The sequence below is a fragment of the Neomonachus schauinslandi genome, chromosome 4 (genome assembly GCF_002201575.2).
Source record: "Neomonachus schauinslandi chromosome 4, ASM220157v2, whole genome shotgun sequence".
NCBI lineage: Eukaryota > Metazoa > Chordata > Mammalia > Carnivora > Phocidae > Neomonachus > Neomonachus schauinslandi.
In genome coordinates, this window is record NC_058406.1 from 134,719,006 (window position 1) to 134,863,184 (window position 144,179).

At 41.6% G+C, this 144,179-nt stretch overlaps 1 protein-coding gene and 1 pseudogene across 5 annotated transcripts; one reads left to right on the forward strand and one right to left on the reverse strand.

Moving 5' to 3' along the window:
• Nucleotides 1-2,604: 2,604 nt before the first annotated feature.
• TPD52 (tumor protein D52) lies at nt 2,605-110,038 on the reverse strand. 5 transcript variants are annotated; one of them, XM_044914645.1, is made up of 8 exons: nt 109,802-110,038; nt 27,636-27,751; nt 22,002-22,150; nt 20,361-20,462; nt 19,266-19,292; nt 11,222-11,263; nt 9,689-9,737; nt 2,605-5,360 (listed from the first exon to the last, which is right to left on the reverse strand). In XM_044914645.1, exons 1-8 carry the CDS (start codon nt 109,818-109,820, stop codon nt 5,247-5,249), a joined length of 618 nt encoding a protein of 205 aa, XP_044770580.1. In that variant the 5' UTR covers nt 109,821-110,038; the 3' UTR covers nt 2,605-5,246. The 5 variants fall into 5 exon arrangements, with proteins under 5 accessions (XP_044770580.1, XP_044770578.1, XP_021544333.1 ...); XM_044914643.1 differs by lacking the exon at nt 109,802-110,038 and adding an exon at nt 42,814-42,952; XM_021688658.2 differs by lacking the exons at nt 19,266-19,292; nt 109,802-110,038 and adding an exon at nt 42,814-42,952.
• A 6,654-nt stretch (nt 110,039-116,692) lies between these two features.
• Nucleotides 116,693-117,084, forward strand: LOC110579102 (annotated as a pseudogene).
• Nucleotides 117,085-144,179: the final 27,095 nt, after the last annotated feature.

Here is a 144,179-nt window from a genome sequence, read left to right on the forward strand (position 1 = left end):
GCTATATAGTTTACTTTTAATGTTGTTTGCGTCTGCTCTCCCGAATTTGTAAACTCCTTGCTGTTGGATGCCTGACACCGGACACACAGTGGAGTTCAATGAATGTGTGTGAAATCCTGGCTCCAAGTTTGTCTTTTTTCGCCTCTTCTGAGGTCGGTCCACTGATGTTCAAAAGTTAATCTTTCTGAGACGTTTTTGTCACATGTAGATAGCTACAATTCCTTCTAAGTAATTACATTTCGGAATGTGCCTAAAAAGACACCACCAGAGACCCCCACCCTCACTATTTTCTCCCTTTTCCTCATCAATATTAATTACGAGAATTTGCCTACCCTTTCAAAACCAAGCCTAACTTTAAAAATGTTCACAAACTAAGCTGTCCATCGATCTTCTATCAGTTTTATATTAATCCACAGCAAGCCCCTTTACAGTTGATTTGCAAGTACTTTGATGGAAGGAATTTTTATGTATGACCACAGCCCTTATTTTAATAGTATCTGACTACAGATTTTGTGTCTTTCTGATGTTCTCATCAATTGCATGGTTAGTACACAGAAAACTAGAAGTGCATTAACCTTGGAATGGTGCATAATTGTATGAATCACATACATTACTACTAGCCAACTGTAGGGTAATCGTTACAAATTCAGTAGGGGGCTTAAGATAGATTCTACTCCAGGGTGTTCTTTCTTGGCACCTAAGCTATTTCATTTGACCATTAATGAAGTCTTACCTGAGACATTTTTGCCTTGTTATCTGTGGCTATTGCTACTTATACTTCCCTTCAGGAAAAAGTGGTAAATTTGTAAAGAGCATTGGCCAGTGACTTCATGAACCCCTTAGTTTTAGTTGACTGTAATCCTAATCTCAGGCAAACCAATTTAATGTTGATTTGGCTTCCTCACTTGTAAAGCCAAGCCATTAGCCCCCCTGCTAAATTTTAAGTGCTTTGTAAATTTAACTAAATCAAAAGCTACAGAACAAATGGGATTACTAAAGTCCCAGCTCTAAAATTCAATAGATATATTCATGTCCTACCTTAGCCAAATGATAAATTCCTTGAGGATTATGACTGGACATTGTGAGACAAATCCTGAGGTTTTTAATGTATAAAAGTTTGTATCAACTGACTTCAAGTTATGCCTAGTTCTTTCCCTTGGGTAGAACATTAGAAGTATGAAATGAGAGGAACTGTAAAGGACTGGGCAAATCAACAAGGAGATATCTACACTTTGTCCTAGCCTATACGAACACCAACTGTAACCATCAGTTCTTGATGGCACCTTAGGGATTCTGATCCTGCTCTACTCCTTGCACTACACCTTCCTTCTTGTTTTATTAAAAATACAATCCTTTTTTTTCCCCTGTAGCTTGCAAATTGTTAGTACACTCTGTAAAAATATTAGTAATGGTGGATAGCAAGGAAAGTGAACAGAATATAGTTCAAGTCCTGGCTCCACCTGTGATGGTTGTTAATCTCATTTATAAAATGGTTACACTGCCACAACCTTGAGCAACGACTTAAGAGAAATGAGTCAAAATGCCCAACACTTACTGAAAGCTTAATAAATAGTGGCTATTAATGTCTGTGTGGAGGTGACCAGGAAGTGATTAGAAATTCCTATCTTAAAGCTTACATAAAAACCTAGAAAAAAGGATAGGACTAGTGATACACTGGGGATATAATAGTATTACTCTAAAGATATTCATCTCTATGGCTGAAATGACTAAGATCATTAAGGAGATCATGTACGCAAGATCAATAGGGACAGGCAGTAACATTTAAGGAGTTGGAAGAAGAGAGTATCAGAAAATAGTCCAAGTGGAAAAGAAGAATAGAGAATTGATCCTAGAAACCAGGAAGACCAAAGCATGTTGACATGGAGAATGTTAAAGCAAAAGATCATACCCACTTATAAATATTCCCACAACAAAATTGTGTTAGGTTTTTACTGTATGCTAGGAAGACCACCAAATTAAAAGAATCACACTACCAACCAACCTTACTCCGTAATCAAAATTGTATATGAGAGTTGGCAAGAAATTTAGTCACCAAGTAGCATTTATATAAGTATGAAATCCTGGCTGGTGATAGGTACATGCAGGCCCTGCCCTCTGAAGGCTTATAAACTAAGAGTTCTTTCCACTCATTCTGATTTTGGTTCATTTTGATTTCAGAGTCTGAATAATATGGAAATTATCTGTATAAGGTATGCAGGTTTACTTAAAAGTGATACTGTTTTATATTAACTCTAACCCAACAGAGTCTCTATAATTAATCCAATTACAATGGGACAGTCCCAAATTAATCGTCAAATGTTTCTTCGCTATGGGCAAAAAAATCTGATTTTTCATCGGAGTCTTAAGAGCTATAAAGAAACACATGTGATGTTGACAGGACCTTATGTAGCATCTCCTTTATATACATCAAGCAAACAGTCACTTATAGTCAACATTTAACTTTTTCAGTTTTGATACACTAATTCCATATTGCTACTTAATGGGGGTTTTTCCATATCTAGGATATGAAGTGTCTGGAGAGAAGTTGTAATAATGGACTCACCTCTTTCCTTGACACATAATACATACAAAAGAACCCATACCCAAATTACAGAATTTTTATTGTTTTCAATACTATACAAAAAAAAAAAAAAAATACAGTGTGCATTTAATGATAAACAGATCCAGAAACCGTGATTCCAAATTAAAGGTGTTTTTTTTTTCTTCTCTATTTCAGTAGTTTGAATTACTAAAAGAATAATCCAGTGAATTCTCTCTTCCAATGATTACTTTGGCCTCATAAGCATGAGAATTCTTGCTTTATTTTCCACAAACTCCATAAATTGAAGACAATCCTTTGTATAAAGGGATTAATTTTAGGGATTATTTCCTTCTGTCACACTTCTTGTTCACTTAAACATCTGAGATTTCACTCTCAAGTTACTGTTTTCTTACAGTGTCAAACACAAAATTCAATAGAGTGACCAGGAACTCTCTGGTATTTTTAATAATTACTATGTTCCAAATTTCTTAAATATCTGTGAATTCATATTGAATCTTCCACAAAGACTATTTTGAATATTTCTAAGTCCATATGTTTGTTTGTCTAAATTCAATCTCTCACTACTTTTTACTACTACTTTTAAGATGCAGAGTACTTTGCAAAAGATTAAATCATTTAAAATTAAGTATAGGTAGATATCTGGAAAAGCAATTCTCCCAATTTCTTTCATGACCATCACCAATACTCACATACTCCCATCCCATTTTCCACTCCTTATTCTATCATTTCTCATTATAAAGTAGAGATCTGAATATATTTCACTCAGCTAAAGTTGAAAGATAGTAACAGGGCAGGACACCCAAGAAACAATGTGATGAAAAGATGATTAAAAAAAAAAATGAAAGACTAGTTGGAAAAAAATAATTTAACAGTTATGATGAGTAACCACAGTATTTCTATAAAAAGACAAATTTTTACAGATCCAGTCCTCCAGGACAGTGCTTCAACAACTGGGGCAATTGCCTTAAAGCCTCTTCAAGGAAATAATTTATATGTTAGTCTGACACCATTAAGTAGTGATTTAAAGCAGATAGTAAAAAAAAAAAAAAAGTTTTTTTTGCATAGACACCAGTTGATTATTTAATACAAGCTGTTTCCAGACCATTGGTCTCACAATAAATATTGAGACCTATACTACTGATAGACAGAATTTATTAGGCTTTTCACATTTAATAGAGCATATTTTCAGTTGCATCTAAAGTGCTATAACAAAAGCTCTAGCAATCAAGAATGGCAGCATGTTACTCATAACAATCAACACTTGTGGCTTTTCAAATTTGGTTTTCATAAGATAATTTATCCTGAAGTTAAATCTAGTCATGCTTTAAAAAAAAAAATGCCTCAGGTCACTCCAAGCTTGGCAATTAACATTTGGCATAAACAATACTAAAACAATCACAACTTGATAAATAACAAATACAACATTATAGGCCATAACCATACACAGAATAATGAAAAGGTAATAGTGATGAATAAGTAGCTATTAGAAGAGAGTACCTTGGCCTCCATGCAGATACTTCTAGAGGCTTTGGTTCATTCAGCCCTGCCATTTTTTCAAAGTAGGGGGGCAACGTCTACATCATTTTATAATTTCTAACACAATGAAAACAAATAAGTAGAAAACAATGAGTTGATTTTCATTAATGCATTAAATCCTCAGGAGTTACCTACCACCAACCCCTTAGTATAAAATCTTTTCAAGTTAAATTAGTCATACAATTTCGTGTGCTTATTTTTAAATGGTGCTAAATGAATTAAACGAAGACAGCAATGTCTCCCCTAATGTGATTGATCTTAGCATTTTTACAGCTACTGAGATCTAAAAAACGTTCAGGCTTTTGAATGGAACAGGTGATGAGAGTGTTCATATTTCAACCTGCTGGTAATTACAATATGCCTGATTCAAAATGTTATTTTGCAACTTACTCTGAAACTAGAAATTCAGTCTCATGAAAAGTAAGTTGAGAGAAGTAGCATAATAACAAATATACTGAAATGGTTACTGTCACAAATGGTGACGAGGATGTGAGGGTTCCACTCTCAAGTTACCTAGGACTCTGAACTACCTCACACGTTGTCACTTACCAAACTAACAAATTGGATGTAGAGCTGATTTATTTAGTCTGCTGTCTTCAGACACAAAAGATATACCTTCTATCAGAACAATGCTTATTCAAAAATATTTTTTGTAGCTGGTCGTTCTTCCCTTGGAGGTAAAGAAAATTATGCCAAAACTTTTAATAACCAGGATTCAGGAAATTTTAAAGAAAATTTTAGTTAGCAATCAAATACACAGAGGTTCAAGAAGGAAACAAGAAAATCATATTGAAGACAAAGATCAAAGTGGCATCCCAGATCCAGAGCAATTTTGTAAAGTAGGAAAGCAATTATGATAACCTGAAGCTTCGGAGATCATTCTAATGAGGATCCCCAGGGATTACCTGTGTTTTTATAATGGTGTTTCCTAAATCAGGGCCCTTAAATGCACATTAAAGGGTGTTTCCCAGGAACACAAGTGAAGATACTTTTATTTTGTTCAACCCACAAACTATTTGGTCAAATGAATATGTAAAGCTAATTAAAAGCACATCTGGTGGAAATTCACGGCAACGAATGTTGACAAGATGTGCTTGGATCTTGCTTGCAGCATCTGGCAGTGGGTAGCAGAACAAAGGTAAGGACCTCATGGGCTCGCCTGCGTCTGTTCTGGAAGAGGCTCCGGGGCACTGGCATTTGCAGTTGAATTCAAGACTTCTCCAAAATCCCCGCCAGCCGGCTTGGTTCCCCCTACTTTAGACTTTAAAAAAAGTTCAAAAAGGACAAGACATCATGAAACATAAACTCAGCTGACTCTGCAAAAAAGTAACTCCAATTTTACTTTGAAGAACAAATCGATCCGGGACCTAATAGCCCAGTGACGATCATATATGTACAGAATTCAGTACTGTTGCAGTGTTTTTGGTGCAGTTTAATAAAGAAAACCGTGCGGGCTCCTCTGCGGAAATATTCAGATTGGTAGATTCTACCCCTCCTCTTTTTTCCCATCTGCTCATAGTTCTTCCCAGAAAAATCTGTCCAAAAAACTTTCTAAGACCTATTATTCTAAAATATCTATTCGAAGTCTCTTTATATTTGGATAACACTTTGTATTCCATCAGATTGTTCACTCAGCTACACTCATTCAAGAAATATTGAATACGACAAAGAAAAGAATTATATCTATTTTTCCCAGTTACAGTGTAAATTTCTTAACCCGTTGCTACTTAAAGTGTGGTGCAAGGACCCCCAGACAGACTCAGCGTCACCTGGGAGTTTGTTAGACATGTAGGATCAGACCAACTTCCCCACGCCCATCTACAGAGGTCTCCAGGGGCTTCCTAGACAAGTTATAGTTTGTGAAGCACTACTCCAAATCTGGCCTGAAATTTTGTCAATAAACATCTGTCTGCATGAATAGGTCTGCCTTATATTTGTATCATACTTTATGCTTTTCAAAACCCTTATTATTTCACTTCATCCTTAATAACACTGACATATCTATGCTCTATTACCTCTCCTTACTGACCAACAGGAGAGCTAACATTAGGAAACCAGTCAGTAACCCACAATGCAACTCACAGTAGGTTTAACTTAATGCTCGTAGTTCAATCTTAACTGACTAGCCACAGACACATTATCAGTTGGAATTTAGTTGAAATTTTTTCTCACTCGCTTTGGTTTCCCATCCGAATCTTTGAATTGTTTGGGAAATCTGCATGACTTGTGTCTACTGTATATTTATTAAATTTATTAAAACACGTCTTAATTAGAGGAAAATATTAAGACCCTTGCAATTCAACATGTCTAACGTTGAACTCCTCCCACAACTGGTCTCTTCTCTATTCTTAAGACTTTATTTTTTTTTTAAGATTTTATTTATTTATTTGACAGAGAAAGAGATAGCGAGAGCATTAACACAAGCAGGGGGAGTGGGAGAGGGAGAAGCAGGCCTTCTTTAAGACTTTAAATGGCTGTAGCACCTACCTAGTTGGCCCAGTCAGATACCTGGGAGTCATCCTTGATCCTTCCCCATCTTGTGCCACATCCAATCAATCACTGACTTTTGGGCTGTCGTTTCTAAATTCTAAATCTCTCTCAACCCATCACATCAGCACTACCTTAATTCACTCCACCACCATCTTTGGCCTGGATTACAACTCCTTCCTCCTAACTAGTCTTCCTGACTCCAATCTTCCTCCCCTCAGATCTGCAGGGCACCAGTGATCTTTCTAAAATGCACAGGATAAACCACCCACATTGTCTAAAATCTTTTAAAGGCTTCCCATTGCCCTAAGTCCAAATTCTTTAGTGTGGCCTACCCATCGCCCTAGCTTCATCTCCTGCTCACTACCCTATAGCACAGCGAAGTGCCTGGTATTCCTCAAAAGGGCTCCAAAGCTCCAAACATTCCCCTCAACCTAAAAACCTCCATTTATATTATTGTGTCTTATGAGAAGCCCTCTCCTACCTTCCCTCCTAGGCTAGGTCAGACATTCCTGGTACTGGTCCCCACTGCATCCCAGAGTTTCCCAGTCATGGCACCTTACCTCACTTTATTTTCATTGGCCATTAAACTGTCTACACATCTTGCAGAAAGGGTCTCTGTCTCTTGATTACTGTGGTATCTCCAGGGCCTACCCCTGGCACATGGCAAATGCTCAATAATCAGATCAATGAATCAATCCAAAATCCAAACCTAAAAGTACACGTAGACCTGATGTTTAATTGAATATAAATGTAATTTAGCAAAATTATATCCCAAGTGTACAACTATATTTTACAATCCTTTGGGAGGATATCTGTTTCATAAACTTTACTTTTTTTTTTTTTTCCATAAACTTTACTTTTAAAAATTGTAAGTTTGGGGGCACCTGGGTGGCTCAGTCATTAAGCGTCTGCCTTCGGCTCAGGTCAGGATCCCAGCGTCCTGGGATCAAGCCCCACATCGGGGTCCCTGCTTGGTGGGCCTCCTTCTCCCTTTCCCCCTGCTTATATTCCCTCTCTCACTGTCTCTCTCTCTGTCAAGTAAATAAATAAAATCTTTAAAAAAAAAAAATTACAACTTTTTATCTGAATGGTACCTAGTCATGTTTCAAAAGCCAAGTTTCACCACAATTTATAGAATCAATACTCAGAGGGAGAATATATAGTAAATGACCAGGACGTTTCTCATCTTCAGTGTCAAAAGAATACAGTTGTCTGGTTTTCCAACCAATCATTTCAAAAACTAATGCTTAACGCAGATTTCAAGGAGAGCCTTACGACAGACCTCAAATAGTGAGAACCGAATTACAGTAAGCCTTGACTTCTACAATGTACAGTTTGTTTTCAAATACATGACTAGGCATTAAAAAGAATAAAGCAGGTCTCATACAGACCTAGAAGAACGACTAGGATATATTTTTTGCTCATCAAATATGTATTAAGTAGCTTCAATGTGCCAAGGACTATTCTAGGCCCTTGAGAAGCATCAGTGAGTAAAAAGAACAGGTCCCCATGTCTGTAGGATCATAGAGCACGTATGCTAGTGGGTCTGAATGAACAAGTTATAGGACTGTGTGTGCAGTGTGATTCCTTTCTGAAAAAATGTTTATACATTTATGTATTAAGACAAAAGGTGTGGGGTGCCTGGGTGGCTCAGTTGGTTAAGCGACTAGCTTCGGCTCAGGTCATGATCCTGGAGTCCCGGGATCGAGTCCCGCATCGGGCTCTCTGCTTGGCAGGGAGTCTGCTTCTCCCTCTGACCCTCCTCCCTCTCATGCTCTCTGTCTCTCATTCTCTCTCTCAAATAAATAAATAAAATCTTTAAAAAAAAAAAAAAAGACAAAAGGTGTGTATTCATGTTTGTGCAAGAAAAAAGCTCCAGGTCATGGGACAGTGTTTGGTTTTCTTTCTTTCTTTCCATAAGCATCCCCTGCTTCTGCAATTTAAGAAAGATGCATTTAGAAATAAGTGACTCAGTTACAGTTCTGAAAGACTAAATCTGAGTATTTGTTTTTAAGCAGATTTATATAAAGCTTTTAAGATAATGCTTTTAGGGCGCCTGGGTGGCTCAGTTGGTTAAGCAACTGCCTTCGGCTCAGGTCATGATCCCAGAGTCCTGGGATCGAGTCCCACATCGGGCTCCCGGCTCAGTGGGGAGCCTGCTTCTCCCTCTGACCCTATCCCCTCTCATGCTGTTTCTCTCTCTCAAATAAATAAATAAAATATTAAAAAAAAAAAAAGATAATGCTTTTAATCCTTAAAAACATCTATAGTACTTATCAGATTTAGTTTAAGAAGAAAGGAAATACTGGCTTTGCACAGACTCTGTAGAGAAGGCTGGGCAGTGGATGGGAACTAGACAACCTTTCTGGTCACTTGTGATCCTAAGAGTTGATGATTTTATAATTTTGAGTATAATCTTGAAAAAAATACAATTTACAAATTAATAAAGCTAGTCGTGGAAAAATGCCCACCTTCGCTGAAATCAAAGCCATCAAAAAATAAAACCATAAATCATCAATAATGATCACCATGGCATCATCATCATCTTAAATGTTTGAACAAACATCTTAAAGGACTGAACAAACAATACCTGTCATAGGGTACATGCAAGCAACCATTAAATATAATTTTGAGGAAGAATATTTAATGGCATAGGAAAATGTATATGTTGTATTTGGTTAATTCTTTCTTAAAGCACAAAGGTGTAGTCCTACTACATACATATCACTGACTCTAGGTGGTATGACCAATGTTTCTGTGTGTTATTTTTTGTGCTTTTATAATGTTCTTGTTAATGTTCTACAATAAAATTTATATTAAATTTTATCTGGTTATAAAAGTATTTGAGTCGCACACAGTTCTCAAGTACTATACTGCTTTTGAAATTATACATTTCCTTTCAGCATTTAGCATCTGCCATGCTACAACATACACTCAAAAAACTGATTAAAAGAGAATATATCACCCATAATAATGTAGAGAATAAAGTTATTAAAGCTCTTTAAATACTTTTAGAAAGAAAGAGTAATGAGAATAATTTACCCACAGCAAAAAAAATTTAAGGTACCAAGTAAGACATCACTATTCATCTCTACTTGCCTTTAAGTTTTCAACCTTTTCTTCAAATGATTTGAAAGTTGGGGAGTTTCTATGGAGAGAATGAAAAAGAGTTATGTTACAAACACTTAACAAAAACTCACCAGTTTTGCAAACATCATTAGTTGACTGTATTCCTTTTCGCCATTATTCTCAATCAACAAAAAGACAAGACATATTTAACTGTACATATGTGTGCAGGCGTACACACAAATCTGCATTATTAGGTAAGATGATCAATTTCTGGTCTAAGATTTCTACAACAATGCTTTCAGTTCCACAAACAGCCTGTCTCAGACATATGGGATAACAGAGTCAAGCGCATGTGTGAGGAGAGAAAACAAAGGCAGGTAAAACATCAGTTCTGTCACTTCAACCATCTAGTCGTGCCACTTTAATTTTGGTGAAGGTACTAGACTCTAAAGGTCAAGTTTAAATTCCCATGTTGCCCTGCAAGAGTCCTACACGAACCCACATCCCCAAACAGGACAAGCAGACCACGTAACGTTCCAAAACAGGGACCCTGGTTCCCAGGGAGCAGCATTAGAGCCGAGGAAAGAGACCAAAAGGAAGGGAGACGCGAAGAAAGGTGGTTTTGTCTGCATCACAAAGCTGCCCCAGCTGACAGAGCACTCTGAGCCCAGGCGAAGCCTCTCCCACGCCTTCACATTCATCCATATTAAGGAAGATCATAGCACCTATGTTGTTCACATCTGGGTTTCCAAAACTTCTAGACTATCCACCGGACCTCGAACATCCTTCCTATTACCTAGATGAAAACGGTGAAGAAGGGAACAAGGGGTCTCCTCCCTCCCACAGTGGTGATGGGCAGCCAGTCGCAAGGGGTGGGGCCCCAGATGCATCAGTAGCTCCTGGGAAGCTGTCGGCAATGCAAGTTCTCAGGTCCCACCTCAGGCCTACAGAAATCAGAAACCAGAGGTGGGGCCCAGCAAGCAGGGGGTTTAACAAGCTCTCCAGATAGTTCTGATGAATACTGAAGGTTAAGCCAAGCATATATTGTTAAAAATTCTCTGCCTCTCTAGAGAGGTTAAATGCGGTAATAACATACACCACTTGCACGTGTTTCCTGATGAAAGCGGACTGTGGAATTAAATCGCAGTTGGCTCCAAATGTCACAACGGGATGAGGGAAGCAGAAATGGAAGAAAAGTGCAGCAACTAAAGCTAATGCAGACAGGTGTGGTGGGACACCTTTTACACAAGCTGAGTGAAAGCAGCTTTATTAGATGAGTCGTGTTCACTTTTCCAATGAAGCAGATTAAAGATATGAAACAATTTTATGGGTTTACAAAATGCAATAGAGATAATTCTTTTTTTTTTAATCACAAATCTTTAATGGATCTCTTGCACCCATCTTAACATCATAGGAAGAGCGGCTGAATACTGACACAGTGTGGATGCGCAGCTTACTTAGAGCAGAACCCCAGGTCCCTACCTCAGAACAGTTCAAGTTAAACATCTAAATAAAGAATAAGAAAGCATAAGAGCAACTACATTTTGTAAAAATATACTTTACCTCATAGCAGGCATGCTAATTGAATGTTGAATGGAGCGGATACTAAGAGGCAGCATTAAAAAGAGATAGACATGAAGTTAGTACAGTGATTAGACGTTATAAAACCTTGCTTTCTAGGAGCTTATTCTTTGGGCACCATGAAGACTTAATCTACTTTTTGAGGTGGAGGGGATCAAAGTTATTCCAACATAATTTATTTTTATTCATGAGCCAATTTTAAAATTTTTTTAATTTTTTTTTTTAGTTTATTTATATAATCTCTACACCCAACGTGGGCTTGAACTCATGACCCCAAGATCAAGAGTCACATGCTCCACTGACTGAGCCAGCCAGGCATCCCCTTCATGAGCCAATTTAACCCACGTAGTTAATAGAACTAATAATTCACCCTTGCATTTTATAGCACTTTGAACACTCTACAGTGCTTTCCTCTGTGTCTGTAGGGCTTCTAGCACCAAGGCTCAGAAGTTAAATGATTCACCCAAGGTCACAGCAGAATCCAGAATGGAACCTGGGTCTTCGGGACTCCTAATTCAATGTTCACCGCCTCCCCTCAAAAAACAAAACAGACACACAGGCACACACACGCACAAGTGAGGCCAGTGAAGGGCTCCAGCAGCTGCCTTTCTCCCACAGATTTGTGATCAGACCAAAATAAATCACCTATTTGACGACTTCAAGTGAGATTCATAGATCACACCTTAGGAGTAGTATCAGTTTTCTAATAAGAGACACTTGTACTTCATCCCAATTAACTAAATGTTCTTAATGCTCATTCAAATAACATTTGGCCCTTTGTTTTACTAGGACCAACTTCTTTCTCTAGGGCAATGCAGTTCACCCACCATTCAGGTTCAAGGCTATCTACTCTCAGCCATCTCCCATACAGACCACCTCACAAGATGAAAGCACTTTAATTTGGGGGCTCACAAAGTCACTGTAAATTGATGATAATGGTTGCTGTCCTTGAAATATTCTGATGACTGACAGAGCGTTTTTGGTAGAAAATCTTTCCTTCGGTTAGGCTGGACAGTCCAAGGTATTCTCAATTATATTTGAGTATTGTGTGTGTGATTTAGTCTTCTCAAAAAAATCTGTTGTTACAAATGACAGTATGTTTCAAGAGAAGCTCCCCCAATCTAGTTTTGCACTAATATGTAATGACATGGGAGTATGATCTTGATATAAATCAAAATATGCTGGCAGTTCACATAGTCAAGATAATTGGTAAAATATTTGGATATCTTCATACTTAATGTCGTGCATGACACATGCAAAGATCCATATTGCTCACCATTCTCTCTATACTATAAGAGTGGTAGATACCTTGGGTATAAGACTATTCTAGGAGGAATTTGCTAATTCTTTTCCTGCTTGATCTATTGCAGTGGGCCGGATCCATATTTGAAGGATAGAGATGAATAAAAATCATCCTTCTTAGTTTACAATTCTAATTGTATTAATTACAGTAGTTTACAAGAGTTTAGACCCTTCCAAAGAGTCTGTCTGCATAATCACATTTCCACAGCCACTTTCATCATCATCAGTGATAATAACTGGATCAGTAGAGCTCCAACCACCACAACTAACCTCCTGCTCATCTATAAATTGTTTGGACTGAATGAAAAGAAAAAGAAAAAAAAAAGAGGACAATTAAGGTTCTTATCCTGGGATTTTGTAATTAGGACACTAAGCCACTGGTCAGTTCGTGGCTAAGTACAAGAGCTTAAAAAGTTATGTAGGCTTAAATGTTGAGGAAGACCTTTTTTGGGACCAGGAAGGGCAAAGCTGCAAGGAAGCAGAGGAAGCCAGGTCCCAAGGAAAGGACTGAATAGAAGTACAGAGAGAGGTAGAGGAAAGTTAGGAGAGACGACCACATGGGGGGTGGGGGGGCAGGGTCGGGGAGGAACAGTGGTTTTCTTGGTTTCTGGAAGCGACCTTGATTTCTACCAGCTTTCCAATCAGCAGGGCGAGTGTGGGTGGATCCAGGGTTTGCTTCCTTTCCTTCCTTGGATTCCAGAAGAACTCTCTTTCTGTGCACCACATTCCCCTTCTTAGGTCAGCTAATTTACACAGTATTTTGTTCCTCATAACCAAGACTCTTCACAAGAACATTCATTTTGGTAGAAATTACCAAATTCTGGCAAAAGAAGGAGAGTTATGGCTGAATGTGTGATAAACTGCTTGTTCATGGGACTCACAGACTGAATTCAACAGTATCAACAAAATGAAGAAAAAGGTAGAGAAAGGGCAAATTTCAGAAATCCATAGTTAATTTCTAGCCACTGTCCCTAAGCACCCATGTAAAAGCTCATTCCTTCCAATGGCCATTTGGGGAGCTCTGTGCCCCCTGAACCAGCATACAAGCTAGTTAAGAGGGAACGGGGTCAAAGGCAAAGTGGAAGAAATCATAAAATGCATTCTAAATGCATCAAGTTGACCATAGTAAATTCAACATCTGGGACACAAGTAACTTCAGGATTATCCTATAGAAGAAATCAGCCCTGGGGTTACAAAGGTTGAAAAACGGAATTGTAAACGTCATCTGGAATTATCAGGGGATGGAGAATGTAAACAAGAAGGCAGTGGAGAGCTATGCATGAGTTTAATCAAGGGGTCTCCGCTGATTCGGTAAGAGATAGATGGTAGTGGAACATCAATGCAAGGAGACATCAAGAAGAAAGGGGAAACCAACAAATAAGGTAAATAGGAGAAAACAGTAATATTGGAAATACAGATAATATTTTAGATGTTTGATTTTACAGAAAACCAAGTCAGAAGTTGATAATTTGGGGCACTTAAGTCATAAGCATCTCACAGGCCCCAATGATTCCTGCAATGTGACTTAAAGAAGAATGTTAAAAATGATCACTCTGAGAAGTCTAAGAAACAATGTAGCATCTCTTGTAAAGGACTTTAGGGTCCTACTTGCTAGTGCTGAACTTCAATTAGCAGCAAAGACAAAGTGAAGAATACACACACTTAATGTTTACGTGGGAATATATAAGGAAAAGCAAGGAAGTGATAACGATAAGCTATTTATTTTGGGATAAATCACTGAGTTGAATTTGGTTGTGAGCACTTTTCTATGTGTTTTATATTTCACAGTAAGATTCAAAATACACTCACTGAACAGAGAACAAAATCAAATTAATACAGATGCATACAAAGTGTGGGTCTCCCTGCATTTGAGGTAACCATTTTAGTAGGGAGAACAAGGAGTTCCTAGCAATGTCAAGTCCATTCAGTTATTCGAACTTCTCTATAATCCATATTTAGATGAAATTCCATTTTGTTGGTGACCAGTTTGTAATTCAACTATAGGGCGGCTGTTCTTGCACTTCTAGCTTCCCTATGGGAAGTTACACAAAGCTTCAACTTGCCTCAATTTACCTAACTTCTCCAATTTCACTGAAGTTTAAATATAATACAGAAAACTTCAGAAGCAAAAAGCCATGTTGCTGTTGGACCAGAACCGTCTCTAATAGATATATTATGAGAATTAGTTAAAACTATACAGCAAATTTTGTTAAAATTTTTCCAGCTTGGTTGGTAACCCTTAAATATAGTATCAAAAGTAGGAATGTAAATCTGGGTTCCTCAAAACACTGACCAAAAAAGAAACCACTCACTAAATGCTTCTCTACCTTATATTTCCTCTTACTTTAGAAAAGTTATTCTTTTTAAACGCTGAATTGATTTTTTTATATTTTCCTTGTTTCTTACACAGTCACCCCTAATCACTATAAAGAAGGAGGCATAAAAGGAGGAAGGAGGAGGAGGGAAGGAATAGGTAGGACACAGAGAAAGGAGGGGAAGGGTGAACGGTAAGCATGCTTACTATGTGCCAGGTGCTCTGTGTATTATTATTCCGTTTTGCCCTCACAGTAATTTCTTGACTGAAAGTAATAAACCAAAGTAACTGCCGGGCAGTGCCTAGAGAAGCATATTCTTCAACTACCATTGCTTTGGGGAGGCAAAACAATGCAGAGAAGAAGAATGCAGGCTCCAGAACTAGGGTGTTGCCTGGGTTCAAATCTCAGCCTTCAGCCACTCAGCTGTGTGACCCTGGGGACATCACTTAATCTCTCTGTGGCTCAGTTTCTTCATCTGCACAATAAAAAAAACTAACAGCACCTACTTCAGAGGGACTATACAGAGCCTTGCCTGGAACATAATTTTTCACCATTATTAGTACTACTACGGATGACTTCAATGGAAACACATACTAACATTTATTTCACATTAGATTATATTCTTTAAAGCTTTCACATTGCACCCAGTTGTTATTTCACTGGCAACTCGAACCACACAGTCCAGACCAGAGGCTGGCACATGGTTAGCATTCAAACAAATACTTCTGAATGAAAGAATGAATGAATGAACAACTGTGGTAACTAAAAGTAGGAAATATGGGCATGAGAGGTAGAAAAGTTCAATAAAGCTTCCCAAATTCTGATCAAGAGGTACTCTCTGAAAGAGAAGACATCATTTCTTTTCCCATTAAGTGGTGGAAATTTTCAGCAAAAGAGAATTGTCTGGAGTAACTTTAATGAGCCCAAAACAAACAAAAAAATATGTAGAGGTTTATATGAAGAAATAAACACATGAAAAGGAGAAACTTCCTTTGGAAATAAAAGCAAAGTTAATAAGCACTTCCTCCTAAATATGTCAAAGGTACTTGACGAACGAGGCTGCTGAATGATTACACTAAAACTGAGGTTTAACACTGGCACCAAGGAAAATGAAAAGGCTCTTTCTCTTTCAAAGTTTCTCTCAAAAAATTAAAGGCATGAGTCAATGCTCAGCATGTATGTGTAGAAAATAAGCAAACAGGAGAGGGGTGGATATGAACAGACTACCTGGTGGGGCGGGGGGGGGGGGAAGCTGGCTGTCCCCAAAGGGCCTCCCAGGATATTCTCATTACGCTGACCCATGTCTGGCCCCCAGACACCTAACTCTCAGGGCATTCAAAACAGATCTGTCTGTCTCTCTTGTTTCCTCTGCTTCCTCCTCTTCACACACCCACTTGAGGTGTTAGACAAATATCTAAATCCCAAGTGCCAATTTATTAATTGACAATGTGGCATAAAAACTGTTGCCGAGTCTAATAATTCACGTCAGCAAATCATCCACAGTCCTGTCAGAGAGTGAAATCATTGCCTCAAGCCTGCTGGGTAAGCATGGACTCAAAACAAAGGATAGTTGACAGGATTAACCAACTATTTCAAGCACTTGGCAAAAGCCTCTCGCATCCATCTCCATGGGAGCAAAGGCCTTGCTGCGACTGAAACCCTCAAAATCTACTGTCCAAGCTCCCTCTCCTTGGACAGTTTCTGGGGCCAGTATTTGCTCCCTTGACTCAGTGATCTAAAAGATGTGGTCTTTCTTTATATAGGTTTTCTATTATGTATGTTTTTATGTATTTCTATTATCTATGTTTTCATATATTTGTATGATATATGAATACATTAAATCAAATTACGATCGGGGCTTCTTGGCCTAGAAATGATTTAAGTGTCTTTAGCCAACTTTTAATCTGTGAGAATTATAAAATTTAGCTTTCAGAAGATAATCTCATGTCTCTGATTTCCAAGTTTTAATCAAAAGCCTTACTTTAACCTCCATGTATCAATACATAATATATTATTAATGGAGAATAGTCAGAAGAAAGGCAGGCAGGGGCAAGGGGCCCCGTCCTAAGAGAATTATTCTACACAACCCTGGAAGGAGCCCTACACCCTTTCCCACATGAACAACTCCCTGGTAGGTAGATGAGCACATGGACAAAAACCTGATTGGGTGACAGATGCAGGGAGGGTTAATGAGATTAAAACAGCCCGCCAACAATCTCATAAAAACCCCTAAACTTAGAAACGCCAACAGCAACCCTCTCAGGTGCCCTCCCTCTTCTTCGGGAGCTTTGTACTATCCCTCAATAAACTTAACTATCACTCAATAAACTTTGCTTTGGTGCCCACCACTCTTCATCTGGTCTACCTCTTCATTCTTCAAAGCAGCGTGACCAAGAACCATGGGCACTGAAGGAAAAGAAATCCTGAAACATTATTAGAAACAGGACTACCGGGACACCTGGGTGGCTCAGTCGGTTAAGGACCTGCCTTCGGCTCAGGTCATGATCCCAGGGTCCTGGGAGCAAGGAGCCTGCCGCTCCCCCTGCTTATGCTCTCTCTCTCTCTCTCTCTCTGTCAAATAAATAAATAATAAAAATCTTTAAAAAAAATAAGAGAGAAAGAAACAGGACTAAAAATGGCAGAGTATAATCTCAGTTATATATATATATATATTTTTTTTTTTTTTTAAAGATTTATTTCTTTATTTTGGGCGGGGAGGGCAGAGAGAGAGAATCCTCTAGCAGACTCCCCACTGAGCATGGAGCCAACTTCGGGCTCAATCCCAGGATCCATGACCTGAGCCAAAACCAAGAGTCTGATGCTTAACCAACTGACCCGCCCAGGTGCCCCTCATTATATTTTTTAAATGAAATGAAAAAGTGACTGCCTAAAGGAGCTAGAAAAGATTGGTAATACTCAATCTGTTCTGGTCAATTAATAAGACAGCACATATTGAGCCATCTTATGTACCTTTGCTTAATCTTCTTAAAGATATACAGCAAGAACAGGGACACGTACTGATGAATCATTCCTCAAGAGCACTTACATAAATATTCTTATATTTTTGTTTCTATCACATCCAACATTGTTTTACATAATCCAGTGTTAAGAGGGCTCTTCCAACTTCACCCACTCCAGGTCCCCACTTCCTTCCCCCACTCCATCCGCTCAAAGATTTTAAGGTCTTTCCATACAAGAACCATATCTGATTTATGGTTATATTCTTTGGACCTGTCCACAAAATGCAGTCTGACGTGAGCAGGATGGACTATGTGACTGAATATCTATTCACTCAACTCAAACAACCTTAGATAACATGGTCTTAACAGCTGCCTAGAGCACATGGGACATTTTTAATTGAATACCAAAGATACAGAATCCCCTCCTATTGCTGATTTTTTTTTTTTTTAAAGCACAGTTTTAACTTTAAATAATTCAGCATTTAGAGTTCATTTCCTCTGACTTCCAGGGCCAAGTGTCACTAGGAAAGAAAAACCTCGTTCTAAGTACATGTTTCCTTAATTAAGAAGACAGACTATAGCTAGTGACTGCTTGAGAAGACAGTTCGCGTTTGCGGGAACAGAGATGGAGACTACCATGTTGCCTTTCCTGCTTACACCTAATCCTTCCTCCAACTTTGTTTTCTCTATTAATTGGATAAAACAGTCTGTATGGGAGACAGAGAAGAGGTCTGTTTAACATCACAAAGATTCCTTCTATAATTATAGCATGGTTTGGGCTGACATCTTTTTAATGTGCTTTTTTTCAGCCTAGATTATTTTTCCTTTTGCAACCGTGAAATTTCCTTACATGTATAAAGAATATAACTAGTGTAAAGAAATTAAAAAATAGTAAAAACTATAAGCTAGTGAAACAAGTATGGAAAGGTTGTATATTTTATCTTATGTATATTTTACCACAATAAAACTAATATTCAGAGTAACCTGATTAAGTCGGGAGACTAACATCATGAGACAGTACATATGCAATCTATTACAGATACTTAATGGGCCCCACGTGAAGGAGAATTCCAACATCCTTACAAAAGCACCAAAGAAATTAAAGCATCAAAAACAAACAAAGTCAGACATTAAAAGGGAGGAATTCTGTATGCCATGGTTAAGCCGCTTCTTTTTACCAAAAAAAAAAAAAAAAAGTAAGAAATGTCAAAATCATTTCCATATCCCTGAACCACAGTGTCAAATTATTCTTTTAATTTTATCCGTTACCCATGGGATACAAGAAACCCTCCCTTAAAAATAGGTATGCACTAGAGAAAAAGATATTCCAAATGCAATAAGTATGTAGTAGACAAACACAACCATTGAACGTGGCATAATAATCTAATTAAGCACACTTGTTGTCTTAGACACCGGCTAAGCTGCAGGGATGGTTCAAGCTCTCCTTACCTAAAGGAATGTGAAAAGGCTTGCAATCTGCAAGAAGCCACAGTAAGCATTAAAAAAGAAAGGAAGTTCTGGTAAATCTAAAACAGTGAAATAACCTACTTTTTTAAAAGTTGTGTAAGTTTTTAACTGGACTCTAAAGTGCTACACAATCAAGCTGGCATAAAAAGAAATGAGAGCACCAACAAGATGTATATAAATTGTCAAAAGAATCCCAGGGAGCTGTGTTTATTACACAATGCTTAAAATGATGCTAGTCCAGATATAATAAGCAAGCCATTTGGTTTTTTGGTACAGAGTAAATAATACATTGATTGCCAAACTTATTCAACCAATCATTCCCCACAAACGAAAACACAAAGTCATGCAATCTGAGGGTTTTGTTGATAAAACAAAAAAACTTTCATGCCAACAGAAGCACAGCAAATTTAAACCATGTCTGTCACTTTCAGAGCTATTCTAATCAACATGGGGGGTGCCGCAGGAGGGGGGGACACACAAAAACACTGTGGTTTTATCGAAACTGCCACAAAAATTCTGCAGACTCATCTACAATATAAATGCAAAATGAAAAGCAAAGCTCAATAACAAGATCTGGGCCTAAGCATGGATGTAGAGAGAGCTTACAAATTAGTACACGTCAGTACACAGATAAGCATGTCATAATCACACCACGGTGTAACAATGTCCCACAGAACTGAAGGCAGGTCTCAGTCCAAGCGTGCAGTCAGTGCTCCTGGACGTGTCCCCAGCAGGACAACAGGCTCGGCCCACAACCACAAACTTGCAACTACGAGAGACATACTTACCCTGCATGATCAGGAAGGACTGAAAGGACAGAAGTACACAACCAGAATTTTCCAACAACCTTAAATGTACTCGTAAGATGATTATTTTGAATGCTATGCCTAAAAGTTGGAAGGCTACACCTAAAACAATTTAGGCAATACTTCAGGTCTGGTTTGAAGGAGTGGGCTCCCTCATCAGAAAAGAGGAGAATCCAGCATTATCCACAGCCCAAGTCGGGAAATAAATGCAACCACAACATACTTTAATTTGCCTCAGCTACTTAATAAGCAAGAAGAAATGAGGACATACTTTACATCTTCCAGCTTTTTGGTGATGACTGATCCAACAGATGAGAAGGCAGCTGACGCCTTCTGTCCAGCCTGAGATAAGGTTTCAGATGTCTTTTTGTATCTACATTGAATTATAAAAGAACAAAGAAAAGTTAAGCTAACCTTTTCTAACAGCAGTTATTTAAAGCACAATCACCAGCTCTTGGAAAGCGCTCAAAAATTAAACAAATTTTTTTTTACAACATCCAAACTCCTTCACAATCACCAGGTGGGCATCATCAACTCGCCTGCTCCTTACCCCTCATTCGGGTGCTGTCTTCAGCAGTGCCCTAGGATGGCCACATAGACAGATGCCTATAAAGGCAGGGCCAAGGAAATCAGGGTACAGGGCAAAAACAGTCACGGAGAAAAGATGAAAATGAGCCAGAGCCTGAAAGAAATTATACCTCTTACTCTTTTCCACTGAAGCCAAACAAAACAAAAATGAAATCAAATTCCTCACATGCCTTTTATAACTGTATCTCCTAAAAAGGGACCAGAAGCAAGGTAAGGCTCATGTGTACCTTATTATTCAAATAAATTATATGGACTATAAAGAATGTTTTTTTTTTTTTGCATGTCTGCAGAGCTACCAAATAAGGACTTGTAGACTCTTGGCAGAGTACGTATAAGCTGCGACACTCAAAATGACCTGAGTGTGACATTTGCTAGGACATAAAGCTAGCATTTCCCACCTCCCTCTCCCCATCTACCCAGGGATTAGTGAAGGGAAAATAAAAACAAACGAATATGGTAGCCACAAAGAGGTTAAGATCCTCACGTTATAGAAAGGAATGCTCAGGCATTTTTACTTATCCCATCAAGATGAAACACTAAAACAAAAAGTTTATGGTGATACACAAAGAATCGTTTCCTGGACTTCTGCGGGTAGAAAGTGGCTCAAAGGGAATGGACACCCTAGTGCTGTCCTGTCAGGATGCCGTCAGCCTCACTGCTGCTGGTCACCAGCTCAGCACCGGGGACTCAAGATACAAATGATAAAGAACACACTTCAGAATCTGTTCCTAGAAGCTTGCTCCTCCTGGTGCTGGGAAACAAAACTGCATCGTGATAATGCCATATCAAAATCTGTGTAATCAAAAAGACAGGAAGATTAAGGGGCTTCTGCCACCAGCACCTATGAGAGGCGATGAGCCAAGAGTCTTATGCTACGTATAGAGCAGATGAAGGAAGACTTGGCTCTGTACTTGGTCAACCCGGAGTTCGAATCCTGCCCCCCACATTTTTGAGTTTTGTGACCTCAAACCTTACCTGATCCTGTTTCCTTATCTCAGGCTACCTCACCTCCCACCCTATTCGGTCATTTTGAGGACTACGTGACACATTTTTGGCAAGTCAATATACAACACTGTTGGAACTTATTTGTTATTACTTCAACTCACAGATGAGATTGGGTTTTCTTTCTATCCCCTAGAATAGTGTGGAAGACCAGAGTTAGAGAAGAGTCAGGTACACTTGAGGACTAGGCGGGGAGAGCCCTGTGTAGTACAAAGAAAAGTTGCAGGAGCATCCTCATCCCCTTTCAATTCTCCCGCCCAGACAAAAGGAGCAGAAGTGTCCTTTACATTCTCTAGAAAAAGGTATGATCAAGGGAACGTACGCAGATGTTGCTGTCACATCCTGCCAGCCTTTGGCAATGTTCTGTTTTAGTTCCTGTAGTGAATTGATCCCAAGTTTCCGTTTGATCTCTGCTAGATGCTTCTCTTTTGCTGCTAACACTTGAGACAGAGTCTGGATTTCTTCTTCTACCTATGAGGAAGGGGGTGGGGTAAAAATACAGCAAGAGTCATTCAATAAGTGAAGATTATTAATGCCAAACTGTGCTCAAAATTCTAGAGTCGTTTAAAACCATTTTTTGATTCATTTATCTGTCTCTTTAAAAACAACATATAGGGGCGCCTGGGTGGCTCAGTTGGTTGGGCGACTGCCTTCGGCTCAGGTCATGATCCTGGAGTCCCTGGATCGAGTCCCGCATCGGGCTTCCTGCTCGGCGGGGAGTCTGCTTCTCCCTTTGACCCTCCACTCTCTCATGTGCTCTCTCTCTCATTCTCTCTCTCTCAAATAAATAAAATATTTAAAAACAACAACAACAACAACAACATATAGCGGGGCACCTGGGTGGCTCAGAGGGTTAAGCGTCTGCTTTCAGCTCAGGTCATGATATCCAGGTCCTGGGATCGAACCCCATGTCAGGCTCCCAGCTCAGTAGGGGGTCTGCTTCTCCCTCTCCCTCTGCCTCTCCCCCTGCTTGTGCTTTTTCTCTCTCAAATGAATAAATAAAATCTTTAAAAAACAAAAACAAAAAACCAACATATAGCATGTTGTTAAGTAAACTGGTTACATGCCGATCTCTCCTATAGAGCTTCTCTTTTCTCTTCTTCTGTTTTGTTTTTTTTTTTTTTTTGGAGAGAGAGAGCATGCAAGTGGGGGGAGAGGGGCGGAGGGAGAGAGAGAATCTCAAGCAGGCTCCATTCCCAGTGCAGAGCCTGACATGGGGCTCCATCTCACGACCCTGAGATCATTACCTGAGCTGAAATCAAGAGTCTTTTCTCTTCTTTTTATTTCTATCTTGATTTGTCCTCAGTCTTCTCCTCTCTCTCTATACTTCCTTACTCTGCTATCTCATGGAAGCTTAGGGCTCAAACCTCCACACAGATAATATTCAAATTATTCTAACATCCACTCTTCTGACCCCTGGTCTGCATTTCCAGATGGACACTTCCACTTGAATGCCCACAGAACTCATATTTGTGTACCAAATCAAACCACTCTCCCCTAAAACATGCACAGCCAAGCCAAATCGAAATCCAACCTTCCTGTACATTTCATATGAGTTTATACTGGAAATGTCTGTCCCAGGGCCTGCCAAAGCCACAGCCATAAATAAATCAAACTGTCTCCCCCAGAGAGCCCCACAGAAGTCCCGCATGGACCCCTTGATGCTGACCGACCAGCCTTAGCTGGACGGTTAGAGAGGTAAGCCCCTGACCCAAGGACAGCCAACCAATCGAGTGGCTACCACCCAGTGATGTGCCTGCTGTAAAAAGATGCTCCACTAATCATGGTCTCTCTCATTCAGGAATCCAGTTTGAGAAAATGAGATAACACTGGGAGTAGAAGCTAGAAAGACTTGGATAAAGAAGCCCTAAAGTACAGGTAGGGCACAGTGAGATGAGGAGATATGGAAGCTTAAAAATATTTGAGGAGGCCAAAACTCTAAGCAGAAGCTAGGGAGAACAGAAAATGACTTAGAGAGCAGAAGAAAAGCCTGAGTCAGAAAAACAGAGGGCAAGAGGCAGACCCACCAGGAGAAAGAGAGCTCACTGGGAAGAGACCTTCTGTCCCAGGAAGTTGAAAAAGTGGGACGGTCATTAATATTCAAGACCCTTAAGAAAGATGGCTTCTCTTGGCTTGTTGCAAAGCCATATTCTCAGCCTCGATCTCACACTTCTATGATTCCAAAGACAGCATGGCCTTTGAAAACAATATATAGTGGGGGCACCTGGTTGGCTCAGTCGGTTAAGTGTCCAAAACTCTTGGTTTCGGCTTAGGTCATGCATGATCTCAGGGTCCTGATATCGAGCCCCAACGTTGACAAGAGTTTGCTTGTCCCTCTCTCTCTGCTCCTTCCCTCCCCGAATAAATAATTAAAAAATAAATAAATAAATAAAAACAACATATAGCGTTGTTAAATAAACTGTCTTCACTGCTGATTAAATCTTTACAGAACACAAAATGAAAAAACAGTACTCAACAAAAGGAGAGAAGAATAAATCAAATGTGAAGTGGCTAGCAAAACAAACATAGCTGTTTTTTTTAAGATTTTATTTTTATTTATCTGAGAGCACGAGAGAGACAGAGAGCGGGAAAGGGAGAGAGAGAGAGAGCGTGCACAAGCAGACGGGAGGGGCAGAGGGAGAGGGAGAAGCAGGCTCCCAGCTGAGCAGGGAACTGGATGATGCAGGGCCTGATGCAGGGCCTGATGTGGGGCCCGATTCCAGGACCCTGGGATCATGACCTGAGCCAAAGGCAGATGCTTAACCAACTGAGCCACCCAGGCGCCCCAACAAACAGTTCTTAAGAGGGCATTAATTAGAAGGTAGGTCCAGTACAAAAATAATCCTCTGTGCTTGTCAGACAGGACCTCTCATTCTGTACCAGTTTTGGAAGTCACATTTAAGTGGAATATGAAAAGAAAAAGGCAACAATGAATGAATGAGGTTCAAAATCAAGTAAATTAAATGATTTGCCCTAAGTCATCAAACTAATAATGTAGGAACCAGAATTTCAAGCCCAGGTCTTCAGGCTCCACTTCTCAGTTTACTGGCTAATTCTCTTTGCACACTATTAGCTTTCCATTATCTCCTTCTCTATCCCAACTCCAACTTTTCATATACTCCAAAGAACAGACTTAAAAGATAAATACCCCTTGACACTTCCCTGAAGTTTCCTTTCCCTAATGACAGTTGAAGAGAAAGACCACTATAAATCTTACTGAACAATACATGACCCAGTGCATTCCCCACCTTTGTTGGTTAGATTGTGCTGCCAACATACCTAGCTCAACACATCATAGCTATCATTCTTTAATTCAACATATACATTACATATTATATATATAAAATACACATATTTTAAAAATAGGAGAAATATATATATAAAAGAATGACCTTTAAAGCACAAAGAATATATCTGATAAATATCTAGTATCCATAACATATGGATAAAATACTTAGGAATAAATGTAAGGAAATATAAGACTTGTACACTGAAAACTACAAAACACAGCTAAAAGCAAAATTAAAGACATCTTAAATAAACGGAAAGATATTCCATGTTCAATGATTGGAAGACTTCATATTGCTAAGATGCCAATACTCCCCTACATCAAACTAGAGATTCAATAAAAGCCTTATCAAACTCCCAAGGGCACATTTCGTGGGTAAAAAAGTAGATTCCAAAATTCATAAGAAATTGCAAAGGACCCTAAATAACAATTTTGAAAAAGAATAAATTTCAAAATTACTACAAAGCCATAGTAATCAAAATGGTGTGGTACTCTCAGAAGGATAAACACAGAGATGAATGTAATAGAACTGTAGGTCCAGAAGTAAACCTTTACATCAATGGCAATTGATTTTTCACAAGGATGCCAAGAGCATTCATTGAAGGTAGTATCTTCAACAAAGGGCACTGGGAAAACTAAATATTTACATGCAAAAGAAAAAAGTTGGACCTCTACCACAAACCATAAATAAAAATTAACTTGAAACAGATCAAAGGCTTAAATTTAAGAGCTAAAAATCTTAGAAGAAAACATAGGGGTAAATCTGCATGCTCTGAGCTTTGGAAATGGGATTCTTGGATATTACACCAAGAGCACCAGCAACTAAAGAAAAACTAGATTTCATCAAAACTTAAAACTTACATGCATTAAGACACTATGAAGAAAGTGAAAAAACAACATACAGAATAGAATATTTGCTAATCATGTATCTGATAAGGGTCTAATATCCAGAATATGTAAAGAGCTCTTATATCTCAACAAGAACAACAACAACAGAAAACAAACGAAAACAATTAAAAGAAGGGGCGCCTGGGTGGCTCAGTCGTTAAGCGTCTGCCTCCGGCTCACATCATGATCCCAGGGTCCTGGAATTGAGCCCATGTCGGGCTCTCTGCTCAGGGGGAAGCCTGCTTCTCCCTCTCCCACTCCCCCTGCTTCTGTTCCCTCTCTCACTGTCTCTCTCTCTCTGTCAAAATAAATAAATAAAATCTTTAAAAAAAAATAAAACAATTAAAAGAAAAACTGGGCAAAGGATTTGAATAGACATTTCTCCAAAGAAGACAGACAAATGGCTAATAAGCACGTGAAGGCTCAATATCACTAGTCACTAGGGAAATACAAATCAAAACTATAATGACATACCACTTAACAGTCACTAGGATGGTCATAATCAGAAAGACAGAAAATAACAAATGTTGGCAAATATGTAGAGAAATTGCTGCCTGGGATGAAAAATGGTGTCCTTGCTCTGGGAAATAGTTTGGTGGTTCCCCAAAAAAGTTAAACATGGAATTACCATTTGATGCAGCAATTCCAGTTCTAGGTATATACCCAAAGGAACTAAAAATAGGTATTCAAACAAATACTTTTTTTATACAAATGTTCCTAGCTCAGTATCTACAACAGTAAAAATGTAGAAACCACCCAAACATCCATCAACACACAAACAGATAAAATATGGTAGATACATATAATGGACTATCATTCAACCATAAGAAATAATAAAATACCAGGGGCTCCTGGGTTGCTCAGTTGGTTGAGCATCCAACCAGCTTTTGATTTCGGCTCAGGTCATGATCTCAGGGTCGTGGGATCAAGCCCTGCGTAGGGCTCTGGGTGCAGCACAGAGTCTGCTTGTCCCTCTCCCTCCCCTTCTGCCCCTCCCCCTAGATCATGTTTGCACATGTGCTCTCTCTCAAATAAATAAATAAATAAAATCTTTAAAAAACATAGTAAAGTACCAATACACAATACATGCTATAAGAATGAACCTCAAAAACACTACACCAAGTGAAAGAGGCCACATACAAAAAGTAGCATATACGATTCCTTTTAAATAAAATATCCAGAGTAAGTAAAGCCATAGAGACAAGGCATAAAGCAGGTTATTGCTGCCAGGGGATGAGGGAAGGGCGAATGAGGATGCCAGTTTAATGAGTGTGGGTCTCCCTTGGGTGTGATGGAAACGACACAGAGGTGACAGCAGCAGAAGACTGAAAGTGCCCACTGCCATGGAGTTGTGCACTTTTAAATGGTTAATTTCAAGAAAAAGAGAGAAAGGAAGGGAGGGAAAGAAGGTTCCAAGTGCCCACCTATATCCACAACACAGCAAAGGGGAGAGAACAAAGCCACTGATGCAGCTGAAAAGCCAAGTGCATTAGACCTAGTGCAGCCCCTCAGGTGATATTCACTAGGGCTCCTCTCGTTTCCTCCTTCACATCCTACTTCTCAGACCCACTTCACCCCTTAGATACCTTTTTTCATATAAAAAGAAACTGATTATCACGCTCTTCTATTTCTTCTCCCCCACTCCAGACCTCTAGGACAAGTAAATATATGTTGCTTTCTCTCCCCTGGAACAGAGGATGAGATGTTACCATGTGCTTTAGAAACACAAATGGCATTGTACGTGCAAAGCATGAAGTTCCAAAAGGAATGCTTCTTTACCTTTGCAAGTTCTCTTCTTAGCTCTTCTTGCTCCTCCTCTGACAGGGTCTCTGTGGCACTGATCGTAGCAGCAACATCTTCTCCTTCCTCAGGTACTGGGTCTGTTCTCAGCAGACCTTGTTGGGGATTAAAAAAAAAAAAAAAAAAGTCTGTAAGGTATGAGAGCTAAGTAAAATTCTCCTTTAGGCTCCTCCATCACCCCAGCGAGAATAAAAACCAATTAGACTGGACCCACACATCAACCTTCTGTACCTTCAAATGACCTGGCTCTTCCTGCAAAGGACAAAAGAAAAGTCTCAGCTACCACTAAAAACCACCCAATTATACTCTGCCAAAATATGAATTTAGAAAAGAGAGCATTCACATAGCTTGTTCTTTTGCTCAGTCACAATATAGTTACTGCAAAGTAGAAGAGTTAAGAGGCCAAGAGTGGGATCTCGCCAAGGCTTTAAATGCTACACCCTAGTAAATCAGCATGACTAATAATTCACACTAACAAGGGGTTTGTAACTGTCTCTAGCTTCCTCTGCTAATCAAATCCAGCATTTAATCTCAGTCAAGAGCTGAACAAACTCAATACCTACAGAAATTTTATTAAAAAAAAAAAAAAAGAAATTGTATTACATTTCTTTCCATTGTTAGTGGAGGTAGGAAACTCCCGTAGCTTAAAAAAAAACAAAAACAAAACAAAACAAAAAACTATATATCTCATCCAGATAACCCTGAAAAGTTGTAATGTATACAGAAATGACCAACAGCGGGGCGCCTGGGTGGCTCAGTCATTAATCGGCTGCCTTCGGCTCAGGTCATGATCCCAGGGTCCTAGGATCGAGCCCCGCATCGGGCTCCCGGCTCGGTGGGAAGCCTGCTTCTCCCTCTCCCACTCCCACTGCTTGTGTTCCCTCTCTCGTGTCTCTCTCTGTCAAATAAATAAAAAAATCTTTAAAAAAAAAAGAAATGACCAACAGCAACACAGAAGTTTTCCACATTATTTAAGATCAACTAGGCACAGCCACTCCCCTGGAATAAAACCAACCACTATGAGTCCTTCACCCTGAAGAACCTGGTACTTCTTGAGTGGCCAAGGAGGCATTTGGCCCTCAACGACTCTCTTCTCTGCTGCCTAACCACCCATGCACAAGGCTAGGGTGAAGTCAACAAGCACCCCCCAAAACCTTGGGTGCAAAATTTAAGATGGCACCAAAAACTCGATATAAATAATTTTAATACTTCAATGCAATATTTTTTTTAAAAATCAAAGTTAATTCAAAGAATCTATAATGAACAAAATATCAAAATTTTAAATAGGCTCAGTATCAATGACTTTTCCTTCTGCCTCAGGCTCCAAAACGGCTTTGCACAGTACCATTCACGATCTTGTCTCTGTTTAAAAGTTTAGTATTTTGTTTATCATGCTTTCATTTTGATTTTTCTGAAAATTGCATTAACATACTATTGGTCTTGACTGCAGAGCATCTGGGTGCCCCCTTAAATTTTACAAACTCAGGCAGGTGGCTGCTGGCCTCACTTGCCTTATCCTAGTCATAGTCCTGCCCATGCATCCCCCTGTCACAGAGGTCTGTGTTTTCACAGTCTCCTCTGGCAACAGATTTTTGGCGTAGGGAACCAGAGAAAGGTCTCTCCTTTTCCTGCTCTTCACCTCTTTCTGCCAGTGGGCGTTACAGCAATCACAGACCCCCACCACCCCCACGTCCATTTCTGAGAAGCGCTAGTTGAGCCATAGCAGGGACATGGCATCCTGCCCAGATCAAAATGCCAGGCAGCGGAAGACAGACTTCACAGGCAGGTGGAAAGGCAGGAGGGAGAATAACCACGCTGTTCAACAAGCAGCCAGCGCCACGGCAAACCTAAAGGAAGTATATGACTCAATGATACAACCTGTATGCCCACTGTGTAAAAGGTACGAAGCCACCTGTTACAGGGTCTATCGCATATTAACCGCTAATGGCACCTAATAATTATAACAGCATGAGCGTAACAGTACCAAAACAGTGTCTACCTGAAAGGTGTTTACGGAACTGTTAAAGGAATAAAAGTAGTACAAATAAGACAATTCAAAAACAAACCGGAGTGGGAAACAGAATATGATTAAGCCTTCTAATGCACAGACAGTATGTGACAGGTACAATCGGTAGATGGAAAAGCTCAATGAGTAATTGCTTCTGTAGGCCCCCTCTAAAATATCTTCAGACTGCCCAAGTAAGACTTCTGTCTTAGAGACAGACAAGAAATCTGATTATGTCACTCTCCAGCTTACAATCCTTTAGTGGTGGGTTCCCTGTTGTTTTCCAGACAAAATTCAACCCCGTCGTTTAGCACACAGGCCTTACTGGGCCCTGGTATCTGCCACTGGAACCCTCATACTCCAACCCCAGCCAAATCGAACTGTGGATAAGGTATGTACTGTCAGAAATCACTGAGAAGGGCCCGTGTATACTTGCAAATGCATCCCCTATGCCAGATCATGTGACGAGAGAGTATGAGACTGAGGATGGGAGAGGAGTATATGGAGCAATCATATAAGACAATATAGGAAGAACCACAACAGAGTTGATTATAAATATTCTTTGTTTTATTTTTAAGGTTTTGTTCAGACTTCTCAAGTCTCCCAACCAGAACAGGGCTCAAAAAAAAAAAAGAAAAAAAAAATCCAACAAAACTCTGGTGCTAAACCATGCCTTAAAATACAAAGGCTCTTTCATGCTTTTTAATAAATACTAGTTTGCGAATCTGCTTAAGGGGAAAAATGTAATATCTAATTACTAATAGCACTTTATTGCACAGCTGCCCAATTCCAGAAAGAATCTAGGGGGATTCTGATACTATTCAAGTATTTAGTTAGGCTACCAGGGAACATAAATTTCTCAGAAAAGGAGATCATGTAGTTGTCCACAGTTGGCTTCAGGACTTCCAAGATGACCTTGAGATTTTATATTCAGAATCATTAGTAACTTAGTAATTACAGGTTTTGTTTTTCCCATATTAGCCTGTAGGTGGCAGCAAATTATCAACATTCAAATTTTAAGGTGTTGTTTAAGGGTAATCAAATGGAGGGTTGGGGGATGTAAAATGAAGAACACAAAGGAAGAACAGAAAGGCAGATACCAAAATCACTGGCAAAACATGACAGTCACGACTTAGGAAAATTATTAATAACCACAGCCACCACCACAGAGTGCATTCTATGTATATTCAAATCAGAACTAAGTGGTCCAAATACATGGTATCATTTACGCCCACCACTTCTGTGATGCGGAGATCTACCAGTTCCGGGAGGAAACAAAGCTTACTGAGGTTAAGCAACTTGCCCATGGTAACACACCTGAATGTATAGTGGGGTTACAATTTTGAACCTAGACAGCTCGATCTGAAAGTATAGGCTTAAAATCATTATCTCCAAAGGACAAATGAAGACAAGAGTAGGGGGCTGAAGCTCAGACTTGTAAGAGATCTAGAAGCAATAGTAATTAAGACTCTGTACAAAGGAAAAGAACCTGGCAGAGTAGGTCAAAAGCAATCTCTTCACTTCCAAATGTATAGTTTCTCCAAACTTGGAGCCCTAGAAGTTTTTCTAGATATTATCCAATTTCCCCCTATGTTCAGGAAGAATGTAATATTTATTGTAGAGGCAGAGTGTGGCTTTGGGGAGAAAAAAAATATTAACTTCTCATTCACAAGTTGGGAAGCAGGAGCATTTTAACATATAATTACTTAAACCATAAGTACGCCAAAAAAATTCTTATTCGATCATTAATTTTAATAGTTCTCCTCAGAATCTGATAGAAAACTGTTTTTAAAAGATGGCAAAGAGGAACAACATATGATTAATATTTATTGAGGTCTAATCCACCAACCAGGGAGATTCACATTATCTCATTCTGAAAAAAAACATCTTAGAACCAACACCTGATGAAAGGAGTACAATTTATCTCCACTAGGAAAGAGAGACCCTCTGAGGTTAGTAATATGCCCAGAATCACAGGTGAGATTAAAATGCAGGTTTTTCGGACTCCAAACTCTTGCTCCGTCACAAATACTTTTTCTTAGAGAAATTCCAGAGAGCAGGGAGGACGAAGGGCAAGCTGGAAGCAGAGGGCTGGGGAGGGACTTCCAACGTCCCCCAAGGGTGTAAGAACCCATGTGGATTCCTGGCTGAAACTCACGGATGCGCCTGGGTGGCTCAGTCGTTAAGCGTCTGCGTTCCGCTCAGGTCATGATCCCAGGGTCCTGGGATCAAGCCCCACATTGGGCTCCCTGCTCCGTAGGAAGCCTGCTTCTCCCTCTACCAGTCCCCCTGTTTGTGTTCCCTCTCTTGCTATGTCTCTCTCTGTCAAATAAATAAAATCTTAAAAAAAAAAAAAAGTCACGGATACAACTGCAGAGCCCTAGTGACAGAAAACTGGGGATAATTTGTTCCTTCTGGTTGTTCCTATTTTAGCCACCTCCATAATTCCTGTAGTTGTGCAAAGAGTTTGCCTGTCTCCCCTCTCAAGAGTTACGTAGCAGAGAGAGCCTGGAGCCCACTGACCAACAGGCAAATGGCTAGGTGCCCAGGTGAGAGTCCCACTGCCAGGGGAGTGACAGGGAAGATGAACAGAGACCAGGGGATCACGCCCCATCAATCCTAAGACACAATTTTTTCCTTTATATTTACAACTTTGAACTCGAGATGCACTGAACAGGCAATCGGTTAAGCAGTCCTTGTGGCATAGTTGTTTGTCACCTGTAAACATGCTCCAAAATTTGCAAAATGGGTGTCAGGGACTGAGAACATCACAGACCTCTCTTTCAAGAAAGTCTGCATCACAACATTCTGTGGGAGGAAAATAAAGCAAGACATGGATTATTCCCAGGTGAAAAGCAATTCCAGTAAGTTAGGAAATGCACGGGAAGGTGTTTCAGGAAAACTCTAAGTTGGTTTACTCTAAAAAATATGCACAGGAGTGCTATGGTCAACATATACGTCTGAATAAACCGAAAAGAATGTTAATAAGCTTAAAAAATTTTAAGTAAAATTAAAGCAATGTCTCTTAATCTTTCAACTTGCAGCAATTTCTCCCCTTAATGAACAAATACTATAATGGTACATCCTAAAATCCATAGTGTCTTGGAAGAGATGAAATAGAATACTCCACACTTCTGAGAACTTATAGTAATGTGAGGAAAACGAAGTGCTTGAGTCTTTGGCTGCAGTGGAAATGTGTGTGATGAGCAAGCATGGTGGGAAAGAACAAGGAAGAATGGAAAAAGATTTCAGTCTTGAATATGTCCCTAAGTCCAGACTATAAAGTCCTGAAGTCAACATCCTTGTCTTTTCATCTCGGTACTCATGGTGCCAAGAACAGAGTAAATGTTAATGCTTTATTTGAACTGATTTACTGGTTAAAGATTCATTCAAATGAAGTTCCTCTTTACTTTCCCATGCATACCCCCCCTATTCGACATATACTCCCAAAAATTTTAACCAGAAAAAGAAGCAAAAAAGTTTTTTTTTTTTTTTTAAAAGATTTAATTTATTTGAAGAGAGAGACACAGTGAGAGAGGGAACACAAGCAGGGGGAGTGGCAGAGGGAGAAGCAGGCTCCCCGCCAAGCAGGGAGCCCGACGCGGGGCTCGATCCCAGGACGCTGGGATCATGACCTGAGCCGAAGGCAGACGCTTAACGACTGAGCCACCCAGGCGCCCCCAAAAAAGCCTTTTTTAAATACAAATTTTGAACCTACAATTAAAATTAAGGCATGATTTTGAGTTTGGTGAGTACCTTTCTGCTCAGGTGCTATGGATGCAGCCCAGGCCACCGGCACCCTGGAGCAGGCACCCAAACATTTCCCTTCGGTTCACCTTTGACCTTGTACCCAATTTAAGACCAACTGCTTCTCCTCAAGACTTTCTACAATTATCATTTAAAAACTTTTTAGCCATTTTCATATAATGATCTGAAAAAATTTTGCATCATGTTATTTAAACACTTTATTCAATAAGATGAGGACATTGGGGTCGGGGATTTTTTTAAAGAGTAGATAAAGCATGAACTTTGAAATTAGATGGCTCTGTAGGTTGACTTGTGTCCCCCCAAAAGATACATTTCATTTCCTAACCCCCAGGACCTGCAAATGTGTTTTCACTTGGAAACAGGTTTTTGCAAATATAGCCAAGATGAAATCACAGTAATTTAAGGTGGGTCCTAATCCAATGTGTCCTTTTAAGAAGAAGGAAATTTAGACACAGAAACCCAGAGAGAACAACACGGAAACATACAGGCACACAGAGGCCCAGGGACCACTCCCCGTGATAACGGAGGCAGACGGGAGGGACACAGCTGCAAGGCACAGAACGCCAGGATTGCCAGCAACCACCACGAGCTAGGATGAGCCAAGGAAGGATTTCCCTACAGAAGGAGCACCGCTGACACCTTCATTTTGGACTTCCAGCCTCCAGAACAGAGATAGAACACATATCTGTTGTTTTAAGTCACTCAATTTGGAGCACTTTGTCATGGCAGCCCTAGGAAACCAGCCCCCCCCCCAAAAAAAACCCATTACATATTTAAAAAACAACACGCATGCAATACCACCTGGCTCTCCAGGTTTTTGTAAGAACAGTGTAAAGGATTATGAACAGGGAGAGTGGGCAGACAGTAGATGTTCAGTAAGGATGCGCTATTGCCCCACTTTTCCATGTGCTACAAGTCGGCCCAGTTACTTCCTGTCTCCTCTTCCATGAAGCATGGCTCACAGGTCCCCTCATTTCCCATCTCTCTCTCTTTTTTTTTTTTATTAAAGATTTTTATTTATTTATTCATGAGAGACAGAGAGAGAGAGAGGCAGAGGGAGAAGCAGGCTCCCAAGGAGCAGGGAGCCCGATGCAGGACTCGATCCCAGGACGCTGGGACCATGACCTGAGCCGAAGGCAGACGCTCAACCATCTGAGCCACCCAGACGCCCTTCCCGTCTCTCTTTAACCCCGGTCACCTGGCATCCGCCTCTCCTCTGCATCTTCAACATGACAGCTGTCAATCATGACGTCATTTGACGTCTCCAAGGCATCAGCACTGAACCCCGGTCGGAAATCTCCTCTCCTGTGATACCTCCCCAGATTTTTCTTACCCCTGAGATATGGCTTCATCTCACTCTCCCAGGCATCTACTTCATGCCTCCCCTCCAAACTCACCACTCCTGCCTTGATTCGGGCTCTTGCAATTTCTTGCTCAGATTCTTGCCCCTAAAGCTCTCTAATGGTGTCTGTCCCTCCAATCCATTCACTACCCTGCCACCAGAGTGAACTTCTAAGGTATGACTCTGACCACGGCACTCCCTTGCCTTAAATCCTTCTAGGGCTTCCCACTTCCCAGTAAAGCTCTTGCTCTTGACAATCTGGAGCCCACCTACTCCATCTCCCGCTACTACCCTTACCACCCAACACAACTCACTACATCTTCCAACCTGCAGTTCCTACGAAGACATACTTTTTTTTAAAGTAAGGTATTAATTCAAAAAGGAAAATAAAGTGCCTCCCATACATTTTTTGCCCATTTTATTTTTTGTGTAGTTAAATACACAACATAAAAGTTGCCATCCTGACATTGGGGAGGGTATGTGCTATGGTGAGCGCTGTGAATTGTGTAAGACTGTTGAATCACAGACCTGTACCTCTGAAACAAATAATAACATTATATGTTAAAAAAAAAGAAGAAGAAGAAGAAGAAGATATTAGGAAGGGAAAAATGAAGGGGGGGAAATTGGAGGGGGAGACGAACCATAAGAGACTATGGACTCTGAGAAAAAAACTGAGGGTTCTAGAAGGGATGGGGGGTGGGTGAGGGGATGGGTTAGCCTGGTGATGGGTATTAAAGAGGGCACGTACTGAATGGAGCACTGGGTGTTATACGCAAACAATGAATCATGGAACACTACATCAAAAACTAATGATGTAATGTATGGTGATTAACATATTAAAATAAAATTTAAAAAATAAAAGTTGCCATCCTAACCCATTTTTAAGCATACAATTCAGTGGTATGAATGACATTCACAATGTTGTACAACAACCTCCATCATCTCTTTCCAAATCATGCTCTTTTTTTCTTTTTTAAGTGTCTTTGCACATGTTATTTTCTCTTCTGGAAACCCCCTGCTTATTTCCAAATCCCATTCATTTCAATAAATCAGTTTTAAGTGTCTCCTGCTCTTGGAGGCTTTCCCTGGACCCCAGGCCCTGCTCTGGGTATAACACTCTGTAATGTCTACTGTACTTAGTACACAGCCTGCGGGCTCCTGGGTGGCTCAGTCGTTAAGCATCTGCCTTCGGCTCAGGTCGTGATCCCAGGATCCTGGGATTGAGCCCCGCATCGGGCTCCCTGCTCTGCAGAAAGCCTGCTTCTCTCTCTCCCACTCCCCCTGCTTGTGTTCCCTCTCGCTGTGTCTCTCTCTGTCAAATAAATAAATAAAATCTTTAAAAAAAAAAAAAAGAACACAGCCTGCTGGGCTGGGCGACATCTGACCTTAGCACTGTGTTCCAATCCCGCAACTTCAGCCCAGCGAGGTATCTGGTACACAGATGCTCATTAGCACTCTCTGAATAAATCAATTACAGGAAGGTACACAGCTGAGTTAGAGAGATAAGAACTCGGTCTCCCTTCACTGTCTACCTTGTATCTCGAGCTTTTTATATCTCACTCTCACTTCACTGCTTTCACCTACACAGGTTTTTCTATTTAAAACAGACATAAAACTTAAAAAAATTTTTTTAATAAAATAAAAAAATAAAACACATGAAATGACATTTTTCTAAAGAAATGCAACTTCTGTCTCATACATAATCTACACAAAGATTGTTACATTTGGAGGTCATATACCTTCACGTTACAAAGTGTGTTCACAGCCGAAAGCACCATGCTTTTATGGGGGGGGGGTTATGGGGGGGCACTAGTGATATTACAGAGGGAAGAATATGATGTCAGCTGCTCCCAAGATATGCAGTTAGGAGGGAAGAAGTTGCAGAGGAGGAGTCTAAGATACCTGCTATTTAGTTAACATTGGGCTTAAATAGCAGAGAATTTGGTAGAGTATAATTGAGCCCTAGAAGCTTCTCTAGGAAATAAAACTGTATACACGTCTCTCACAGAATCTTTAAAGAGGCAACAATGGCTTCAGGACCAGGGTAGGAATAAGAAACTTCAGTCTCTAAGGACTGTTTTACTTAAGCACAAGCAAGAGGAAACGTGTGCCTTTTTAAACCTAGAGACACAAAAAGAGATACAACATATAGTTCGAAATGTCTTTAGTGGTACTGAACAAAAAGGTCAGAAGACAAAGATATTTTTCCTAGTGTAAGTCTGTGGTTGGGGCTCCTACTCTCTGGATCTTCTCCGTTTCTGAATGTAATAAAATCCCAGCAGAGTTACGGAAATATTTGGAGGTCCCCACAACAAAGTAAGATCCTAAACAAGCGAGACCCTTCTCTCTTTTAAGACATTCTAGGGGCGCCTGGGTGGCTCAGTCGTTAAGCGTCTGCCTTCGGCTCAGGTCATGGTCCCAGGGTCCTGGGATCGAGCCCCGCATCGGGCTCCCTGCTCAGCGGGAAGCCTGCTTCTCCCTCTCCCACTCCCCCTGCTTGTGTTCCCTCTCTCGCTGTCTCTCTCTCTGTCAAATAAATAAAATCTTTAAAAAAAAAAAAAAAAGACATTCTAAAAACGGGCGCCTGGGTGGCTCAGTTTGTTAAGCAACTGCCTTCGGCTCAGGTCATGATCCTGGAGTCCCGGGATCGAGTCCCGCATCGGGCTCCCTGCTCGGCAGGGAGTCTGCTTCTCCCTCTGACCCTCCCCCCTCTCATGTACTCGCTCTCTCTCATTCTCTCTCAAATAAATAAATAAAATCTTTAAAAAAAAAAAAAAAAAGAAATTCTAAAAACAAAGGATCTACTTAACACAGGGCTTCTCAACCACAGCATGAGGGGCATTTTGAGCAGGTTAATTCTTTGTGGTGGGGGCTGTCCTGTGCATCATCCCACGTGGCACGGGGGCATGCCCCCCTTCCTCCCCAAAGCCAACTGCAATTGTGACAACCAGAATCATCTCCGAATCAGCTTGGCTCTAGCTGCAGCCAGAATGCCTGCAGGGGGCAAAACTGCCCTAGGTTGGAAACCACTGACTTAAGGCAAGGGAGTATCTGACACCTGCTATTTGACACAGATTATCTTCAGAAGAAAGAGATGCAGTAGCACAGGCCATGAAAACTTTATATTTCTTTTTTTTTTTTTTTTAAGATTTATTTATTTGAGAGAGCGAGAATGAGAGAGAGCACATGAGAGGGGGGAGGGTCAGAGGGAGAAGCAGACTCCCTGCCAAGCAGGGAGCCCGATGTGGGACTCGATGCGGGACTCGATGCGGGACTTGATCCAGGGATTCCAGGATCATGACCTGAGCCGAAGGCAGTCGCTTAACCAACTGAGCCACCCAGGCGCCCGAAAACTTTATATTTCTTAAGGATATAATTTTCCCATATTCACCCGCAGTGGTAACAATACAACAGTAGGAGAGAAAAAAGGAGTCAAGTAATTGTCATCCCTCAAGGCGGCAAGGAGCAAAAAGCTGAGGAAACTCGACCCACTCCATCTGGGGCAAGAACCAGAACCCAGGAGATTATCTGGGCAGCATCAGGGCCACTGAAGAGGAATGGAAGTAGGCTGAGGGGGGTAGGTGGGCAGCACTAGGGCCAAAAGGGAAAGAAAACTGGGACCCAGATGGGCCTAGAGCGCTCTGGAGGCTCACCTCTGAAAGCAGGGCCCTGAACAGAGGTCAACCTCCTACCCAAAAAGGTCACCCTCTCAAAACTTCATCAAAAAGAATGGAGGAGGAAGGAAAGATAACAAAGGCAGAACACATCAGTATTTTCAAATGCTTTACTCACCTCCTCCAGAAATTCCTAAACTGACCCTTAAATCTCTTCCCATCTTAAAAAAAAAAAGGGGGGGAGGACCTTCAGCTGATAACTTCAGAACCATCTGTCCTCCCAACCCCAATCAAGTGTAAAATGAGAAACTACGGCACTCCACAAAAGAGAGATCAAAGGTCAGCCATGGAGAAATTTGGGGATCCCCAGGGAGGAAGTCACTTCCATTCTTAAATTTCCTCTGCAGGAATAAGGAAGTTCCTCGTAACTTAGATTCTGCTCTGATTTTTATTTTATAAACCATACATTTGCTATTTAAGACCTTCACAATTATGCATAACTTTCAAGAAGTAATAATGACTTCCCTAAAAAGAAATCAGAATGACAACAGAGTAGAAACCAAAAAGGGTAATAAAACAGAATGAAAAGCAGGACTCTGAGCTAAGAGAACTCCAGTTTGATTTTTTTCAGTGTTTTTAGAGTTTCAAATATGACAGCATAAAACTAAAATGTCAGATTTTTAAATGGCTCCTGTTCCTATTTCCTGAAGTCACCAGAAATAACCAAAGGTGTTTTATACAACAGGGCTGCATCTTTCCGTACATTAAAAAAAATGTCAAGAGGAAGGGTGGTTCTACATAAAGAGGGCTTGGGAAATTATCTTTGTAGGTGCTCACGAAGGGAAGAGAAAGCGCGACAAAGGACACTAGCTGAGAGACCTGTGCTGTGCTGACTGGCAAGGGCAAAGACGGAATGGACGTACACGCCAAGAATCCACACACATACACTACCCCCCCCCCCCGGTAAAGCCCATGACGGAGGAAAGATTACACCTGGAATGATGAACCTGTTCTGTAATACCCGTCACCAAAGAGGCCAAGAGAGTGTGATCAAAAAAACAGAAAAACGCTGGCTTGAGGACCGACGGATGGAGTGTGAGACCCAGTGAGGGCTAACTGAGCTTTGTGATGTGGGGGCTTCACCACACCTCTCTCGGCCTCGATGTTCACACCTGGAAAACGAACTAGAGTGTGAACTAGTCCTCGTCAGTTTCATTTCATTCACTCACTCACTCACTCCTTCATTCATCAAGTATTTGTTGAGCCACAGATGTCAAGCACTATTTCAGGTGGTAGGGAAGAACCGTGATCAAAAAAGACTAACATCCCTAAGGGAACTTACATCCCAGATTCTGAAAATTATAAGTCAGTTTTTCAAACCATGGGCTGTGAAACCCATTTAGCGGTACCAAATGAGCATTTTAAAAAGAACAAATGGAACAGTGTAAGATATCAGAGTACATCACGAAGAGGCAAGATAAATTCTGTTTTCACAGCATTCTGCTTCGGTTATTGATATTTGTATTGATGAGGGTTTTGGGTGGGTCAAGACGTATAAGGTGCTCTGAATGTGGGTTGGTTGTATCAAAGAGTTTAAAAATCCCTAATAAAAGACCTCTCTTTGTTCCAGCCACTGGCCCTCATTCTCTCCTTCACTCAGACTGCTTCGTAGGAACATTCTGCCCACAGATTAAATCTCATTACTTTCTCATTTGCCCCATGATGGCCTGGATAAATATCAAAGAATATGTTTTTCAGATCAGTGTTCCCAACCCTTCTGAGTAGGATTCCTTTTAACATCAGTCCCTTTTGTGCAATACTTGTCAGCTGATTAAGAAAATGAACAGTGGGGTGGCTGGATAGCTCAGTCCGTTAGCAGTCAACTCTTGATTTCAGCTCAGATCGTGATCTCAGGGTTGTGAGATTGAGCCCTGCAAAGAGTTCTGCGCTTAGTGCAGAGTCTGCATGGAATTCTCCCTCCCTCTCCCTCTGCTCCCCCAACCCCAGCCCGCTAGCTCTCTCTAAAATAAATCTTTTTTTTAAAAAAAGAGGAAAAAAGAAAATGCATAGTGACCAAAAGCCACATGAACTTTTAAATGTATTTATAATGTATCTGTCCTAAGAGCTCCTATTTAGAAATACAAAGAGTACAAACGTACCCAAGACATAGTATTCCCTCCATCTACACCTCATGCTTGATGTTCAAACAGACTGGCAGGTTTCTTGTGCCCTGAGGGGTCCAGGACACAGAGCCTGCTGATTACTGTTCTAGATCCTCTTTTATTTGGTTATTTTAGAATCACCATGTTCTTACTAAATGACTGCTTTGAGTGGTTTCTGTTTAATGCTCCCTCCCCCTCCTTTTTTCCAATTAAAGCAAACTGCTAAACTTGAGCACTAGTGGGTACATGAGTTTGTTTTTAGTATTTGTTGTTCACTTGCCTTTTTTTTTTTTAAATAATTTTGTTTTTAATATCATGAGCCCAGACTCCTACAGATTGCTACTAGGAATTGGAAAGACAATTGTTTGAAATTTGCCTGGAGACATCTTCAACTTTCCCAACTGTTTTATTTTTAACAGAAAACATCCAAAGGCAGCAATTGCTGCAGCTGGGAAAAGTGAAAGGAGGTGAAAAGAGATACAAGGAGAACAGAAGAGAACTAGAACAAGCTAGGTAAATCCTTCCACGAATCTCAAACCCTCACACACTGATCACCAAGATCCACCTGAAGTGACAGAACTGTGGCCTCTGCTTCCACGGTCCCTTGTCACCTGGGCTTTACTCTGTCATCCAGCTCCAATTCCCTACTGTGTGTTGTTTTTTTTTTTTTTTAAAGATTGATTTCAGAGAGAGAGAGAAAGAGCGCGAGCACACACAAGCAGGGGGAGCGGCAGGCAGAGGGAGAAGCAGGCTCCCCCCTGAGCAAGGAGCCCGATGCCGGGCTCAATCCCAGGACCCTGGGATCCTGACCTGAGCAGAAGGCAGCCCCTTAACCGACTGAGCCAGCCAGGCGCACCCCACCCACCCCGCCCCGTGTGTTGCTCTTGAGGCATTTTCTGTATGTAGGATTTAGAAGTTAGAATGGATGATGTCATCCTTTTAGGGGCCAGGGATAGGGGAGATCCCCTATATTACAGAGGTCCAAGGTGGGACCCGGGGACAGGGGAAGGGCAGCAGGGGACAGGCCTTCCCGGCAGACCTCTAACGGCTGCCTCCCAGTCCCCACTTCTAGAAACCAGCTCTAACCTGGTATCTTCAACATTTTTCCCTGCCAGGAAATCCAAACTATACCCCAAAGGTAGCCACGGCTGCAACCAAAGGTTAGAGGAACGTAGCTTCAGCACACTCTCTACTGTCAGCAAGTAAGTATACAACCGAAAATACACGCAGGTTTCCTGCTGTATCCTTTACCGATTCCTTCTCAATTACCCACCTTGTAAACTTAAAAAGAGCACACTGTAACCTATTCTTCATTAATAAGGAAAAAATTAACTTCTAGGAAAATCTGCTTACTCCTGACAAGTTACAGAGCAGGTCATCTAGGGGTCTCCAGGCTTTCGCCGTAGAATGAGAGAACGGGCCTGGACGATGTGCTCAGGCTGCTTCCAGCCTCCTACTGCCTTGTGCAGAGAAACTAAGACGCTCCCTGCCGGTACCCCGGCTTCAGAAGGAGGTCATACTGGCCCCTGTGAAGGAATGACTGCTTCCCAAGGTACAGCAACACTGAGCTTTTTTTTTTTTAAAGATTCTATTTATTTATTTGAGAGAGAGTAAGAGAGAGAGCACGAGAAGGGGGAGGGTCAGAGGGAGAAGCAGACTCCCCACTGAGCAGGGAGCCGGATGCGGGACTCCATCCTGAGACTCCAGGATCATGACATGAGCTGAAGGTAGTTGCTCAACCGACTGAGCCACCTAGGCGCCGAGTTCTTCTATTTAAAAACAAAATCTCTTGCTTAAGTATTTCTGTCTGTCTGCTATGCTCAGGATTCCAGAACAAAATCCAGGACGTCCACTAGTAGGGCCTTAAATGTCGTCAGGGCTTTAGATGCCTAAGCCTCATTTTAACAAAGACAAAATTGGGGCGGGGGGGGGCTTAATAAATTACACATAGAAGGCAACAAGCAAAGACCTTCAGATTCTCCCTTTTTTGTGATTTATCAGCTCAATGAACTCAAAGTGATCAGAAGAACTCTAGTGTTCATATCAAGAGTACCACCTTTAAAATCAAAGTTCCTGTTTTATGTATAAATAAACATATTCTAAATATTGAACGAGCCATCTCTCTCTGCTTCGATTCTGCCAACAGCTTTGTTTCACTAGTTTCAACACAGAAACACCGTGACACTAATAATTTTAAAGCCAAGCAAACCCCGGTTGTGTCCAAGTTTTGTTACAGCAAATTTAACCTTAGAAAATTTATAGTTACCACATTTCTGAAGAGTAGGTGATCCGGATGGAGACGAATTTCCACTAGGAGACAAGTAAAGATAGTTTTTGTTCACTCCTGTGTCAAAATCAAACGGGGACTGGTAATCTTCATAAAAATCCATCTCTCTACAATCCATTCCAGACAAATGGAAGACGCATCGTTTTATAACCGTCTGGTATCCTTCAGTTGAGTGCCACTCTGGTCATAGTCCCATGCAACCCCAGGGCTTGAAGATCCTGGCTTCCTGGCCCAGGAGTGATATTTCTTTCTCAGAGCCTTCACACCCTTAGGACAAGCAAGCCTGTTTAATAAATGACTTATCTGGAGCAACCTTAGGGCTCTATTCACCACCTGCTGTCAATCTCGGTCAACAGTGGAGCGACCGGCGCAGGGGAGCGGAGCCTTCTTTGGTAAACAAAGGAGGGCCAGGTTCTGCAGTATCTCCCAGATGTACAAACAGTTCAAGCAAATGTCAGGCTTTCGCCGTAGAATTTTCTTCTTAAACCAGTCAGCTGACCACAACTACACCAGGGCGGACTTAATCTTCTAGGACAAGGAAGGATTACCAGTCAGTAATCTCCTACAAAAGCCATCTGGGTGATACTTTTTTCCACCCCGGATTACAACAGAGCCCTAAAAGCCAAGCTTCCTGCTTTAACGATCAGCTTTGTAAGTACAACTTCCTATAGAAATAAAGCTGTATTTCCGTTATTACTTTATCTAAAGTAATGTCTGGCTTAGTGTAACAAAAATTTCAGTCTGTCCTCCCACCCTCCCTCCTCTTCTCTTTCTTTCCTTTTCCTTTCCTGGAAAGATGGTGTTTTAGTGACATATGCTGCCAAGAGAAGAGTCAACTACGAAGGGAAAGCTCCCAGGGATTCTGGCCCTTCCTGGTTTAAGGCCACGCCCCTGCAGGTCTGCAAGGAACCTGTGTGCAAACACGCAGGAGCAACATACTGCCCTTCACAGAGCACGCCCTGCTGAGCGCCTGGGTCTCAGGGATCTTGGAAGCAAAATTTCTAAGTCACCAAATTTGCCTTCTTTGACACAAGTCTATTAGCAGATCCTTTCTATGTTAACCATGGCCTTTGCTCAAGGGATAGCACTGGAAGGTTCTGCTGCTGTTGAATGAATGGCTCATTTATTAAAGAGGTAAAAATAAAGGAAACCCCCTCTCCTAGGTGGGCAATGGTCTATCACCGCATAACAAAAAAAGGTGGTATTCTACCTTTGCAAATTGACCTGATAAAAATATACTCTCCCTGGGACGCCTGGGTGGCTCAGCCAGTTAAGTATCCGACTTCTGCTCAGGTCAGGATCCCAGGATCCTGGGATTAAGTCCCACATCAGGCTCCTTGCTCAGAAGGGATCTGCTTCTCCCTCTGCCTGACGCTCCCCCTGCTCACACATATGCTCTCTCTCCCCAATAAATAAATAAAATCTCTCAAAAAATATGTATATAATCCCCCTGGATTGGAAGCAAATATAAAGCCTAAAATATTTTAGGCATTAAAAAAACAATTGTGTCTAGTGTATACATATTTGCACCAGGATAGTCTATATTCATCTCAACTTATGATTCATTTTCTATTTTTTTCTCATGTTGTACTCTATTTTTGGCAAGCCTTTATCTTATTTAAGTTTTTAAAAGTTTATTTTCAACAAAAATCTGCCTTTTTCTTCTAAAATTTACCAAAATTTGAACAACTATAAATGCTGTTAAGTTAGAAATAGAATATAATGTCTTCTTTACTATTATTTTAAAAAAATGAATTGTCTGGCTTCTTGAAATCCAAGGTATTTCTTATCTCAATGGGATGGGCATCACGTCTCTGGCTTAAAGTGTGGGTGATGGGGCCTCTGGCCCTCTCAATACTCTCTGCATTTGGTCACTAAGTAACTGGTAGAAAAAACAGTTCTCCCTCTCAATGCTTATTCTTTCTCCTGGAGCCACAAGTATTAGAAAGCGTTAAGGACTGAATGTTTGCATCTCCTCAAAATTCATGGGCTGAATCCCTCACCTCAAGTGATGGTAGGTAGTAGGAGGTGGGACCTTTGGGCGGTGATTAGCTTCAGATGAGGCCAGGAGGAGGATGGCCCCAGGAGGCGATTAGCATCCTTGTAAGAAGAGAGCTAGCTCTAGCTCTCTCTCAACCACCACGTGAGGACACAAGATGACAGCACGTGCCAACCAGGAAAAGGGCTCTCACCAGAAATCTAATCAACTGGCACCTTGATCTTGAACTTCCCAGTCTCCAGAACTGTGAGAAATAAACGTCTGCTGGTATAATCCACCAGTCCACAGGAATTTATTATAGCAGCCCAAACTAAGACAGAAATTTAATACAGACACACATACAATGCAAGCCAAGCCACCTCCACACTTCTCACTATCCCTCCAAGATCACACGTCCTTGACCTTCAGTGATCACATTCATGTTATGCCCTCTGTCTGAGATGCTGCCTTTTTTCTGCCTGCTAACATCATTCTTCCTTCAAGACTCAGGCAGAAATGCCACCTTTTCTCAGAAGCCCTCCCAGTTTCTGTCCCTGCTCCCCAGCACTCGTTCCAGCAGCAGCACAAAGACGGTGACATGTCCCTTTGACAGTCCCCCTTGTGCCTCCTCATCCTCCCCTTCAGGGCAGGCACTGCATTTTCTATTGTGATGCCTACCCTGAAGTTTGGGCTCTCATCAATGTGGAATGAAGAAAGCCAATAATGGCTCATGCGGACTCTGCATACTGTATTTATAAATATGAGGATTTAGAGTTTATGTGAATTTACCCTACCTGCTTAGGTACAATCTTGGTACATCCTTTTCTCTGAGCCAGCTGGAGTTCTCCAGTCAGATCCCAGTCACGGCATTCTAGCATGTAAGAAAAGTGGGAACGGAAGACAAGAGGTGGGAAAAGCACAGGATATGTGAACGGTATGGCAAAAATTCAGTTGACTCAAGATTCATGTACCAAGTAGAAAGAAGTTGTAAGACATAAAAGATGGAAAGGCAGCTTGAGGACAAACCATTAAAGACCCTGAGTGACAACTTTTATACTTCATAGAACATGCCAAAAAAAAACGCTGAGGGTCACTGTGAGCAAGGTAGAGACAGGATAAAAAGTTTTACAAAGATGACTCTGGAAATGGTGAACAGGGTGCACTGCAGGGAGAGGCTGAAAGGGAGAGGACTCAGAAAGCATCTACCAGCACAGCCCAAACAAGGAGGAGGGAAGCCTTCGTATCGGTGACTACTCTTCATTTCCTGCTGGGGCTATTGGCCCAAGGAAGGAAAAGCCAGGTGAGATTTGGTTCTGTCCTGCTGGACATTTCCACCGGGTATTCAAGAAGAACTTCAAAATCAACAAGCCTAAGACTGAATTCACCAGTTTTCCTTACCATATTCCCACCCCTAAATGCGCCATCCCGAGTCCCTCGGCCTGACCTCACAGCATCACTGCCAAGTATTCCTGCTCTATAAGGAAGCACCACCAGGAGCTGTTCATCCAACTCGCACTGTCTGCCTTCTTCCTGCTTTCCCTCCTTCCTTCTCTCACCGACCACACCCTACTGCAGACCTACCTGGGGTGTTCTGGTAGAGACCAGCCACCATTGTGGGGAAGACAGGTCTGCAGCACTTTCTCTTGAGGAATTTCATGTCTCCTGCTCCATAGTTCCCACCTACTCCCTGGTTTAAGCTTGGGCTTGGGCTTCAGATCTGGCCCAGGCAGATACCCAGGCCCCTTGTTTACAGGGACTGGCCTGAGGGTAGATATCTGACCCAAACAGTGCCAACAACAGGTCTTCCCTGAGGTTGACTGGATTAGTAATGGACAAAAGTGACAATTCCTGCAACCTGAGCTATCGGATGCCTGTTGGGAGGGGCCAAGGGTCTCCTCTCCTCATGCCTACAGGGGAGAGAAACACTGCCGAGTCTGGGAAGAGAGGAAAGGAGAAACGAAACAAGGGATGGAGAAGCAGCATCTGAGCCCCCTGACCCAGTTACCTTGGGCTTCCCACGAAACCAACACATTTCTATTCTGCTTCACTTACGGTTGGATTTGGAAAGAGTCCCACAATACCTACTTTCCAACCATTTCCCACTATGGCCCCACCATGTTTCAGCTGAACTTGGTTTTCCTGTTTCTGGAAAACATCCCAAGCTTGGTTTAGGCAATTTTCTCAAACTAGAACGTCTTTTCTCTGTATTTTTATACCTGTCAAATTCCTACCCACTAATCAAGCTCAACTTGTAAGTCACGTGTGAGTGGTATATGTATGAGGAATGTTCATTTTAGTGCTATCTAAAATGGGAAAAAAAATAAATACAAATGCCTACTAACACTGAATTATTTTAATGCTAAATTTAATTCATACAATAGGAACTTATCCAAACAACATGAGGATGTAGAAATGTATAAATTTTATAAGAAAAGATATATTTGGTACATTCAGTAAATAAATCAGGTTCCAAAACTGTTTGTACTGTGTGGGTTATAACTGTGTAATAATCGGAGAGACAAAAAAAACCAAAAGAAAATGAGCAGAAGAAACCTATCCAATGACCCCAGAAAAGTGTTTATGTACTGTAGTACCAGCAGAGGGAGCCCATGGGCGGCTCAGAAGTTAACTTAGTGCAGCCAGTAAAATGCATACTACAGAACAATAACCCATTAGATGACTCATGTTATTGCAAACAGAAATGGAGTAAGTAAAAATGACTATAAAGAATATTAAATTTCTACCTGCCTATTAACACTTCACTCAAATATGTCTGGGTAGGTTCTCCCTAATTTTAAGAGATAGTTAAGAGAGAGCCTGATGTAAAAACTGCACGACACATACAACAATTCACTTGGAGGGGCCTTGAAGGGCACACAGACAGATGATGTCATTACCGGTAAGAGAGGCAGGCCACTGATACCGGGCACTGTGGACATGTCACAGTGACACAGCAGACGGCTGGAAGGAGCTCCAGCTGGCCAAATAAACAACAATTTCATCCAGGAGTCCATATGTTATGCTTAACTTTGTGTGTCATTCAGACTAGGCCACAAAATGCCCAGAGATTTGGTTAAACATTGTTGTAGGTGTATCTGCAAGGGTGTTTGTGGATGGTAGAAACTGAGTAAAGGAGACTGCCCTCCCCAATATGGATGTGCCTCATCCAGTCTGTTGAAGGCCTGCCCCAAAAGGAAAAAAGAAATTCTATGAAGGGCATTACTGGGTCAGTTAGAAAAACTGGAATACAAAGGCAGGTTAGATCAAAGCATTATATCAATATCAAATTTACTGAAGTTGAAACTGTCCTGGGGTTATGTAAGAGAGTATCTCTATTCTTAGGAAATACAAACCAAAAAGACTTAGGAGTAAGGGGCCATGATGTATGCAACTTCCTCTCAAATGATTTAGAAACTATTATGTGTGTGTACACATACATACGCAAACACACCACAAAGAATGATAAAGCAGATGGGGTAAAATGTTAGCAGTGAAGGAATAATACCATTCTTATTCTTGCAACCTTTCTGCAGCTTTGAAAACAAAATTTTTTTTAATGACTGAGAAGAACTCTGCATAGGATTAAACAGCCTTGAGGGGGCTGGAGCAGAAAGGAGCAGGACCCTTCTCACGACCATGTAAGGGCAAGGTGGCATAACGGGACTTGCTTATGGTCACAGATTAGATATCCAGGCCCATCCTGGTTTCTGGCCACTTCGGAGAACTGGAAGGACACTCTCCCATGCAAAACGAAATACAAAGTCTCACCGCTGCATCCTCTGTAGGTCACATCTTTCCTGAGGAAGGCCAGGAGGACCTTGCTCCACAGTCAGCATTGAGAGGAGGGAGATCACAGGGAGGGGAAGGAGTGTCAGTGAACAACACCACCTTCATTCCCCCCCAGCGCCACCGAAGCAAACCTGGACCCCAAAACACTCACAAAGAGTACCATGAACCAAGAACAAAAAAAGTCCTCAGTTTTGTATGTAAAACTCCATCTAAAATCACAAGGGTAGATGTTCTGTTATTTACATACTTTCTGAAGTAAGCCTCAAAACCTCTGTGAGGTGGGTGTTATGGACTGTGCCCATTTTTCTGATGGGAAACAAACCAAAGAGAGTTTTGTAAACATCCATACCCACATAAAACTACCTGATGAAGTCGCTGGAACTCAGAAACAAGTGATGTGCCTCCAAAGACTGTGTCCTTTCTGTAGCAGGAGAAAGCTGGTTAAGAACCAGATGATGAGCCAGGACATCGCATTCAAATGACCTGAGGATCTAATTACCAGGCAGAAGTCTGTGTCACTAACAAGCTCCAGGTGATGGAGGCTGCTAGCACGTGCGATATGAGAAATATGTATTTGGTTGCTCACATGACCAGGTAGGTGTATCTGGTCTTCAGCCACAGTTCCTGAAAATGCTTCAGACAGAGCCATAAAGGTGAAATGGATATCTCTCGTTATTAAGGAAGGTGACTGAGGACCCCACCCAAGGGGAGCTGGCTAGTTGCCAAAAGGACCAACCATGGGATTAGAGGGTTGGAACTTTCAGTCCCGCCTGCACCCCACACACGCCCACTGGGGAGTGCGGAGGAGCTGGAGGTTGAATCGGATAGGGCAGCCTTACTCAATCTTGATTATGCAAAGCAGCCTCCATAAAAACCCAGAAAGCTTCCAGGCTGGTGAACACATGGATTTGAGGACAGTGCCACATTCTGAGAGAGCGTGGAAGCTCCACGCCCTTCTCACATACCTCACCCTATTTATCTCATCATCTAGCTGGTGATTCATACCCTTTATTGTATCCTTTAATATTGTATCCTTTAATAAACTAGTAAGTGTGTTTCCCTATGTTTTGTAAGCTGCTCTAGCATGATACTCAAACCTAAGGAGAAGGCAAACAGAACCTCCAATGTGTAGCCAGGTCAGAAGCACAGGAAACAGCCTGGGGCTTGCAACTGGCATCTAAAGTGACGGGGGGGGGGGCGTTACTGGAGTGACAGTATCTCTGGGTAGACAGCATCAGAACTGACTTGAACTCTTGGATACCCTGCTGGTGTGTTTGAGAACTGCTTGGTGCTGTGTGTGGGGAACCTAACCCACACACTGGAATAGGGTCTGAGAACCCAAAAGGAGCACAGGACCACACCTGGAGTAACAGTGATGGAGGACCTTAAACGGCAGGCTGAGGAATGTGAACATGATTTTTTATAACAATAAAACTATCGATTTGCATTTATTTCATCCTTATAGCAACATGGAGTAGGTGATCTCCCATTTCCACATGAGCGAATGTAAGGAACTGAGAAACGAAAGACAGTGCCCAAAAGTCTCCTAGCAGTAATGCTCCTCATATTGCATCAAAGCAATGGGGAACCATCTCAAGTTATTAGCAATGGGAGGGAGAGGGTCAGAGCTGTACTTTAGAAGATCATTCCCGCCTCCGTATGAAGATGGATTACAGAGGGGAGAAGGGAAATCAGTGAGACCATCAGCAGCACCAAGGGTGTTAGGAACTGAAGTGTGTGCCACACAAATTTCATCATGTTCAAGCCCTAATCTCCAATGTGACTGTATCTTGGATATAGAGCCTTTAAGGAACTAATTAAGGTTAAATGAAGTCATAGGGCCCTAATCCAATAGGAAGAGTATCCTTATAAGAGGCCAGACACCAGGAAAGCTCATATGCACAGAGGAAAGGCCATATAAGGCCACAGCAAGAAGACAGCCATCTGTGAGCCCCAGAGAGAGACCTCACCAGAAATCAACTTTGCTGGCACCTTCATCTTGGACTTCCAGTCTCTAGTGAGAAAATAAATTTCTGTTGTTTAAGCCACCCAGTCGGAGGTAATCTGCTATGGCAGCCTGAACAAATACAAAGAGTATGTTCCAGGGAACAACAGTGGGAACAGAAAAGGAAAGACATATTGCAAGACACCACAGAGGGATCATAAACAGATGCTGCAATCCAACTGGATGACTGGGGTGCAAGGGAAAAGATCAAACTCTGTGACCCCCCAGCAGGAGTTGTGGAAGTTGGGGGCTACATTAAGAGGATGACAAAAGAGGAGCCATGGAAGGAGGGTGGGGAGGCTCTAGTTGACCAGAGAATGAGTTCCATTTTGGCAGCTTTGGTTTATAATGCTCAGGAGATTTCTGAGGGTAAACCGTTAGACTCGGGGGCTCAGAAAAAGGTTAGGGCTAAAGAGATCCATGAGGGAATCCCCAAGACTGTCAACGAAAAGCCCAAAGAGAAGAGCAGTCCTATGAAAGAAAGAAAAAAGGCTGGAACACCTGCAAGTAGAAATCAGGTCAAAGAGGCTGCAAAGGGCAAGAAATGCCCTTTGATGATGGTGATGGTGATGGTGATGATGATGATGGTCATGATGATGATGATGGTGATGATGATGGTGATGGTGATGGTGGTGATGATGATGATGATAATGATGGCAGAAACGACAGTTATGACTCATCCCTAGAAAACTTTTACTATGTGCCAGACATTCTTCTTTGCCCTTCATACCAACCCTATGATGCAGGGGTTTTTTCTTGACTCCTATTTTACAGATGAGAAAACTAAGGCACACGGAAGTTAATTAACTCCCCCAGGCACATAGCGAGTCAATGGAGAAGGGTGGTTTTGAACTTGGGTAGTCTGGCTCAAATGCTCTGTAGAAGCAAAAAATATGGGGGCGCCTGGGTGGCTCAGTTGGTTAAGCGACTGCCTTCAGCTCAGGTCATGATCCCACAGTCCTGGGATCGAGTCCCACATCGGGCTCCCTGCTCTGCGGGGAGCCTGCTTCTCCCTCTCCCACTCCCCCTGCTTGTGTTCCCTCTCTCGCTGTGTCTCTCTCTGTCAAATAAATAAATAAAATCTTTAAAAAAAAAAAAAAAAAGGCAAAAAACATGGAAGAAAAACCCAAGCGACCAATATCACAGAGACAACAGGAGGAAAGAAAGTGGACAAGACCAAATGCTAGAGACTTACAAAGAAGCCACTGGACCTGGTGTCCTGGAGATTTTTCAAGGAAATTTTAGCCAGAGTGATGGTGCCAGACAGATAAGGGAAGTAGAGGCCAGAGGAGGGAAAAGAAGGGTAGAACTCCGCGAAGACAAGGGAGGGCCTGTGTGTTTGCAGCGTTTGTGATGGAGAGACACAGAAGGCAGCTCAGGGACCCATCCCCAGAGAAGGAGGGGCCTTCAATTCTAAACAGAATCATTCTGGCTTTCTTTTACAAATGCTAGTCCTGGGGGGGGGGGGGTCAGCCCTCAGATTAGAAACCACAAGAGAATTTTAGGAAATAACTCCGCTATGGAAATGCCATTACTCTCCCCCTACTTTACTTTTTTACCCCAGGAGGAGAAAAGTCTGTTGTAGCATAGTACAAGAAAACACTATCCTCCATGGCACCCCATCTCCAGAGTAAAAAGGCATAAATCAGCAAACATATCCAAATTACTGAGACCTAAATGCAAATACTCTGATAAACGAATTCCGATAAAGTACAAATCCATGTACTTGACCCACTGACTTGCAAAGAAATTATCATGTGGCAGGAGCTAATATTCTAGGTGAACATTTTTCTGCTCTCTCAAAATAACTGAAATTGAAGTTCATGTCCAACAGACAAGCCAGGGACCTTTTTTTCTTCCTAAGAAATGTTTTTTGACATATTAAAAGAGCAAGAGTTACACTTATAATGACAGTGAGACTTCATTTCCTCTCTCAACCTATTTCCACACATATGTTTTGGGTGAGCCCCTCACTGAGAACACTACAACCTGTTGAGAAATCTCAAGAAAACGCCTGCATTTTCTATCACCAAGGAGTCAGAAATTGGACTCCTAAATGTACAAAAAGGTCTCAACTCTTTCAAGGAGGTCATCTCTCATCCACTCAGGATGTCTTGCTGCCACTACTGTTCTCAGACTGAAGAGGTTTCATGAGTAGCACACCAGAAAACAATACAAAATAGTTCAACATGCTTCACGTACCCAGATAATTCATTTCTAACTGCAGACTTCTCACTTTATAAATAGTTTGAGTTAAAGTTTGATGGCCCCTCACAATGATGAGTGGTGTCTAGGATTATGGGCTCAGGTAAAAGGTCTCCATCCAGTGCCTCTCAAACTTTAATATGTTCACAAACTACCTGGGGAGTATGTTAAACTACAGATTCTGACTTAGGAGGTCCGGGTGGGGCCTGAGACTATGCCCTATGGACAACCTCAGGTGTTTACTGAAACTTGCTTTAAACAGCAGCTGCCAAGTTGGCCTTAGAATAAAAGATTGGACAAATTCTAAATATTTGTCACTCTACATGGCCCTAGCACCTTCCAAATACACATTTTGGAAATATAAGAGACTTTGTCACCAAAGGGGTTTTGCTTTTTGGTGTTGATTTCTGTTTTCCTGCTCTTCTACCAGTGCACAAAGCAAGCAGGTTCAGACAGAAGACAGAATTGGCTATGTCACCGACAGGGTGTACACCTGCCAGGCCTTTTCAAGAGGATAATTACTTCTTGAGTCTGGAATTACGATAGTATAACCAGCCTAGAAAAATGGCTCCGTAATAAGGGAAGGAAAGGCCATTCCATCTACGAGTAAGTACTAAGGATGTATTTAAGAGCACAGTGGTCTCCATAGTCAGAGTACTGGAAGATAAAGAGGTTTTGCACCCAAGCTAAATGTTTCCAATTTGCTGAGAGAGTTTAAAGAGAGCTCTGTTGGGGTCTATAAACACAACCGACGGTCAGAACCCTAAAAGAAATAAATGAACTGATGGATCAAATTTTAATTTGGAAAAACTTCCACAGTGCTTACACGGCTATTTTCAGCAACTGGAGGCTCAAATGAAACAGTTCTCCTTAAGGGAATGAGAGTTGCTTCAGAACAGCACACACTTACTGAAAATTAATATCTGAGTATGAACTTCAATCATCCACAAGCTGAGGCATACCAAACATGCTCAAAATATCCTATCGCCAAGCCAGACATTTAGGCAGCCGAGCTTGCTTCTAACTATAATAGGTTAATTAGGTATATCTGATGGATCAATCATTATAAAAGCACCCAGGGGGAAAAAAAAGCACACAGCATAAATATTGCCCATTTTTTCCTAAATTTTACTAAGAAATAGTCTTATGCTAAAATGCATAGCATTTCTTTTTTTTTTTTTTTTAAGATTTTATTTATTTATTTGACAGAGAGAGAGAGATAGCGAGAGCAGGAACACAAGCAGGGGGAGTGGGAGAGGGAGAAGCAGGCCTCCCGCTGAGCAGGGAGCCCATGCGGGCTCGATCCCAGGACCCTGGGATCATGGCCTGAGCCGAAGGCAGATGCTTAACAACTGAGCCACGCAGGTGCCCCAGTGTATAGCATTTCTATCTGACCTTGCTACTCTGGTTAAGAAAAGCCATCTCGGGCGCCTGGGTGGCTCAGTTGGTTAAGCGACTGCCTTCGGCTCAGGTCATGATCCTGGAGTCCCAGGATCGAGTCCCGCATCGGGCTCCCTGCTCAGCGGGGAGTCTGCTTCTCCCTCTGACCCTCCCCCCTCTCATGTGCTCTCTCTCATTCTCTCTCTCTCAAATAAATAAATAAAATCTTTAAAAGAAAAAAAAAAAGAAAAGCCATCTCTATTTACAAATTTCACGTATTTTCCTTTTTTAAAGACAATAGTAGAATACCAATGCTACAAGTAAATTCAAGGAGAGCCCATTATCTTAAAACCAAATCAGTAGCTGGAAGGCTTCTAAAGCAAGCCGGTCTTCTGATACAAGACTGGGGGCCAACCAGGGATTTTTTTAAAAGTATCTCACTTTATAACAACTTTACTTACTGTTGTTAAGGCTTCTTACTGACTTTTCTCAGTTTTAGAAAAAGTCATTACCAAACAGGTATTTATCAAAACAGCACACAGTTTTATTTATTCCAATAAGCTGTCTCAGTGGTAAAAGGATAGGGTAACTCAAGGTGCAATGGGAAAGGAGCAGAGTAGAAAAATGCTTTCCTGAGAAGTATCCAGAACTATGAAATCATGCAATTTCTGTTCTATTGTCTCTGAAAGATCCAAAATAAAGAGCTATGTGTCTGATTCAGTAATTGTACTTAATACGGGTAAGACCGCTGACTAATCACTGAACAAATTTCCTTATTCCTGCACACATAGATAGACTACATTTCCCAACTTCCCCTACCATTAGATGTGGCCGTGTGACTCAGCTCCAGCCAAACGAAAATGATATTTATCTAATATGAGGGAGATATAAAATTGTTGATAGCTACCAAGATCTGGAGGTCCTTACTGCAGCAAAATTTAGAGGAAGCTGACTGATAGAAATACTTTGCCAAACAGAGCTTCAGATGGATTTTTGAAATTCCTCTTTTAAAATGACTGTATCGGGCGCCTGGGTGGCTCAGTTGGTTAAGCGACTGCCTTAGGCTCAGGTCATGATCCTGGAGTCCCGGGATCGAGTCCCGCATCGGGCTCCCTGCTCGGCAGGGAGTCTGCTTCTCCCTCTGACCCTCCTCCCTCCCATGCTGTCTCTCATTCTCTCTCTCTCAAAAAAAAAAAAAAAATCTTAAAAAAAAAAAAAAAAAAAAGACTGTATCCCTGGATGAAAAAGTTTTGGAAAACAGTGTGATGGTTGCACAGCAATATGAATGTAATTAGTGCTGTAGAACTGTACACTTAAAAATGGTTAGGGGCACCTGGGTGGCTCAGTCGTTAAATGTCTGCCTTCGGCTCAGGTCATGATTCCAGGGTCCTGGGATCGAGCCCCGCATCAGGCTCCCTGCTCGGCGGGAAGCCTGCTTCTCCCTCTCTCGCTCCCCCTGCTTGTGTTCCCTCCCTCACTGTGTCTCTCTCTGTCAAATAAATAAATAAAATCTTTAAAAAAAAAAAATGGTTAATAGAGGGCGCCTGGGTAGCTCGGTTGGTTAAGCGTCTGCCTTCAGCTCAGGTCATGATCCCAGGGTCCTGGGATCGAGTCCCGAGTCGGGCTCCCTCTCAGCGGGAGGCTGCTTCTCTCTCTGCCCCTCCCCCCCTTATTCTCTCTCTCTCTCTCTCTCTCTCTCATGCAAAAATAAATAAAAATACTTTTTAAAAAATGGTTAACAGAAATCACAAATTTTGTGTTAGATATAGATTTTACCACAATAAAAAAAAAGATCATATAATTTTAAGGGTTGAGACAGTCATTCACACTTCAAATTACTACCAGAAAGACTAAAATAAGAAGTCTGAATTGGAGCAACTGGGGGAGATAGCACAGCAACCACAAGTGAGGAGTATTTGCTCTTAAACATTTTAAATATTCTTTCCTGAGAACACAGTCAAGACCTCTGTGTCCACACTTGTTCAGAAAATGTTTCCAGTGAAAAATAAGAAGTCCCTGGCAGAGGTGGACTGGTTAGGCTGGCACAGCAGGGAGGCCATGGTCAGTGAGAGAACAGTCCCCAGGGAACAAGAGTGCACCATTGCCAGGCCAATAACCTATTTCAGACCCTGCAATCATGTTCCCTGGTATTTACCTGGATGAGTTGAAACCTTAGGTCCACACAAAAACCTGCACACAGATGTTTATAGAAGCTTTATTCATAATCGCCCAAAACCGTAAGCAGTCAAGATGTCCATCAGTAGGTGAGTGGATAAACTGTGGTACATCTAGACACTGGAATATTACGCAGCACTAAAAAGAAATGAGGGGCGCCTGGGTGGCTTAGTCGGTTAAGTGTCTGCCTTCAGCCCAGGTCATGATCCCAGGGTCCTGGGATCGAGCCCCACGTCCAGCTCCCTGCTCGGCAGAGAGCCTGCTTCTCCCTCTCCCTCTGCCTACTTGTGCTATCTCTCTGTCAAATAAATAAATAAAATCTTAAAAATAAAAAATAAAAAATAAAAAAATAAATAAATGAGCTGTTAAGCCATGAGAAGACATGGAAGAACCTTCAAGGCATATTGCTCAGTGAAAAGATCCAGTCTGAAGAAGATTGCATACTGTATGGTTCCAACTGTATCACATTCTGGAAAAGCCAGAACGAGGGACACACTAAAAAGATCAGTGGCTGCCAGGGGTTCCGAAGGAGGCGGGCATAAACAGGCAGAGCACAGAGGATTTGCAGGGCACTGAAACTGCTCTGTACAATACTGTAACGGTGGATACATGACTTTAGGCATTTGTCCAAACTCGCTGAACTGTACCACACAAAGAGTGAGCCCTAATGTAAACTAGGGACTTTAGTTCATTATAATGTACCAATATTGGTTAATCAATTAGAACATGCACCACACAAATGCAAGATGTTAATAATAAGGGAAACGGGAAGGGAAGGTGGATATGGGAACTCTCTGTACTATGTGCTCAATTTCTGTAAACCTACTACTGCACTAAAAAATCATCTATTAACTTAAATTAAAAAAAAACATGTTTCACCTACTCTGTTATTCTGCCCAGGGGAAAAGACCCAGGGCACTGAAACTCACCTGCTTGGACTGTTATCAAGGCTTCATAAGTCTCTGAAGGACCACCACACAAAGCACACTTATATATAGTTTCCAGGACAGGGCTGCGCTCATGATAAAAGAAATGACTTAAAAGCTCCATTATTAATGCAAAGTAAACAACTAAACAAGCAGTCTAGTTAAATTTCTCTCATGTATTTAAAAAACAAAAACATAGTGATTTGAGTATCGGCTTCTTAGCCAAAGCTGCTACAAATTTATGGAGTACTTTCACCATCAAAGAATCCCCCACCACAGGTGAAGGTGGCTCGCAAACTGGCTATTGGTCTAACATCTTTCTAAAAATAAACAGAGGGGTGCCTGGGTGGCTCAGTCGTTAAGCGTCTGCCTTCGGCTCAGGTCATGATCCCAGGGTCCTGGGATCGAGCCCTGCATCGGGCTCCCTGCTCCGCGGGAAGCCTGCTTCTCCCTCTCCCACTCCCCCTGCTTATGTTCCCTCTCTCGCTGTGTCTCTCTCTGTCAAATAAATAAAATATTTTTAAAAATAAATAAAAATAAACAGAAACTAACAATCTATTCAATACAGAAGTAGGGCACCAAGTTTGAGGCCTATACCTGCTCCTCAGAGTCTTTTTTTCTTGGCAAAATTCAGTGAAAACAGCCTAGCAAGATGGCAGACCCATCACAGCCCAATGATACAATTAACACTGGCAGCCCTTGTTGCTTTCTGTGGGTTTCTAAGGAGGCAAGCGAGGCCCCAATATCTCCATTAAGTAGGGTTCTAAACATTTAACCAGCATGTTGATCAAAACAGAGAGCAATTCAAATTTAGATTCTCCTCCATAAGAGGATTTGATTCAGATAGAGAATCCTCGGGAGAAAGCTGGCCTCCGAATTTTGAGAAGTAGGAATCAAAGGCAGTCACTGTACAGGGCACGATGACACACAGACACGAGCTCAGAAAGACCAGACACCATGGTAACACTTGTCTTAACAGGCAGATGACTGCTTTAAATAAGCTGATCCGAGCCCTAACGATTTTTCTCTGCCACATTCTCTTACTTTTCTTTTCTTTCTTTTTTTTTTTTTTAAAGATTTTATTTATTCATGAGAGATAGAGAGAGAGAGAGGCAGAGGCAGAGGCAGAGGGAGAAGCAGGCTCCCCGCGGAGCAGGGAGCCCGATGCGGGACTCGATCCCAGGACCCTGGGATCATGACCTGAGCTGAAGGCAGACGCTTAACCAACTGAGCCACCCAGGCGTCCCGCATTCTCTTACTTTTCAACAAAAACAGAAACACTCTTCCAACTGACTTCTCTTTAGATTTACTCTGCTGCTTAAGAACTAGCAGAGGGAGAAAAGCAAGAAGACAATGTGATGCCTTCAACACTCTCAGCTAAAAACCAATGGAGTTTTTACAACAGAAACCAGAAGCCACTTTATGGAGAAACTACCTGCATCAGGGCTCCTTCTGGCCGCTGGGTAAAGGACGGTTCACCATGCAGCACCTTGGAAATGGGTAAGAGTCACTTCGTTCCAGCCGGCTAGCCAGCGGTCTACTGAGTGCTGTGCTGAGTACCACAGTGATATACTTTCTATTCTATATATCTTAGCACCAGAAAGCCAGTCAACAACATACTTAGTGGGGAGAAAGGGAGAAAGCAGAGATGATCTAGATAACAAAGCAACACAAAACAGAAGTAAATTAGGCAACCACGTGAAATATGTGTGTGTGAATGTATGTATGACAGCTGAGGGGCTCCAGGATGTTGGGAATAAAGGCGCAAAACTCACAACTTCAGACTACAAATTATGAGGCTTTTTAAACAAATTATTCCAAAATTCAGGAGCTTAAAACATCAACCATTCATTATGTCACATGTCACAGTTTGGGAAGGCTGGGTATCAGGGAGCAGCTTCGCTGGGTGCTTCTAACTCAGGGTGTCTCATGACATCGCGGGCAAGGCATCGGCCAGGCTGCAACCTCCGAGGTCCTTACTGAGAGGTAAGCTTCCAAGTTCTCTCCCGTAGCTGCTGGGGGTCCCACATGGACCCCTCCACAGAGCCACTCACAACATGGCAGCTAGCTGCCCCTAGAGCAAGAGATGGAGAAAGACAGAGAGAGAGAAAGAAAAAGAAGCCAGTCTTTTACAACCGAATCTTAGAAGGACATCACATATCATCATTTCTGCCATATGCTAAACCTGGTACCATCTGGGAGATGACTCTATGAACACTGAATACCAGGCTCACCGGAAACCATCACGGAGGCTGGCTACCACACAGGGCATGCTAGTTTTACCACCTCAGTCATGAGCTGTGAGGTGCGAAACTTGCAAACAGAAAAGCTTCTAGCGCATCTTGTAAAGACAAAATTTTCTTCAATTCTCAATCATGCAGAATGATGCAACTCACCTACCACAAATACAGCATGCCCAATGAGGTTTATCTCCAGTACGGCAGCGGGGAGGTATGCGCACAAATGCATCGGAGTGTAAAGTATACGTTTGCAAAGAAAAAGGCTGAGTAACTAGAACATGATGTTATGGAAGGTGCAAGTGTTCTGAAATCAGGCAGAGTGGGGTCATCAATGACAATTCCACGGCTCACTGGCTGTCTCACCTTTGGCAAGTTTCTTCACCAGCATAAGCCTCAGTTTTTCTCGCCTGTAAAAGTGGGCTAATTAATATCTACCTCTCTCCACAGGGATGTTGCAAATAGCCTAGAACATGCTTAGCATAGGCACCCCGTAAATAATAGCATTTGTTGCTAATAAACCACTCTATCTAGAAAATTAAACCATTAACTGACTCATATTCTAACAAAAATCACCACACATTATTACTATAGCTTTGGAAGTATTAACATTATATCCTGTAGAACATGGGCAAATGAGCCACACAAGGTGACTACTGAAAATGAAGATTAAGGGCCTCACCTTCAGAGATTACAGTTCGGTAAAAACAAAAACAACTGCATCTAAAACTAAATGCTTACAATGTGACAAACAGTGTTCTAAACGCTTCACATAAATTAATGTATTTGATCCTCACAGCACTATGAAATAGATACTATCATTACCATGATCATTATTCCCATTTTACAGATGAGGAAACTGAGGCACAGAAAGGTTATATATCTTGCCCAAGAACACTCGCCAAGTAAGAAACAGATTTAAGATTTGAAGCCAAACAGACTGTCTCAAGCTTGTGTCTTAACCATTATCCCGTTCTACCTCCAAGATCAGTCTAGGGCAGGGCCCGGCCACCTACATTTTTAACTTGTATCCCAAGTGATTCTGATATAGTTAGTTCATGAATACACTTAAAGAAACACTGGGCTACTGGTAATAAAGAGTAACAGTTTAGAAACTGTATCTCTCCTAAACCTAAAAAAAACGAAGTAGAGCTTATCAGGCTAGTTAACTACTGGACTTCTTTGCTAACCAAGGGGAAAAGAAATTCCACTTCCAACTGAAGCATCGAATCAGTTCATACAGGTGGTCTTCCTGCCTCCAGACTCTCCACCCCCTCTCTCCATTCAGTGCCAAAGAACCTGGCTTCCTAGACTGTTCTCGTTAATGTAGTACCAGATTCTATCATGTGCCACCTTCTCACTGAAGCCTACCTTGACTACCCATTTAAAATCACAACTATGCTCTTTCCCACCCCTCCACACACACACGTAACAACTCTCCTTGATTCTGCTCTATTTGATGCTTCAATAGCAAACATTAACTAACACACTATAAAAATACATACTATGCAGGGGCGCCTAGGTGGCTCAGTCGTTAAGCGTCTGCCTTCGGCTCAGGTCATGATCCTAGGGTCCTGGGATCGAGCCCCGCATTGGGCTCCCTGCTCAGTGGGAAGCCTGCTTCTCCCTCTCCCACTCCCCCTGCTTGTGTTCCCTCTCTCACTGTGTCTCTCTCTGTCAAATAATAAAATCTTTAAAAAAAAAAAATACATACTATGCATAATGATTATTGATTCTCTTTCTCCACTAGAACGTAAGTTACACAGGAGGAATAATTTTTTTTTCCTTGTTTGGTTTATTTTGCAGAGTGATATATCCCTAAGTGCCTATAACAGTTCCTGACACAAATGAATTTTTATTAAATGAATGTCCGACTCTAAACCTTTCAGTAGCTCCCCACTGGTTATCAAACAAAGTCCAAGCATCCTCTCAAGAATTCTGGACACTAACTGACCTTTCCCCATCCTTAATCCTCTTCAATCAGACCCAGAAATCCAGGGAATCAGCATTTGTCTTTGTTCTTTTGTTGTCTTTGTTCAAATACCCCTCCCTCCAGGAATGCCTAGCCCTATCCTATAACACCTTCAATCCATCAACATCACACGTATTTCAGCCATTCTCCAAGGCTTCTGAAGTGGTGTCTTTTTCAAATATTTCCCTGAGTTCATGGTATAACAAGGTCCACTCCAAGGAGACAATTTCTGGATATTCTATTAATCTACCTGCAGAGAAGAGACCTATGGACTAATTCCCAGACTCTCTATGTCCCAACACCACAACCTGATTATCTGGCTGATCCTATTTTTCCTATTCTCTATGAATTTTTACAATAAAAGCCATCAACTGAGGTAAACCAAGCATGTATGTTTCTTTAAGCCTAACAGAGCCTAATAACACAGGAGGCAGCAATGGACAGTAGTAAGGAACATGAACTCGATACAAGCCACAGCCAGAAAGGAAAAGGTAGGTAAATCTAACCACATAAAAATATAAAAATTCTACAAAACAAAAATATCCAACGAGGTTAAAAGAAACCATAAACAGGGAAAACATATTTAGAAGACATATGACAAAAGTCTAATTTCCTTAATATAACAAAACATTTGTTAAGATCAATAACCCAATAAAAAAGAGTAATGGATATAAAAATTAGTTCTAGATAAATATAAATAGCCAATATATGAAAAAATCTTTAATCTCACTGAGTGTAAATCAAAGTAAGACAAAAATGTTCACAAATCACAGGGGCAAATATAAAAGAGTTACATTATTCTCAGTGCTGGCAAGATTCAAAACAACTCTCATACACACTGGTGTAAACTCAGGGAGATTTGTTAATAACTACTAATATTGATCATAACAAACACGACATCCTTTTTACCTAGCAAATCAACTACTAAAAATTTCCCCTCAGACACACAGTATCACCAAAAATACACCAAAATATATTAAAAAATACTACCTGATGCATTATTTATAAATGTTATTGGTCATAAATAGTTTAATTATGGAATACTATGTGGTTGTTAAAAAATTAGCTCAATCATTTCAAATTTCTAAAACATAAAGCTTTAAAAAGCTTGCTTAAAAATCAAGGCAGAACTAAAATGAGGAATGAAAGAAGGCCATTATTACCAACAATAAAAATAAAAAGGATTATAAAGGATACTATGTACAATTATATACTAACAAATTAGAGAACTTAGTTGAAATGAACAAATACCTGGAAAGACTCCAAATCCTCAAACTGATTTAAGAATAAATAGAAAATGTGAAAAAGAACTCTAACAAGTAAAGAGATTAAATTAGTAAACAAAATACTACCCCCAAGGAAAACTCCAGGCCCAGATGGCTTCGCCGGTGAACTGTACCAAATATTTAAAGAACTCATACCAATTCTTTATAAACTTTTCTTAAAAAAAAAAAAAACCTGAAGAAGAAGACACACTATCTAATTCATTCTATGTGGCCAGTATTACTCCAATACCAAAATCAGACAAGATATCACCAAAATATTATAGATTAATATCTCTAGAATAAATATGACACAAAAATCCTCAATAAAATACTAGTAAACCATACCTAACAATATACAAAAGGAATTATTTAACATTAACAAGTGGGGTTTATTCCAGGAATGCAAGGTTGGCTGAACATCCAAAAATCAATATATTATTATTATGCCAACAGTAAAAAGCCTAAAAAACATATATTCATCACAACAGACACAAGAAATACAGAAAATGCATTTGATAAGATTCATCACCCTTTTATAGAAAAAAAAACACTAGGAATATAAGAGAACGTCAACCTGATAAAGAGTACCTATGAAAAAAACACAGCTCTCTCTCCCACTCCCCCTGCTTGTGTTCCCTCTCTTGCTATATCTCTCTGTCGAATAAATAAATAAAATCTTAAAAAAATAAATAAAAAATAAAAACCACAGCTAACATCTTACTTATTGGTGAAAGACTGAATGGTTTCCCCCTAAGATCAGGAAACAGGACGTCCACTCTCACTACTTCTATTCAAAATTCTACTGGAAGTTCTGGCCAGGACACTTAAGCAAGAAAATGAAATAAAGGTCATCCATCTTGAAAATGAAGTAAAACTATCTATATTCACAGATGACATGATCTCGACTAAGCAACTGCCTATAAAACTATTAAAACGCTTAAGTGAGTTCAGGGGTGCCTGGGTGGCTCAGTCATTAAGCGTCTGCCTTCAGCTCAGGTCATGGTCCCAGGGTCCTGGGACTGAGCCCCACATTGGGCTCCCTGCTCGGCTAGAAGCCTGCTTCTCCCTCTCCCACTCCCCCTGCTTGTGCTCTCTCTCTCGCTGTGTCTCTCTCTGTCAAATAAATAAAATATTTAACAACAACAACAAAAAATGCTTGAGTTCAGTAACTTTGCAGGATACAAGATCAATATACAAAAATTATCACATTTATATAATTATAGTAAATAACCTGAAAATGAAATTAAGAAAAAAAAAGTTGCATTTAATTATAGCAGCAGAGGGCACCTGGCTGGCTCAGTCAGAAGAGCATGCAACTCTTTATCTCGGGCTTGTGAGTTTGAGTCCCATGTTGGGTGTAGAGATCACTAAAAAAAATAAAACTATTTTTTAAAGATTTTATTTATTTGAGAGAGAGAGAGAAAGAGCAGGGCAAGGGGCAGAGGGAGAGGGAGAAGCAGACTCCCCGCTGAGCAGAGAGTCTGACACGGGGCTTGATCCTGGGACTCCGGGATCATGACTTGATCCAAAGGCAGACGTTTAACCAATTGAGCCACCCAGGTACCCCCCAAAAATAAATAAACTTAAAAAAAAAAAAAGAATGCCACTCAAAAAAAATATCAGCAGAAATAATAAATTTAACAAATGAAGTATAGAACTTACACTCTAAGAACAAAAATTTATTGAAAGAAATTAAAGCCAGTCTAAATAAATGGGAAGATAGCCCATACTCATGGGTCAAAAGATTTAATATTGTTAAGGGAGTGATATTCCCCCCAAATCAATCTACGGATTCCATACAATCCTATCAAAATCACAGGGAAATGCAAGGCACCTATAATGGCCAGAACAATCTTGAAAAAGAAGAGTAAGTTGGAAAACTCACACTTTCCAATTTCAAAACTTACTACAAACATAAGGACAGTGTATTAGCCTGCTAAGGCTGTGTGACATACTAAAAAATATATATTTGGTCTCTACCCTCGGTTCTTGCCACAGAGCTCCTAAAACCCTTGTAATTTCCTGAGTGATGGGGAGTGACAGGAGCATCTTACAGTCTTTTCATCAAATGGTACTGGGACTACTAGATAGCCACATATAGAGGAATGAAGATGGACTTTACCTCAAACTACATACTTAGAATAAAAGACTTAAATATAAGAGCTTAAACTATAAAACTCTCAAGAAACATAGACATAAATCTACAGGGCCTTGGATTAGGCAATGGTTTCTTAGATACGACACAGAAGTGCAAGTAAAAAAAGATAAACCCAAATAAAAAATAAAAACTTTTATGCTTCAAGAACACTATTATGTAAGTGAAAATCCAACCCGCAGAATGGGAAGAAATATTTGAAAATCATGTATCTGATAAAGGATTTGTACCTAGAATACATAAAAATCTCTCGCAACTCAATGAGAAGACAACCCAATTTAAAAAACGGACAATGGAGCTGAATAAACATTTTTCCAAAGAAGATATACAAATAGCCAGTAAGTCCAGAAAAAGGCAGTCAACACCATTAGCCATCAGTGAAATGAAAATTAAAACCACAGTGAGATACCACTTCAAACCTACTAGAATGACTATAATCAAAAAGACAATACGAAGTAGTGTTGGTGAGGATATGGAGAACCAGATTCTTCATACATTGCTGGTAGGAATGTAAAATAGTGCAGTCACTTAAGAAGACAGTCTAGCAGTTTCTCAAATGTTAAACAGTGAGTTACCAGATGACTCAGCAATTGCACTCCTAGGTATATCCCCAAAAGAAATGAAAACATACATTCACATAAATATACAGGAGTACTCAAAATAGCCGAAAGTGGAACTAGCCCAAATGCTTATTAACTGATGAAAGGATAAATAAAATGCGGTATATCCCTACAATGGAATATTATTTGACAATAAAGAAATTCAGTACTGATACATGCTATACCATGGATGCATCTTGAAAACAGGCTAAGAGAAAGAGACCAGTGGCAAAAGACCACATGTGTATAAATTTATTTTTATGAAATGTCCAGAACAGGCAAATCTGGAGGAAGTAAGTTACTGTCTGCCTATGGCTGGGGCAGGAGGGGTGGAGAGTGACTACTGGGTAGGAGGTCTATTGTAGGTTGATGTTCCAAAACTGATTGTGTTAGAGACTGCACAAGTATATACTAAAAAACACTGAACTGTATACTAAATGAGTGAGTTGTATAAGAATTTTATCCCAATAACGCGGTTATATTTTTTAAAAAGCAAGGTAAAGAATAATATATAGTACATATAGTATGACCCCATTTGTACACATTTTTACCCACGGATAAGTGTGTGTGCTGGAACAGGGATAGAAGTTTTCTGGAGAAAAAAAGTCAAGAAATATAACAATAATTAACAATGGGAAGGGAGACTATGATGAATGAACTAAAGAAAGAAGAATTTCAATTTTCATTTTATCCCTTGCTGTTCATTTAAAATTTGCTTTACACCATATAGAAGAAAATGTAAACTTTTTAAAATTAAAAGAGTATGAGTTTTGTATTGTACTTAAAACCACACAGTATGGGCATAAGAATCAACAGATCAATGAAACAAACTGAAGTCCAGAAATATATCTCTGCACACAAAGGAATTTAACATAGGACAAGAGTATAGCAGAGAAAAGATAAACTGTTCCTTAACTCACGCCAGAAATTCCAGATGAAATATGCCCAATAAAAATGTTAGAAAAACTGTAGGGGGTAGCACTCTACCCTGTAACTATAGACTACTTTACTTAGTAGTAAGTGATGGCTTCTCTAAGATACAAAATCCAAGAGTTACTAATAGACTGCAAATTTGGTTACATACAAATTTAAACTCTGTTATGAGAAAAGATAATATTAGCTAAAAGACAAGTCATAGCCTGCAAGAAAATATTTACAATAGATGGAAGTTTACATACTTTGCACATACATATAGTAAGAATTCAGTTGATGGTACCTTAACATAATAAAATTAAAATTAATTAAAAATTTTAACAAAATGGATGGGTTGAACTACAGGTTCATTGTTAAAGTTATTGATGGGACTTAAATACAATATATGTATACAAGTTAAGTGCAGCTGTAATCTTAAAAATGGTTTGTATTTTTACCAACACTGTCATCTGACCCTCTTCAGTGAGCAATATAAAACAATGTTTATTACAATCATTTCAGCTAAACAAAATCTAAGAGAAATATTTTTCAGTAAGCAGGTTTTCTTCAATTATCATATGCCTCACAATAGAAAGATATACTCATGTGGTGTTAAAAACAAAAAAATCTGCACTAAAATAAACATTCAAATTTATATTGGTTTTCTCCTCCACTATCCACACAAATTTATGAATATATCCAGCTAAGTACAAGATCATTACCAAGATGACTAAGATCAACATTCTTCTATTTCCCACTAAAAACAAATAATCAATTTAAAACAAGTGCTATTTGGAGCGCCTTAGCGGTTCAGTCGGTTAAGCATCCGACTCTTGGTTTCAGCTCAGGTCATGATTTCAAGGTCGTGAGATCGAGCCCCAAGTCTGGCTCCACACTGGGCATGGAGCCTGCTTGAGATTCCCGCTCTCCCTCTCCCTCTGCCCCTCTCCTGCACTCACTCTCTTTCTCTCTCTCATAAATGAATGAATGAATGAATGAATGAATGAATGAATGAATGAATACTAAGTGTTATTTAAAGTGAACAGAGAAAAACTACCACCCTTCACAGCCCCAGAAAAGGCAAGACATGACAGGAGTCCCGAGAGAGGGCTTCTCCTCTTACTCAATTCAATTCAAAGATTACAGTCACAAAGAGTGGAGGTTTTGACTGAATGTTTTTATAATGAGCTCTCAGAAAGTCTTAGGTTTACTCTTATTTAATGCAGTCATTAATCGTCATAAACACCTTACTGCAAAAACTAACAAAAACACTGTATAAGTAGCCAACTCCAAACAGACCAGCCAAATCAATCCCCTGAAACTTCAGGAACCACAGGGAAAAATGTAATTGTAATAATCTCCCCCTCCCCCAACTCTGTATGTTTGTTGCAAGGAATTCCTATGGGGATTACATCTGCAGTATAAATCCCTGATTTTAATTTCAAAGCACACCAAGCCCAGACCAAATCACGCTGCCTTAAAGACACTAAGGGTGCACTGGCTGATCACTTCTTGTCTCCTTGCAGACAGGCAGCCTGGTTTGCAGACAAGGCTCCAGTCTGACTTTATCCTTTTTTTTTTTTATTCATTCGGAAGATTTTCATTGGTTTCCAGCTGAGTTCATAGAGCTATGGGTAATAAAACACAGTAGAAGGTTTTCTTTTCAATTATTAATAATTATATAATTAATAATAAAGGAATTAGGTTTATCATTGTTGTTATTTTCTACTTTACATATTCCCCTTGTGCTTTCAATACACTATCCCATGTAAGGCTTCAAAAAAAAAAAAAAAAAACCCTAGCCAATGATGTTTTATCATCATTACCATCTTATAGATGGGAAAACTGAAAATCAAATAAATTACTTCGCTGAAATCTCATGAGAGTTCTCTCATCCGACTAGGAATCAGGTCTGGCACCATGACTAGGGCTTTCTCTAACTGCAACTCAATGCATCTCAAAATGAAACAGAAAACAAGATTAAACCAAGCTAGAGCACACAGGGGAATAAGCACTGAATCAGAAGCAGGGTCGGGGCTGAATGAACGGCAATAAACAAGGACATGACAGCTCTAAGAACAGTAAGTGAATTTGCTAGATCAGAAAGTAAGGTTTAGGGAACCTGTGGACTTTTGCCGAAGGCCAGTGAAGAGCAGGAACAGAGGACAGGATTAAAAGGAAAGCAAGCACATCGGGTGGTCAGGAACACCAATAAGGTCTTCTGGGCAGGAGGGCACCAGCTGAGACTCCAGACAAATAGATGGGGAAATGCGGAGAAAGGAGAGAAAGGAGATGAGGGGAAAGGAAATAAGGGGAAAGGAGAGAAATGCTGGTAATGTCCAGGTAGAGAGGTGACAATTCAGATCTGCATCTTAGATGAGTCCCTCTGGTGACTACGGAGGAGAAGTTTGAGAGGGACAAGCGGAGAGACAGGGAGACCAGTCAGGAGACCCTGCAGCATCCACATGAGGATGAGGTCCTGAGCTAGGGAGTACTCCGGTGGTCTGTGAGAGAGAAAAAGATATATGTTGAGAAATATTAAGACATAAAATTTGCAGCCCTTATTAGATGACTGCATGAAGTGGGGGAAAAAGGAAAAAAGATGACTCTCTGATTTCTAACACAGAAAATTGGGTGGGGCGCCTGGGTGGCTCAGTTGGTTAAGCGACTGCCTTCGGCTCAGGTCATGATCCTGGAGTCCCGGGATCGAGTCCCGCATCGGGCTCCCTGCTCGGCGGGGAGTCTGCTTCTCCTTCTGACCCTCCCCCCTCTCATGTGCTCTCTCTCTCCTTCTCATTCTCTCTCTCAAATAAATAAAATCTTAAAAAAAAAAAAAAAAAACAAAGAAAATTGGGTGGATGGTGGCGCCAAGAGAACACAGGAGGTTAAACAGCTCTGAAGAAAAATAAATTCCATTTTGGTCAAGTTCATGGGTTATCCAAGTAGATATGCTGCTTGGGAAGGCGGAAACAAGATTCTGATACTGATGGGAATAACCAAGAAATCATTAGCACATTAAGCTGAACACTTAAGACACGTAAGTTCTCTGAGGAAGAATATGCGAAGTGGCAGGGAAACAGTTACCTTTTTTTTTAAGTTATTTAAATTCCAGTTAGTTAACGTACAGTGTAATATTAGTTCAGGTGTACAATATGGTGATTCAACGCTTCCACACATCACCCAGTGCTCAATCACCACAAGTGCTCTCCTTAGTCCCCATCATCTGTTTAACCCATTCCCCCACCCACCACCTCTCCAGTAACCATCAGTTTGTTCTCCATAGCTGAGTCTGTTTCTTGATTTGCCTCTCCCTCCCTCCTTCACAACAAGGAATGAGTTTCACAACAAGGAATGGGCAACAGCACCCAAAATGCAACAGAAATACCCGGTAAAATAAGGAAGGAGAAATCAGTGGCAGGCAGGTGGTGACTGGTGACATTAGCAACAGCACTTCAGTGAAGGGGTGAAAGGAGGAAGCCTCATTACATGGGCTGAACATGACCAAAAGGTGAGGGAGTGAAGACTACAAGACATGCCCACTCTGGACAATCATGCAGGAGATGGGGAAGCATCTAGACAATCCTCGAGAGGAACCTATGAGCAAAGAAGGGGTATAGGCATGTTTCACAGGCTAAGGCAAAGGTTCTCAATGTCAGTCATTTGTAAAAGCTCCCCTGGTGATCCTAAGGTGCAACTGTGTTAAGAACCCTGGACTCACGGAGTACCTGGGGGGCTCATTCAGTTGAGTGTCCAACTCTTGGTTTCAGCTCAGGTCATGCTGTCGGGGTTGTGAGATCAAGACCCACGTAGGGTTCCACATTTGTGCAGAGTCTGCATGAGATTCTCTCTCTCCCTCTGCCCCTCCCCCCACTCGCACTCAATCTCTCTCGGATAAATAAAATCTTAAAAAAAAAAAAGAACTACTGGACTCAGAGGTAACAGTTTATGAAGAACGGAAGAACAAAGACTGAAGAAAGAGGCTGAAGTGGAAAAAGAATCTGAAAGAGTACCGAGTCCCAGGTAGAGACGAAGATGCAAATCTAGTAGAATTGGAAGGGAGACATAGTATCAGTGTTTCTTTTTCCAAGTGTTTCTTTTTTTTTAAAGATTTTATTTATTTATTTGACAGAGAGAGACCCAGCGAGAGAGGGAACACAAGCAGGGGGAGTGGGAGAGGGAGAAGCAGGCTTCCCGCAGAGCAGGGAGCCTGATGCGGGGCTCGATCCCAGGACCCTGGGACCATGACCTGAGCCAAAGGCAGATGCTTAACGACTGAGCCACTCAGTTGCCCCATCCAAGGGGTTATTAATAAGTAGGCCAAAAGTTCTATGAAATTTTGGTTTAAAAAAAAAATTACTGCATTTCATCTAATCTCAGATACTATGGTACCTATTCCAATTTTAGATTCAATAAAATACAGTATTTTTGTAAGTGTTCATTTCTTTTTAAAGATTTTATTTATTTATTTGACAGAGAGAGAGAGAGAAAGATCAGGAGCAGGGGGAGCGGCCGGCAGAAGGAGAAGCAGACTCCCTGCTGAGCAGGGAGCCCAACGCAGGGATCAATCCCAGGATGCTGGGATCAAGACCTGAGCCAAAGGCAGACGCTTAACCAACTGAGCCACCAAAGTGCTCCGTAAATTTTCATTTCCCTTACCTCATCCCAACAGCATCAACACCACATCCTATTTGAGTTTCAGGTCCTCAAGACTGCTTAATGATTGAAATTTAAATATGAAATATGACAATCAGCAACCGAAGTATAAAATTTTTAAAGATAAACTGTTAAACATCACCAATCTCTAAGGTGATCCAGCAAAGTTCTACATAAAACCACTGCTGGCCCTAGGCTCTATCAGTTGAGTTAACAAATCCTTTCTCAGAACCACCACCCCCAGTCCCATGAGTATGTAAGAAGGAAAAGAGCACTCTAAAATGCCAAATTTATTATTATTTCAGGTTTTATTCTTCTCTTCCAAAGGGAAAGTTTTTTTTTCTTTGTTTTTGTTTTTATCTTTAAAAAAAGGCGGGGAGGGGGGACCTGGGTGGCTCAGTCGGTTAAGCGGCTGCCTTCAGCTCAGGTCATGATCCCAGGGTTCTGGGATCTTGTGATCTCTGATGTGCTTTCATATCCCCACCAGTGCAAGTAAAGATACCAGAGGAAAGGAGCCTGGCTTCCCAAGTTTCCAACTTAATACAAAGCTGCCAAGGAGTACCACCCCACCAAAGACACCACACATTGAACCATTCTGTGAGTGAGAATTAAAATTTTATTTTGTGAAACCACTAAAATTTTGAGCTTGTTACAGGAGTTAGCTTGTAAACTGTAACCTGACAAATAGAGGTCACACCAATACATCGTATAAAAATATAAAGATAAATATTAAACCTTTTTCTCTCTCAGAAGTGGGACTAAAGATCAGGGAAGTAGGTAAGGGTGCTTTTGCTTTTCCCTTTATATTTCTCTGTGCTGTTTGACTTTTGTTATTGTTTTACACTGATTAAAAAAGAGTTCATGAAACCAGATAGCTGCTGAAATGTCAAAGGTTATCTTAAACAGACTGCCACCTGTCCACAGTATTACAGACTGCCTGATATCCCTGTAGCAACAGAAGAGGGGTGCCGGGACTCTTGATTTCAGCCCAGGTCATGATCTCAGCATCATGAAACTGAGCCCCACATCAGGCTCTGCACACGTTGTGGAGTCAGCTTGAGATTCTCTCTCTCTCTCTGCCCCTCCCCCGCTTGTGCACACGAGCTCACATGCTCTCAAATAAGTAAATAAAATTTAAAAAAACAAACAGAAGAAACAGTTATCTCATTTATAACGCCCTACATTTCAGCCTTTATTTCCCTTGAAATTTCTTCATTTTGTACATATTCGCTTAAGCTAATCTTTTATGAATTTTAAGATTCATAAAACGAAATTTTTTACATTTAGCTTTCTTTATTTTTACCTTTAATATTCTAATACTTATCTTTATGCAAAGAAGGAAAAGACATATCATGACTTAAAATGATAAATTCCGTTTTCAATAAAATATTTGTGAACTAGGAGGACATTCTGATTCTTCTATTTTACATGAATAGATAATTAACTTATTGAATGTTTTACTTTTTCTCTCAAAACTTGCAGTAATTTTTAAAACATTCACCTTTTCATCTTTCATGTTTTCTAAATTTCTCCAGATCATTTTTCCATCTGGATTTTTTGGGAAGGAGAGAGGACAGAGTACTACCAGAATGACTTCATCCTTTGTAGTGTTATGTTCCAACTATAAAAAATATAAATTATAGGACCTTTATAAAACTTTACTTTTTTTAAAGATTTTATTTATTTGTCAGAGAGAACACAAAAGCAGAGGGGAGGGGCAGAGGGAGAGGGAGAAGCACTCCCCACTCAGCAAGGAGCCCAATGCGGGACTCCATCCCAGGACCCTGGGATCATGACCTGAGCCTAAGGCAGACGCTTAACCAACTTAACCACCCAGGTGTCCACTTTATAAAACTTTAAACCTTTGAGGCTTCCATTAATGTCCTCTAACTAGCAAGTAAATTTTGGTTGACATGTTCCTTCATTTATATTTTGTAATTAAAATGTATAAATAAGATCCCTGCTTGACACTTCCTCATTCTCATCTCCTTATTTATCTTAAATATACATGAGTTTATTACTAGTGAAAAGTTCTTGATTGCTCCTACTACTCTTATCTGCTTGCCTCAGAACATGAACCTTAAAAAAAAAAAACAATTTTTAAATAATTGCTATTATTTTAAAAATCAAACCACACACAAAATATTACATAAATTTTTCATCGGAGTATGTAATTTGTATTTAAAAAATTTAAGTTATATTAAATATTATTTTAAAAGTTATATATCCACTAAATTTACATGAAATTCACATATAAGCATTACAAAATCTGTTGAGGCACCAATATGAACAAATTACTGTGCACTACAAACAGAATGCCAGACAGAAATGTCAACATTGGAATTTGTTGGGTGAGATATACCTAAGTGCTCATAGGTTTTCTTTGCTCTTGTACTCTATCTTTATGTTTTTGATGTTATTGTTTTATTTTTCCCTAAGGAACCACAATTTATGTTCCCTGGTTTGTCCAGCTGATTTTAGCTAGGGTTGGAAGTGGCAGAAATTCCCCTATATCTCTCGAATCCCAATTCTCTTGCTATATTTCTAAATGTTTACCCCGGATGAGAATGGCCGGCTCATACATGCTCTGAAGAGGGAAACAGATTCAGCTTTAAAGGCAAAAAGCTGAGGAGCTCACACCTGATTGGCTCAAATTTGGGTGAAAGGAGGTAAGAGCATCTGTTGAAAGGAAGAGGGAAAGACTAAATATGGGGCTTGAAAAAGTTATATAAGTTTGGCATAGACACTATGAGAAGGAAGGATAAGGGCAAGAACTGACACAAAGTAAAGCACAGAAGGTCTGCATTACAGGCTCATGAAACCACTTTTAAAAAACTTCTAACTCATTCTGCAATGCTGAGTGGCAAACAAAAGCCAAATCATGTCACTGCACAGCTTAAAACTCTATAAGGGCTCCCCACCACTCTTAGGAACAAGGTTACTCCTTTAATGTGGTACATAAGACCCTTAGCCCATTATATTCCTCTGGCTTCTGCATATCAATCCCAGCACTTTCTACATGCTAACCATCCTGGTTGGTGAGCAGTTTTCCAAAGAGCTACTAACCTTCAGGACTTTACACATGCTGTTCCTTCCAGAGCACTCTTCTTGCCTATAGCAGGGATTTTTAGTTACTCCCTTAGGTTGAGATGGATGATATGAAGGCTAGAAATCACAAGAAGATACTAGAAAAAAAACTGCAAGTTTATAGCTTGAAGTAACATTCTATGGTATGAGTCAACATTAAAATGTAGAGTGACCAGATGGACCGTTCAGAGATGTCTAACTGAGGCTAGTTGAACCTTGCCTGCCCTCAAGATAGTTCGACCTTGGGGCACCTGAGTGGCTCAGTCGTTAAGCGTCTGCCTTCAGCTCAGGTCGTGATCCTGGGGTCCTGGGATGGAGCCCTGCATGGGGCTCCCTGCTCAGCGGGAGGCCTGCTTCTCTCTCTCCCACTCCCCCTGCTTGTGTTCCTGCTCTCGCTATCTCTCTCTGTGTCACATAAATAAATAAAATCTTAAAAAAAAAAAAAAAAAAAAAGATAGTTCGACCTTAATCCAATCCACTGGAAATATTTTCTTCCCAACAACAGTCTTCAATTCACTACAGTTTCAACTAAAGGATAGGAAATAAATATCTGATCCCATGATTCTGTTAACCAAAAAAAGAACCATTCTATCATGTTTAAACTATGTTCACCATCAAAATAAATGAGTATTCAATCTAAGTACTAAAAAAAAAAAAAAAATTTTTTTTAAAGAGATTGGGGGTGCCTGGCTGGCTCAGTTGGTAGAGCATGCAACTCTTGATCTCAGGGTCATGAGTTCAAGCCCCACAATGGGCCCAGAACCTACTTAAAAATAAACAAATAAAAGGTTGTTTTTTTTTTTTAAGTCTAACTTTCAAAGAAAGAAAGAACGAACGGAGGAAAGGGAGAGAGGGGGAAGGAGGGAGGGAGGGATTGAGGAAAAAAGTATTTTCCCAAAACCTCTCCCAGAGTTTTCCCAAGTCCCTAGTGGGTTTTTTTTTTTTTCCTTTCCACTCACATACAGAGTAGTCTCTTCCGGAAACTGCTGAAGGTGGTGAGGGAAAAGGAGTGATACTTTTAGGAGTCAATGACTGAATGGCATTTAAATCCATTTAGGGAAGGATCACCTAAAGAAAAAGTATAAATAGAAAGGAGAGGAAGGCCAAGAAGAAAGCTTAGTGTTAAAATAATAAGGAAGACTCAGTGGACCCACTGAGATATCCAAAATGGCTTCCTACTAGAGGAGAAACAGGTGACTGACCAGCCCAATGATTCCATTCTGCCCAACTGTTATGTTTCCCTTGGTATTACTAAATTTTTATTCTGATAAATCTGTTTTGTTAATCCCAGCATATATTTTTCACAGCAAAATACCTAGCACAAATGCTAACTGGTACACTAAGGAAGACAGGCTCTTTTAAGTGCTAATCTGATATTAGCTAATATCCAGGTGAACCCTCTTTTGTCATCAAAAGATCAGGAGGTCTCCAAAATCCTCCATTCCTACTACTCCGGGGCCAGACTCTAGCTGAATTTTCCAGAGTTAATAGCTGGTACTATCAACAAATAGCTTTTGTAGCAAGACTCCTTGGACCACCGTTCTCTCTAAAATAAATGAATAAATCTTTTTTTTGAAAAAAAGGAAAAAGAAAAAAAGGTGGGGGTGAGGGCGCGCCTGGGTGGCTCAGTCGGTTAAGCCTCAGGCTCTTGATTTTTGCTCAGGTCATGATCTCACGGGTCGTGGGAATGAGCCCCAATCAGCGAGGAGTCTGCTTGAAGATTCTCTCCCTCTGTGCCCCCTCCCACTGATTCACACATGCTTTCCTCTCTAAAATAAATAAATCTTCAAAAACAAAACAAAACAAAGAGTCCTTGGACCACTGTTAAACTGTTCATTTTCTTCCAGCCCCACAAAACAGTGCTGACATTTGGCCACATCCAATTTTCCTTGGGACCAGGTACCCTTCAGTGCCGCCTATGAGAAGACTTAACCCAGAGCGACCAGGTCCTCCGTGGCCACTCACAGCCATACATCCCCTTCCAGCTACTCCATGGGGCATCCACCTATCCCAGATGGTGTAAGAGTAGAGACTGATGGGAAAAGCTTTTGTCTGGGGAGAGGCTTTGTGTAAACAGGCAATCCGGCATCCTAGTTAAGAACAGAGCTGTCAGGTCAGAAAAACCAGGAATGCTAACCTGGCTCTACCACTTACTAGATGTGTGAAATTCTACAACTTAAACACTCTGAACCTCAAGTTCCTCATGAATAAAATTGCACTAAGAATCTACCGCATATGGTTGTTGTGAGGATCAAATCTTTCCATGTTTGCAAGTCATTCCGTGCACGGTACGTTTTCCGTAATTGATCCTTGGAGCTATGATGGCTACTGTTGGGAGGATTCGGGTTCCTATGGGCAAACTGATCTGTAAACCAACCTCCACGCTGACACCACACAATGGCCAAGGGCCACAGACTAGTGCTTCTTGGGCGGACAAGACACCATGGTGAGGATGGGAGAGGTGCCAAGAGGGAAGGGGAGTTATGAAGCCTCAGAGTTTTTTTTTTTTTTTTAAGATTTTATTTATTTATTCATGACAGACAGAGAGAGAGAGAGAGAGGCAGAGGGAGAAGCAGGCTCCCAAGGAGCAGGGAGCCCGATGCGGGACTCGATCCCAGGACCCTGAGATCATGACCTGAGCTGTAGGCAGACGCTTAACCATCTGAGCCACCCAGGCGCCCAAGCCTCAGAGTTTTTAAGGACAGGATTTGAAAGGAGATATTCTTGTGCTGTTCTCTGCCACCCCCTACTGATCAGAGCAACAAGCACAAGCTTAAGGAGATACAGTGCCACTTGAGGAAGTCCTCTAGCAAGGGAACTTAACAACGGGCTGGAAGAAAAGAGGCGTGAAACATAACCTGGCAATTAGTTACCCTGAGTAACTAATTAGTTACCAGTGGCCACTTCTGAGTTACTTCATAGGTGTTCAGATTCTAGCAATTCAACCAGCCATACATATGCCCTTTGATGCTCACGGGAAAAGAAGATACATTCATTCATAAAGATAAATTCAGATCTTAGCTGCAGCACCTACTGGTAGCTATGTGACTTTGGACAGATCACCTGATGTCTCTGGTCCTTTTTTCCTGTATTTGTAAAACTGAGGTAAGCACATATACCTTGTATAGGGTACTACTAGGAATAAACCGGACATTTAAAAGCACCAGTCCCTGACACTCAATGTTTGTTTCCTTCACTTTCCTTCAGTAAACTATAGGTCCCTCTTCCTAAATCACTGCAGGTGTTATCTTAGGGTACAGCACACTCTGGCAAACAAAGACTTTACACCCTGTGTCTGACCCTGAGAGGTTCCAGGGATGGCTGCAAGGAGCACTGTGGCCAACCATGGGTAACCCATGTATAACTAACTCCCTGGTGGATACCAACCTCCCTCAAAGTCAAAATTGAAACCGAATTCTACTTCTTCCTTCCAAAACCATATATTCTTTCTTCTATTCATTTGTGTTCCCTCTGACTTTTTTTTTTTTTTAAAGATTTATTTATTTGGGAGAGAGAGCGGGGGGAGGAGCAGAGGCCTAGAATCCCAAGCAAACTCCCTGCTAAGCGCAGAGCCTGATGCGGGGCTAAATCTCACGCCCCCGAGATTATGACCTGACAGAAACCAAGAGTCGGATGCTCAACCAACTGAACCACCCAGGAGCCCCCTTCCTGACTTCTTATTAATCGTACCACCACTTTCTATAGTCACAGGCTTAAAATTAAAACTTCCATACTTTTTACTTCTTTCTTTCCATCTACCAATTCAGCCAGAATCCTTCAGGCTCCTTCGGGCCCATTTCTTCCTTCCATCCCTCCTACCACACCTTAGCCCTAGTCCTCTTCACCTCCTCAATTGTAAATGAATTATCTATAGAAACTGTCTCAATTTTCCAACCTGGAGCCCAGGAACTTGACAATACTACTGATGTTTATAAAAAGAAATGGACATTGGTACATTCGGAGGAACCTGGGCAATGAGGGGGAACAACAGCTAAAACACAGCAAAGAAGAACAACACGACCACTGTTATTTTTTTTAGGACTTAAGTTTCTGTTATCTTGTATCAGCACAAGAGGATGAATACACAGGGGTCTAGAAGTTATGGTTGGACTTGAGATCGGTGAAGTCATCCAAATATAAAAAATAACAAATGAAAACTGTTTCCCTATACATAGTATTCCATACAGTTGATGACACAGTAGACACATATGAACCCTAATCCATGGTCATAATTATTTCAAGAATAGTAACAGTAGCTGTTAACTGTGGATTTACTATGTGCCAGGCACTGTGCTCTGTGACAGACAGGTATTCTCTCCCTTGGTCCTTACCACAACCCATGAAAGACATTCTGGCTTCTGTCTTTCTGCTTCTCTTGATCCCACAGAGGGTTGTCCTGAAAACAAGCAGATGCACGCTGGCATTCAAACAGGCAGGAACTGAGGCCTCCAGCCAACAACTGTATGAGTGAGCCATCTTGAAAATGAACGCTTTGGTCCATTCAGCCTTCAAATGGCTACCCCAATCCTCAACTTCACCACATCTCATGAGAGCCCTGGGCCACACCACCCAGAGAAGCTGCTCCAAGATTCCCGACTTATTCTTCACATAATAAACGTTTGTTATTTTAAGCTGATAAGTTTTGAGGAAATGTGTCATACAAGAATAGAGAACAATACAACTGCCCAATCCAGAAACCACAGACACAGGAAGCCTGAAGGTCCTCCACATGAAGAAGCTGGAGAACAATGGGGATGCCTGGAGAGAGAATGAACTCCCCTTTAGCAGACGCAGACACGTGTAGGGAGAAGAAGCATCGGAGAGATTACAGCAGGGATGTATGTATGGTACCTTTAAGTAACTTCCAACCACCACATCCAACAAATGTAATTGTTCTAAAGTTCTCCTCAATCTAGATTAGATATATAGATATATATAGGTATATATATACTGGTCTCAAAAAAGCCGGAATGGAAGAGTTGATAAACTATAAACAGATAGTTGATAAACTGACTAAAATGTATCCAAAGCCTCCTCATTAGAACTTTGGAAATAATTCAGTATTTTGATAGAGAAAAGTGGTGACACAGGAAGCTTCCCTGAACATTTTCATTTCTACCTCCTACTCTCCCAGACCGCTTGGCTCACCTTCCCAGCTGATATCCAACAAATGTTTATCTCAGTGAACCACCCTCCCTCAGTCCTCTCATCCTACCTGCCCCTAAGAAGAGTTCTAGTACAGTTCAAATGAAGAGAAAGCTGTAGTATAATCTATCTGTTCCCCCGACTGAAATTGAGAAACGAACTCCTAGGGCACTGACTTTTCAACATTCCTAATGTTTACACCAGAAACACACACACACACAATTTACAATTAAAACTGAATTTTCAGCAAACAACGCTCACCATTATAGTGTGTGTGCATAGCATTTTGGTATTATTCTATCTCATTTTTTTTTAAATAACAGCTGGTTAGAATCCATGACTCAATATGGGTCCCAAAATATAGTTTGAAAATATATCCTAAGACATACTCCTGAAATCCTACTTAGAGACAAAATGAAAAAAAAAAAAAAAAAGACCAAAATAATAAATTCCCCTCAATCTTATGTAAATAAGATTTTCATTTCCCCACATGTATAAAATACGCATTAAGGCTCAGGTTTCAACCTAGTCCAGGATGGCCTCAGGCAGTTTCTATTCAAATACAGATAATTACCCAGGCCCTAAAATTCCTCCAGTCCTACAGCTAATGACTGGAAAATCCACAAACAACCCTCCCTAGAATCCCCTTCTCACTCTTAACCAAGTCTGCCTCAAAGGCAAATTTTCAATCTTGTCAAATTTTTTAAAAGGAAGTTAAGAAGGCCGCAAAATAAAACATCGGCAAAAATCTAGATTTGCCTGGACAGAGACCTTTAACACATTTTTTTGTACTTCCACAAAACGGACCACTGGTTGCAGTTAAAAAGAGTAAAATCAATCTGCGGAGACAGAAAGTAGATTAGCGGTGGCCTAAGGGTGGGAATGCAGAGTGACTGCAAACAGGCACAGGGCTAATGGAAAAGTTCCCAAACTGGATGGTGGTGGTAGTATCACAACTCTGTAAGTTTACTAAAAATTGAATTGTACACTTTAAATAACTGAATTGCAAGGTAATTTGTACGGCAATTATTTATTGCAAATTATATCTCAGTAAAGCTGTTTTTATTTTTATTTTTTTATTTTTTCAAGATTTTATTTATTTGCCGGGGGGCAGAAGCAGGGGGGAGAGGCAGAGGGAGAGGGAGAGGCAAACTCCCTGCTGAGCAGGGAGGCAGCCATGAGGCTGGATCCCAGAGTCCTAGGATTATGCATGACCTGAGCCGAAGGCAGAGGCTTAACCAACTGAGCCACCCAGGTGCCCCGGTTTTGTTTTGTTTTGTTTTAATTAATAAAGCTGTTTTTTTAAAAAAAGAAAGATCTGGGCGCCTGGGTGGCTCAAATGGTTAAGCGTCTGCCTTCAGCTCAGGTCATGATCTCAGGGTCCTGGGATCGAGTCCCGCATTGGGCTCCCTGCTCCTTGGGAGCCTGCTTCTCCCTCTGCCTCTCTCTCTCTCTCTCTGTCTGTCATGAATAAATAAATAAAATCTTTAAAAAAAAAAATTAAAAAATTAAAAAATAAAAGATTTATCCATCTGTGTTAGATGAGGAAAAACATCCAAGAAGAAGATACATGTTAGATAAAACAATCAAAGTGCAGAATAATGTGTATGACATGTTCCCACTTGCATTTTTAAATGGTTATACATTTACCATTACCTACACTTCTTAAAGGACACCCAAGGAGCTTGATCATAACAGGTGTCTCTGGGAAATGAGTCAAGGGGGAAGAAATTTGATTTTTTTTTTCTTTTCAAGAAATTTGATTTTAACCGCATTCCCTTTTGTATTGTTTGAATTCTTTTGCCTTGAGCATATGAAAATAAGTTGGTTAGGAGCCCTCAGAAGGAGGACCCTCACAGTAGTTAATTACGGTGCTAATTAACACTGTCTTTTGAGGAAGGGGCTAGCACTGTCCTTCAGAATTTAAATACTTCTCAGAAGACAATGTTAAAAAGGTGACGGTCTTGAACAATAAGATACCTAAAGTGACAGAAATCTACCCTGAAACCTCAGTGCACAAAACCCAACAGGAAGATAATTTGAACGACCTTTAAGGAGCAAAATGTGGTTGGTTTCTTAAGTTTCAGTAGTCAGCTTCTGCAGGTGCTGGAACAAAATGGAGTGGTTTCTGCTTCACAATTATACATCTGAAAGGTATTCAATACATTCTGAGCAAACACAAGACCACACGCATCTAGAAAATCGAAAATATACTCAACAAAATTTATTAAAAGTAAAAAGAATACACAAGTGAAAAAACTAGAAATGAACCCAAAGGGCCACTGAACACCATACTCCCAAAGTCTGTAACCAGATCTCTGGTAGCTGCCCAGATCCCAGCCTGGCTTCTGCCTTCTTGCCTCACCTCATCTCTTGGCTTTTGTTCATCTAAGTACCTGATCGAGCTCTTCACCTTGCTACTCAAGGACACAGACACTCCGAAAATTAAGAATCTGTGGCTCCCTGAATCCCCCTCTGCCCCACTTTCCCAAAATGCAGCCATCCTCTGGCCTTAAGCCCACTCCGTCATCACAGGGCTTCCTGATTCCTAAGGCCAAGGTCACCAGAATTTGGACCACAAAATACTAGCATTCCCAACTTCACACCCAAGACACATCTAACCTGCATCCAAGATTACTTGTGGCCCCTCCCACCCAGATCCTCACTTGCTTGTGGAGCATCTTCTTCTTCCTCCCTCCGAAGCCATGCCTGACAAACATCCACCAGCAGGGCCAATCTTGCCACAAGCCCCCCAACCACCCACCCAACCCCCCCCCCCCCCCCCCCTCCAGAGCTCACCCCCTGGAGTTTTACCCCCACCACTACAGCCCCTTTTTCTATCCTCATCTCATGGTGCTACTTGGATGATCTCAACTACACTATTCGACATTCAGTCACCTATATGTACACACCTGCTCTGTCCGGGACACTGGCAGGGAGGGAGGAAATGATGGAATTTTTGTAGACAACATTTAAGGACAGTGTTTTGTTTTTTAATAGCAGCTTCACTGACACAAACTTCGCATACAATAAAAACCACACTTTTTAACATTTTTCATATACTCACAGTTGTGAAACCATTACTACAATTTAATTTTAGAACTTTTCATTGCCCCAAAAGAAGTCTCATACCTATTAGCACCTAGAGTAGTGTTTTTGTGAAAAAAAAAAATTTTTTTTTTGAGTTTCAGACTTGCAAACTTTTAGAACATTTAAAGTGATAAGGCGCTCATGTTATCCAAACACTGTATAGTATGTGATCTAGATTAATATAGTTAATAATTACCCACTGTTGGGGCCATGCAGTTTAAAGGACAGAGGTAAAGTTTTCCCTTGGGGGAAAAATTCAGCACAACTATTAAAATAACAAGCAACAATAAAGAGCAGTTTATATCTGGAAAGCGCCTCATGGCTTTTAAATGCACTCAAATACAATGGCTTTTTTCTAAGCCTCTAGACAGGCATACAGAGCATTTACAAGAAGGAGCCTGAAGTTCAGGGACACGTGCCTGACCCACCCAGTCACCTAGGCGGGTCCCCCAGCCCAGCTCTTCTGACCCTCCGTCTTTTTCCTGGACCCACACTTTCTCACTATTCCGTCACGGGAGAAGTGCACAAGCAGCTCGATGAGAAGGCTGTGTGTTACCACTAAGCAATTCCAATTTCATATCTGAATGGAAAAAGAAAAGAGAAGAAGCCTATTTATGTTCTCCGCACAACAAAACATGCCTTTGTTTTACGCGAAGGCCCTGGAGATTTTGTCAGCACTGGTCCAGCTGTGACACACGGACACTGGTTCAAAGGCCTGTGTAAACGTTCTTTGTTTAGTGGAGAGAACGTGAGCCCTCTCTAAACCCAAATCCTAGGTTCCCCTGAGGTCACCCTCAGAGTTGGTAATGGAACCTGACTAACAAGAAGTACCTGTGCCTCGCTCAACGGTTGCAAAGACAGGTTAGAGTTAGAAAATTTTAATTAAAATGAGGTAAATTCTAATTACTTAACAGCTGTCTCCAGAATAACATCGTTTCTTATTCACCAAGCGCTTATTACAGCCTAAACCGTTGGGAACACCCGGCTCCACCTTGTTAACCAGAGAAAACAGCTCACCTTTTCCGGGAACATTAACTCTTTTTTTCAGACAATAAGGTAGTATTCAGTGGGTTTACTCATTAGTCACTAAGCCTTTAATGGCCTTGAAGGGATTAAGGAATTCTGAAAAGTAATCTATTGTGGGTAACAATGGTGAAGGTTCCCCTATGGTTACAGAAAACCACCGCAGTGCAGGACACAGAACATTGATGCTCAGTTAGATAACACACACACACACACACACACACACACACTTCCCCACAGGTACTCTATTTTTATATGCACTGGTTACATGTGGTAACAAATTTTATACGACATAAATAAAATGGTTAGTGCTCCATACTCAAAGAAATTAAACATTTCTGGGGCGCCTGGGTGGCTCAGTTGGTTAAGCGACTGCCTTCGGCTCAGGTCATGATCCTGGAGTCCCTGGATCGAGTCCCGCATCGGGCTCCCTGCTCGGCAGGGAGTCTGCTTCTCCCTCTGACCCTCCCCCCTCTCATGTGCTCTCTCTCTCATTCTCTCTGTCAAATAAAATAAATAAAATCTTAAAAAAAAAAGAAATTAAACATTTCTATCATCCGCCATTCTTCCTCAAAAATAGAAAAAAGTTGGAGGGTCAACACTATCAAACCAACTAGTGAAATTTCCTCAAATTTAACCTTAAAATCCAGTATTCATTACAGGTTCTCTCATCCTGGCAGGAAGAATAAACCAATAAAGAGATTAACAGCAGTCCACAGCATTGTAAGGCGCCGATGAACCACACCACCTCACCTCAATGTGAGCAACACCTGGACCATTTCCTTCAAACACAAACCCCCACCTCTCCAACAAATCTGACTCTGCTTCCCAGCTAGCAATAACCTCTGAACTCTCATATTTATAACTCATACCTCTGTACGCATTTTGCCTTCCACCTGGGATCATGCTTACGTACAAAATATAACTCCTACTAGACTAAGCTGTTTGAAGGTTAATTCCACATCACATTCAATCTCATGGAATTCACACCACATCAACATCAACTTCACCTCCCAGATATCACTCCTCACTGCCTAAGTTCCAGGCTCTGCACCTTTTCCACACACACATTACACACCAGGTCATCTCTATGGTGACCCACAAGATGGCCTCCAAGACGGCTTCACTGATTGCTGGAAGTCACACACCTGTACCCGGGACAATCTGCACGACCAATAAAATACAGCTCTTGGGTTCTCTCTCTGTAGGATCGATGAAAATTAGGTCATTGGCAGCCTTATGGAAAGGCCCATGGAGTAAGAAACTGATACCTCCTGCCAAAGACTACCCAAGTCAAGCTTTGAGATGACTAACGCTCCAGCCAACGGCTTTACTGCAAACCCATGAGACCCTGAGCCAGAACTATGTAGCTAGCCAGTCTCAGATTCCTGGCCTTCAGAAACTGTGTAAGGTAACAAATGTTTGTTTTTTTTTTTTTAAGCTGCTAAGTTTTAGGATAATATGTTAGGCAACAAAAAAATACATATGAATTTGTTACCATATGTAAGGCAATCTCCATATCACCTTTATCTAGAATATTCTTTCCTAAGCTGACCTATCAAAATTCTAAAGCTTGAGATCCAGTGGGGCTTTTCTTTTGTGAAAATGCTTTGGATTCTCCCTCACCAGAATTACTTACTCCTTTCCCTTAATTCAAATTGTGTGAGTCACTTTAACAATGAGGTCAGTCCGTCTTATGGTACAGTGAAGGCTCAGAGGCCTGCATCCCAGACAAGCCATTAGCTCCCCAAGGCACAGATTAGGTCTCCATCTTCTCATTAACACCAGTCTGGCCTAGTCAAATCAAGGATTTTCAGCCATCCCACATCTGTGTACAGAAAAAACTAGGGAGTGATATTACTGGCCATTAGTTAGGGTTGGGCTGATCCCCAGTAATAAAAACTTGCTTAACTGCGGAGAGGGCCTGCTGTACTCAGGGACCGCGTTTGGAAAATGGGGAGAGTCAGAGAAAGAGGAAAAAGGAAAAAAAAAAACAAAAAACAGACTGGTCCCGGGCAGAACTTTCCCTACCCCTACACTTTCTCTTATAACCCCACCAGAAGAGAATGGAGAAGGAGGAATAATTGACGGAACTGATGGAAACATGCGTTCACACATTCACAGAGGAAGTGAGATAAAGCAGGTGGTTCAGGAGTCAACAGAACACCACCCCCCAGGTCAGCTGCAATGACTCCCAGCAGCTGATGGCAGTGGTCACAGAGCACGAACTGATCTGGGTTGCATCTTGATTCCACATTTAGGAACCATAAGACCAAGGAAGGAAGCATCCACTTCTTGGGCCTTCACATTTCCCACCTGCAAATTACTGTAACTTACTAAAGGCAGCTTTTGAAAGGACTAAATGAGACAATGTACAAGTTCATGTGAAACATCTAGAAGGCTGCTTGTTATCTCATTCCCTTCTCTTCCCCTCACCGGAGCCAGCCTTCAGGAGCTGTGCCCCAAATAGGAGGGTCTAAACCCTAACACGAGGACCCAAAGTCAAGTCTTCTCTATTTGCCTTTGTTGCTATAATTCCCAAAAGAGGCTCTAGGTGGGGCACCTGGGTGGCTCAGTCAGTTAAGCAGCCAACTCTAGCTTTCAGCAGGTCATGATCTCGGGATCCTGGGATCCAGGCCCACATCAGGCTCCACACTCAAGAGGGGAATCTGCCTGAGGATTCTACCCATCCCCCCACCAGCTCCATCTGCCCCTTCCCCTGCTCACACACTCTCTCTAAAATAAATAAATCTTAAAAAAAAAAAAAAAGAGGCTCTAGGGTTGGAAAGACAACCTTCAAATTCACTTATATACCATATACAGCTCCAATTTAAGAGTCTGGTTACTTTGGGGACTCCTGGGTGGCTCAGTTGGTTAAGTGTCTGCCCTCAGCTCAGGTCATGATCTCAGGGTCCTAGGACTGAGCCCCACATCGGGCTCCCTGCTCAGCGGGGAGTCTGCTTCTCCCTCTGCCTCTTCCCCCTGGCTTGTTCTCTCAAATAAATGAATAAAGTCTTAAAAAAAAAAAAAAAAGGTTTGGTTATTTTTTGGAACACACATTTCCCCTTTGAACTCATTAAAACTTAGCAACAGGCCACCCATAAGCACAGTCCAGACTAATTCTTTTTTTTTTTTTTTTTTAAAGATTTTATTTATTTATTTGACAGAGAGAGACACAGCGAGAGAGGGAACACAAGCAGGGGGAGTGGGAGAGGGAGAAGCAGGCTTCCCGCCGAGCAGGGAGCCTGATGCGGGGCTTGATCCCAGGACCCTGGGATCATGACCTGAGCCGAAGGCAGGCGCTTAACGACTGAGCCACCCAGGCTAATTCTTTTTTTCAGCTTCATAGTTAGCAATGTCTGCCACATTAAAAACAACCAATTGATCAATCAACCAAAAATTATCATTTCTAGAATTTACAGGTATCACAAAAACCTACGCTAGGGACTAAGAGTATATAAAGATTAATAAACCTACTGAGGATTGGATAGTTCCACTTTCAACATGAAGTACACGTGTTAAATGTTTATTAAGATTCTAATACATTCCACCGTATTAAGCACCAGAGCAGACAAAAAAACAAAACACTTTTCAAAAAAATGTTATTTATGCTCTCATTCATGAAACATACATATTAAATTTTTAAACAATCATAAAAGTCACAGTTTATTTGCAGACTACTCTGTAAGGTGAATTCCATGGAAAAGACTCCAATATTTAAGTTATATAGAACAAATTCTGTAATTAGCTTTAAAGAAACAAGTTCAAGGAACGGTCAGAACCAACCAGGTCATTTATGCTTCTTCAAATGAAAATAATCCTTGTCAGGCAAACGTTTTGTGTAATATTTTGTCCTTTTCTCTATTATGAAGAATATCATGATAACAATACAAATAATTAGTAACTACATTACATCCTAATTTTACCAACATACAAGGCTAGGATTCTGCAACATGGAAGCCAAATTCCAAGTAAAATAAGGACTTTGAAAAATACTGAACAGTAAAAAACAGCAGACATTTTACAATATGGGAAACCATAAAGAAACTGATCAATACTCATCAGAACCAACAGGGCTCTTCAAGCTCACTGAGGTTCAATGACCCTCCACTCCTGCTCCCCTTCCTGAAAGGTCTGCAGTGTCCTTGTCACACAGCTGAGACCAGCACGAGCTTTTCCATAGCAACTGCAGCAAGCCCCTTAGCACTAGGAAAAGCCTCAGATGCCTCCCCTTATATTAAATATTTATTAGGTTTCAAGATAGTGGTCTTGGGGGGAAGTTTACGGGATGCACACATGGTTTAGAGCCTATTGCCCTTTCTTCAAAATACCTTTTCTATCAGGTTCACTGAAATAAACCCACAACTGGTTCCCTGAGGCTGTGGAACTGCCTTCCACATGGGTGTTCAGTGCCCGTTTCAATCAAACCGAAGGGTTTTCAATTTTTTTAGGTCATCTAAATCCCTTCAGCATCTCATCCAATAAGTCGTAACAGAAAAAAAAAATCTAATAAAGCACTATTATCTATTTAAAACCTAATAAGCCCCTTAGATCTTGGTTGTTTGGAAAGAATTAACACTGTAATGACTTACTCTGTGGATTACTTTTTAATTTGTTTCCACACATCACATGAGGTTCCAAAGGTAGAACTGTCTTAGGCTCTGCTGAAGTTCTCCTAGAGGAGGAGGACGAGGTTCACTCTATTCTGGGGGAGCCCTGCTGTTAAAATCAGCACAAATGTTGCCATCATTTATTGGGTATTTTCACATCCCAGAACAGAAAAGCACAAAAGTAAGTAATAGATACTCGGGTGTCCTCACAACAGAGTTTCTTGGCTTTAAAAGGAGATGCTCCCAAGAAGCTCGGAGATACAACAGCAACCTTGTTTAAGCACAGCTTGTAGCCAAAAGTGACCGATCTAAGTAGATCTGGACGGCAAGTGATCTCTGAGCACACATGGCAGTTGTCATCACACAAATCTGAACACATTTTCAATGCAAAGCAGTTTCACGGTATAGACGAAGCAGGACTCTCTGGGAGCTGCTGAAACACAAGAACTCCTTCCTCCGCTTCTTTTTATCTAGAACCTCGCTCAATGCCTGGCACCCAGCACGTGCTCAAAGACTGGGGACAAGGGACCAAGGATCCTAAGAATTTTTCTCCTTCAGGAGAGCTGCCCAGTAGAGGACCACCCCCACGTCCAGCAGTCACTTTGGGGAGCACCAGCAGCAGCATGGGAAACTAGGAAAACCTCACGCACGCATCACATTTTTTTACTCAAGAAATGGCAGGTCCCTCTCTCTCTCTCTCTCTCTCTCTATATACACTAGGATCACTCCAGACTAATCAATATTTCCAATTGCCAGAGACAAAGGAGAAAAAAAAAATTTTTTTGAAACTGAACTTAAAAGTAAATGTCCTTTACTCTCAGATTATGTCCTCCCTGATTTGAGAGGGGGTGTTAAAAATCGCATATTTATAAAAAAGATGGTGGGGCTTTATGTTGGTTGATTTTAATGATTTGGCAAAACAAGGAACTGACAACTCAGCGTGAGCTCCCCACCCCTAATTTTAATTTTACCCATCTATGAAATCAAACGTATTAGCAATGGTAGTGCTGAGATGTAACACCCACTTACCCTGCCACCACCTAACTATGACTGCAGCCCCACCTGACACCTGCCAGACTCACGCAACACATATCACTGCCCAGGGCAAAACAGGAAAAGAGGAATAACTGGTTTAGAAAGTGGAGGACGCAAGAAATGCTACATTTGGTTATCAATATGTAGAGTCTGACAGGAGGGAAGAACATCCAGAAAGGAGAAGTCTAACAACGACTTCACATAAAAAGACACCTTTGGACTTATATCCTCTAGAAACTTGACGTAAGTGAGCCATTGTTACTGAGGGCAATTCTCATCCATCGAGTGTACTGAGAGCGGAAAAAACAGTTGAGTATCAGTTTTAGGAAGTCTACAAAAACTGAAAAAAGACTGGCCAGCAGCCCAAAGCCCATTTCAGGCTGAATTTCCAAAGAACCCAATCAGCACATTTTTACAACTTTCCTAGCAACTCTGATTTAGGCCCAGCTTAGGAGGATAATAAAACAAATTACTCAGGGTTAGGTGTTAATGTGGTGAACATCATAAAGAGTCAGGGTGACATTATCAATCAGAACAAAACTAAAATAAAATATATACATGCTCAGCAATTTCACTTCTCCATATTACCCTAGGCCAACATGCTTGCCTAAAGGAGGAATAAACAAAGATATTCAGTGCAGCATTTATTTATAACAGTTTTTAAAAATACTGTAAAGAACCAAAATGCCCATTAACAGAATTTAAATTAAAGCATATTTATACTCTGAAACACTATGCAGCAGTTAAAAAGAATGAAATGATCATGGGGTGCCTGGGTGGCTCAGTCGGTTAAGCGTCCAACTCTTGATTTCAGCTCAGGTCATGATCCCAGAATCGTGAGACTGAGCCCCACATAGGGCTCTGCACTGAGCTGAGCATGGAACCTGCTTAAGATTCTCTCTCTCCCTCTCCCTCTGCCCCGTCCTCCTCCCCAACTCTCTCTTAAAAAACAAAACAAAACAAAACAAAATCACTATTTGAAAGCTCTCCATAAGACAGCCAGATGAAAAATATAGAAGTGCATATAGTATGAGAGTATTTGTCTTTTTGAAAGTGACACATAGGCAAAAATCAATTCTAGGAGTGCTCCCAATGTGTGGTCCCAGAACCAGAGCGTTGACATCACCTGGGAACTTGCTAAAAATGCAAATTCTCAGGCCCCACCCCAGCCCACTGAATCAGCAATCTGCATAAAGCAGTATGTTTGAACAAGCCCTTGGATGCAAGCAAAAGCTTGAGACCTGCTGGTCTACACAGACCTGTATTCAGGTCCCTAAAAAAAGGACAGGACTCTCACCAACTGAGGTCTCTGAGCAAATATCTTTATCTATATTCTCTCACTCTCCTCCCTGCCTTTTTTTGACAAGGAGAGTGTATTCATGCATCACTCTCATAAGTTAAAAGTAACTTTTTTTAGATACTACAGATACTAGGAGGGGACTTGAGGAATGGTTAGCCATGCAATTACGGTAGAGGAAAAGCTGATGGAATAGGAGAATGGAGGTTCCCTGTGAGCTACTGAAAGGTTGGAGGTCACAAAAATCATGAAAAACAAGCCAAGTAGGAATTTTACTTCAGAACTCTCACTAGTGTCTCAGTGAGTTCAGCTGATCTCAGAGTGTGCGCAACAGTCAACTCCTGTACACTGGACAGCCACCTACCAAAGAATAAAAAAAGAATAATGCAGACATTGTTTTGGAAAAGCGAAAGTGTCACAAAGTCTTTTGTTGTCCTGTTTTGTTGATTCCTTAGCCCTACACACTGCAGGGGCCAATGCTGCTCCCAGCCCACACGGTCATCTTGTATTTGCTGGGGCTGTTTGCCTGGACAGCAGGGAAAAGGAGACAGAAAAGAGGGCTTTAAAATCTAAGTAACAAATGTTAGAGACAAATGATAGTAGCCACTATCCCTCGAAGCCTTGACATCTCCTTTCCAGGTTGCGGGGCCTAGAAATGCATAAACACTCTCTCTCTCTCTCTCTCTCTCTCTCTGGCCTAGAAATGCATAAACTCTCTCTCTCTCTCTCTCTCTCTCTCACACACACACACCTGTATTTTATTTCTCATTAACTTCACAGAAGTAAAATCAACCATTACTGCCAATAATGTTTATGAACATAACACACAAAGGGAGTCTGGAATCCACTTTAAAATAAGGTAATGGAAACCTGTAATATAAAAATAGGATTAGCTATACTTAATTTTCAGCTGAGAGATGTCAGTAAGAGATAACCTTTTAATCTCCCTATTATTGCTACAAGTCATGTTCCAAACTAGGAATAAAAATATGTGGTATTTTATAAAGAATTATGAATTTTCCACTTCTAAATTTTTTAAGTGAGAATACAGCTGATCTGATGTCAAAAATGCAGGCCTCACCCTTGACACACATCCTAGAACAGCTTAAAAAGCCAACATCTAAAACAGCCTAGATATCCTTACCTTAACTTTGCGATAAGAGATCAAGTAGAAGTTTCACTCTCTATAGCAAGTACTCTTCAGTTTCACTGAAGAGAAAAAGCAAAATAAGAGTACATTCTCACTCCTGGGTTTTGGGAACATCAGCTTCTTCAGTTTCAAGCTTTATTCTCTTGGATATTGCGAGGTCATCACAACCCACTTGTTCTTTGACACAAGCAGAACCCCATGCTCAAAGTGACTGCAGGCCTACAAAGAAACAGCTGTGTGCCATTCAATTATCTGGGCCATGCTTCTCCATGGTACAGAGAAAAATCATCTCTTTTTAGCCTAAAAGCAAGCAGTTTTCCTTCTCATCTCCCACCATTCAGCCAATTTTTCTTCCTTTAACAAGACCAAATTTTTAGCTACATCCATTTAAGAAGCTTGTGTCCTTTACCTAGAGAAGATGAAACAAAAAGTTATAGCCTCATATAACAGAAATATCCAGTTTTTTAAAAAGAAAAGATTTAACACTACATCAAAAGTAATAAAGAAAAACATGATTTACCTCTAAAGAGAACAGATTTAAAACTTGAGAAAAAGACCACAGTGTAAGGTGTAAGTTATATGAAGAGATCATTTTGTAACATGCCCCCACTGTAACAGATCTATTCCTAAATGAGTTAGGAAGCCAGTTAAAAGCCAGACGGGGTAGAATGGCCTTCAAGGCCTGAGCACTGACCGATAAGCAGCCTGCAATATAAACAAGAGCCCTGCCACCTCTCTGTCACTTCGACAACAGAATGCTGCAACCCTGGGAGGCCTCTCCCTTCCTGGGGCACCTTCTAGAACAGACATTCCTGAATACTCAGGAACCTGCCTCTACCTCCCCCACGGCTGCACACCTCAGAAGCAGGTCAATCCTGAACATGTTTTTCCTTCCCCACTCCCTGCTCCAGCTCCATCCGGAGATGAGGGGCCAGCCTTGACCTTGGGGGGGGAGGAGGGCGGGAGGACCAGGCCAGCCTGCAACAGTGACTGACAGAATCACGCGGGCAGAAGCCAACCGCCCCTGGGCTGCCATGAAGCCACCGAAGGCAGCTGCAGCTCCCGGTCGAGGTCCGAAATGCTCCCTTCCTCAACACCCACACCCCCCCCAACACCAACTGCATTTAATATCCAAAACTGTGACTGGCAAATCCAGCTTTAAAGAAGATCTCTTCTGTGAAAGAAGTCAGGCACAAGCAGGTCTCGGGTTCCCTTTGAACAGAGGAAACTTGATAACCTGAAGGCCTGCCAAAGAAAGCAGCCTGTGTTTCGAGTCCATGCTTGTGATTAAGAACCTGAATAGTGACTGGACAGGGTGTGTGCAGGGGAGAGGGGGGAGGGCAAGCGGACAAATGTTAGTGAATACAGGAAATGAGGTCTGTACTTGGGTTTTTACTTTCATTAAAATGTGCTTATGTTTCCCGTAGTATTTGTGTCCCTTAATTAACAGGTATTTTCAAAGAAAGGATGATGCTGGGACACAGACAAATCAATGTGGGAGAAGGGCGCTGAAGATGACAGGGGTCTCTAGGCCTTTTTACTTAAAAGAAATGTTTTACTGCTTTGCTTTTACACATTTTCGCCCACTAAGATGATGTTTAATTTACGGGGGAAAAAATGGTGAAGAATTACTACAAAGCACAAGAAAAGACCAAACACACTAAGTACAGCTGCTTGAACCTCAAGATGCCAGGTCACAGAAGGAAGTGAATGACTGCCATAGCTGCTTCCCAATAAGCCCCAGGGGGCTGCCCACTGGCTTCTGCTGGTAGGGAAAAACTAATTCCTCAAAAGGTGTTCCAGCTTCCCCAGGCAGGCCAGACAGGGGTGAGGGGAGTGCTTCGTTTCCAACACTTCCACATCCCAGCGCGGCCTTCTCCCCAGAACAGCAATCGCAAGACTGTAAGTACAGACCCAAAGGCTCTGCTGGACTGGCATCCAAACATTTCACTCATCCGTGGTGAGCACAAAGATTCGCAGGCAAAATTCCATACGTTGGAATCCTGGTATTATTAAATAAATCTGCATTTTAGCAAAGGTATGTCTGTAACAAATCCATTTAAGATAAGGTCTCTCCGGGCACCTGGGTGGCTCAGTGGGTTAGGCGTCCGACTCTTGGTTTCGGCTCAGGTCATGGTCTCAGGGTCCTGGGATGGAGGCCTGGATCGGGCTCCCCACTCAGCGAGGAGTCTGCTTGAGATGCTCTCTCCCCTTCTCCCCTCCCGGGAGTGCACACACTCTCTCTCTAAGTAAATTAATTAAAGTAAAATAAAATAAGGTCTTTCTACATGATTGAGAGGTGGTGAAATACTGTAAACTATAGGATATTGGGTAGTTCTTTAAGCCCCCCACACTTCACACTCCCTCACTGGTTAAGATGGGAAAGGAAGAGTACATCTGAGCAGAGCTAAAGGGAGGCTCAAATAAGGCATTTGCTGCCCTGACTTGCTTGGCTGGGGCCAGGACCAGGGGTGCACTGAATAGATTGTGAGCATCACTGCCAAATAAAATTCCTCCTTCCCACTCGATACAGGTTGAAAAGAACTAAGAATTTCAAATTCTTCCAAAGCTAAAAGGCCCAAACCATCCCCATCTCACCTTCTGCATCCTTCCAATCACCTTTCCGACCTCTAAAGAAAAGGGCAGAACTACCACATTCTCTGTGGCGGGGCGCACCATGAAGAGCCCAGTAACATTTTTCTTTTGTTCAGCATAGAAAATACAGATGTGAGGTAGTGGTATTAATGGGAAAGTGAACACACATTAAAAACCCCCCAATGGGGCACCTGGGGGGCTTAGTCGGTTGAGTATCCCGGCTCCTGATCTCAGCTCAGGTCTTGATCTCAGGGTCATGAGTTCAAGTCCCACATTGGGCTCCACGCTGGGTATGGAGCCTACTTAAAAAATTCCCCCAAACTGCCTTTTATTGCCAAAAGCAAAAGGGTGACTGGGTGAACAGGACCCGGGGTCAAGAGAAGCAGGAGAGTTCTCAGAGTGCCTGGGGGCTCCTGTTACAGTGCCACGTGGGCAAATGTGGGTGAAAGCCCCCGGGAGCCCAGATGGGAGGGGCCACCCACCCCACAGCCTCTTCCTCAGCTCAGGGAGCTGGAGCACTTGCTGGTGGCCAACAGGTCTCATGTTTGGTGGCCAGTCCAAGGTGGAAGTGACAATGTGACAAATGTCCATACCCTGGAATGGCACAGTATTAGAACCGCAACTGAACAACCACTTCCTTCAATTCCTTTAATTGATAAAGAAAAATCAAAAGTTCCTCTTCATCTTCCAGTAAATCTTAAAAATTATGCAGCCTCTAAGTGTTTCTGCTTTGCCGAGCATCCATACAGAGACCCAAAGAGTTAAAAAGTGTGAGTTTTGAAAATTCCCAATTAATGATTTGAAATTTTTTCTAAGCTTTGAATCATTACACATGCCAAAAAGAGAGAAAGACCTATAAGTTAACGTCACAAAAGCAATGAAATTAATTAATAATAAATGAACAAACTAGAAAATCTGTTTCTCGGGGGTTTTTTATTTCCACAGGAAAAAAGCTAACACTAATAGGAAACATAAAATATCTTGAATAAATCCCTTAAGTAAAAGCAAAATAAAAAGAACAAGAACAAAAAAATTCTTGAGTTCCATTTTATGGCCCTAAATGGGGAAAGATAAAAAGAGAAGACGAAAATGGAAATTTGGTGGAGAAGAAAGACAGGAAAGGAGAGAAAAGCTAAAGGGCGGGGGAAGAGCAAAGCTGGATATGACAGACCCACAGAAAAATGCAGCATGCCGAGAGAAAACTGAGAGGAGCTGAAAGACAGATGTGTGATTTGAGGTTTACGCTTCACTTTGGATTTTAGGGAATTATCAAAGTTATCCAGTGCACTTGGAAAAGTTGGTTGTTTCAGCAGAGTTCACTGCTTTTCAAACTTAACAGCTACAGTTGCCATTATAAATAGAATAATCAGACTAGGAAAATGTCATCAGACCAACTGCAGTGACCACAGCCCCAGCCAGAGGCAAACCAGCAAAACAGCAAGACTCCCAGGGCTGGAGTCCCTTCTGGAGGTTAAAAAGAGGAAATTTGAGAATGGATTATAATTTTGGGAAAAATAAAAGCCCCTAAACCAAGAGACCTGTTATGTTATCTTTACTAGTAGTCCAAATTTTCATTTAATCCCTGAAGCAATGAGCAATCCATTTAAAAATCACCTGAAGAACCGATTGAAAGGTATGGTTTCCCTTCCAACAATGATCCGAGAGAAATAGCTGATGGACTCCAGTTTGGGACCTGCCACTCTGGACTGAAAATCGTTTCTTAAGAGAACCTGGGTGAGAATATTTGACAAATCCAGACATGCCGCACACATGAATCCCATAGCCGAGACACTCCATCATGACGAAAGTGAGCACTCACAACTTCAGGTTTGCCCTGAGAAATCACCAGTTTAAAAAAAATCATCATCATCATCATCATCATCATCACAGCTTCACTAGGATTTGGCTCAAATGTAACCTCTAGGCAAAATTGCTTCTCTGGCTCTCAAACCACCCAGAGAATGTGTAATACTACACTTTCATTTTGCAAATATTTAGTAAGTACTTCTTCTCTGCAAGGCTGTTACCATTAAAGTGAATTATTGCTCACAGACTTGAGCTCCTTGAAGGTCAAACTCTAGGATATGACTATTAAAATACACTTTGCATTAAAAGCATCTTAACTAAAACCAGTGATATACAGAGTAACAGCTAAGCCAGTTACTCTCCCCCGCCTCTGGTTTCTTCCCTCATTTTACAAATGCGCACAAAGGTCAAGCTACCACCCCCTCTGCGCTCAAAAACAAAAACCAACACTCAATACAGGCAAGCAAAGCCCACCCCACCCCAACCCACGGAGCCTGAATCTCTCAGCATTACCTACCATGTGTACTCAAGCACAGGCCAATATCTACTCTTTCCGCCCAGTCCCCTTGGCCTCTCCACAGACCTTGAAAGTTGAACTCCCTGTGGCTTAACTCACCTTCCTCTCCCGGCCCTGAAATGTTTAACATCCAAGTTCTGCTCTCCTTTTACTCCACATTTTTTTCCTGGGCCATCTCAGCAACTTAATAGCTTCCAATATCACATGTCTCCCAAACCTCGATATCCTGCCCCACTCCTTCTCTTAGAGATCCGTAGTTCACTCCCGAACCTACCCACATAAACGTCCCAGGAGAACTGGGTAGTGGTTTTAAAACACATACACACAGTCACAGACACTCTTCCCACCAAAAGCGGAGTCTCACCTCCCTCTCCTTGAATATGTGCTGGCCTTCGAGGCACATTTCTAACAGAATGAGGAGGAGGTGATGCCCGAGGCTAAGTCATAAAAAGCCACACAGCTTCTGCCTGCCTCTCTCTTAGGAGTCACACCTTGGGAGCCCTTAGGCAACACGTAAGAAGGCAGGGTCTACGGCACAGCCTCTGGCGAAAAGCAATACTCAACGTAGGCAAGCAAATAACGATCAAACAGGGTTGTTTTTTTTTCTGGAGACCATGCAGATAGAGACGGATGTCGAGAAGCCCCCACTGCTTGGGTCTTCCCAGTACAACTGCCCCTCACGGGAGTGAGTAAGCCTTCAGATGATCCCAGCCTCATACTTCAAGCCGCCCTGGCTGAGGCTGAGCAGAGACAAGCTGTCCCCACCAAGCCCTGCCCAAATGACAGATCTATGACCATAATAAAGGCTGTTATTTTAAACCACTAGGTTGGTTTTTTTTTAAGGTTTTTTTTTTTTTTAAAGATTTTATTTATTTATTTGACAGAGAGAGACATAGCGAGAGAGGGAACACAAGCAGGGGGAGTAGGAGAGGGAGAAGCAGGCTTCCCCGCGGAGCAGGGAGCCCAATGCGGGGCTCAATCCCAGGACCCCGAGCTCATGACCTGAGCCGAAAGCAAACGTTCAACTGACTGAGCCACACAGGCACCCCTAAACCACTAGGTTTTAACATGATTTGTTATACAGCTCTGGACAACTGGAAAGACCTCAAATGTGACATACCCCAAACTAAATTCATTATCTCCCTCCCTCATCTGCTCTTCTTTCTAGATTTTCTATCCCAGTTCCTTTTCCATACAATCTGAAAGTCCTTCTCTACTCTTCTCTACCCTCAGATCCCCCCCACCCCTGACATCTGACACACTGTAACCCAGTGGTCTCTCAGGAATCCAGCACCCCACCTCTGATGTGAAAATTAATAAAGGGAAACCTCACTAAAATGGAGTTGGGAGGGTTGGGGCAGGGGGAGCTCTCTTGCCCTACCACTCTCATAGTTAATTGCAGATCCAACAGGAAGAGACAGGACCTTGCACACAGATACTACTTTACTATTCCAGCAGGAAGGAAGGCTTCCTCCTGCCCCAAAAGCCCAGCCAATGAGAGACAGGCCCAGCTCAGCCAATGAAAAGCCACTATAACTTAGAACTCCCAGTTTAGGGGCACATAGGCGGCTCAGTCTGCTGAGCATCGGACTCTTGGCTTCAGCTCAGGTCATGATCTCAGGGTGGTGGGATGGAGCCTGGTACAGGACTCTGTGCTCAGGGCAGAGTCTGTTTGAGATTCTTTCCCCTCCCTCTCCCTCTGCTTCTCCCCCTGCTCCCGCGCATGCTCTCTCTCTCTCTCTAAAATAAATAAATAAAATCTTAAAAAAAAGGAACTCCCAGTTTACTCCAATAGACTTTTTGTTTATGACAGTCTTCCCAACTTCCCACTATCTTCTACAAGAGTATTCTTCTTCTTTATTTGGTAGACTTGCCTGGGGTTCTGCCATAGTTTGCCTGTCCTGGATTGCAATTCTCTGTTATTCCCAAATAAACCCATCTTTTGCTGGTAAAATAACTGGCAGTCTTATTTCTTAAGGTTAACACTGGCTAGGAATACAGTGACACCCTTCACCTGGTTTGCTAGTACCTTCTATTCAACTGCCAAAATAATATTCTAAAATTGAACTCCCGCACACCTAACCACCAACTAATTGCCTACAGAATACAGTCCTGACTCCTGATCCTGACACACAAGACTGTTCACACCACCGCCCCTCCCCCACCGGGGTGACTACCCGAGACTCTGGATCCAGGGAATTCTGAGGATTCACAAACACCTTTTTGCCCTTTCATGCCACAGCACCTTTGCACATGTTGACTCTCCTCCGTAAATTCCCTTCTTCATCCTTCTTTCTCTCCCTGCTTACAAAGAATCCTGCTTAGCCTTCAAGTCCAAGTTCAAAGGTTATGAACTTTGAGAATCTTTTCTGATGACCCAACCGGACTTGCTCACTTCCTCCGCCATCAGTTATGCAAGCCCTTACAACACCCATTTCACTACAGTGACCTAGTCTCTGTTCCTCCAGTCTGGCCTGTGAGCCTGAGGGCAGGCATCCTATCAGGTTTGCCCCCAAATAAATTAAATGTTTAATTTGAACTGGAAACCACTAAGTGAGCCTTTTACAGAAATATCTAATATTCAGTTTCAGAATCAATACTATTCAGCACCTGAGCTGGTCACAGATTTTAACTTAATTTTCTAAGATATATGGAGTATTATCAGCCTCCAGGAGATGTAGTGACCTATCCAGTGTCTCATAACCAGAAAATGATGAAGCCAGATTTTGAACCCAGATATAACGTCAAGTCTAGCACTCTTTGCCCTAAACATTTACAATCAGTGCTTCAGCACAAGGACAGACACACGGCCATATTCTGGCAAAGATACACCCTTTAGCGCCCCACTCCCATGGCAGCTCCCAGAGCACACTGCTCTTTTGAACCACCCCTTTGAAAGAAAAAAGGAGACTGCATGTAACTTTTAGGTAGTATAGTATGTTGTGTAAGGACATGCATTCTGTAGCCAAATATCCCAAATTTAAGACCAAGATGTGTCTGTATCAAAGCTCTGTGCCCCTGGAGAATTTATTCTTCTATCCCTTTACACCTTGTTTCTTCATGTATAAAGCAGGGATATTAAGAGCACTGCTCATGGGTTTCTTGTGAAGGTATCAGAAAAATGAAACATGAAAAGCATTTAGAACATAACCTGGCACATAAAATACACTCAGCAAACCCTGTCGCTGGTATTAGGAGGAGTAGGAGGAGTATTTCTTAACAGTGACCCAGTAAAAACCCCAGCTGGAAAACTTAGGTAATTATAATGCAGGGCTGAAGCTGTGTCCCTTCAGATTCCAATTTTAATTAGTTGGGGGGAAAAAAAACATTTTTAAGAAGTATGAAGTATACCCAGGGCTTTAAACTGGTTAACAAATGTAGCTTCAATTTTCCTGGGGCTCCCGGTGCTTCTCTTAGAGACAAGAGGTGTGGGACGCAGTTCTGGTACCACTCACCACATCTGGCACATTTTGTACGGGGAAGTCGTGATCAATCAGCCTCTGTTTCCTCGTGTATATACCGAACATGATACCAGTCCTATCACCCAGCAGCATTAAAAGGCTCAAACGAAATAACGTGTAGAAAAATTAATAAGAGTTTTGCAAAAGCCAGGTGGTGGCATCATCACCAACATCATTCTGAGTTCTAATAAGGTGATACACGAACAGTGATATACTCACTCAACACCAAAACAACAGGCTGGTCATCCTTCTGCTAAGTGCCTCAACGGCCAAGATGTTTGCATTTTTCTGCATTTTTTTTTTCCCAGAATTCTCATTCCGGTTAACGAGTAGCATGTACTTTCCACCACTGTCAACATACCCCTTGCCCTTCTCAACTGTATTCAAAGAGAACTTCTACGGGTGCCTGGGTGGCTCAGTTGGTTGGGCGACTGCCTTCGGCTCAGGTCATGATCCTGGAGTCCCGGGATCGAGTCCCGCGTCGGGCTCCCTGCTCAGCAGGGGGTCTGCTTCTCCCTCTGCCCTCTTCCCTCTCATGCTCTCTGTCTCTCATTCTCTCTCTCTCAAATAAATAAATAAAATTTAAAAAAAAAAAAGAGAACTTCTAAAATGTATTGAGACCATCCATGCCTCCTAAGCTCAGGATACAATCAAAGCAAATCACTAACTTTGGTAGAACATAGGAAATGCACTTATGAAAGTACTTATCGAGCACTGCCTCCAACATGCTTTAGAGAACAGAACTGTATCCCCACTGCCTCTTCCTCTACCTGTACATGTATGTATACACACAGTCCACATAATACTTCAGAAGTAAAGTACCAATTTGGCTTCTCTTTACAGATTTTCAGTGATTTTATATAAAACTATAAGCACATTTGGAACATATATTCTTGTCTTCCTGCCAAACCATTATCCTTCCCTAGTTCTTACCCATTCTATCTAATCCCATCTGACTATCTGTGCTAGAAATCTTTCCGATCAATTATGTACAATGCGACAAACATTTATGGAGAGCCTGCTACGTACACAACTGACTGAGTGCTAGGGATACAAATTTAAGAACATTCTTCTGTTTTAGTGACACTTTATTTCTAGCCAAGTACAGGTCCCAGTGGTATAAACTACTATCTCTATTCCTATAGCCCTGTTGATTGCACCATATGTTCCTTTTCACACTACAGTGCTTCCAACAATGCTCAGAATACAATGGGTGAAGTCTGATCCTATATATATATTTTTTTTAAGATTTTATTTATTTGACAGAGAGAGACACAGCAAGAGAGGGAACACAAGCAGGGGGAGTGGGAGAGGGAGAAGCAGGCTTCCTGCTGAGCAGGGAGCCCGATGCGGGGCTCAATCCCAGGACTCTGGGATCATGAACTGAGCCGAAGGCAGACGCTTAACGACTGAGCCACCCAGGTGCCCCTGAAGTTTGATCCTAATAGTAAACTCCCAATCCAAAATTTTATCAAGGTCACATTTTATATAATTTTTATTTATTTATTTGACAGAGAGACATAGCGAGAGAGGGAACACAAGCAGGGAAGGGAGTGGGAGACGGAGAAGCAGGCTTCCTGCTGAGCAGGGAGCCTGATGTGGGGCTCGATTCCCAGGACCCCGGGATCATGACCTGAGACGCTTAACGACTGAGCCACCCAGGCGCCCCTTATACAATTTTTTAAACTGACATTTATGTTTGCATAGCTGTAACGTGAAATACACCATGCCTATAAGCCCAGGCATGTAAATTAACAGTCCTGCCTAAAACCACTATTTTTAGTACTGACTGATTACAAAAGTGTCTTAAGAGAGAAGACTTAAAGACAGAGAAGGAAGAACTGAAAGCTACTCAGAGCCATGCAAATTACTCCAAAAAAAATGTCACCTAGAAAATATTTGCTCTTAATACTGTATTTTGTTAGTAAAAACAACATTATGAAGGTCCAATATAACCAAAATGAAAATAAAAACAGGAAAAATAAATATTTGCCACAAAACACAAAGGTTTAATAAGAGCATGAGGCGGGGATGATGAGAAGGCCAAGACACACCAAGATCCCAAGTGTAAAAAAGTGAGTAACAATCTCAAGAGGGGAAGAAAAATGGCTAATAATATATATAGCCTCTCTAGTAAATGGAGAAATTTTAAATGAAAAGAGATGGCATTTTCCCCCACAAAGTTCGTAATATTTTTTTTATTAAGGCAATGACATCTGTGCAGCAAAGGAAACAACTTACAAGAGTGAAAAGACAACCTACTGAATGGGAGAAATTATGTGCAAACCATATAAAGAACTCCTACAACTTGACAACAGTAACAACAACAAATAATCCAATCCATAATGGGCAAAGGACTTCAACAGACATTTCTCTAGAGAAGACATACAGATGGCCAACAAGCATATAAAAACATACTCTAGGGGCACCTGGGTGGCTCACTCGTTAAGCATCTGCCTTCAGCTCGGGTCATGATTCCAGGGTCCTGGGACAGAGCCCTAAGTCAGGCTCCCTGCTCAGCGGGAAACCTGCTTCTTCCTCTCCCACTCCCCCTTTGTGTTCCCTCTCTCGCTGTGTCCCTCTCTGTCAAATAAATAAATACAATCTTAAAAAAAAAAAATACTCTACATCACTCATCATCAGGGAAGTGCAAATCAAAACCACAATGAGCTATCACCTCACACCCATTAGGACAGCCACTATAAAAAAAAAAAGTAAGTTAATTAATTAATTAAATAAAAATGAAAACAAAAAAACAATAACAAGTGTTGCTGAGGATGCAGAGAAATAAGAACCCTTTCAACCTCCCCTGTCCATTTTTTGCTCCCCTCCTCATGCCTTCCCTTTTCCCTTTAAAACAACTGTTGGTGGGAAGCACCTTGGTGGTTCAGTCAGTTGAGCAACCAACTCTTGGTTTCAGCTCAGATCACGATCTAAGGGTTGTTGAGATCAATCCTTGCATCAGCTCCCTGCAGGGTGTGGAGCCTGCTTAAGATTCTCTCTCTCTCTGTCCCCGTCTGCCCCTCCTACCCCTCCCTCAGAAAGAAAGAAAGGAAGGAAGGAAGAAAGAAATCAAGAAAGAAAGAAAAAGGCAGGGAGAGAGAAAGAGAAAGGGAGGGAGAGAAATGGGGGATAGGGATGGGAACAGGGAGGTAGAGAAGGAGAGGGAGAAAAGCTATGCCAACAGGATTTCTGTTGAATTTTCATCCAAATTGATTCTAATATTCCTTTGGAAATGAAATCTGGCAAGAATAGCTAGGGAAAAAAAAATCTAACAATAAAAAGAAAAATAGAGGGGCGCCTGGCTGGCTCAGTTGGTGGAGCATGTGATTCTTGATCTCAGGGTCATGAGTTCAAGCTCCATGATGGGCATGGGACCTACTTTAAAAAAAAAAGAAAGAAAGAAAGAAAGAAAAATAGAGTAATCAGGGGAGACAAGCCCTTCCAGGTATTTTTACATATTATGAAGCTACAATGACTTAGTTTAGTTGCTGGGAATGCACAGATAGATAAATGGAAAAGAAAATAGAAATTTAGTATATGACAACAGCAGTATTTCAAATCAGTAGAGGAATAATCCATTATTCAGTGACTGGTATTGGGCAACTGAGTAGCCAATGGGGGGGGGGGTAAGATTCATACCTCGCACTTTTTATCAAAATAAACTCCAGATGGATGAAAGATTTAAATGTAAAAAATAAAACCATAAAAACAGAAACTCAAAGTGAGGATGGCATTTCTAGGAATGATTCAAAAGCTAGAAGCTAAAAATGAAAACAGCCATCCATTAGTATTTCTACTTGGAAAAAAAATCACTATCAAGTCAAAAGAGTGAAGACAAATGAGGAAAAAAATACATTAGCAATTCATATCGCGGACAGAGGGCTACATTCTGCAAATCGAGGGAAAAAAGTACAAAACAGAAATTGGGCAAAGTATATGATCTGACATTTTACAGAAAATGAAATATAAATCTTAAACTTACCAAACCACCTTCATATTAAAATATATATATAATAAAACATATGCTAAGGAACCCCTCTTCCCGGTATAGGATAAGCAGAGAGGAAAAAGTGTGACAACACCCAGGCCGAATTATGGAGGGAAGCAGATGCCCACACATCGCTGGTGGAGTAGAACTGGCAGAACGTCTCCCAAGCAGGATTTCGCACTATCCAAACTGAACAGTCACATTCTTCTAAGAATCCTTCCTACAGACATACTGGTACGTTTATCGAATGACTTGCATACAAATGTATTTGCTGCAGATTTGTTTTAGAAGCAACATATCAGGGGAAACCTAAATGGCCATCAAAAAGGGAACAAATCAAATATCACCTTTTATGATACATAACATGGTACACCTACAAACAGCCATTAAAAATGAAGCAGCTCTATACAACATTATGTTGAATAATCTCATATACTGTATTTAAGTGGAGGAAGTCAGGTGCTAAAGGCTTTGTATGCTACAGTTTATATAATATATCCACACACATATATATTCAAATATAAGTGCATGGATACCTACATGCATAGAATCTCTCTGGGTGGAAAGCGTAGAAACTGCTACAAGGGTAGCACTGCTATCCAAGGGAAATAGTCCCCCCCACCCCCCGCCCCAGGGGAGACAGGAATGGGAGGAAGATTTACATTTTGCAATCTTTTAGTCCATTTGAATTTTGATCATATGCATTAACTACCTGGTCACAGTAGTCAAAATGATGTTGGAGAAGTATATTTTTAAAATATATTGAGGCTTTTTGTTTTGTTTTGTTTTTCAAAAGGAGTTATAAGGGGCGCCTGGCGCCAGTCAGAAGAGCATGCGACTCGATCTCTGGGTCATGAGTTCAAGCCCTATGTAGGGTGTAGAGATCATTTAAATAAATAAAAAAAACTTTTAAAAAATTTAAAAAGGAGTTATAATATGAAATATTCAGTAAGAGATTATTTTGTGACTTGTTTAAAAGGATAGATACATATATGGATGGGTATAAACCTATATGCTAATAATGATTTTTCAGAGTAGGATTATGGGTGATTTTTTCTTTTTCTGTCTGTATTTTCTGATTTTTCTAAAATGAACGATTCACAGCTAACAAAAAGTATTTTTAATTTAAACATTTTTTTAACTTCAACTAAACATTAAATCATTTGATCCCTTGGTTATTTTTCTAATAAAAATACATTGCTAAGATTATGGTTTCTCTACCATATGCAAATAAAATTTGGGAGAGACTTTAACAGTCAACAATTAAAACAGAAATAATGGACCCCAAAGGAAAATAAAATAATCTTAGCCTACAATAAAAGGACTAGAAGCACATAAATTCAGGGGATTTTGCTGTTCTTTTTGGTTTCAAACTGAGAGTATATTTGCTTTTACTGTACGCATGGATTATTCTGTTTTGAGATCCTGCTAAAAGATCACAACCCCTCCTACCACTCAGCTTGTGCCCTAGAGACCAGGCAGGCTGCCGCATAAAAATAAATACAGGAAGTGAATTCCAACAACAAAGACATTAGCACCATATGGAAAGCAAGACTTGACCAAAGAAACCCACAACTGGGGTGGGTCAAACCCTGGGATCTGTGAGCAGACCCTCCATACTGTTATCCATTCATCTCTACCTTTGTTTTACTTTTAAATAAGTGACATCTCACAGTTCTATTATTTCGAAGGCATAATTACAATGCTGAAATTACAGTGACATAGCATTGTGTTACTTTTCTTGCAGCCTTCTCCTCTCCTCTCCCTGAACAAAAAGTTTTGGGGTGTGTGTGTGTGTGTGTGAATTCAAACACAGATAAAATGCACTAACGGTTAAGGGGACTGCCACTTCAATATGGTGTTAAACTACAGGTTACTACTAACATAAGACACTACTCAAGTATAAATATTGATTCAGCACCATAATAGGCAGCCAGGAGGTTTTTTACACAATGTACGCTCTAGTTAGCATGCCACACTACACTTTCAAAGTAGGAAGCACCAGACACATTCAATGTGCTATGTTGGGTTTCTGGGTAAAAACTCTTGAGAGGTACTACACAGTTTATGGTATGTTTTTATTTATTTTTATTTTTATTTTTTTAAGGTATGTTTTAAATCAATTACTGTGGACTGAGCTCTCAATATAAACAGAGTATCATGGGGCGCCTGGGTGGCTCAGTTGGTTAAGCGACTGCCTTCGGCTCAGGTCATGATCCTGGAGTCCCGGGGTCGAGTCCCACATCAGGCTCCCTGCTCCGCGGGGAGTCTGCTTCTCCCTCTGCCCTTCCTCCCTCTCATGCTCTCTCTCAAATAAATAAATAAATAAATCTTTAAAAAATAAATAAATAAATAAACAGAGTATCGTGTAGAAAGTCTGGGTACAGGAGAAGTGGGGAAAACAAGAATCTGAGCCAGATACTGAAGAGTATCAGAATACATCATATAAAACACAAGGAAAACTGTTCTAAAACTTTATAGCTCTGTTAAATAAAAAAAGTAGCAAAGGATAGATTTTGATGACTTCATATAAGGAAGATACAAGGAGACATTTTCATTAAAGAAATGCAGTTAAGACAAGAGGTAGGGTATTTAATTTTACATATAGAGTTGTATGGTTTTTTTTTTCCTTAAGGGACAGACAGATGCAACTCCATGCATACTAAAAAGTAAGTCAAACAAATCCTAAAATGTTCTTATGTGGCTTTAAGTGCTTTACAAAAATCACAATGCAAGAGACAATCACAGAATTTCATAAGCCTTCTTTCAGCCAACATTGTTTGGTAGTGAACATGCAGTTTTACAATCCCAACTTCCTCTTCCTTTAAGCCAGAAGTCTCACTATGGATTCAATGAAGACTGAGCCATCCACTCTGCTAGTTCAAAGACCTTAGATGTAAACTTACCCTCCAAGTCCAACAAGACCTTATTAACAACTTTCTCTGCCTAAGCACAGAGTTCTGCTCCTTTAAAATACTGAGGGAAGGGGCACCTGGGTGGCTCAGTCATTAAGTGTCTGCCTTCAACTCAGGTCATGGTCCCAGGGTCCTGGGATCCAGCCCTGCATCAGGCTCCCTGCTCCACGGGGAGTCTGCTTCTCCCTCTCCCACTCCCCCTGCTTGTGTTCCCTCTCTCGCTGTGTCTCTCTCTGTCAAATAAATAAATAAAATCTTAAAAAAAAAATTTAAATAAAAAAAAAATACTGAGGGAAAAAAATAGGAGTAAGTGGGAACCAAGGGAGGACATCAGAGGTTCCAACAGCCGGAAGGTGCTCTTGGTCACTTTTCCTTTCCATCTCTGGCAGTCCACAAACATTTCTGAGCACCTTCTTTGTGCCATGGGAACATGAAGGTGAAAATGCAAAAGAGATAGGCAGATGGAACCAAAAGTGTAAGGAAAGCCCACGTGGCTGCAACACAGCAAAGCTGAGTGAGCCAGCTGACCTTCCCAAGGCAGGTGACTCATCTTTCATTCTGAGCTGAGTCTCCAGACTCCCCACTTTAAGAGGATGGACTTCCCTTGCCCTCGAGGAATAACAATTAAAAACAAGAACGAACACGACTACCAAGGAAAACATCTGAAAGTTAGAAACAGAAAGACTCCTCTTGTAAGCCAAAGAACTTATAAAATATGTCTTAGCCACTTACATGAAAAACTAGTCCTACAAAAACCACACAAGGTGCCATCAGCACAGAGGTACTAATGACTGTGATTCTCACCAGCCAAACTAGAATACCAAATCTAAAAAAATTAGTCACTCCATTCACCTAGTCAAACAGCTATTTAATCTAGTTTGACAAGTACCAAACACAGCTACTCTAAAAACACCATTATTTTAAATATGACAATGTAAGGCAGATACAAATATGCATGTTTACATGTTTGACACCCCGGACACACTCATTAAAAGACAGAATAATACTGGCTTACATGGTGGCTCCTAGGCCTTCTCCTAAAAATACATTTAAGATCTGAGATGAGCTTTCTGACTCAAACATTTAAATATCTACCATGTTCAAATCACCATGTTACCCAACCATGGACAAAGATGAAGTACATGCTTCTAACCTCAATAAGCTTAAAGTCTAAACAACATGGGGGCATATAATACAGAAATATGATATATTACTTATTGTACATATATACATATACAATTATATATTGTATATAATGTTTACAGTATAAGCACTTACATGTTAAGTGTGGATCAATTTGAGGGGTGGGGAGAAAGGAAGGGCTGGAAGGTTCCAAAGATCCCTACAACTTATCAAAAGTAAAATACAAAATAATATACATGGAATATGGTTTCATTTACATAAAAAGTATGCATAAATGCAAATGCAAAGAGTAGTAAGCAAAAATTAAAACTGTTGTGTTTGAATTCAAAATATAAGCAATTCCTATCCCCACTTCCTAAAATTTACCTTAATATTGTTAACCTTTTTTTTTAACCACTTATGTATCTTTTAAAAAGCGACCACGCGGGGCACCTGGGTGGCTCAGTCGATTAAGGGTCTGCCTTCAGATCAGGTCATGATCCCAGGGTACTGGGATGGAGCCCCGAGTCCAGCCCAGCATAGGTCTCCCTGCTCAGAGGGAGTCTGCTTCTCCCTCTCCCTCTGCCGCTCCCCACCCCCCCATCATGAGCGTGCCCCCCCTCAAATAAATAAAATCTTTAAAAAAAAAATAAAAAGCGTGCCACGCAACTGTATTACAGTTACTGGGTTATTATCACAAAGATGAAGCAATATTTAAATATTGAATATTTAAATCTTTAAGCCATGCCCTCCTGTTTACGTCTCTCTTAAACAATAATTCTAGGGGCGCCTGGGTGGCTCAGTCGTTAAGCGTCTGCCTTCGGCTCAGGTCATGATCCCAGGGTCCTGGGATTGAGCCCCGCATAGGGCTCCCTGCTCTGCGGGAAGCCTGCTTCTCCCTCTCCCACTCCCCCCTGCTTGTGTTCCCTCTCTCGCTGTGTCTCTCTCTGTCAAATAAATAAATAAAATCTTAAAAAATAATAATAATAATTCTAGTGGAAACAATTTGACTTGAGATACTGTTCTCAGAAACAAATGCATCCAAAGCAGTAGTAATGAGACTATGGGGTTTCACCTTGATGAGTAAAAGACGACCCTTACTATGAAAAGCTCCCCTCCCCCAAAATAAACCCACAGACACCAGAACATAATTTAGGGACACCTCTCATGTTACATATATACGCCCAAAACCATCGCCATAGGATCAGACGCCACCAAAAATCCTAACCACGTTAACTAGAAGAGGGCAGAAAGTCTCAATATTGGAAGGGAGGGTGGGGGCGTAGTCATGTTCCCATCCTGAGTGGCGAACGACCCACTGTCGTCAGTTCCTCAGTTTCCACCAGTTACAGGAGCTAGCTGTACAGTATTCCCTTCGCGCTGCCTTCTACCCAAAGCGCATCACGGTCCACAGCCCCAGCTCCGCGAGCCTGCTGCCAGCCCCTCCGCCGCCACCCAGAACCTTCTTTCCTTCTCTCCCTCCCCACCCCCTTCTCTGTCTCTTTCCCTCTGTCTCTCGGTCTCTGTCTGCACGTCTCTCTCTCTCTCCTCTTTCTCTCTCTCTCTTTCACACACACACACACACACACACACACACACACACACACACAGTCGCGCGCGCGCGCGCGCGCACACGCGGCCCCATCAGCCCGCTCCGCCTGCCAGAGCCGCTCCCTGCCGCTCGGCCCCACCAGGATGCCAGAACCCGATCCGGAAGATGCAACTTGAGGACGGCTCGCCTCCCGCTGGGGCGCCGGCCGGGGACGCGGTGCACCTGTTCGGGCGCCGGGCCGCGTGCAGCCCGGCGCCGCGCCCGACCCCGCGCCAGCGCCCACCCCGGAGACGCCGCGCCGGCGCTCCCGGCGCCCTCACCTTGCTCGCCGCGGTCCATGTCTCCCGCCCGCCGCCTCGCGTCCTCTGCGCCTCCGCCGCCTGCAGCCCGTCCCGCTCGGATCGCACGCACGCCCGCAGCTCCGCACCGCGCCGCGCTCCTCCTCGCCTCCGTCCGCGACTCCCGCGAAGTCCCCTCCCCCGGAGGCGTCGGGCGCGGCGGCGCCGCCCGCCCTCGGCGGGGAGCGCTTTCCCGGGGCGTCACCCAACCACCTGACCCGGCCGACCTGTGCGCTCGGCCACGTCGGCGCGGCGGGCGGCGCCCGGCTAGGAGGGCTGGGCGGGCCGGCTCGCACCCGGCGGAACTCCGGCGCCGGGAGGGAAGAGCAGGGTGGCGAGGAGGTGGAATCGAGCATGGAGGCTGCGTGCAGACCGCTCGCGAAGCCGGCTGGCGTTGACGTCCCACCCTCAAGTTATTTATAATATCAGAAGTTCCCTCGGAGGCATGGAAGATGCCCTTTCTCTGCCTCCGCAAGCACCTGCTCTTGTGTACTTACTGAGTAGAAAACGCAGGAAGGTTACTTAGAAATGCCAATGGCTCTTTCTTCGCTTAGAGTCTTCGTAGTCTCCTACTGCCGAAAACAACATCCTCTGATATCTTCAATAACTAGCAAAACAAGCAAAGAGGGGGAGATTACAAAGAATCTCTCTTTTCACAGACATTGCGGGTTTTTCGGTGACAAATTAGGAATGTATTTTGAGGCTTCATAGTCACTGATCAACAAACAGTTCGAAGTTCCCGGAATAATACTTTTAATTATTATCATCTGCACTCTGTCTTCAAAGTGGTTTTTGCATTTACTCGTTTCCCATAGAACCACTTTGAATATGTCGTTCTGGGGTGGTACGTCGAGCTTCAAACTCAAAATACGCCCTAATCGGAGCCCTACGAGCCGTAGCCCAAACAATCTCATACGAAGTAACCATAAGCCATCTAGGTCTGCGAGTGAAGCAACCTTCCATTTGTGTCATGTACCTGGAGACTCTGGCTGGATCTTCATCTTTCAGCATAGTATAGTACTCCACACGCACTAGGCTTTTATTAATATACTTTAAAATTATCCATAGGTACCTGAAGCGACTCCACGTCTCCTCCATGCCATTGCACTGTAAGCGAGGTGTAGCTCCTTGCCTGCGTCTCCAACGTCTTCTCGGTGAAGTTTATTCTGTGTACCCCAACCAGAGGAGATCTCTCCTCTTTGATTTCTCCTACTCCCACTGCGCTTGGCCTTCTCCCTGGTGGCACTGACCTAGCATTCATCTCTCCAGCCAGCCTGCTACGGCCATAGCTTTACGTGTTTCACGGCCCTAAGTTAGAACCTAGTAGCTTATAAGCTAGAAGAAAGAGGTCAAGGATCATTTTGCTCACCTTTTCATCCCTTTCATTAGACCATGCATTTAATAAACATTTTAAGTGTAGCTTTCAGGTTTAAATTTTAAAACAAGTTATATTGGATCCACTAACAATCTAGTGTTTGTAACAAAGAGGTACAATGATAGGCTTTTTTTTTTAAGTGATTTTTTAAATGTAAGGTAAATTTTGGCATTGGCAGAAAATTCTATAATCTGGTAAAGAATTTTTTACTCACTGCTGTTTAGATCTCTTGTACAGAGATAAAAATCTGGAGAGAGAAACTCTCAAGGTATAGACTAACTTGTGGACACATAAACAGCCCTTGAAAATTGTGTTGTTGAAAACAGTATTTATTCTATTTGTATCTATTTAATATGCTAGATGACTTTAATTGTATGTTGGAAGAAAAAAATGCCCTGGTTTCTTTTTGAAGAATTTAGTTGCTTGTTCACATCTGTGGGAGAGATGGCTAATAGCCTACCCAATATCCAGTTTTCCCATGTTCCTTCCTAAAAACCCAAATATTGTTTGGGATAGCAATGTGTCCAGCTGAAACCTCACTGGTCACTTCAGACTCCCTTGCAGCTGGGCATGCCTCTCTGACACATTAGTGACCAATGAGATATGAGCCAGGTTTGCCAGCTGGAACCTTCAAGAAATCATTTTAAAAGAAGACAGACTTGTCTTCTTTTGTTCTTCACCCTCCCCCTTCCCACCTAGAAGGGCAGCAGCCATCTTGCAAGCATGCGGAAGAAAGCCGCAAGCAAGAATGGCAGAGTAGAAAGGCAGAAAGAACCCGGGTCTTCAGTGGCATTGTGGAGCTTCTTACAGGAATAAAATAAATGCCTGAGTTTTTAAAGCCATTATAGTTAGTTTCCTGTTACATGGAGACAAAAGCAATCTTAACTGATGCAATGTGCCATTTAAAAATCCCTGTCTGGGGCGCCTGGGTGGCTCAGTCGTTGAGCGTCTGCCTTCGGCTCAGGTCATGATCCCGGGGTCCTGGGATCGAGTCCCACATCGGGCTCCTTGCTCGGCAGGAAGCCTGCTTCTCCCTCTCCCACTCCCCCTGCTTGTGTTCCTGCTCTCGCTATCTCTCTCTCTGTCAAATAAATAAATAAAAATCTTTAAAAAAAAAAAATAAATAAAAATAAAAAAATAAAATAAAAATCCCTGTCTGGCCTGCACCAACATAGGTGGCTTCATGCAATCCTGAGCCTTAGGCAAATATTAACTTAATTTTCTGTATGAGGTTAAATAAGCACTGTTCACGCCATAAACAACCCAGCAAATGATATTTCCACATAAGCCTGCTTTTCTCTTGTGTCTTCCTTCTACTTAATTTTTTTTTCCCTGACAAACAGAATCTGCACTTATAACTCACACTGTGTTATGTCTGATGTAAACAGAGCTTATGTTTTAGCACTCTGAGGAATCTCTGGAGAATAGCTAGCACTTAAACAGAGCACCTGGGTGCATTTAGCTGAATCATCCCTTAAAAGGCTCACTCAATACAGGAGAGAGACACTAGATTTACTTTGTAGTGTTGTTCTTAATGGTGACGTGGATTTTTTTTTTTTCAAATATCCATCCATTGGTGAAATTTATACAAGGAAACTTCCCCAAAAGCAGATGAATGAAGCAAATGAAAATATTGGAAAGGATAGAAATAGAAGCTCTACATTATAAGTGGAAACTTCTACACTCTGTCCTCATTGTCCTCATTCCCCATCAGATAGCCAGCAGAAAGCACACAAAATGTATGGGTGGTCAGATGCTCTCTGTAGACCCACTCTTCTCATTTGTGGGGCCTGGAACAAGGGTACAAATGGAGGGCCCTGGCTTTCTCTTCGGGCTCTGTCTTTTCACCTAGGGCTCTGTCCTATATCCATGTGGGCCTGGCATGCTTCTCTGTATGAGCAGCTTAACCACATACCTCTTCTTTATCCACCCCTTCCCATCAGCCACCCTATGGTCATACCTCTGGACTAGGGTTGCACTCAAAAAGACTCTCTTGCGGAAAAGGCCAAAGGCCCGGAAAACATAGGTTGTTTTTTTTCAAGATTTCTTTTTTTTAATTTATTTATTTGACAGAGAGAGAGAGAGTGAGAGAGGGAACAGAAGCAGGGGGAGTGGGAGAGGGAGAAGCAGGCTTCCCGCCAAGCAGGGAGCCCTATGAGGAGCTCTATCCCAGAACCCCTGGATCATGACCCAAGCCGAAGGCAGACGCTCAACGATTGAGCCACCCAGGCGCCCTGAAAACCTAGGTTTAGATGGGAGATTTTTGGACCTGCAGGTACACAGTGCATGGTCTATAAACAGGGTGCAGGAATGGATGGGTATGTCCACTTGGCGCCAAAGACTCCTCACCCTGAGCTGGGACACTGGTGGGCAGTCTCTAAAGCCCAGGGCCCAGTAAGGGAGTCCCCAATAGCTTGGGTCTAGAGTTGCCAGGTAAGATATGGGACACCCAGTTCAATTTGAATCTCAGATAAACAACAAGTAATTGTTAGTATAAGTATATCCCCTATAATACTTGCAACATGCTTATACTAAAATAAATTATTCATTATTTATCTGAAATTCTTCATGGGGGCCTTTTATTTGCCAACTCTCTCAATCCAAAGTGTTCCTAAGGGCAGTTCTGGCTCCCGGATTAGTCAAATAACTGAAGGCATATGAAGGCATATGACACCACAACTTTGAAAAAAGTGATCATATTCCAGCAGAAAGAGAGACTCTTAATGCTTGAACTGTGCAAGTAAACTAGATACATATACTGGGGGAGGGTTTGGAAGCCCAAGAAACCAAAAACAAGTCTTGGAGAAATATTGATTTAATGTCTGGTAATTAATACTTAATTGCTTAAGAAAATATCATGACCATCTATATTCTCAGCCATGTAAAAGACGGACTGTGAGTATGAAATAAACACCTTTTAAAATGTGTAAAAATGGGGGCGCCTGGGTGCTCAGTCGATTAAGCGTCTGCCTTTGGCTCAGGTCATGATCCCAGGGTCCTGGGATCAAGCCCCGCATCGGGCTCCCTGCTTGGCTGGAAGCCTGCTTCTCCCTCTCCCTCCACCTGACGCTCCCCCTGCTTATGCTCGCTCTCCCTCTGTCAAATAAATAAAATCTTTTTAAAAAAATGAATAAGTAAAATAAAATGTGTAGAAGTGGGTATTGGCAGGAAAGAGTACTTCATACTAATGGAAGGTAGACGTGTAAATCCCTGAATGTTAACAGAAAGTGATCTCACTTTATTGATTTGGGCTATGTTAAGAAAAGCCATAGACCACTTAATCTTCCTTGTATTTTTTTTTAAGTCATTTTGAACTCTGTGTGTTTATCAAATTACATCATGGGAGCTGGGTGGGGAGGGAAGAACAGGGGGAGCCATAGTTCTTTTTGCCCTGGACTCTCCGCCATCACTGTTCTCAAATATTTTCATCTGTCCTTTAGACTATTGTATGGTATAAACTGTATCAATTATATGTAGATCCAATAATGAAGTGACTTAACATTTGTACATTTTTCTTTTTTTTTTTTTTTTTTTAAAGATTTTTATTTATTTATTTAACAGAGAGAGATACAGCAAGAGAGGGAACACAAGCAGGGGGAGTGGGAGAGGGAGAAGCAGGCTCCCCGCAGAGCAGGGAGCCCAATGTGGGACTCGATCCCAGGACCCTGGGATCATGACCTGAGCCGAAGGCAGACGCTTAACCGACTGAGCCACCCAGGCGCCCCATTTGTACATTTTTCAACTGGCATCTGACTCAGTGACCCGCAGACCATTTCATCCCTGCAAGGATGGTTAGTTTTCCAGAGCACCAGTGCCCCTCTCCTAAATGGTGTAGGCTAGAATGGCAAGTGCCCAAGGTCAGGGCCAAGGAACAGAAGTCTGTGTCACTTTCACTAAAAATGCAACTCTGCAAGGCCAGATACAACTCAGAACACCTGAGTGGATTTAGCTGAACTCTCACTTAAAAGTAATCACTTAAAACCAGCACCATTCTGGGCTTCTCAGGCTCACTAGTCACACCTCTAAAATTAGGAGGCACGCATTGGGAGAAAGATGGCACATTGCGCACATTCGTTCACTTTAAAATTTTATTTTATTGAGATATAATTCACCTACCATAAAGTTCGCCCTTTTAAAGTACATAATTCAGTGGTCTGAATGAACATTCATTCATTCTTACTTCTTCCCCATGCTACTAAAATTACTATAAAGAGATAAATCCACAAGGACAAAGAGGAGTTGAGAGGCTATATCGTGATAACTGATCTTGCAGATCTGAGAAAGCTGGTTGCTAAGCTCGCAGTAGGGAAAGCCAAGAAGAACCTAATTCTACTACAGAACTTCCAAAACCTCAAGACTTGACACCAGGTATCTGTGGATACAGAAAGTGAGGTTCAAACCAGGAATATTGGTTGAAAGTCTACCTAAAAAGGAATTAGGTTGGGGCACCTGGGTGGCTCAGTCGGTTAAGTGTCTGCCTTCAGCCCAGGTCATGATCCCAGGGTCCTGGGATTGAGCCCCACACCAGGCTCCCTGCTCAGTGGGGAGTCTGCTTCTCCCTCTCCCTCTGCCCGCCTCTACCCCTGCTTGTGCTCTCTCTGTCAAATAAATAAATAAAATCTTTAAAAATAAATAAATAAATAAATAAAATAAAAATAAAAAGGAATTAGGTTTCAATTCCCTCCCTAGCTCTGCACAGAAGACTGAGGTGATTTCTCTAGGGAAGGAAACTGGACAATCTCTTAGTACAGGACGGTAAGTACATTTGAAGGTGACTTCCTATTGCAAGCAGAGAAATTCATTAGCTGTTTACATCATGAGTGGTAAGGTTTCCCATCTTCCCCTTCCTTGGTTCCCAGAATGTGGACAGCCAGGCCTATAAAAGCAAGAATACCTAGAAAGCAGGGGACTGAAAGATCCATCTCTCAAGAATTTGACCAACCCAAGAAAAACAAAACAAAACTAAAATGTTGATATTGAAAAAGCCAGATCACCTTACTCTCAAACCCAGGACCTACAAGTCTGGTTCAGGAACCCGGAGAGACCGATCAGCTACTTAATGCCCAATAGCAGGCAGCCCCAAACCAAGAGATAGTTTCACAATGGAAGATAGGGACCAAAATAAACACAACAAAAAGGCAACTTACAAGAAACAAACTACACAGGGAGAAGAAAACAAACATTTTTTTTTCTTAACTATCATTATTACATTCAGAGAGAGAAGTGAAGATATCCCAAACATGAAACAAAAATTTGCTAACAAAAAAGAACAGGTGCACCTGGGTGACTCAGTAGCTTAAGTGTCTGCCTTCAGCTCAGGTCATGATCCCAGGGCCCTGGGATCGAGTCCCACATCAGGCTCCCTGTTCATTGAGAAGCCTGCTTCTCCCTCTCCCCCCTCATTTTTAGTTCTCTCTAGCTATCTCTCTCTCTCTCTCGAATAAATAAATAAAAGCCTGCCCTTTTCCTCCCCGACTGCGTGAAGCTTGGCCGCCATCATGAACGACACAGTAACTATCCGGATCAGGAAGTTCATGACCAACCGACTACTTCAGCGGAAACAGATGGTCAATTATGTCCTTCACCCTGGAAAGACAACAGTACCTAAGACAGAAATTTGGGAAAAACTAGCCAAAATGTACAAGACCACACCAGATGTCATATTTGTATTTGGATTCAGAACCCATTTTGTTAGTGGCAAAACAATTGGCTTTGGCATGATATATGATTCCTTGGATTATGCAAAGAAAAATGAACCCAAACATAGACTTGCAAACATGACCTGTATGAGAAGAAAAAGATGTCAAGAAAACAGCGAAAGGAATGCAAGAACAGAATGAAGAAAGTCGGGGGGACTGCAAAAGCCAACGTTGGTGCTGGCAAAAAGTGAGCTGGAGATTGGACAACAGAAGAAGTAAACATGCTGCAGTGGCTTTATCTGTGGTGATTGTGGAGATTTTTCATGAGATGATTAATAAACTAAGAATGTTAAATAAATAACCTTAAAAAAAGAACAAAGAGTTCCTAGAAATTAAATATATTATAGTGGACATTGAAACTCCTGTGCTAGGCGGAATAAGGATTCTCAAAGATGTCGACATCCTAAACCTAAACAAAAGCTAGGGATTAAGGTTAGAGATTTTGAGATGGGGAGATTATTCTGGATTATTAGGTGGGGCCAATCTAGTTACATGAGCTCTTAAAAGCTGGGAACTTTTCCAGCAGGAGACTGAGAGATGCCATGATAGAAGGAGAAGCAGGAGAGATTAGAAGCATGGGAAAGATTCCATTTACAGTTGCTGGCTTTGAAGATGAAGGAAAGGGGCCATGAACCAAGAAACGCAGGTAGCATCTAGAAGCTGGAAAAGCCCTTAACTGACAGCCATCCAGAAAATGCAGACCTCAGTTCTACGATCTCAGTGAAACTGAATTCTGCCAACAACCTGAATAAGCAAAGAAGGATTCTTCCCAAGAGCCTCCAGAAAAGAACATAGCCCTCCAGATATTTTGACTTTAGTTCAGTAAGACTCATGTTAGACTTCATTTTTTTTCCCTAAAGATTTTTATTTATTTATTTGACAGAGAGAGAGAGAGAGCAGGAACACAAGCAGGGGGGAGTGGAAGAGGGAGAAAGCTTCCTGCTGAGCAGGGAGCCCGATGAGGGGCTCGATCCCAGGACCCAGGGATCATGACCCAAGCCATAGGCAGACGATTAATGACTGAGCCACCCAGGCACCCCTCATGTTAGACTTCTGATCCTCATAAATGTATGATACATTTGTGTTAAGTCTCTCCATGGAATATAAAGTCAAGTGAATTTCCTAGAAAATAGAACAAAAAACAAACAGCTGGAAAACAGAGGAGAAAATATAAGAAAATTAAAAGTTTGATTCCAGCAAGCCAATATCCAAAAAAAAAAAAGAGAGAGAGAGAGAGGAAACAGAAGGAAATCACCAGGAAAATAATTCAAGGAACTTCTCCAAGCAGAAGGACGTGATTTTCTGATTTGAAGGGCTGACTGAGGGCCCAGAACACGGCACATATTTATGAAATACAGAGCACTGAAGACAAAGATCCTACAATTTCCAGAGATGAAAAAAAAATTGGGTCACTTTTAAAGTAAAAGGAATAAGGATGATTTCTGACTTCTAAACAAGACGAGAGGACAACGAAGACTTACCCTTCATTTACTGAAGACTCGTTGCTTCTGTGAACAATCAGTGCCATGTTTCCAATGGTGGGAATTGTACAAATAAAAAAGACTGTAAGAAGCATATCACCAACTCTGGCAAAAATTATTAATAATACCACCTCTGCCCTTGATGCAATACAGATCAGTCATAACTCTTCAGCACAAATGGAGAGAGACGATACCCGAACTCTAGATTCCCTGTTGTGTAGGCATGGGGCCATTTGTATTATCATTAATACTTCTTGCTGCACTCGGGTCAATAAAGCAGGCAAGATAAAAAGACTATGCATCCTGTGAAGGAATAAAGCTACTTGGCTTTCTAAGATTGATCCTCAAGGCCTATGGGATTTATTCTCTTGTCTTGGGTTGGGCAATTGGGGTTCCTGGTATTGAAGCATCTTACAAGTAGTAATAACTGTTCTTGTTTTTGTCAGAGTGGTCATGATATTAATCCACCATATTTTCTCATGTTTTAAACGCATCTTCTCAGTCACTCTCTTGCCAGATGATCTCTCAATACACTTGGCTATGGACACAACTGGACGACTCTCTCCTGGAGATGGGGTAAAGATCTGGATCTCAAGCATTCCCTGAGTTGGTTAACTTCTCAAAACTGAGAGAATGACCAAAAGAGGGGCCTGAGAGACTGAGTATAGAAATGGATAGTGGTCAGATTATTTATGACAATAGAATTCTGAACCACACCAGTTCAGGAAGCCAAATCACAATCCCTGCAGCAAACAACACAAGAACAGTTAGAATTTGATCAATGACTGCCAGCTTCCCTATTTTTTTGTCCATGTTTCCAATGCAGTACCAATCAGAGAAAGGCAAATATGCTGACCATATCAATTATGTGTTGAAAATCTTTCCGTTATGTGACTACACATGGCTTTTAACGTTTAAACCATACTTCTTAGTGTATCTTGTAGGTTTCAACTGTATTCATCACTTCTCTTCTAATTTCAAGTGATAGAAGCCCAACTCAAGGGATGCCCGGGTGTCTCAGTCAGTTGGGTTTCCACCTCTCGATTTGGGCTCAGGTCATGATCTCAGGGTTGTGAGATGGAGCCCTGTGTTGGGCTCCCTGCTCAGAGGTGAGTCTGCTTGGGGTTCTTTCCCAAGCAGACCTTCTTGCTCTCCCTTCTTGCTCTCTCTTTCTCTCTAGAATAAATAAATAAATCTTAAAAAAAGAAAGAAAGAAAGAAACCCAACTCAAAGTAGTTTAAGTAAAAAATGTAATTACTGGTTCACATAACTGGAAATAATAGGAGTGAAGTAGAATTCGGGCATAATTGAGTCCTAATCAAGCTAATGAGCTTTGGGCATGGTTCAAGGTAGGGAAAAGAAGCTAATGTGATCTTCTGGGTAGGATCCTTTGCACTACTCAACATATTGTGTTTTCCAGTGACACTGTGCAATCGATATGGGTATTTCACATGCTTGTACTATGAATGATCATAAATTCAGGGAGATTATCTTCGCAGGTAAAAGCCAGATGTAGTCGTTCCCTTGGAACCCCACAACCCTAATAACAACCTTCTGCCATACGTCTCTTTGATGATTTCACCAATGGGAGCCTTTGACAAAGGGAGGCAGCCTCTTTGTGAAGATACCCCTTCGGTCTTGGAATTATTGTTCTTCTGACTAGAAGCAACTAGAAGCAATTATTTGGCTCCTATAGAAACTGAATACCTGACCTATCGAGGCCTTGGGACTCTCCCCCTGATATCTTCTCATTTTGAGGAGGGTCAACATGGACTTGATGACTGACAATTAGGAAGGACCCAACAAGCCTCACTGATGAAATGCAAATGGTGTATTCAGTATGCAGCCAGGCTAGCCTTAGTAGTATCTTGACTTTATGCAACAAAAGTGGTAGCTATCTCTTTGGATTGACATGGCTTAGATCATAAAGCTAATGACCACTTATTTGAGAACATTGCTCATCATGTCCCCCTATATTAGACATGTGGACCAGAGTAGGGACGTAAAGGGTCTCTGTAAGTTTTGAAAAATTTCCTTGTAATGAGGAAGGCTATGCATATGTGAGGGTAAGAGATCTGTGGGAAATCTCTGTACCTTCTTCTCAATTTTGCTATGAACCCAAAACAAAATACTCTTGTCCTTCTTGCATCTGCTCCTTCTGGATAAGAGGTCTAAATACAAGTAGAGGATGATTTAATAAAGGCAAATTTGTAGCTGCTAGAATGGAGCACATTGATTTTTTGGCAGTTAAAGGAACATCTTAAGATCCAAGGGGCATAGGAGAGATAGGACATTAATGGTTTTTATGATTTAGAACTGCACCGGAGCCTTCCTCACAAAACTGCTCCCAAACCTTGGCAGGTGTCTTAAATTTAACTGTTGAATCTAACATCCTCCCCCAGACAGCTCTGGCCACTATTTGGGCACCATTCCCTTTAATCCTGTCAAGAAGTCTGTTAGAAACAGCAGAGGATAGCCTTGGTTTCTATACCTCCCAGGCAAGAAAACCCTGTCAACACCTCTGGATGTCTTCTTCACTCCCACTTCTATAGTCATCACTCTGTCATTCAGTGGGGCAGAAGAATGCCACTCGACTGGTCGTATGAACAAACTGAACAGGCTGGACTGACTGCTCTTAGGTCATCCCTCCAGAAATAATGCCTAGAATGAACTGAACTGGGAACCCTGAAGCCCATCAGACAGTTGGGAGGCCACACTGGCTGCCCTGTCAACCTGGGCTCCCTGACTCTGTTGGTCCCACTTAGGGGTCTCAACAATTACACACAACACTTTCAGGACGCCTGGGTGGCTCAGTCGTTAAGTGTCTGCCTTCGTCTCAGGTCATGATCCCAGGGTCCTGGGATCGAGTCCCGCATCGGGCTCTCTGCTCAGTGGGAAGTCTGCTTCTCCCTTCCCTCTGTAACCCCCTCCCCCTGCCCCACTCGTTCTCTCTCTCAAGCGCACACACTCTCTCTCTCTCTCTCAAATGAATGAATAAAAGCTACTTAAAAAGTTAGAGTAAAGAAAAACTAGACACAACACTTTCTTTCCAGGGGCACCCTCTGTGCCCCTGGGACTGTGCTTCCTATATGGAAACTAGAAGTTAACTTGCTTCTCTTCAAAAAACTTGTTGACTTGCACATTAACCATAAGAGACCTATAAGTATTTAAGGAAACAGGAACGATAAATCGTTCCTTTCTTACTACTGACAATTTCCTTGAGAATCATTATTGAATACAGGAGAAGGAAACCTAGAATTTTGATAATATGGTAGTAAGAACTGTGAAAAGTGTGAGACTTTCTCCTGCTTACAAGCTAGCAAATTAGCCAGTCAGTTTTGTGGGTGTTCTTACAATATTCCTGGATCAGAGACCAAGGGCTTTATTATTCATAGAGAAACAGTAGCCACGGCACTGACATTTACTTTTTTTCCGCAGTGGCAGCAGCCTGAGTCCGGACTCCCACCAGATGATGTAGAGTCCCGCATGTACAGTGGTGGCATTACAGGAGAAGAAACCTGAGTTCGGGGCACCCAAATCCTACGTGGGCAGTAACCTTGCCTGACTTTGCCTTCAAGGAAATACTATCTCTCTTACGAGGCTGTCAGTGAACCTGCCCTTTGCTTCAGAGGAAAATCTCTCTGTCTTCCAAGAGTGCTCACTATACCATCATCTTTTACAGGACAGTGTGGAACAAGATATGCAGAAACATGAGGGACTCATGGAAAAGTGTCCGATGAGTATGCCACTCTGTCGGCCACTCTGAGTCATCACACTTACAGCGGTGAGGGCTGAAGCCATTTGTTTTTATTTTTTGAAGATTTTATTTATTTATTTATTTATTTATTTATTTATTTATTTATTTATTTTAGCGAGAGAGCACAAGCAGGGGGAGGGGCAGAGGGAGAGGGAGAAGGAAGAAGCAGACTCCCCGCTAAGTGTGGAGCCTGACACAGAGCCTGACCCTGAGCCTGACACAGAGCCTGACTTGGGGCTTGATCTCATGACCCTGAGATCATGACCTGAGCCGAAATCAAGAATCGGATACCTAACTGACCAAGCCACCCAGGCGCCTCAGTGAAGATTTTATTTTTAAGTAATCTCCATACCCATCATGGGGCTTGAACTTATAACCCCGAGATCAAGAGTCACACGTTCTACTGAATGAGCCAGCCAGGCGCCCCCTGACTCCATTTAATCTCTCCCACACAGCTTTTTTTTTTTTTTTTAGATTTTATTTATTTATTTGAGGGAGAGGGTGAGAGCCAGAGAGCATGAGAGGGAAGAGGGCCAGAGGGAGAAGCAGACTCCCCGCTGAGCAGGGAGCCCGATGTGGGACTCGATCCTAGGACCCTGGGATCATGACCTGAGCCGAAGGCAGTCGCTCAACCAACTGAGCCACCCAGGTGCCCTGTCTCACACAGCTTTTAACTAAGGCTAGAATTCACAGCATTCCAGTTGCAACAGGATGGGGCCAATCTGCAGTATTGACCACAATCATACCCCTAAGATCCTGGATACAACTAGCTGAACAAATTCCAAAAGCCATCAGGGTGTATCTTACATAGCTTTATGGCTTTCTCCTTTAGTTTCTGTATTGATTTTTTCACTTGGCCTGAGGTATTAATACAGGTGCAGTATTAGACACCATACAGATTCTGCCTTGATCTACAAAAGAGACATCTAGGGCAATTCATCCATGACAACTCTGGCCAATAAATTGAAGATAACCTGAATGCTTTCCGGGGTCAAGGTGGTGTCGGGATCACTTCAGCTAGAGTCAAGGACAAATTTTGAATTACTTTTCTAATTTCAATGATAAGTCTGTTAACTTTCTGGGAATTTTCCTGAAGTAACAAAACTTCATTTTGGAGAGATCTCTGCTGTTGTCTGAGGGCTACATGATCTACTAGCAGTAAGTCTGCTTCTTCCTTCTCCCTCTCTCTGGTATAGTGAGCACTCTTGGAAGACAGAGAGATTTTCCTCTGAAGCAAAGGGCAGGTTCACTGACAGCCTCGTAAGAGAGATAGTATTTCCTTGAAGGCAAAGTCAGGCAAGGTTACTGCCCACGTAGGATTTGGGTGCCCCGAACTCAGGTTTCTTCTCCTGTAATGCCACCACTGTACATGCGGGACTCTACATCATCTGGTGGGAGTCCGGACTCAGGCTGCTGCCACTGCGGAAAAAAAAGTAAATGTCAGTGCCGTGGCTACTGTTTCTCTATGAATAATAAAGCCCTTGGTCTCTGATCCAGGAATATTGTAAGAACACCCACAAAACTGACTGGCTAATTTGCTAGCTTGTAAGCAGGAGAAAGTCTCACACTTTTCACAGTTCTTACTACCATATTATCAAAATTCTAGGTTTCCTTCTCCTGTATTCAATAATGATTCTCAAGGAAATTGTCAGTAGTAAGAAAGGAACGATTTATCTACTGGACTAGAAGAGCCAAGAGGACATCCAAGGGGCGATAACCAATGAAAAGCTGGATATGGTAGCATTTGGTGTAGGAGTGATCCTCAAGACATAGATTTGGTAAAGGGTGCCCTGAAGAACACACAACATAAGTGATGTGCCTGGCCAGCTCACATCTTCTCACAAAAGCCAATTTTGTCCATATCTTCCTAATTCTGTGTTCAGGGCCTTCATCTTGGTAGCTTGAAGTTGGCCATATGAGAGTATTAATGCCATGGAAATTAGCAAATGCTACAAACCAAAGCTTTCCCTCCCACTCCTGTGAGACCTAGTTGTTATCAGCATGCCTCAGACTATGGTATAGCTGATAAACAATGGGGGGCAGATTCCTTAATCTATTTTCTTCTTCTGTGAAATGTGGAGAATAATTTGCCTATATCATGGGATTGCTTACGAGGATTGAATGAGGGAAAACATGTAGAATAGCGTTGGTATATATTGTATTTGATAGAATCTAAGATGCTACCAAATTAAAGATGCAACCTTAATTATGTCATTCAGCCAAGATAGAAAAAACACTGCTAATTACACTATGATTTTTACCATATGATTGTAAGACATGTCTCAATTTCAGTAACGGTAAAATGTGAAAAAATGTCTGTCTTAGAATGAATGAAATACAGTAGCTTGTTTATAAAATGCTTCACTAATGGTACATTATGACTGTGACTAGCTAAAATGTGTGGGTAGGGGCACCTGGGTAGCCCAGTCGGTTGAGCCTCCAACTCTTGGTTTCAGTTCAGGCCGTGATCTCAGGGTCGTGGGACTGAGCTCAGAGTGGAGTTTGCTTGGGATTCTCTCTCTCCCTCTCCTTCTGCCCCCCACCTCAAATAAATAAATATCTAACATAATAAATAAATAAATAATAAATAAATAAAATGTGTGCGTATCTGCCTTATTCTACCATTTTAGTCATTAATTTATTCAAAAGTTCTAAAAATAAAATTGCTGAGAAATCAGTTTGTATTAAGGAACACACAACATATACGTAGGAGGGGAGGTGGAGAATTTATTTTTCAAAGTAAAACCAAACACAACATTTAACGAATTTTGAATTTCAAAATAGTTTTTTTTTTTAAGTTTTTTTTTTTATTTATTTGATAGAGAGAGACACAGCGAGAGAGGGAACACAAGCAGGGGGAGTGGGAGAGGGAGAAGCAGGCCTCCTGCCGAGCAAGGAGCCCAACGCGGGGCTCGACCCCAGGACCCTGGGATCATGAACTGAGCCGAAGGCAGTCGCTCAACCAACTGAGCCACCCAGGCGCCCCTCAAAATAGTTTTTTTTTTTAAGATTTTATTTATTTTAGAGAGAGAGAGAGTGCGAGGGGGGGTGGGGCACAGAGAATCTCAAGCTGACTCTGCACTGAATGCAGAACCACGAAGGGCTCGCTTTCACGACCTTGAGATAAGACCTGAGCCAAAATCATGAGTTGGAGGCTTAACAGACTGAGCCACCCAGGTGCCCCTCAAAATAGTTTATCTTTTTAAAGAAGATTTAAACATGCAAGAAACACCAGTGGGACCGTACAATAATACTTACAATCATAAATAAGTGAACGCAAAATTAGGAGTCCTCTGAACAATTTTTCTGCATTTTAGAACAGCATGTAAACTTATATGAAAATGAGGGGAGTACTAAGTATATTTATTTGACTAATTATGCACATCCTGAGAAAAGGATAGGGAACTGGTAAATAATTACAAAGGATGGGAATTGTCTAAAGTGTAATTATCTCAGGTCTGTGGGAATGAATTATATTGTATAAAGAAAAGAAAAGTTCCTGGAAACAAATGAATCAGGCTACCAAACTTGGAGAGAGAAGAGAGACTACTATGTTTGCACAGGAGAACTTCAAAGAGAAATATTGGTTATTTTCTTTTTACACCATTGCAACTAAAAATAAGCTGTAAGAGCCTACCATAATTATGTGAAGAATTTATAGCTATTACACAGAATACAGAGTTTCAAGCAGGCTATAAAAATACAATGACTTTCAGTAAACTCCATAGAAGTAATCTCCAATTCCCTCTGTGGGAGCTTAATGTGCAGCATAAGGAGATCTGGCTTTTGACCTCAGAACAACTCCAGAGCTCAGCACACTGTTTCCGGACTCATGGCCTAAATGCATGCTTGCCGGCTGACCACAGCCGGGGAGGGCTGCTCAAAGTAGTTTGCAAATCACTTTTCAGACCGTGATGGGAAGGACACTCCCAAAGACCAGTGCAATGGACATGGCATGAAATTCTCAATCAGGAGACATATTTCTGGTATGTCATTTAAACATGTGCCTTGGGCAAAGCAGCCTGTCACGCTCAGAGTTCTTATCCAAAGGAAATAGTAAAACTTGCCCTTGAAGAATCATGAGCCTCCTGAAAGAATCTACATGTATTTTTTAAAGTCTTTTTAAGTTGTAAAAATGAATTATTATTACTACCACCACTACTACTCTTGTTCGCCTGCAGAGACGGCAAAGGGCCAATCACCATACCACTGTATTATGAACTTGGGACAGGATTCCACACAAATGAGTAGTAAGTAACTATTTGATAAGGAAGGTGTATTAAGATGTCTTCTTAGCCCAAACAAGCATTTCAAGATAGGAATATCACTTTTTTGGTATTATAAAGTCTAAAAGAATGCTAGAAAATTCAGGGGCTTTTAATTCAGACAGACTGGGACTTGAATCTGGATTTAACGTCTAGCTGTGTGATAGTGGGCAGTTTACTTAACCTCTCTGAGTTTAGGGAGCCCCACCTCCCAGGCTTGTGGCCATTCCATTGTGTAAAGTGCCAACCTAGCTCAATAAATTCTAGCTTCCTCTCTCTGCTCTTAAATACTTTGTCTTTTTTCCTTACATTTAGCAAGGAGCTCTGGAAGAACTCAGTGGCGTTATGGGTGATGCTTTATAGACTGATAACAGCAGTTACTCTATTCTTTCTATATACCAGGCACTGTGTTGAGTCTTCCCATAGCTGTTTTCATTTAATCCTTACACAACCCTATCAGGAAGGTATTAATGTACTGTATTAGTTTACTGTTACTGTAACAAATAACCAGAATTTCAGTGGCTTACAGCAACAAAAATTTATTCTCTCACGGTTCTGAAAATCAGAACTCTAAAATGGGTCTGCAGGGGCTGTGTTCCTTCTGGAGACCCTAGGGGAGACTTCACATGCATGCCCTTTCCAGCTTCTGGAGAATACTCACTTTCCTTGGCTTGAGGCCCCTGCCTCCATCTGACCTCTGCTTCTGCTGTCACTTTGCTCACTTTCCTGCCCCCCTCTTTCCTGTGAAGGACCCTAGTGATTACATTGCACCCACCTGGATAACCTCCCCCTGTCAAGATCCTTAGTCACAACCGCAAAGTCCTGTTTGCTGGGTAAGGTCACATCCTCGCAGGTTGTTGGGATTAGGAAGTGGACCTCTTGGAGGAGCCATCATTCTGTCTACCACACATGCCCATTTAACAAATGAGGGAGCAGAGGCTTCTCGGCTTGTGCATTTCATGACCAGAACCCAGGTTCTGAGTCTTGACCTCAATCTCCACCTTGACTGTGTACCCAGAAGCAATGTGGCCATTTGGTAACAGCAGGTGTGTTTCATTTTAGGCGTGGTTATGACATTGATTGTGGTGACAGCATTTGATAATAAGGATCAGAAGTGAGTTAATTTTGTGCATTGTCTTGAGCCCAGAAGCCATATTTATGATCTACCATCTCACTGATCACCTTCAAGAAAAATTTAGTACAGAGTGCCTGGGTGGCTCAGTAGGTTAAGCATCTGCCTTGGGCTCAGGTCGTGATCTCAGGGTCCTGGGATTGGGCCCCACATCTGGCTCCCTGCTCGGCGGGGAGTCTACTTCTCCCTCTCCCTCTGAACATGCTCTCTCACTCTCTCTGGAATAAATAAATAAAATCTTAAAAAAAAAAAAGAAAAATGTAGTACCTAACTGGCATTGTACCAGTCGTTCAGAGAATTAAACAAAGCCCAGGGCATTTTGTCCCTCAGGGAATTTCCAAGACCAACAGTATAAAAGAACAAAAGTGTATGTGTCAGACTGAAGCCCAGTGGGGATTGCTGCACCCGCTGGGAACAATACTTAACACATTCAGTAAATACGGAATTTTTAAAAAAGATTTTATTTATTTATTTGACAGAGAAAGAGAGAGAGCACAAGAGAGTGCACAAGTGGGGGGGGGGGCTGCAGAGGCAGAGGGAGAAGCAGGGAGAAGCTCCCCGCTGAGCAGACATGGGCCACCATCCCAGGACCCTGAGATCAGGACCTGAGTTGAAGGCAGACACTTAACCGACTGAGCCACCCAGGTGCCCCTAAATATGGAATTCTTTTGTGAGTCTTTTGTAATGGAGTTGTTGACTTACTCCAGTTATTCTATCTTATTTACTATTAGCTCATAAAAATATTGATTGGGGTTGAAACTTTGCTTTAAATTTTTAAAGTTTGGAGGTTGAGCCTACTTACAGGAATTCCAGCAATACTAACTGCTGTGGATATGAGTTCTGCTCAAACAAATCATCCAGGTTTTCCTCACTAAAAATTGATGAAAACGTTTCACTAAGATGGGAATTTAGAGGGACACATAAACAAGTCCCCCAATAATGAGTATGCTAAGTCCTTTAAACATTACCTCCTCTCATTGCTTGCTTTGCCGGATTTTAGAGAAGCTTTCTTTCTGGTAAAAATGCTGATGCTATTTATATCTTATGTGGAGGAAACCTGAAGAGAAAAGGAAGAAACACAGGGATTAGAGGTTTCAGCAACTGCTGGACCTCAGGAAAAGGAAATAAGCTGAGAAAGGGAAAGGAGAGAGAAAAGGAAAAAAGGGCACCGGGAGAAGGGGCCTACGGGTGGAAAGGAGCAGAAGGAAGTCCACAGAACAGCAGTCACTGCCAGTTTCCATGGCTATGAATGAAAGGATCACAATTTCAATCCTCTGTTGAACACTTTTGATTTTTTTTTTTAATTTAGAAGGAGCAAACACGAGACATTTGTAGGTGATCAGGTCCCTAGGGCTGTTTGTCACTGCTCACACGAGGCAACTGACCTCTCATCTCAGGCTGCTCTCGGCAACTAAAGTTAGATGAGAATATTCTTGGAAGGAGAGATGGAAGAAAAGACAGGAGGAAGTGAGAGAAGGAGGAAGAGAGGAAGAGAGGGAAGAAAAGGACTTGGCCTTGCTGGGGCCACTGGTCGGGTGCTGAGCTGGCTGAGTGGCCTCCGACCTTTGAGAACAACTCGAATCACTGCTCCCACTCCAGTTTCAGGAATGTTCAGATTGCACATGCATCTTCGAAAATGCACGAAGTACATGCAGATGTGGATGAAAATGTGTCTCTTTGACCTGGGGCTCCGAAACCACGTGTCACTCAAGGAATCAGGAAACTGAACCCCAGACCAGGGAGAGGAACTGACCCTCCAGAAGCACCACAAGTTCCTGTCAAAGTCAGTGGTTGGCAGGGAGGCTGGGGGTGGGGGGTGGGGAGGCCGGGGGCAAGGATCTGGAAAAACACCACATCTCAGGGCCGGAACGGGTCAGGGAAAGCCATGTGTGGGAAAGAGAAAGTACTTGATCCTGTACAGGACATATAATGAGGCCATTATTTGTTTATCTGGTTGAATCTGAAGCTTCTCTCTCTCTCTCTGCTGCTTTTCTTCTCCAGTTTGTCTGTGTTTGTCCATGTTTATTGCTTTGAAAACAATTAGTGCCCTAACTCCAACAGGACGCTTCTGTTTATATACATCCACGCTGCAATTCTATATTCATAATTCTGTTAAGGTATTTGTATCTGGGAAAATCTTTGCTTCGCTCTTTATATAATTCAGTGGTAATATATTATCTACTGAAAAACAGAGGAGCGACATAACAAACAGCCTTCCTTTGGGTGATTACCTCTTGCATGTTGCCAGATCTTAAGTGTCCATCTTTCAGTCCTTTCTCTCTAGGACCACAATAAAGTGTTCCAGAAGGATTAGCTAATGGGCCGCTGGCTTCACATAATTTCCTTTGAGAAGATTTATCTTTATTTGTGTCCGTATCAGTGACTGGATGGCAGCACTTACAGGTTTGTGAAGCACTCTTCTCTTATGTACCATGAACACAATGAGTGAAGAACAAAATGGTATCATTTTTCTCATGTGTCACTGCCAGAAATGAAACATCTGTGAGGTATTTCACTAAGAAAATTTTTTTTACTGACAAAAATCATAAACTGTGGAAATTTCATAATCAGTACATACCTTGTAAAAGAAATTCTCTTTAAAAACATTTTTGCTATTCGGTCTGTTCATACGTGGTCAAGAATGGATCTTTTATTTGTTTATCTTTTTAAGATTTTACTTTTTGAGTAATCTCTACGCCCAGCATGGGGCTTGAACTCACAACCCCGAGACCAAGAGCCACACATTCCACCGACTGAGCCAGCCAGGTGCCCCAGGAATGGATCTTTTAAATTTAAGTGATTAACCTATTCCTTTGAGCAGATTAAAGAATGTGTTGGCTGTTCAGGAAGAATCCTCCATGGGCTGATGCGGGGCGTTTAAGATTTACCTCCTCAGTGACAGAGAAAGAACCTTTGGTATAATTCTTCTCCATTCATTGTGCCCTCTCAGGAGGTTTTCCAGGAGAAGTAATTTGTAAGGTAACCACCATTTTGAGGCCTGTGAGCCAGACTGAACTGTGCTATGCCCTGTAGGTAAGTTACTTGGCTCCTCATAGCAATTCTCTGAGGTGAATAATACCCCTATTTTACTTGTTTTTTTAAAGATTTTATTAATTTGAGAGAGGGAGAGAGAGCAAGCGGGGGGGGGGGGGTAGGAGCAGAGGGAGAGGGAGAAGCAGGCTCCATGCTGAGCAGGGAGCCTGATGTGGGACTCTCCCCAGACTCCGGGATCATGACCCCCGCAGAAGGCAGACGCCCAACCCACTGAGCCACCCAGGCGTCCCACCCCTATTTTACTTTGAATTGATACATTCAGATCCCACCAGTCTTCGACTGAAAATAAGGTTGTAATTTTAGATGCTCAAGTTACGACGCTTTGAACTCCCTCTGACTAGGGACAAGGAACGGCCTGCCATCGCACTGTCCCTGGTATGTGACGAGTGTAGGTGAATGTCTTGGCTCCGGAGCAGCCCCGGCTCCTCCCTCCGGCTTCCCTGTAAAGTCACCAACCCAGGCGTGTGCTGTGCCGGCCCCTGTGTGGTGGAGGAGCCGGAACAGGGGACGAGAAGAAGAAGAAGAAGAAGAAGAAGAGCAAAGATGAGAGAGAAGGTAGCCTTCATTGAACGTTCATGCGTGTCAGGGGACAGGTCGTGTGTTTTACCCATGTTAGCCACTTGTCCTCATAAACGCCCTGTGAAATAGGTCCTATTATTATCCCCATTTTATGGGCTGAAGGAAGAAAAGGGGCCTCGGAGGGGCTGGGGATCGTGTTCAGCTAGCCCCGGGCAGGCGCCAGCCGCACATGGAGTTTGTCTTCTCCCATTCACTCTGACTGCTGCGCCAGACAGAGCTCGCGTTACTACATTGCTGCTAGATTACAGGAATCCATTTATTGCCCAATCCGTGCTCCTAAAATACATGTTTTATTATCAAAAACTAATGATGTAATGTATGGTGATTAACATAACAATAAAAAATTTAAAAAAATACATGTTTTATTTAATTCTGCCTAGAGTAGTCACAGCCCATACAAATTATCTTCGTCTGCTCAGGCTGCGTAACAATACATCATAGACTAAGTGGCTTAAATAACAGACATTTATTTCTCACAGTTCTGGAGGCTGACAACTCTCAGCTGAAGGTGCCAGCCCGTTCAGTTCCTCGTGGAGGCCCTACTTCCTGGTTCATGAAAATCTTCCCACTGATCCTCATATGGCATGGAGAGACAGAAAGAGCAAGCAAGAGAGATGGAGAGAGAGAGCTGTATCTCTTCTTAGAAGACACAAATCCCATTGTGAGGCTTCACCCGCATGACCTAACGAGCTCCCAAAGGCCCTACTTCTAAATATCATCACACTGGGAGGTAGGGCTTCAACATACGAATTTTGAGGCAATGCATTCAGTCCAGAACAAAGATGAGTAAAGAAAACTGTTTAACAAGAGATGCACGGGGGCGCCTGGGTGGCTCAGTTGTTAAGTGTCTGCCTTCGGCTCAGGTCATGATCCCAGGGTCCTGGGATTGAGCCCCACATCGAGCTGCCTGCTCAGTGGGAAGCCTGCTTCTCCTTCTCCCACTCCCCTTGCTTGTGCTCCCTCTCTCGCTGTGTCTCTCTCTGTCAAATAAATAAATAAAATCTTTAAAAAAAAAAACAACAAAAAAGTAAGAGATGTGTGTCTTCCTTCACGTCAGAACTATATTGTCTTATATATTCTTACGTCTGGGCGTATTTTTAAATACATTTAATATTACAAAAGTGAATTGGTTCTAGGGCTGATTACATGCCCTGGTTTCCCAAGTACAAATTTGGTTTATGCCTGTTGTCCTGGTGGAATTACTAATAACACCCCTTCTCACTCTCTCAGAAGTGTCCTGGTTTGAATAATAAATTATATGGGCATCCTTTTTATTACCAGTATTTCAAAATATTTGCAGATTGGAAAGTTTAATAATTTTTGAAGCTGGGCAATAGGTATATGGGGATTTATTTAATTTCCATACTAAAAAATCTTATATATATCTATAGTTAAGTTTTTATAGTTATGGTTTAAACAAATATGGAGTATTCATTTATTTTTAAGTTCAAATAATTATCTCTTTCAAATATAAAAATATCTTTAATGGAGCAATAACTAAGAGTTCTCTTCTTGTGTACAAAACATTGTATTCCTGAAGAGTTGTTGTAACTGAAAAGCGCGCAAATTGAACTATTATAATTGAAATGTTTTGGGATGAATTAGAAGTATTTGTTATATTAAAAGATTAGAGGGAATATTGTCACAAAAAAATATCTTTTTGTAAAAGGATTATTTTTTTAAGAGAGTAGGGAGAGGATAACACACAAAAATTTCCTGAAGGAGATGACACTTGAACCAAAGATTATAGGATGAATAAGAAATGGTGATGCAGGGAAATACCAGCAAACCAAGTGCATTAGAGGCTTCTAGTAATTTAATGATGAAAAAATGGACATTGAAAGATTGTTCAGTTTAGGAAGAGCTGACTCTTGAGCATGACGGTGAAATACAAATAGGACTTCGAGAATTGAATTGGAAGCAAGTTAAGTGGAGACAGCTAGGGGAAATTATCTAAAAGCCAGATCTTTTTTCTTTTTCTTTTATTTTTTATTTCTATTTTCAACATGACTTGCAGAGTCCTAAATATGGCCTCTGTTTTATTTCTTTTTTTTTTTTAATTCCAGTATAGTTAACACACAGTGTTATATTAGTTTTGTGTACAATATAGTGATTCAACAATTCTGCATATTACTCAGTGCTCATTACGATAAGTGTACTCTTAGTCCCCTTTACTTATTTCATCCACCAACCCCCACCTCCCCTCTGGTGACCATCTGTTTGTTCTCTATAGTTAAGAGTCTGTTTTTAGTTTGTCTCTTTTTAATTTGTTCATTTGTTTTGTTTCTTAAATTCCACATATGAATGAGATCATATGGTATTTGTCTTTCTCGGACTGATTTATTTCAAATGGCAAGTGTTGTCACAAATGGCAAGATCTCTTCTTTTTTTATGGCTGAGTAATATTCCATTGTATATATATACCATATTGTCTTTATCCATTCATCTGTTGATGGACACTTGGGCTGCTTCCATAATTTGACCATTATAAATAATGCCGCAATAAACCTAGGGGTGCATGTATCTTTTCAAATTAGTGCTTTCATATTCTTTGGGTGAATACCCAGTGTAAAAGGATTGTTAATGTCCTCGTTTTCGTTCTGTGCAAGCTTGTATAATTTGTACAACTCAAGAGGCAACAGAGTTTACAGTTTTTCTCATCTGTAAAATAAGAAAAACAATACTGCCTACTTAGAAAGTTGTTGTGGGGCTCCTGGGTGGCTCAGTCGGTTAAGCGTCTGCCTTCAGCTCGGGTCATGATCCCAGGGTCCTAGGATCCAGCCCCGCATCGGGCTCCCTGCTCAGTGGGGAGTCTGCTTCTCCCTCTGCCCCTGCCCGACCCTCTGCTCATTCTCTCTCTCTCTCTCTCTCTCAAAAATAAATAAATTAAATCTTAAAAAAAAAAAAAGAAAGTTGTTGTGGAGATGAATTTTTATTTTTTATTTTTTTATTTTTTTTAAAGATTTTATTTACTTATTTGATAGAGACACAGCGAGAGAGGGAACACAAACAGGGGGAGTGGGAGAGGGAGAAGCAGGCTTCCTGCTGAGCAGGGAGCCCAATGCTGAGCTCGATCCCAGGACCCTGGGATCATGGCCTGAGCCGAAGGCAGACGCTTAACGACTGAGCCACCCAGGCGCCCCTGGAGATGAATTTTTAAATTTCATGTAAAGAATAAAGCTCATTGCTTGGCACACAGTAAGAACTCAATAAATGTTAAAATTTTTCTTGATGGGAAGGTGATGTACTATTTCAAGTAGAGTATTAAATGACAGCAGAACTCTTGGAACATAATACTTTCTACTACCCTACTTCTTTTTTGTAACTGAAGACAGGGAACCAAAATATTTAACATGTTTAACTGGGCAGCATGGAAGTAAAAATTATATCAAAAAGATACTTACATTCGTTTTGCACTCTCTCATTAATTCAGCCAGCCAGCCAGTCATGAACTATTTATTGAATGCCCAGCACGTGCAAGCTGGGCCCTGTGCAATTAGAGCAAGCAAGGTGTGCAATCTGAACGCGGGACACAGTGGAAACCCGCTATGGTCACAATACTGCAGTCAAGGTTTGCTTGGTGAAATTAAGAAATCCTGGTTAGGGGCTTCTGGCTGGCTTAGAGCATGCAACTCTTGATCTCGGGGTTGGGAGTTCGAGCCCCACACTCGGTGTAGAGATTACTTACTTAAAAATAAAATCTTAAAAAAAAAGAGAAATCCTGGTTAAATTATAAATTTTATCATTAATCAGTAGTATACCTTTCCACCCTGGCCATAGAGTTATTTTCCACATGTTTTAACAAGGAACCAAGATGTCTCTGATGTGCTTTTCACTTGTATATTTTCTCTGCCTGGAGGCTTAATACAGTCTATGAGAAATGTTTCTTTCGTTCTTTTCATTGTCCCTCAAAGCCTCAAGCCTTGGGCCTTTGAGATAAATCAATACTGAATTCATTGACTTAGGCATTCCAACAGAACAAAGAGAACTTCAGAGACTAGACAAAGTATGAAAAACATTTGGAATATTTTCTTCCCGGAGTGCCCACTTTTTTCTTATTGGAAAGCAACAGTTAACAGTGTTCCTGCAGCAGAAATTGTCATTGCTTTGCTTGCAAACAAACCAAAAACCTTGTCAATCGTCCCCTTCCCAAATTAATTTTGTAAATAAAGTTAGCACTTCACCATTGAAACAACTAGCCACTAGGTTTTTTTTTTTTTTTTAAGATTTTATTTATTTATTTGACAGAGAGAGACACAGCGAGAGGGAACACAAGCAGGGGGAGTGGGAGAGGGAGAAGCAGGCCTCCCGCGGAGCAGGGAGCCTGATGCGGGGCTCCATCCCAGGACCCTGGGACCATGACCTGAGCCAAAAGCAGACATTTAACGACTGAGCCACCCAGGCGCCCCGCCACTAGTTTTGAAAAAAAAAAAAAGGAGGTAATGATAAAATGCCTAATTTTATATAACCTCCTTTCACTCTACTGTTTGAATAGTTTTCAGACAACATATGTACTCGAGTATACCACAAGCTAAATAATATTTGGGTAATTAAAAATATTTAACAAGTTTTCCTAAATATGCAAAAACACTTTGACTTATTCCTGAAAAGCTTACAACATTTCAGAAAGCAAAAGCAGGAGAAAATAACAGTACACCTGTGGTATTACGCATTCAATAGCTTTGGGGTTGCTAAATATTCTCTTTTGGCTTCTCAGTCAATAAACAGCAGGAAGCACTGGCTGTCTATTAGCATATTTTCAACTGCAAGACAGAGAGCCCAACTCAAACTGGTTAACAATAACTAGAACTGGTTAACAATAACTAAAACTGGTTAACAACAGGGCGCCTGGGTGGCTCAGTTGGTTAAGCGACTGCCTTCGGCTCAGGTCATGATCCTGGAGTCCCGGGATCGAGTCCCGCATCGGGCTCCCTGCTCGGCAGGGAGTCTGCTTCTCCCTCTGACCCTCCTCCTTCTCATGCTCTCTGTCTCTCATTCTCTCTGTCTCAAATAAATAAATAAATAAATAAATCTTTAAAAAAAAAAAAAAACTGGTTAACAACAACTAGTTTAAAGGTGAGACAGCTTTCAAAATGGATTGATTTAGCAGCTCTGTGGTATCAGAAGAACCCCATTAGGCAAAAACTCAAATGTCACATTTTTTTCTTTTTCTTTTTCTTTTCTTTTCATTCCTAGAGTCTTACTGTCATAATAGATGCAATCCCATAGTGATACAGCCTGTCTAGAATCAAGCCTACCGGTAGATGATATGATTTCCAGTAAATCCTCAAATCCTGTTAGCCTCAAAAATCTCACTCACTAACCCATTATCCTCTAAAATCATATTGCTTTAACAATACCTTGCTCAAAGAAACTGCATGATAAGGGGAACAAAGAAGTTGGTATCAGAGGATCACTTCTACTACCCCACTGCATAACTATGGGATTTATGGCAAGCTATCAACCTCAGTGCTTTTCAGTCTGTAAAATGGAGCTTACAAATAATGTGTTCCTAGACTTTATGGAATGTCTGACAAAATCCTATAGCAACCACGTTACTGAATAATACAGTAGGAGCATTATTTCAATGTCTGGAGTTGAATGTCAAGTTCTTTGTTTATCTGTTGCCTGTGGCTACTTATATGATATTATGGCAGCATGGGGTGGCTGTAAACGAAACTTACAATATTTACTATCTGGCCCTATGGGAGAAGTCTGCCAACCCCTCCCTAGAACAGGAAGGCTTTATTACCAGAGTTGCAGCTTTACAGAGTCTTGTTTTTCTGGATCACTGGGAAAGAGGGAGAGCAACTGAGGAACATCCATATTCTTACCCAAAAGGTATGAGTCAGAGTCCCAACGAGAAACATGGCCATTTGAACATAGGTACTTTGAAGAGGGTTTATTTAAAAAGGTACGAATTTGGGAGCTGGGGTTCACCACCTGAAGCGGGGAGGAATCAGTTGCCGAGAACACGGAGAAGAGTTAGTGATTCCGAGAAAAATGAGGACTCCTTGTCGAGGGACATAGCCAACTCCAGGAGACCTCGCAGGGAGGGAGGCAAGGGGATAAATACCCTGACTTTGCTTTCCTCTTCTCTTTTCTTGCTGGGACTCCTCACTGGCGGAAACTCAAGGAGCGTGACAGAGGACCTGAGAACACATTATTCTTTTCTTTTCTTTTTTTTTTTTAAAGATTTTATTTATTTATTTGACAGAGAGAGACCCAGCGAGAGCGGGAACACAAGTAGGGGGAGTGGGAGAGGGAGAAGCAGGCTTCCCGCGGAGCAGGGAGCCTGATGCGGGGCTCGATCCCAGGACCCCGGGATCATGACCTGAGCCAAAGGCAGACGCGTAACGACTGAGCCACCCAGGCTCCCCCTGAGAACACATTATTATAGTCCATACCATTCCGCCTCCTGGGCAGAGGGCAAGGTGGAGAAGGCTGTAAACTGGCTAGAAAATATCTGGTTCAGAGAGCTATCTTGGGGGTGTCCTTGAGAAAAATGAAAAAATCTAGCAGTAAAACAGATTGCTACTCAGGCTTCTCTTACCAGGTTTCTGGATGGAATGACATCCTGGTGGTAATGAGCATACTTAGCGTCCAGATCTTGGTTTCTAAATATCCTCCTCCAATAAAAGGAACTAGTGCTCCTTGGAGAAATGTCTTGCTGGGACACGTAAATCTGGGACAAGGTAAATACAAGATGAGCATGGAGTATCTTGTTTTGCCTGAGTGAGGAAGAGCTAACACAGGAGACGGGAGTCAGCTGAAAGGGGCTTCCCATGGCAAGCTCTGAAACAATTTGAACATCGAATAATAATAGTTCAGATTGAAGTTCAGACTACACTAGGAGTACATGAACACATCACAATATAAATAAGTGGGGAGAAAGGAAAGTTCTACCGTATAGTAAAAGTCTTAAAATATATCCCTACAAAATACCTATTAATAACTTATTAATTAGCGAACACAAAATACTCATTAGTTAACTTTATAGTGGAGAAACTTGGCAAACATCACACTGAACAAGTGATAAATGTTGTCATCATCAGTAATGAGACAAATTGGGGTGCCTGGGTGGCTCAGTTGGTTGAGTGTCCGACTTTTGATCTCAGGGTCATGAGTTCAAGCCCCATGTTGGGCTCCACCTTGGGTGTGGAACCTACCTTAAAAAAAATAAAAGGGGTGCCTGGGTGGCTCATTCGGTTGAGCATCCGGCTTTTGGTTTCGGCTCAGGTCATGATCTTAGGGTCATGGAATCGAGCCCCGCATCGAGCTCCACACTCAGCTTGAGATTCTCTCTCTCCCTCTCTCCCTGCCCCTCCCCCTGAGACAAATCATGTGCCCCTCATATGATGCAACGAGGAAAACACAGCATCACTTCTATGTTATTCTTACAAATGTGTGTAAATCATGAAGAAATATCAGACTAACCCAAACCAATGAATAATTAAATGATGACTAGACTATACTCTTTACAAAATGACAGGTTTTAGATTTACTTACTTTTAAGTAACCTCTACACTCAACATGGGGCTCAAACTCACAACCCTGACATCGAGAGTCACATGCTTTACCAACTGAGCCAGCCAGGCTCCCCAAAAAATGACAGGTTAATTAAAGGCAAGAAAGGTCTACAAAACAGTTACTTATTGAAGGAAGTTGAAGAGGTGTCATAACTAAACCCAACACATGACCTGGGGCTGGATCCTGGACCTATAATGAAAATTATGGGGACAATATTCAGAACTTGAATGAGGGTCTGAGGATTAGGAGGCACTTTCGAATCATTATTAATTATCTGATTTGATGGTGGCACCACAGCCATAATCCTTGCTTTCTTAAGAAATACACATCAAAGTAGTAAGGGGTACGGAAACATTGTGCCTAAAACTTAATTAAGGGGGGAAAAGGAATATATGTGTGTTTGCATGTGTGTGTGTTGGGGGGGGCAGTGTAGAGAAGGAGAGCCATATGGCATATGTGGTAAAATGCTAACAGTAGGCAAATCTGGGAGAAGGGTATATAGCGCTTTTCATAGGATTTTGCTAACTTTTCTGTACATTTAAAATGATGTCAAAATAAAGAACTAAAACCTACTTGAAAATGGTGATGTCTAGACACCATCCAAGATCAGTTTAGCCAGAATTTCTGGGGGTAGGGCTTCCAAGGCTCCCCAGGCAAGTCTCACAGACTTCCCGGGTTGAGCTCTGCGTGGCTGGTGCATCTTCTCACTCAGAGCTCCCCAGCAAGCACTTCCCATTGGCTTATAATGTGCCAGGCCCTGGATTAGGGACCTTGGACACAGAAAGGAATGGGACCCACATGGTCCTTGGCATACGGCAGCAGCAAAAGTGTACTGGAAACAGGCTGCTGTTGGGCCCTCTGCCTGTCCAAACATGTTCGAGGTTGGACCTGTGGAACCCTCAAAGTCAAGAGCGGCACCTGCCTTCTGATGCAGGTTATGTTAGAGAGGCACTAGGCGCGGGCCTTGCCCTTTCTTCTGCACAGGGCTTGGGCAAGCCTAGGTGTTCTCAGCGGCTCTCCCTCTGATCCCAGGAGACCTGGGCTATTCCTCCACTTTGTTCTTTCTGTCTCCACCCCTGAGTCTGCCATTTTACCCATGCATTTTAATTTCGTCATAATTTTATATCACTTAACGTCTATGTTTTAATTACCTAATTGACTTTCAGCATCTTTATTATTCTAAATATTTCTACTTTATTTGACTTTATTTTTAATATATCTTTTTTTCAGATTCAAGTTCATAGTTAGTGTAAAAATTAAAACTGTGCTGAGATATATAAAGTAGAAAGCAAACTTCCCCAAATCCCATCTGCAGGGATAATCATTGTTAATAATTGATGTATATTTCTCGAGATCTGGGTATCTTTACATATATATGTAAAAATATTTTATTGACATTAATAGTAAGAGAAATGGTACTTGATTTTACACATCATTTAAAAATTTTCCCTTTTTTCATTTAAGAATATATCATGGGAAATGAAAACAGAATATTGAAAAGATGCCTGCACTCTTGTGTTTATTGCAGCATTATTCACAATAGCTAAGATATGAAAACAACCTAAAGGGCGCCTGGATGGCTCATTCGTTAAGCGTCTGCCTTTGGCTCAGGTCATGATCCCAGGGTCCTGGGATCAAGCCCTGTATTGGGCTCCTTGCTTTCTGGAAACCTGCTTCTCCCTCTCCCACTCCCCCTGCTTGTGTTCCCTCTCTCGCTGTGTCTCTCTCTGTCAAATAAATAAATAAAATCTTAAAAAAAAAAAAAAAAGAAAACAGCCTAAATGTCCATCATATATATATCACATTGTATTTTATGTATATATACCACATACCAGATTTTATATATATACTTGTATACATTAAATTACGCAGCTGTAAGAAACAAGGAAATCCTGCCATTTGTGACAACCTGACCTTGAAGGCATTATGTTAAGTGAGATAAGTCAACCAGAGAAAGGCAACTATTCTATGATATCACTTATATGTGGAATCTAAAAAAGCCGAACTTGTAGAAATAGAGAATAGAATGGCGGTTGCTGGGTGCAGAGGGGGTGGGTAGAGGAATTAGGGAGATGTTGGTTGAAGGGTACAAACTTGTCGGTTTGTAGGTACAAACTTGCACTTAGAGGATGAGTAAGTTTTCCAGAACTTAATGCACAGCGTAGTGATTATAATCAATAATAATGTGTTATACACTTCCAAGTTGCTAAGAAACTAGACCTTAAATGTTCTCTTCACACACACACACATGATAATTACATGGCGTGATAGAGGTGTTAGCTAACACTAGAGTGCAGTATACAGTATACAGTTGCAGTATACACATGTATCAAATCAGGGCGCCTGGGTGGCTCAGTTGGTTAAGTGACTGCCTTGGGCTTGGGTCGTGATCCTGGAGTCCCTGGATCGAGTCCCGCATCGGGCTCCCTGCTTGGCAGGGAGTCTGCTTCTCCCTCTGACCCTCCCCCCTCTCATGCTCTCTCTCTATCTCATTCTCTCTCTCAAATAAATAAAATCTTTATTTAAAAAAATGTATCAAATCAATAGATTATATACCTTAAGCTTATACAATGTTATAATCTTACAAAAATATGCATCTCCTTTTAAAGATTTTATTTTATTTTATTTTATTTTAAGATTTTATTTTTTAAGTAATCTCTATACCCAACATGGGGCTGGAATTTACAACCCTGAGATTAAGAGTCACATGCTCTACTGAATAAGCCAGCTAAGCACCCTAATAAAAGTATAAATCTTGGGCGCCTGGGTGGCTCAGTTGGTTAAGCCACTGCCTTCGGCTCAGGTCATGATCCTGGAGTCCTGGGATCAAGTCCCACATCGGGCTCCCTGCTCAGCAGGGAGTCTGCTTCTCCCTCTGACCCTCCCCCCTCTCATGCTCTCTATCTCATTCTCTCTCTCAAATAAATAAATAAAATCTTTAAAAAAAAAAAAGTATAAATCTTGAAAATTTTCCCATGGATTCATTCAAATCCTATGTATCATACAAATATAAACATATACTAAGATATTTATTAGTATTAATATTACTGGAACTTTATACATACCATTCTAAAACTTGCTTTTTCCTTCACTCAGTTAAATATAAAATGTGACAATTTTTCCAGCATTCATTCAAAAAATACTAACACCTACTATGTAGCAGGCTTTGTTCTACGTGCTAGAGAGTCCACAGTGAAAAAAATGATGTTCCAGGGGCACCTGGGTGGCTCAGTCGTTAAGCGTCTGCCTTTGGCTCAGGTCATGATCCCAGGGTCCTGGTATCGAGCCCCACATCGGACTCCCTGCTCAGCAGGAAGCCTGCTTCTCCCTCTCCCACTCCCCCTGCTTGTGTTCCCTCTCTCGCTGTGTCTCTCTCTGTCAAATAAATAAATAAATAAATCTTAAAAAAAAAAAATGATGTTCCAACCTTAGCATACATGAGTAAGAGGGGGATTAAGAAAGCAAACAAGTAAATAAATAAGTGATAAGTGCCACAAGGAAAATAAAATCAGTAAGAGGGTGGGGATAATGGGAGAAGTTTTATTCTCATTGGTCACAAGGGTATCTCCTCAAGAATTTGAACTGGAGCAGATAACTAATAAGAAGGTCGGAGCACATAATGATCTGGGGAAGAACATTCCAGGTAGAGGGCAGAGCTGGTGCTAAGTGCCAGGGAGAGGAGCAAACTTGGCTTGTTCAAGGAACCCAGAGAAGCCTAGTGGAGTTTGGAATGGAGCTAGCGGGAAGGGAGAATAGTAACTGGTAGAAGTCACTAGGCGCCATCGTAAGAGGTTTATAATTTATTCTAGGTGCAACAGAAAACCGTAAAAGGTTTTAAGCAGGGATGTGATATGAACTTACCTAGGATGTTACCAGATCACTCTGACTGCTAAGTAGCTAATGGATTACAGGGGAGCAAGAACAAAAGAAGGGTGACCAGATAAGAATCTATTCTTGAGAGAAGCTCTAACTCACTGAGGTTCTGGGAATATAGTGAGGAAGGGTCAGATTCGGGTTTTACAGTGAATGTTGAACTCATGGGATCTGCTGATGGATTGAATGGGAGGAAGGGTGACACTAAGGGAGAAAGAAATCAAGAATGACTCTAGGCTTTTGGCAGGTGTCATCTTTAACGTTTGCATGGCTGGGGGTGACATTGGCTGAGGTGATGAGTTTTGAGAGAGACAAGGGGAAAAAAACTGGAGAACTCTGATTTGGATACATTGATACTGAATGTGACCTATTAGACATCCAAGCAGAGGTGTTGAGTAGGTGGTTGAGTTCTCCCAGGAGAGATGAGAGGATTATCGGGTTTGGAGATACAGATTTAGAAGTCATCAACATACGGATGTTATTTAAAGCCATGGGACTGGGTTAGGTCATTTTGGAAGAGCATACAAATACAGAAGAGAAGAGGGCTTAGATGAGAGCCCTTACCTAAGGGCTTCCAACATTTAGAAGAGAGAAAGAACAGGAAAGTGGTGAAGAAGGAGCAGTTCTTAGAAATAACAAGAATGTGTCTCATAAGTCTCCTCAGTCAAACTCCTTTGATAGGGTAGGATGAGGACTAAGAATGGTTAGAGGATCTGGAAAGATGGAGTTCAGTGGAAACCTTGACCTACAGAGAGTGATGGAGATAGAAACTTGAGTTGGGTGTTAAAGAGAAAAGGAAAGGTGGGGAAATAGAAATATCTGGGAGAGGGGTGCCTGGATGGCTCAGTAGGTTAAGCGTCTGCCTTCGGCTCAAGTCATGATCCCGGGGTCCTGGCATCAAGCCCCACATCCTGCTTCTCTCTCTCCTTCTGCTCCTCCCCACTGCCTGTTCTCTCTCCTGCTCTCTCTCCCTCAAATAAATAAATAAAATCTTAAAAAAAAGAACTATCTGGGAGACAAAACACTTTCAAGCTAAGCAGAGAGATGGAGCAATTGGAAAAGGACTAAGTCAAGAAAGAGTTTTGGTTCTTTGTTATCTAAATGATGATGATGACATCATGTTTTATAAGAATGGGAATAGTCCAATTGAGAGTGAAATATTGGTGATGTATGAGAGGATAACAGCAGGAGCAAAGTCCTTGAAAATGTGAGAAGGGGTGGGATCTTGGGCATGGATGAAGATGTTAGCCTTAGCAAGGGGACTTAACTGGTGCTCAATAAATTTTATAGGAATTTAGATGTGTCTAATTTTTTATTTTTTGTTTATTTATTTATTTTATATTTTATTTATTTTTATTTTGACAGAGAGAGAGGGAACACAAGCAGAGGGGATGGGAGAGAGAGAAGCAGGACCACTGGGGAGCCGGGAGCCCGATGCGGGGCTCAATCCCAGGACCCTGGGATCATGACCTGAGCCGAAGGCAGACGCTTAACCGACTGAGCCCATGTGCCCCTAATTTTTTATTTTTAAATGTAATACTTTGAGGGCACCTGGCTGGCTCAGTCCGTGGAATAAGCAACTTGATCTCGGGGTTGTAAGTTCGAGCCCCGTGTT

Excerpts from the sequence above, each read along its gene's own strand:
- TPD52 (XM_044914643.1), bottom strand. The coding sequence starts at position 42,952 with ATGGATTGTAGAGAGATGGATTTTTATGAAGATTACCAGTCCCCGTTT. Across the intron at positions 9,738-11,221 it reads ATTAGCATGCCTGCTATGAG|AAACTCCCCAACTTTCAAAT; the intron begins GTAAAGTATATT and ends TTCTCTCCATAG. Across the intron at positions 5,361-9,688 it reads AAAAGGTTGAAAACTTAAAG|TCTAAAGTAGGGGGAACCAA; the intron begins GCAAGTAGAGAT and ends CTTTTTTTAAAG.